Source organism: Solea senegalensis, unplaced genomic scaffold, assembly GCF_019176455.1.
Source record: "Solea senegalensis isolate Sse05_10M unplaced genomic scaffold, IFAPA_SoseM_1 scf7180000013253, whole genome shotgun sequence".
Lineage (NCBI taxonomy): Eukaryota > Metazoa > Chordata > Actinopteri > Pleuronectiformes > Soleidae > Solea > Solea senegalensis.
In genome coordinates, this window is record NW_025320788.1 from 1 (window position 1) to 134,274 (window position 134,274).

Sequence of the window (134,274 nt, forward strand, 5' to 3'; positions counted from 1 at the left end):
TTTTGGCGACATACTATACTATGACTTTTTTGACTGTTTTTGGACGACATACTATACTATGATGTTTTTGACTGTTTTTTAGCGACATACTATACTATGACATTTTTTACCGATTTTGGACGACATACTATACTATGACGCTTTTGACCGATTTTGGACGACACAGAAGTCACAGTTTAGTACGTCGTCCAAAATGAGACAATCAAGTCACAGTTTAGTACGTCGTCCAAAATGAGAAAAAAAAAGTTTCTAGGGAGTTCTCACTAGAATGCCTTGCAGCAGCAGGCACTGAAAATATTCACATCTCTGGTTCATTTAGAGTCTCCAATTAACCAAAGCTCAATCTGCAGGTGTTTGGACCGTGTGAGAGTCAGAGTACCTGAAGAAAACCCACACACGCGGGAAAGAGAATATGCAAACTCCACACAGAAAAGAGGCTTATGTTCACTCTACTATTTGATTATTCTTATTTAATTCGTCTCACCTTCATGCCGGCAGCTGAGACTGCTCTTCTGAGGGTCACATATGAGGAGATGCTTGAGGACTGATTTAGTCTGAGGGAGGAGCCAGCTACTCCTGAGGCAAAGCCAATATTAGGACACTGTTCTCAACACGGCAATATCAACTTGGTAATAACACGTATGACAAAAATATCTGCATATGGTGGAGTGCAATTGAGGGCTGCACGATATCAGGAAATCATGCGATGGCGATATCACTTGCGATAAATTAGGAGTTACAAATAATAATCAAATTAAAGATATAAGAAAAGCAGACAAAAATAAAATAGATTTTTTTGGAGCTCTTTTTATCACCAAGGTTTATAGAGGAAGTTGTTGAAGCCAAAGCCAGTGGCTCTTATTGTGAAGGCCTGGGTAAAAGGAAGTGATGATGACATGACATGTCTCTTTTTATTTTCTGTTTAGCGAAAATTATTTTTCTGTTTTATTTTCTTTTTATTTTCTGTTTATTTCTCATTACTTTGATGTCATGTTTAACCCTTTAACACCAAGCGTATCGCAGACGACACGTTTGCGCCGTACATATTTCCATTTTTTGTTTTTGGACCTTGAGACAAAGACTTAAACCAGTGTTTTTTTTTCCCAACAAATTGTTAATACACTATTTTAACATGCAGTAAATTGTAAATAATTGCCAGATATTGAAATTTATTCTGGGAAAATGGGCAAAAACACTTAAACGTTAACTTTCACTTCACTCTGTGCGTGAGATACAGAACTGGGAAAGAAAAGATATGGCGTCAGAAAAAATCTGCACGCAAGCAGATATTAACATCGCACAAGCAATAACGGTCCCCCGCTTATTGAACTCATTACAATAACAATATACAATGTTACTTAATAAAACTAACATCAAATGTGTGCTTCAATATGAGTTCTCAGAGCCATTTTATAAACATTACAAAGTCTCTCATTTCCTCTCCCCTCCGGACGTCTTGTAGTGATAGCTGTCAATCAAATACGGGAAGTTGTTTGTGGGTGTGATCACACTGAAAGTGACCAATCATAAGAGGGCCTGGTGCCCTCCTTGGTCTCCACCCCGCAGGTTTTTACTTTGTGAGCAGATTTCACTTGCTCACATGCAGCACAGCTTAGTTGTTTCTCACTCCTGTGCGTGCAGTGATAATATTTGCTCGTGAGCATGTTTTACCGCTCTCACGACTTTTGACATAAATCTGACGCCATAAAAAGAAGAAAAAAATGACAGAGAAACACTAAAAACACACACTGACCTCAGATAAAACTTGGGGAGCGCATCACGGTCGACTAAATGTGGGGGAAACATTTATCGCGGACGTTGATATCGCGACGACTGATTTACGACATATTGCGCAGCCCTTGTGGAACTTGTGTAAAAATGCTTGTGGGAAACCCGATCGAGCACATACCTCTGCTCGGTAGCGTCTGGTAACCTCCGTCGTGTCCAGATGCTATGACCGTGATGCGGCTGGCTCCGTCTCCAGCCCCCATGAGCTCGGGGTCGCTCAGGAACGGCCTGAGTTCCACCTGAGGAACACAGACACAGATTAGAAGCTGATAAAAATGTAGACTTTTCAAACAGCACACAGAGATAAACTCTACGTACCTTAATGTCTCCGTTAGTGTACTGGCCGATCTCTCTGTCTCTCTTGCGCTCGTCCGACTGTCGCTTGAGGCCGCGCACTGAAGTGTGTCTGATGACCGTCGTCTCCCGGGGCAATGGGGGCACAGCAGGGGGATGTTCATCGGGACTGTAGAGCTGAGGTAGAGGAGGTCGGGGAGGCACATCTTCCTCACACTGCACACAGAGAACAACTGCTGAGGAACGCTTACGTACAAGGATTATCACCACAGTGTCATCAGACATGAACATGATCAGAGGCAAATGTAAATTTGAGGATATTGACAATTTCCGTGTGATGTTTTTGACCACTGGGAGTGCTATAGAGCTGTTTTTCCCCCTGAATGGAAAACAGATGTACGGTTTATTTTTCATGTTCCATTCTGATACCAAAAGCATAAAATAAAAGGATACCAGCATCAGTCTGGTACATCAATCTCACATCTATTAAACTCATGGGCAGAGACATTCAAAGTGAATTAAATGTATGGACTTAAATGATTACAGGCAGCCAGCTGGAGGACTTTTTCTTTTTTTTTCTCCACCTTTGTAGATAGTTTGTGCTACTTTAAAAATGCCTCTTCACCTTTCGTTACTTTTGCCAGGATCTCCAAACTTTTATCTTTTGTTCACGTTGTGGCTGAAATGATGAGTTTACTAAATAAATACAAATTATTAATTGGGTAATTTTGTGGCGTCCTTTAATGTTCGGTCTCCTACTCGAGCCATGCTTATGTTCTCTAAGTAACAGTTGTATTTAAAAATGTACTTTTTTATTCATTCATTTCAACTATACATGCAGTAAAATGTTTTAGTTTAAAGTGGCGGAAAAAAATGTAATAGAAGCATTAAGATGCAAGAAAAAATGCTCACTGTCTGGGTCTAAAGGAAACAGAAAAATGTTTATAATGAAAAATATTTCCTAGCTTTGATTAGTGAAAAAGTATAAATGGAAATCCAAAAAAATATAACTTTTTTAACCTATAAATCACGACTCGTTCAGTCAACAAACCAACATAAGCCGCTTATTACTCTAAAGCCTTTAGTTCGCAGGAACCAGCTAAAGTAGCTTCCGTGGACGGGCGTCACTCACCCATTTAAACCCACTGGTGATGGTGGCAGAGTGGTGTAACAGCTGCTGACTGGGGCTGGAGCACAGGGTGGGGGTGTGGCTACTCGGGCTGAGGTGGGGGCTGTGCTGCTGCTGGGACAGTCTCATCTCCATGGCAGACGAGCTCCCAGACACAGAAGGCACTGATGATGCCGACACTGAAGGCACAAATTTCCTCTCTGGGGAATTGAACGTACAGCAACATGTGCTTACTTTCCCCATGGGAAATATTCACTACATTTGTATAGGATTAAGAGCTTAATGATAAGAGAGAGTGGCATGATCGCACAGTACATACAAACAGGTTTAACACCGCTCTCGTCTTACCTGGGTTGGTAACAGAGGAGATAGTGACTTTGTAGTTGGCTTTGCTGGAGCTGAGACCCGCGATAACATCCTCGATCCTCCACAGCTCCTTCCTGAGCTGCACTTTCTCTTGCTGCTCGCAGAGAAACGCAGGAACATGCACGTAGACAAGAGTTAAAAACGCCGGTGTTGTGCTTGTTTTGTGATCAGTGATCTGCACTGTCGATTTCAAGTGTTCAAATCAGGACTTTGGGCGCAGGAGTTACATTAACTCGCTCTCACTGAGGTTTTCTTGTGCGTTGGAGGACACCGGTATACAGTAAACCACAGTCGTGCGCGGCGCGTTCAGGGCCGACTCTGCCGTGCAGTGGGGGACACGACACTTCCAACGCCACTTTTGACCTTGTTCTTATGTGTGTTTTGTGTCGAAGAAAACTTGGTGTCTGATTAAAGCAGCCAGAGCGTTCACACTGAGTTGCATCTGGAGAAATCGAATTTGAATTGCAATGTGGTTCAACCCTTAGAACACAGAGCATTTAGGCTGCTTTGTTTCCATTACTATGTTTAATCATATACAGTATATACAGAAGGTATAAGAATGTGCAATTTAAAGGGTTTTATATCCTTTTTATATAGCACAACCGAGACAATCTGAAAAGAATATATATATGTGTGTGTGTATATATATATACACACACACATATATATATTCTTATCAGATTCTCTTGGTATGTATATATATATATATATATATATATATAATATTTCATTTTTTTGCTGTCCAGATTTAAAATTGAAAATCAAGATAAAATCAAGATAAAATCAATCAAAAAAATCTGATTTTTTTTTTATCTTTGATGACAACATGCATAACCTTATGCAATGCCACATTTATTTCAATCCACAGTTGCATTAACCCTTATATGGACATCCTGGGGGTGTGGTTTATAGGTCACATAATAATTATGTCTTATGTGTTGTTGAGTGAGTAAGTTATGATTCATTTTATATCACATTTTTAGCAGCGACATAAAGTTGCAATAACTGTGCAGAAGCCACAAAATGAGACCGTTTTTCTTTTCTTTTTTTTCAAAAAAACGAACAAATTCAATCCTATTTGAAACATTTTGAGTACTTTTTGCTCAGGTGTGTTTATGTAGTTGGTGAAAATGACTTTTATTTTCATCAGATTGCCTCGGTTGTGCTGAAAAAAAGGATATAAGACACTCTATACTGCACATTCTTATAGTCTCTGTATGTACTGTACGTTTTAACATAGTAATGCTGAAAAAGCAGCTGAATTGCTATGTATTCTGAAGGTTAATAGAGCGACAAGATCTTGCATTTGATGACGAGGTTGAACCTAAAGATTCTCATCTTTACTCTGTGGTGAGTGTGAAACTTACGACATCAGCTCCCTGAACTGCTCTTTGTTGAACCTGCTCCTTTCTATTATTATTATTTATTATTATATTTAGGTCGTTATATGATGTCATTTGTATATGTATGTAGGATTATGTGCACACAGAGAGAGGTTTTTAATTCAAAGTGAAATTCTCCTCGTGTGAACAGGTATCAAACAAACAGAATTCTTTGCTTTCACACACACACACACACACACACACACACACACACACACACACACTGTGTTTGTCAGCCGAGATCACTGAGCCACAGACCTGAGACAGATCACTGCGGTTCATGTGTCCCTGCAGGGCCGACTTCAGCCAGTCCACGTCTCTCTCCAGCCGGCTGTACTCGTTCCACGCGTTCTCCATCTCCTGCAGAACAAAGCGGGACACGCGCCGCGCGCTCGTGAGATGAGAAACGAGCTTCCAGAGAAGTGCACCCATAACCGCCGCTAATTTAAATGTTTCACAGCTCCGCCCCTCCGCAAAAGATTTACAGTCGCACTTGACACATGAGGTGAAGCTCTGCATTATTTCAAATACAGCCAGAATGAATGAATGAAAATGACGATGAGCCAAAACTAGGTGTTTGCTATATTTAAATCGGACGGTTTCTTGGCTGTGGTCTCAAACGCATCTCTCAGGTTCCTCCCCGAACAATCATTTTGAGACTGTCACAGTCAAGATGAAACTCTGAACCAGTTGCAGTGACCAGCAAAACAGGAACGACTAAAAATAGAAGCGAGGAGGTGGCACAGATGGCATTTTGAGTCATCTGAATCAACTTTTCTAACCTTCTGAAACGGAAATGAACTGAGATCATGAAACGGAATATTTAAACTCCAACAATGAAGTCAAATAATCTGCATTTTTCTGTCTCATCTCACCGTGGACACTTGGGAGATCTCAGCCCTGATGTGCACCACATCTTCTTGTAGTAATTTCTGCTGATAGGCGATCTTCTCAGCATGAGCTGGGTGGTCTCTGTACTGCTCCATCTGCTGGTGGGAAACATCCAGCACAGACTCTAACTTGTCCTGGGAAGGGACATAAAATACACAATGTGGACTCCACACTCACACAACAACACAGAGTTAATACTAAAATCCATAAAACAAAAACCTTGTCTTCCTTCAAAGTGCGTATCTTGGCCTCTAACTCCTGGAGAATCTTGTCTTGTTCACACAGTCGACTTAATTTCACCTGAAGAGCAAAAACACACATTAAAATAACAGGAAAAGACGCAATAAAAACAACAGAAAGCTCTTTTTCTAATGACTTATTGTATGCTACTTATAATATCAAAGAGAGGCGATAGAAAGTAAACAGATAAATCAACATCTGTTTCATTCAGTCTCATTTTGACAACACAGATGAATTGATTGTCTAGCGTCTGTAAATGTGTCAATAAGGCGAATAAATCTGTCTCTAAATCCCAGACGGATTCTTTCCATCGCTGCAGCGAGAGAATATCAAATAGACTCCATACTGTCTGGATCTGGCGGTACACATTTTGAGTAATCAGAATCATAAAATCCATATTTTCAAATTCACTTTTGGCGAAAAAACATCTTAATTGAGAGTGACAGATTTGTTTTCCCAGAAATGGGTTATGTGTTTATGAAAACAGCAACAAGATTGCCGACTTCACAGTCTCTCGCACACAGTGTAGTTCTTTCCCTTTTTCTTTCTCAGATCTATTTATCATTCTGTCCAATTAATAATTAAGCTGTTTTTTATTTTGCTGCCGTATATTGTTGTTTTTAATTGCATGAAATATTCATGGCGCAGACAAAATTACGGGCGATTTCTTATAAATTGTTAAAACGGAACAATGCTAATGATGAAACGCCAGGACGTCGGTCTTATTTACCTCTATTTAGCGGGAGACAAAGAGCAGGATCGCGCAAATCAAACTGAAAAATTTAGCAGCTCAACATCTTAAACTCCCATTACATGTATTTTTCCCTTTAAATTGCAGGGAGGAAAATAAAAGCTGTGGTCGATACTTTCAGGCCCTCACTGTGCAGCGAGGATGGATGTCCCCACAGTGTTGCAAATGTACATAAGTACCCTTCCCTTCGCCGCCTCTGTTTACCACAACTTAAAAAAACACGCGCACACACACACACACACACACACACACACAGCGAAGCCGAGCTGAAGTCAGCTGCTTCTCTGTAGTGGATTACAAGAAGTCCAAAAAAGGAGATCTTAAAGGGGAAAAAAAAAAAAAGACACGGATAAACAGTTCCTATGTGACTGCTTCTTCAAATCCTGACACCATAATGATTAACTTACATCAGCATCACTTTCTGCTATTTTCACAGGCCTGGAAGCTCTTTCTTTTTTTAAACTCTCTCGTCCAGTAACCTGAAAGTCCCAACAGCCCACACATCAAAAATGTTTATCGTCAGTAATCAAACGACATGGTTTAAATGTTCACAACCTCGTGCTTGGATTTTCAGCATGACAGATCAGACGGATGGAAAACAGACAATAAAAAAAAAAAGAAAAAAAAAGCATGATTTGCTGTTCTGTACCTTTGTTTGTACTGAGGGAACCATCAAATCTAAAAAGCGGCTCTTTTTTGGAAGCTAAATTTTATAATTTTAACATTATTTTTATATTATACTTTAATGTCGTTAATAAAACGACAGCATGTTACGTCGTTAACTGTTAAACTGTAGTTACATTGAGTTTTAATGACAGCGTGGTAAGAGAGTGTATGCTGAAAACAGCTGTGTGCGCAAAAGGCCAGGATTAGAAATTATAAGCTGACGGTACCTCAGATGATTTGGCATATTACAACTTTGACCTGATGATGATAATAATGGACGTGTAGTAGGTTTAGAGCCAGAGGATCATCAATCAGCTTGACTGAAATTAACAATATGCACAATATTTCTATATTTACATCACATAAGTTTCTTTAAAACTCCATGGTGTAAAAATAGAGTTGTTACTGTTTTATTTTCAAGCAAAAACAAAAGCAAAGTGAAGATATATGAACGTAACGCATTCAGAAATGCTTGACAGCATGCAAGGAAACACTTTCGCCATCACAACTTCCTTTTCCATCATCGCACAATCCCGCACAGGGATGCAGCACATTCCATTTGACGAGCAGAGGAAGGGTCTGATTCACTTTGTGTGTCCGAACACTGCAGCGGCGGCACCCAAAACACTCAAGAAACACAATGAAATGATCATCTGATCCATACTTTGAGGATTTGGAAACAGGAAACTGTGGAAATGTGACCTTCGTCCATTCCACAACAAAACCTTTGTTAAAACCTACAAATCAACTACAATACACTACTTTGCACACGAGTACATGGAGTAATCACTGATAACAACTTGCCAAATGAGCTGTATTGTTTGAATACAGCAGCTTTTTCATTTGTAGCCTTTCTAACACACGGAATATGTTAGAAATTCAGCCACGTGTTCCTCAAAACGTCGCGATAAACTGATCATAAGAATGTGAATTTATCTCAGTCACGCGTCTTTTTGTTGGATTAATTGAACATGAAAGTGTCTTGTTGTGTGATCAAAGTGACAACGCTAAAACAAGATGTTCATTCCATTGTAAGGGGACAGGAGACGGCAGAGCAGAACAGAACAGAGGGAAGGCGGGTAAAGGAGACACAGGGTGGCAGGTGTTGGAGGCGGCAGCAGGAAGGAGAAAAAAAAAGACAGCACTACAGTCCAAAGAAAGGGAGATGAAGCAGAAGATGAAAAGGACAAAAGTGGCATTTACTCTGTTGGGGCCCACCTTCAGATCTAGATACTCCAGGTCCTTCTTCAGTTGTACGTAAGTATCATCAGCCTTTAAATGAGCAGTGGAGAGATAAATCATTTGAAATGAAGCTGCAAAGGATAATGGGTAACCAGATGACTCTTAAGGCCTTTATTAGCCGTTCAGCTGTTTATGGCTGAACTTTAATTAACTTGGATCTCAATTACAGTTTGCTCCCACCTCTGTATTTTTATCTACAGCGAGTGAAAAGCCAAACTGTAATTACATAATAGTGGATTGTGAGCTGGTTTAATGTCTCATGTTTGACCTCATACAACATGCAACACAGGTTTTGTGCATGACATGTGGTGAGACCGAGTGTTTACGCTCCTCCACGAGTGCAGAGAATGGCCAGCGAATGGTTGCATGTTAGGAACCGGGTGGAGCAGCTTCAGGCACTTAAGAGAAACCGTGGCCTGATGGCTGCTACAGATTGATAACACCACAAGCAGAACTATTCATCAGATTACACAGAGATGTAGAGGTTTTCGAATGCAGGCATGGTTGCCAAGCAACATGCTTCAAATGCAGCACATTACTTCGAATAAACAGAGTGGCACAAGGCTTTGACAGCGTTGGATTAAGACACTAATGTAGAGCTAAATAATCCGGACAGATGATGCAGCCCATGCCAAGATGACGGAACAAGACCAGCAGGCACAGAGTCTTTAATTCATGACAGGGAAGTAAATGTATGGGAGTGGGAAGCTTGATGAGCACCATAATGCACTGGCAGGGGGTAGCAGTGTGCTGAAGACGGGGAGGTTATGGAAGTACGAGGGGCCCCTGACCTGCATGCTGGGACCCAGAAGGCCGTTGTGCTGGTGGTGCTGGAGGTGAGCGAACGCATAGCTGGGGCTATGCACACCAGCCATCTTGGCCTGATGCCTCCGGAGCTGAATGAGGAGCAGAGTCAGCTCCTCTGGCTGGAGCCAAGCCCCCCGGTGTTTAAAGGCCAGTGAAAGCACAGAGAAAGATGTTTGAGAACCATCTGGGCAGTAACAGAGGCTCAGCTACAGCAGCACACGAGATCTGACCTCGGTTAATGTTAAAAACTAGAGCTGATGTAAGGGTCAGTCAGAAGACAAATATGTAATATGTATAATACCCCCCTATTCTAGTAATATAAAGCTACATGCAAATCACTTTTAACATCTGTCCTTAGCATTAAGAATGGACATCGTCCTGCAGGTTCTACTTGAAACCAACAAGGAAATTGGTTATTTTACAATGTCAGTAAAATTAATGTTCTCAATCACTAGTTTCAGGTCTTCTTCAATAGGACATGGTGTGAATTTTGTAAATCATGTCTCAGATAATCTATGAGTGGACACCAGTGTGATTGACAGCTGGTATTGTCCTATAGGGTGATTTTAGTGACCTCAGATTCTACCGGTGACGACTGCTTGGTCCTCAGTGATCCGCTCAGCACTTGAAAATGAAATTTGCTGCGACCGACGCCGAACAAGACTGGAGTGTTGCTTTACTTCTCGACCTCGTCAGTGCACATATGGTCTATGAGTAAAATACTGCACTGTCGGAGCCCAGGAACCTCACAGCTGTCGTGAGCCAAGAGAGCAGCAACTTCAACTAAATCAACGTACTGGTCTGATTAGTGTAAATCACATAACTGCAGGAGTTTTTTTGTGATGGGGTCTAAGGATACAGTCAGGAAGGATTGGAAGCTTTCACGACCTGGATGTGACTGCGAGTGATTCAGTGCGCGTCGCAGAGCGGATCATACCGTTTTTCCATGTAAGCTCGGAGCGCTGACAGTGTGCGTGATGTAGCCCATGGCTGGCATGGATCTTCTCTCCAACTGTGACGTCTGTGGACAAAGAAAATCAATCGACTTGTTATTACGGATCTCACACAGAACTGTCTCACTGTCTCACTGTCTCACTGGCATTCGACCACTCCATCACACCAAACCAAAGTTAAACCATCGCCTCCGAGTCTAAACAAGACTTGACTACGCGGCAGATTCGTTTCTTCCATCTATCCTTTACGCCCTTTCATCACTCCTCATCTTTTTTTTTTTTTGCGAAACAAGGTGCGCCCCGAGGTTCTGACGCTACAGGGCTACGGGGAGAATCTGACGTTTTTGCTTAACACACAGAATAAGCGAAAACCCGGGCCCGCCACAGAACCTTAAAAGGACACAAACAACAAGAGATTTAATTAACTCCACATAAATTATACTAAACCTGCTTTCTTAAAATAACATTTGTTTGCTACCAGCAAGAGCAGCACTGTAAGCCATTCCCTTTGAGATTCCCATGCCACTACTTTTTTTTGCTGTATAATAGGTTTTTTATTTAAATGTGAGATCAGAAGAAAGAGACCGCTGCTGATGTTTGAGATACAGTGGAGATGTTTATAGGGTGCTGAGGAGCCCTGGGCAAATGAGATTAGCCGCTAATAAAACATACTCCTTAATGATATTCCACAGAGGTACAGATTGCTATTACTTAAGCGCACTACAGCCAGAGAGAGAACCATCGGCCTCAAAGATGCTGGCTGCACCAAAACTAAAGTTCATTACCGACTAAATTTAGTTTCCATAAACACTGCTCGCTCGGATCATCTTGCGTAGTCTCTGTGGCTGCCTTTGTTGAAAATGTTTCTTCTTCTTCTTCTAAGGGGTTTTCCATAATTGTGCGTCACTCTATTTTGTGGCTGTAATTAGTGTCCCAACACCAGGGTGAGTGATGGAGGAAACAGAGCATCTGCGACACTTTGTTTACTTGTGTACGGCTAATGGGTTCGGTCATGAGGCTTGTGTGTGCTGGCCAATGTGGTGATGGTTTGGAGGGAGATCGTTTCACATGTGGAGGGTGTGGTGGGGAGACAGCGCAGGGTGTGGATGACAGGACGTCCCCTCGCTCCGTCTCCTGTGGTAGCGGCCGTAGCAGTCTGAGGGCTGCGACGGGTTTGGTGGAGCAGCGACGCTCGCGCGCCACCTGTGGAGCGGGGCCTGGGCGTGGACTGTGTGAATCTCGCAAATGATTCACATGAGCATCAAAGTGTGCGGCGCTGAGCAGCCGGGGAACTTCTCATGCTCCTCGTTCTGATCTTCCCATGGTGTCATTGTGAACTCACAACATGCAATTGATATCTCACGTCGCTACTGTGAGAATGGAGGCTTTGTTATTTGCTGTTTCGTGTGAAATGGCACATTCTTTCCTTAAATCCCCGTCAAATGACAGACTACTGACATTTACTGTACAGAGTTACAGCAGCAGAACTGAGAATAAATACACCATTTTTACGAAGGGTGGGACAAAAACGTGTGATCCAACATGCGATGGTAATTCTGCAGTTCCCAGCTTCCATAGGCCTTGACAATCACTTCATTAATTTGTCTATAGAAAGTCAGAAATGAATTAAATAGACCCGTCATTATTTCCCAAGGCTAAGCGACACGTTTGCGTGTTGTTTTGTCGAGAAACAGACACACAAAAACGTTTTCATGTCTGGTTAAGTTCATTTCAATGCATTTTTTGTGTTTGTTGACTTTGTCTGAGCACAAACCTCCACACTTAGGCTGCTCAGTTAACCACAGAGGCACTACACGAGTGTTGTGAAATAATGTCGTGAATCTCCGGACCTGGATCACCACCAACATCTTTAGTTTTTGAGCTCAAAGACAGACAAAGAAATAGTGCGGCCATTATTTTAGACATAGGGCTAATAACGACAGCCCACCTTAAAAATACCCACCTTAGAGACCTTTAAGAGCACAAAACAACAAATAAACATCAGCTGTGTGGTAAAATTACAATAACAAGGCATGGACTTAGAGCTTATTAATAAATATTAATAAAACATAAAGTAGAATTTTCTCTTCAGGCTAAATAAAACACCAATGTTTAACCCTTAGAACACCATCACTATGCTTAAACATAAGTACATACAGAGGGTATAAGAATGTGCAATATAAAGGCAATCTGATTTAATTTTCACCAACTATATAAACACACCTGAGCACTTCAAATGTTTCAAATCGGATCAAATTTGTGTTCAATTGGCTCATTTTTATCAACAAAAAGAAAAGAAAAACGCTCTTTTTTGTGACGCCTGCTGCTTTATATCACAACTAAAAATGGGATGTAAAATAAATCATAACAACACATAAGAAAATGTAAAAAAAAACAAATTTTTAAAGCCTGAATATGTGACCTACACACACAGCCCCAGGACGCTCATCGTCTTACCTGAGAGAGCTGGGCACAGATATGACCGGGGGAGCTGGATCTCGTGTTGTCCCCCGACGCCACTTCATCCAGAGGCCTGACCGTGCGTCTGTCTGAGGGCGTGTGTGGCCTGCGAGGGGACAGGGGCTTGAACGACGAGGGGACAGACGGTGGGACTTCGCACGGGGACGGGGGCACGGATATGGAGCGGGGCATCTCCACGGTCACCCGAAAGGACGACGAGTCTGTGAAGTTGGGCCCCGTGTAGACGGGAGCGGTGGGGCTGCCGTGCCGGAACTGCTGCCGCTGCTGCCACTCGTACAGCTGCCACACCATTCCCTCCTTGGCGGCCATTCGCTCGTCGGTGGACATGCGGAAGTGGCTGAGCCGGTCGTGAGCGTACTTGTAGTCGCTGGGCAGGTTGCACGTCGCTGGGGGAGAGTTGCCGCCCGACGGGAGACGAGGAGACTTTGGCAATGACTGATAGGTAGAATCCACTGTGCTGCCTTTGGGCTTTAAGGGGGGCGTTCGTCGGGGGAGGTTGTATTCAGCTGAGGGACAACTGAGACAGAAAAACACAATTTTATTTACTTATGTATATATATATATATATATATATATATATACACAATTATAGTTCTTTCTCTTCATGACCCAGCTCCTGTGTGCATTTCCAAATGAATCAGTGCTACTATTACTCCAACCAAAGACCACTGAAACTCAATTTATCAAAATCTACTTTTAATTCCTTTGCCGTTGCTACTTTTGCTCCCGGGCTCTGGAATTCTCTCCCCTGCTTCCGCTGCCTCAGCAGAATCCGTCGAATGTTTCAGAAAACACTTCTGCAGGACGGCTTTTCAACAACGGCTTTTTCATTTTGTGAGTCTATTGTATGTTTTTTATTTGTAATTTCTGCACCTGTTTTAAAGGATTCATGTGCTATACATACATCAGTCTAATGTCACATACTGACTGACCATGATTATAGAGGTTGAGGACTTAAAAATGGGGATGTCGGAGTGGGTGGAAAGGGGGATGGTTGGGGTTTTCTTTACAGATGAAGTATTTTTATACCACTGCACATTCAAATACCTCAGATTAGCCACTAGAGGGAAGCATTTACTCAATGTCAATTTAGTCATTATTCATTCTGCTGTGTCAAACTGACAGTGTGGCGTCACACTGACCTCTTTGGAGGATCCCCTTTTTGGACTTTGACCCACTGCTCCACGTGAGTGAGTGCACTCTTCCTGTGTTTCTCGGGGCCCGTCTGTGAAACAAAGCCCCGCTGATAGACTAGATTTCCGTTTTGTTCCGGTGGCAGCGTCAATTGGAGAACAGTTTGCTGTCCGTGTGCGGCGCCGTTGACCGAGTCCGGAGAGAGTCCCTCCACTCGCTCCTCTGTCGCCGCCTGACTGGGCCTCCCTTGAATCTCTAATCCATACCTCGCTTCATCTCCATGAATCAGCCTGATGCCGTTCTCACAGGACTCCTTCCTGTCTGCCCTGTGCAGGCGTTCTGACTGAGATGAGTTCTGGTTGATGTGGACGTGGTTGGTTTGAGGGACTGCCTGCTGTCCAGCCTTCTCTGGTCTCTCCACCTCTCTGAGAAGAAGGGAGAGAGAGAAGATAAGACATGTTAATGACACTTAAAATGGCATCTATCAAGTTTATTTATGGGAACAGAAGGGTTCCAGTAAATATTTAATAAATCAAGTTTGGGGGAGCAAGGCAATACTGAAAACTAAAATTAAAAAGACGTTTTCTTTAAATTGAAATAAAAACTAGAGCTTTTAAAATAAAAAAAACTTTCTGGGTTCATATGAATTGTTTTCAATTTGTTTTTATTTGTTAAGTTGGTTTGTCTAAGTGAATCAAACCTCTCGTCTTTTATTGGGTTTATTGTTGATATTGAGCTCCTGAGACTTCTGGCTCACAAACAATGTGATCTGTCTTACGAGGGTTATTTATTAATATTTATTACTATTATTATTTATTAATATATTACTTCAGGCTAATTTCTTGTAGACTGTTATATTTGATTCAGGGATGGTTGTTCATCATCTGTCCTAATAAACTTTAAAATGGCATCTTTTGTTGGGGTTTTTATGACACACACGACTCATTATGACCTTTTTGCATCTCGCATACTAAAAACTAACACTAAAACTAAGCATTTAGTTTAAAACGATTTAAAACGGACTCATTTTAAAAACAAAAAGTCTAAATAAAAACTAAAATCTAACAAAAAATCCTAAACTATTACAACCTTGAGGGCAAGCAACAGTAAAATGCACTCGCTGACTGACTCATCAATTCAACCAGAAATGACTTTAGTGTTTATAATATTAATCCCTCCATTATATTATTTTATGTAATTAATAATTCATTTAGAGGAACCAAACTAACCGTGTGATCTGGGACAAGAATGCTTCTCAAATAAAAAAAAATAAATAAAAAAATAAAAATTTTGTTGCACTGACTTACAGTGGCCTCTAAGTGGCGTTATTGCACCACGGAGCATCCAGTCATTCTGTCAAACTCAGCATAGATAGAGATATCACAGAGGATCGGACTGTACTGCAGACTGTAACTGCTATTGATTGTCGATATTTTTAAAAAAGGATTTGTAGGATTATACTGCAGTGGAACGTTACTTACGAGAGGTCTGTGCTGCAGCTGCAAATGGCTGCACCGAGCCTCCTACTGTATACATATCATTCCACACCGCAGTGTAACAATGCATCAACAAAAAAGAAGATTCCATTGTATGTAAGATTTAAAGGGAGTATAATATTAGGTTTCACAGCACGGTGGCCCAGGTCCCTTTAACGATATCATCTCAACTCATATCCACATGTGAGGAAGATGGAAGTCGACAAACCAATAAAGCCGATCGTGCTCTGTGGAGCAAAGACCCACCTCTTTATAGTGTGACTCTGCTGCATCAGCGCAGCCTGGTTCATGGCCCGGATCCAGCCATTCATGTCCTCCTGTGTGTCCGCACTGAAGAAATATGTCCGCATCCCGCAGTGCTCCGCCTGTGAGCCAATCACAGAGTTCTTATTGTAAATGTAGGAGCGCATTCCTGTATGGGTCGCCTATCGACGAGAGAGAGGGAGAGAAGAAGAGGACGGAGATGAGAACTTTTAATACCAAAGATGGGAAGAAAAACCTGCCAGTGAGGATGATGAGTGCAAAAAACTTTGCAGAAACTGACAGCTCTCTGTCCTCTCAGTCAACACAAAGTTTACAGCAACATTTTGACTGAAAACGAGAGTAAAGAGAGAGAGCACAAATGCTGCAGCAGAAACAGTGTCAGGGATTTTGTGCTGTTTCTTGGCAAAAGAGGGGAAAAAAAGTTCAAACAAAAAAGCAGTCTCGTAAGCAAACAGTTAAAGGTAATTATACAGACACGCCACACACACACTCTTTAACACATTTTTAAATATCACTCATTATAGGTGCAGACAACCAGCTGTACAACAGTAATCAGCAAATCATGCTGCACTCAGTGACCCAGTATACAGGTGGAAATGTGAAATCATGCTGTACATCTCCATAATCTATATTTCTCTGAGTGATATTTCACTTTTTTGCCACTAAAGAGTGTGATATTCACTATACACAGATCTAATCCTGATTTCTCATAAATTTTCTGTCTGTTCATGAGCTATGAATCATGTCACATTGTCATATGACACACAAGAGCTCTAGTTGTGAACTGAAAGAGTCAAAATACTATGTATTTAACAACTAGGTATCCATGACTGTGACTGTAAATATGTTCATTCCACACAAAGAAAGTCATTTTCAATGTTCAGGCAACAAAGACTGAAATCCAGTAACGCACCTGCTACAAAACAGATGTAGAGGAAAAAGTTAATGGTTTATACCGGATTTTATGTTGTAACACAACGTACACACACACACACACACACACATTTGAAGACAGAAGAGGGAAACTACTGCTGTAAAAAAATGTCCAAAAAGAAATGCAATTATTATGAATTTAGAGAAGAGGAAAAAGCTGTCGCCGCACCTTTCACATGATAATGATTTGTGATGAGTGATGATGATGATGATGACGATGACAGGTCGCCAAGACAAACACCAGAGCCACGCTACATACAGTGAACCATGATGTTCAAGCTTAAATGGTGGATTGACCACATTTTTAAAATTGGCAGTAGATTAACAAATTTAACCCTTAAGAGTTCCTAGAGACATTTCCTGCCATTCTGTATTTACTTTACTTTACACAGCAATTTTGGCTGTGTTGAATGAATAAAGCTGAAATTTTCCAGAGGATATTCATTATTGGTAAACTTTAGAAATGTCATCCCAGTTTCATAAATCAGCCTAAAATGGCTACGCTACGGAGGAACTAACTAATTTGTTCCCAGCACCAGAAAACGCCACCTTCCCAGAAACAGCTGTAAAAACATTATATATTAATATTTGTTTTCCACTTTAAATGAGTCAGTCTTTTAAAGCTACTTCAGTCTGAAATATACATGTCAAATATTAATAATATTTAAGGAATTTGAACCCTTTAAAGGCCAGTTTGTTTTCACAACTCCACTGTTTTTCTACCTAAAATTTCCATAAAATACATTTGTTGTGAAAAAACTAGCCTTTAAAGGGTTACATTTGCAAAAATATATAATATTTGATATGTATATTTTAGGCTAAGTAGCTTTAAAAGACTGACTCATTTAAAATGTAAAAAAAATATTAGCATATGATATTTTTACAGCAGATTTTGGAAGGTGGCATTTTCGGCCGCAAGGAGCAAACAAGTAAGTTTTTCAAAAAATCTGACACTGCAAAAAAATACTAATGCATCAAAATCAATGTTTCTGCCAATCATTGGCCCATCACAATCATTGGCCCGTCATTGGCCCATCATAATTATTATCAAATTCTCCTTGAAATGTATTTTATGGATATTATTGTAGTTTTTTGTGTTTGTTTCTGATAGAAAACAGCAGAGTTGTGTAAACATAAGGGTTAAAATAAAAAAACAACATTATTAATATTTGATGTGTTTGTTATATGTATGTAATGTCGAAGTAGCTTTAAAATATTGACTAATTTAAAGTGGTAAAACAGTAAAGTAAAATAAAAAAAATATTAATATATAATGTTTTTATAGCAGTTTTTGGAAAGGTGGCATTTTCTGCCACTAGGAACAAATTAGGAAGTTTTTTAAAGGAACTCTTAAGGGTTACATGTGTTTTATTTTCCTTTTCTCTCACTGTGATCCAACACATTAGACTTAAACAACAACAAAGTTATTTTGTTCAACTATATGAGGAAATGTTCACAGTGAGGACCCTTAGAACACGGAGCATTTAGGCTGCTTTTATCCATGACTGTTAAAACGTACAGAGGTTATAAGAATGTGCAATATAGTTTATATACACAATATATATATATATACACGACCTAGGCAATCTGATGAAAATGTTCTTTAATTTTCACTAACTACATTGACACACCAAATTTCAAAAATCAAAAGATGTGTCACAGTTCAAAGTTCACTTGGCTCATTTTCATGAACAAATAAACATGGACAGGCTCAGGTTTTGTCCAGTGGCGACTGTGGCTGCAGTCTTGTCTGTGCGTGATGCAACGCTGATGCACATTTTGCTAATAATGTGCATTCAGTAGCTGGGAGCATGGCATGAAACATGATGAGCTGAGAGTGGCAGTCCAGGATGAGGCCAAAGTGAAATCAAATACCTATTCATGCAAGACAGGAAGTCTGTGTGATTCAGGATGGCCGCCCCGCAGATAACAGTACTCACTCCGCCCGCCCGCCCGCGCGCACACACACCAGGTCACAATGGAAGGCAATTTGACCGTCGGGGGAATGAGAGAAACACAGCGAGATGAGCAAAAAAATAAGAGAACAGAAAACAACAGGAAGTTACTGCAGATCAGTGCTGACTCAACAAGGAAGAACAGAGGTGACGCTGTGTGTGGTCTGGCTGTCATCACAAGGGCAGGGATGAGTAACAGTGAAGCATCATAGGGGATTAAATATGCAGAATTAGCAGATTATTATTATTATTGTTGTTATTGGCCAATGATTAGGGAAAGGAAAAGATATTTATTGTCATTCACAACCAAAATTGAACAATTCAAGGTTAGATGGAGGGTTGATCAGAGCTGCTGCGACAGAGACGTCTGACACAGGAATCAAGACGAACAGTGCTTTTTACTCTTTGGCTTTTGCCCCAGTATAAGACATTGGTCTTTATCATTTTTATAGTTTTATTGTGTGACTTGTTCATTTGTGTTGTTTTTATACTTTCTACAGTATCTTATTGTTTTATTGTTTGTTATGATGTCATTTTTATATTTCATTTGTCTTATCTCTGATGTACAACACTTTGTTTCAGCTGTTGTTGTTATTTAAAGTGCTTTATACATAAAGTTGAATTGGATTGGATTTTATGTATTATTTTTATTTAGTGGCGAGAAAATGCAAAATCCCGATTGGAGAGACACACCACAAGTATTTAAGTTATAACATTTTGTGCATTAATTAACTGTTTTATACGAGTGGTGGGGAAATGCCCCCCAAAACAAATTGGCATCATTCATCAGCTGCAGGTTGAGCATCGGTATCACCATGACAACGAAGCACAGCCTATAACGCTTTCAGAGAGATGAAAAAAAAAACAAGTCTTAAATATTAATAATTCAGAGGGGCGCCGCGCTGACTTCGACACCCTGTTGTGACCTCTGTCACTGTCGTCGCCGCTAAACTGCTGCTTAACAAATATGGTCACAAGTCAAAGTCGTTATTCAAGAGTCACCAACTGTCCACTGTTTAGCAACAGCACATATCCAGCGAGCAGCTGCCGTGCTTGCTTAGCAGTGAGTGAAATTTTCCAAAGCACCTCAGATGCACATAATGAAATCCCCTGCTCTTTACTGCATGACGGCTCAGGGAGGGGGAGAGAGGGAGGGAGGGAGGAGCTTTTAAATGTGGGTTGGAGAAGCATAGCCGAGGCTCATTTCACCTCACCTGAACATACTCCCCAGCAAGTGGTGGGAGGAGACGGCGGAAAAAGCTGAATGTATAATTAACACTCCCAGCAGGGCAATTATCATAAAAATTCCATTGTATGTAAAATGATCTTTACGGCACAGGCGTTCTCTATATTCCCCACGAGCACACACACACATTCATATTCACACACACGAGACTCAAAAGAACAAAAAGCACCAGTACAAAGAAGCTGAAAGGATTGCAACAGAAAAGCCCTGAAGCTGCAGTGATGCATCAAACATTCAGGTAGCATTGTTCTCCGCTGCAACTCAGTGTTTCCACAGAGCTGGATAATAACATTAACTCTGAATTCAGACATGAAAGAAGGAAAAAAGGGGCTCTCAATAATGCACACTTTCAAGTTAAAATGACATTATTACTATTGTAAAATGCCTTTGCACCGTTTCGGGTGGAACAAACAGAGTGACTGTTGAGGTTTCTGTGAAAGAACGAAGCTCCTGCGCCGAGCACATGACGACTGCACTGCTGCAGCGTCTCCATGTCACTGTGCAGGAAAATAATGTGCATGCATACAGTAACGGAAGTCACATATGCTAATGTGAAATGGTGCCACTGGGTTTGTGTTCAGAGACCATTTGGACAAAACCTTCAGGAAAATGTATAAACTGAGTTACAGTCATCAAAAATCTCTCACACAAACAACGGTAAACCTAAGTTTACAACACTGTTTTTGTCCAAAAACAACTTTTTTCTTGATTTTAAAGTCCGGTTAATAACAATAACAATGGAGTATTCAGAATACTACGCATAAATATGTTTAAAATAAAATGATTTGGTTTTCGTAACCTCAGAATAAGACTTTTAAATACACTTAACTTAAGTGTATTGCACTTCCATGTTTCTACAGAAGCCCAAATGGACAATCCTTCCAAGGATCTGAAAGCATGAAGCCATGCAAACACAGAAGAGCAACATCCCTTCTGTCCCGTGAAGGCCATCGTAGTTTAATGCTGTCATACTGCAACACACATACACTGGCAAAAGTTTGCATCACTAAAATATCCTTAAATATTGAAAGGATAAATCAGATTTAAACACATGTTTTTGAACAAAACAATGAACAAATCCCAACTTGACTGTTTTCAGTGCCACAGGAGCATTTCAGCTGCTTTTTCCATTACTCTGTTAAAACGTAGTGTATATACAGAGGAAGCGCAATTTAAAGTGTCTTATATCAGTTTTTCAAGCTTTTTAATACTTTTTTGAGCAAAAAGTAAAGAAAAGAAAAATAGTTTATTTAGCTACTTTATATCACTACTAAAAATACGATATGTAAAATGAATCATAACTGTGACTCAGCAACACATCAAAAAACACTTTTTATAGCCTGAATACGTGACCTAACATCAAAATCCAAGTCAATCACAGTGTGCAAGTGTAAAAAAGTGGATAAAAAAAGTGTAAAAATGTCACGAATCTGATTCGGTGTCACGTCAGCGTTACCTTGAAAGCATATTTGCGGTTTATGTGGTCGTCAGCCTCGACCGCTGCGATGACGTAACTGGGCAGAGGGATGCTCCCGAGCACCGTCTCCTCTCGACTGTCTGTGAAGTAAGACCACACACGCACACACATGCACACACACGCACACACACACAGGTGGTGAGAGCAGCGGCGTTTCACAGCTGATTACAGATTTATGAGCACGATGACGATCGATGAGACACAATTCACCGGTGACCGGGCTACGAGGCAACATGTGGCACAAGGTGACACGCGGCTTATCTATTATTCAGCATGACAAATCGAGGTGAGGAGGCAGATGCCATGGCAACACAAGCAAGAAATTACATCCAATAATAAAACACTCCTGGTAATGAGGACAGTGGAAGTGAGAGGAAGACGCAGCGGTTGATGCCGTTCGTCTTATTACAGACTGTCATTACTGTGATTGAGAAATCCATCGAGTGAGGGCTTCTGTGTGTGAGTTCACAAACAAAAATCCATTTGAATGTTTTTGTCTCGCGGTGCACTTTTCACACACTTACCTTTGTAGTAAAATAAGCAGTAGTCGGACAAAACAAACCACTTCCTCTTCCACAGTCGCATTCCAGAGCTGTCCTGAAGGTGAAGGGGGAAACACAGTGTACTTGAAACTGTTCTTGCAGGAACAAACTTTAATTAAAAAGAGTAGGGGAGTTGGAAATAGAACAAGAAGGTTTTATGTCATCTCATTGGAAGAATAGTTGCATTTTTCCCAATACTACTATATGTCTCATACATTCTTTTTCACACAACCGTGCACCCACATAAACCATTTTTGTCCAGATTTCCAAAAATAGTTCCGCACGACTGTTCGGCACATTCATTTTAATGCCGCACATGTCACAACACATCAGAGTCTGAGCGAGGTAACGGATTACTGATAAAAGCTTTATGGCAGGGACTGATGATAAGCACTGTCACATTTATCATGCGATGACAAGGTCACGGCGCGCAGACAGATACAGAAGTGTCTCACTTTCTCCAAGCTAAACTGTGACTTTAACACCTAAGCCTCAAAATGTCCATCTGGATTTTTTTTTTTTGCTTACTTTGCTAAAAGCAAGTGTTTTTGCCAATTTTACCAGAATAACAGCTATTTACAATTAACTGCATGTAAAAAAAAAAAGTTTTATTTAGGAAAAACACTGCAGTTGTACATGAACACCTGATATTTCATGTTAAATTTGAAATTTGATCAGCATAGAACATATTTAAAATAACATTTGTTTGAGTCTTTGTCTCAATGTCCAAATGGAAAACTCTCTCCTCTATGGTGACAAAGACGCTGATTCGCCGGCTTCCTGCAACAGCACAAGTGAAATTACCGTAATAACCATAGACGTGCAACTTCGCGCTCGATGTTAAAGGGTTAAAGCAGTGCTTACCTTAAAATCCTAAGGATTGTTTTACTTGATTTTTAAGATCATTTCACAACAGCTCAAGGTGTCAATTTAATATGTTTCAGAACAATCTTCTCCCTCTTTAAGGGAGAGGATGATCCACATATTTTGATCTGGCAGATATTTGTATGCCCTTCCTGATGCAACCCTACCATTTATGTGGGCTGGGTACCAGGCTCAAGGGTATCCCAGCCTTTGACCTGGTGGGGACTCGAACCGGCAACCCTTCACACACGAGTACAAACCAATAACTAGTCACTGCTAACTGCAGTTGCTTCTATGAATGAAATGCTAAGCTAAACATTGCCACCTTGTGCCATGTTCTTTATTATTATTTGTTGTCTCATGTTCTTGTTGTGTTGACTGTTGACATCTGCTGTCCCGTATGCATGATTTTGCTCAGTGACTATGTCTTGGCCAGATCTCAGGAACTGGTATCGAAATGAAGGTATAGGTATTGGTATTGGTATCGGTATCGAACATTTTTGATTGATACCTAGCCCTAACTGGGTGGTACCGGCAGAATGGAGCCTAAAATGGAACGGTATGGACTAGATTCTTTTGGTGCCCTTCACAACTTTTGACAATCAAAATGCAAATGTGCCGTTTCATAAGCAGCTCACCTGTTTATAGAGCCAGCCTCTCACCACCACTGGGATGTTGAGGTTTCTTTTAATAGAATGATCCCTCTTCCCAAAACTGTGCACTTTTCCTGAACCTCTGGCGCTCTGCAGAAGAGTAACAAACAAGTGTTGATTATATTTACTGGATATATCTAAGGCACATGTTCTTCATGGCAAATGTCAGTTAAACAGAGGAAAACTCTAAACTCTAACTCCTCTTTCCTGGAATTTACTACTTTGACATCCTTAATGAGAACAGGAAATGCCAGCCAACTGTTCCTGGGGATACGTGCATCCATATTTTTAGTCAAGGTCATTGCAGACAATTCTGTGTGTAAAATAATCGTGTTTTTTTTACAAAACAAATAAATGGGTGTCAGTTTTACCATTTTAAATATGTGACACAACCTTTACTGGTTGAAATGGACAAAATTAAACTAAAAACACCTGAGGCAGAACTGTGTATCAGAGTGTTAAAAGCTTATGAAATGACTTGAATTATTGCTCTGCGGCCATTAATCAGCGTGAGATAATGTCTTCAAGTTGATTAAACCAATTAATCAACATGACTAAACCTAGGAAAACATACGTTTTTATACTGCAACATGACTAACCTCTATTTTAAATGTTCACAAGGACAACAAACTGAACAGAAAACAGGAGGAGGAACACTCGTGCTCACCTTCGACTGTGAGGCGGCATCCGCAGCCGCTGAGGTCACTGCCTTGCAGGGCTCTGTGACCATGCTATCTGTGATCGGGGATCTGTGGTTGGCTGCTGACTTGGACATGCGTGCCTCTATTCTACAGTGGAGAGGGCAGCGTAACACAGACAGAATGAGAAGCTGAGCTTTCACACATAAAGGATCTGGCGACTTCCTGACACGCGACCTGTCGTCCAAACACTTCAGAGACACTTTGTCTGAAACTCAGCCCGGGGCAGGTTTCTTATACGCCCCAAAATAACAACAGAAAAAAGAACAGAAGCCTCGTATTACACTCACACACACACACACACAGTCTGGTTTATGTCACCTTAAGAGGACATAATGTCAACGTACGTTCATTTCCTGTAAACGTAACTCAAACCTAAATTATCATCATTGCTTTTTGTCCCCATAATGTGACTGTGTAAAGAGCTTTAGGTCCCCACAACATGAGTAATACCTACAACGCACACACACACAAAAGGCTTTAAGGCTCCAGTGTGTATCTTCTATTGGCAGAAATTGAATAAACTTTGAATAAGTATGTTTATATGACTGTGTAATTGCTTCAAAACAACAAATTGTTTCATTTCTAAGCTTTTTTGTACTAATTTGGGATTACAGCTCTATGTCCTGAGCTCCAGATGAACATGGACAGACGCGCTCATTTCATACATAACAAATACATTAAGGTGTCTCTTTATATCTGTAAATCTCTGCTGATCCTGACATAAATACTTCGTATATTTTGTTTATTGTCCAATGGATTTTTTAGACTCTTCCTTTATTAGGTTTCTACGGAGTCCTGGAGGTTTTTTTTTGTAAAGCGTGCGCACACTTTATAACGCGCACACACGCTTTACTAAGTCGCACGAGATACAAAAGCACGTGTGCAACTTATTATTTCATGCGTATGAGTTATAAAGCATATGCACGCTTTACAACTCGCACACACGCTTTACTCAGTCGCACGAGATACAAAAGCGCGCGTGCGACTTATTATTTTGTGTGTGCGCACGCTTTATAACTCACATGCACTAAATAATAAGTGGCACAAGATACTAAAGCGCGTGTGCGAGTTATAAAAGTGGGCTAAAAGCGAGTTATAAAGCGTGCGCACACTTTATAACTCACACATGCGCTTTACTAAGTCGCCGAGAAACAAAAGCATGTGTGCGACTTATTATTTCGCACGTGTGAGTCATAAAGCGTGCGCATGCTTTAAGAAAAAAAAAGTCTGTCTATGTCACCTCCAGGGCTCCGTAGGTTTCTTTGCAACATAGGCAGTTGTTGTTATCTGGTGCTACTGTAGCAATTAATTGCATCAAAGAGATCTGTATGTATGTGGGGTGGTTGAAATGGAACAGCCTATAGGAACAGCTACTCTCTCTCTACTGGGCTGTGATTGGACAACGTCTACTGTCACAAAAGGCCAGATTTTGCAAAGGAAGGCAGAGGAAGCCAAGAGGAATTTACATAACGCTGACAGGTTGTTATGGCATTATAAAAAAAACAAACCTGCTTTCTGTACATTAACTGATTAAATGACTTGCCCAGCACGAGACAGACCATTGAACTTACAACGGAAATGTGTGACCTGTCTTTCAGACGACACTTACAAACTGCATTTTTATGCAAATGCTTTAAAAGAGACACGCAACAAACAATTGTCCATTCTCCATGTGCGCTTTATATGGAGCACATTTATGCATACTATAATGGACTTTCTGTAACATACTATATATATTTAGAATAGGTTAAGCCGTCAATAGGTTTAGTTTGATAAGTTAACTGTAACTTCATTATATTCATGAAATAAAATGCTGAAAATAAAAATAAAACAATAACCCGCGACCATTCGTGGGTCCTGACCATGTCTGTGTCAGACATAAACTGCACATGTGTGTCTCAGGGACAAGGAGAGACCGCAGTGGAACAAATGTGCAGTATCTGCACTCGCAGCCCGGGCAGCAGATTGCATTATCAAGGGATATTTCTCTCACATGAAGGGATCTCTGCTGTTTTATGTGAAGCTTTAATTCTGTTTACCGCCTCTGTCACTGGAGCAGTTTCCCCGGGAGATTTGTTGTGGCCCACGGTGGAGGGGAGCGATATTTCACACCACACAGTGCGAGAAGGGGAAGAGACAATAAGCCTGATCTAATCCTCCTTCTTCTGCTCTGATGGAAATGAGACACTTTTAAATCCTTTCAGCAAGTCAGTGTATATTTGGCAAATTGATCATGTTTTATAATGATCAAACTCGCTTTAAATCCAGTACAGTTTCCCAGGGAACACACTCAGGTTCTCCTCAACTGGAAATACAGTGAGTGATTAACTTGAATGCGTGTAACTTACTTCCTTTACAGACATCGTCGTATACAGAATTAACGGCAAAGTTTTCCACTTTCTGAGTATGTGAGCGGTAAGGGACCGTTCACCATACGGTGTCTAAAAATGTTTGAAAAATGCTGTTATGACTCAGCAACCTAAACCTGGGAGCTGCTGAGGTGACTGAAGCTGCTGCAGCTTTATTGAATTAATTAACGCTATTAAATGAAGAAAAATAAGAACATGGACTTCCAGTGCTGTTGTTCTCTCACACTAGTTTTGCTGTACTATAAACAAATGGAAAAAAAAAAAAGAATTAAGTTTGTCAACTCTGAAATAAGTTATACTTTTTAAAACTTATATTAAAAAATTAATTTAATTTAATTTAATAACTAAAATAAGTATTATAATAAATATTAAAATAAATGTAATAATTAATAAATAATAAATTGACATGGGGGTTTTGTTGATCAGTTTGGGCTGAATTAGCGAGAACGCAGAGGTCACGTTGGTCACTCAACAAGCGTCTGAATCTCTGCACACCGGGGGAGCTTCAGTACAATCAGACACCTGCCGGGTTTATATTGTGCTCTAAACCTGCCACGCTGCACGTTTGACGGCTTTAAGGGACGAGAGTCACACAGTGACATAAAACAATGACAGTAAATCCAGCTGCCGCGCCACGGCACATCAATGAGAGAAGCAATCTTGCTATTCTAACACTATTTCAATTCTAATTCGCTGACACGCTGGTGTTAAACACGCAATATTTATGTCAAAGTAGTGACTTATTTGATACTTATATAAATCACTGTCGGTCAGAAATAGCGTTCTGCTGTTCCGGCTCCAAAGACATTAAGAGAAACAGCTCAGATGGACCAAAATAAACCTATAATTCAGCCGTGGTTAAGCCAGAATTAACATGACCAGGGCGATCGATGGGATTAATGACTCCAGATGTGTTGACTGTTTTTCCTCTTTTTGTTCCAGCTGCATAGGAAACTATTGTGACATTCTTTCTCAGGGAGGGTCTAATTCTCTCGCTCAACCTCCCACTGACTGACCTTGAACTGACCTCTCATGTGCTATAAAGTACGCTTCATTCCCAGGGAGGAGAGGCCAGACCCACTCACCTGTCTTGTAGCGTGTATTCTGTGTTTTCAGGGGAGATCTGTCCCGTCACAGGATGCCGGAACGACGTACTCCTCAGGTTGTGGCTGCAGGGAAAAGACAAAAATGACAAATGTCAGATCATGCTTCTAGATTTCTATAACTGTCTGCAGATGTAGAATCCATGGTTGCACTACGGTCATGAAAGCAAGCTCAGAGTCTTTGACGCAAACAGTCAGAGTCAGCTCTTTCATGCAGCGCACCACGCTTTATTGATCGCAATCCGACGGAGCCATTTATTGCTTTAAGTAGAACATAAACACATGTTACTGTCACACGACAGAACAAGAAAGAGACATGTGAAGAGGCAGAGATGTTACAACGCGGCTCTGTTTGTGCTTGTTGTCGTCTATTGTGTATTTACAGTGTCAATATTTGGCTTATCATTTCATTTAGGGGTGTCATGATTAATCAATCTGGATTAGTGGGTTAATATTCTGAGATGACATTATATGAGTGCATTATATATTTAATTATTTGTAGATTAGAGTAAATAGAAACTTTATTATGTTCATTATATGTATTATTTATTTATTTATTGTATCAGTGCCTATGCAGTCAAATGACCTGGATATTAAAGGAAGCATGATGACATAATGCTTCCTACATTTATTTGGATTATTAAATAAACCCTCCCAAAGAAATTAAGAAATAAAATGCTCTTTTTTTCTCATACGTATTATTAATGCACCCTTTTCTTCGTTTTTGAAGAATTTTCTTTTCATTCGAAGCGTCAGTGGCAGCAAAACACTGCGAGTGTTGCTGACACTTGCCCAAAGGTATTTTTCAGAGAGTTTCTCAGCAGTTATGTTATTATCTGAAGCTCGAACACAAGCCGCTGGAGGTAAAAACGCAGAGACGCTGCTACAGTATGAGGAAGACGAGGCTTCGCCTGCTGCAGCACTGTAACACACACACGCACACACACACGCTGTCTACAGGATGAGGATTAAGAGGAAACTTTCCTGAGTTCACACGCCACACATGACATTTCTCACGCACAGAGTCACGGCACAAAAATTGGTCATCTATGCATCGATGACGCGAACGCAGCTTGCTCTGCGTACTTCATTCATACAGGTACCTATCAGTCAATCAGAAAATAGTATCTACTGTTGCCGGGTGAATACGCTGCTTGCAGAGTTGTCGCGCTGCGCTCTGATTCGCACGGCTCCGCCAATTTACACCGCTTGCGTTTCACGTCCGCCCAGAATCACAGAGAGTCGTGCGGAGCTGATGATGGTTGGAATGTACGTAATGGACATTTGTTAATATTTAAAGTTACCATTTGTGGCTTCATATCCATCACAGGCCACTGAATCATACTTAAATGCATCATATCATGGTGTAATTTGTGATACAGGCAAATTATTTTTTTAATTGCCCAAATAGTTAATATTATACCATGTTGTGATGAAACAAATTACATCTGTCCATCCCATACTGGTAAATCTAATATCACGTACGTTATTGCCAATCTGTTATGTTGTACACACACACACGCCTGGAGATATATTATACTATAAGTACACGTATAAGTAAATGTCAAACAGTAAGCTGATGAAAGACAGCTGCAAAGTCTCAGTGGTACAGAAATATACAAAGCGAAAGTCGTGCCGTCACGAAACACACGGAGCCGAGCCGAGAGATTTACGAGGTGACATTACAGGAAAGTTGATGCCGAGCCATTCTGCACACACACCAACTACAAAAGACCAAATACAAACAATGCATCAGAAACTCACGTGATATCCACACACACACACACAGGACTGTTCCTGGTGGGGACAGCTCATAATTTGCTGAGGAGCGCTGCACCAGCTCTCCCCGTTAATTAGGAATGTGCATTCTTTTAAGGCTTTTGTTTCAGCCGCATTACTTCTGAACTACTTGTCCAGGAATGTGCAGCATCCCCCCCCAGTTATTGCACAAACACTGCGGCACAGTGGCTCTATTTGTTTGCAGAGAACGAGCTTCCACCGAGGCCTGTGGCAACGTCGTCCCCAGAGGAAACACGAACTCCTGCCGCAGATGAGCTCACACTCGTACAGTACAGTGTGTCGTGGGGGGCACAATCTCATTTCACAAATGACGACAAACCGATGTGTCAGATCTGATTCAGGCTCAACTGAACACATGATTTCCACCTCCTCGACCCCTTTAACCCCTGTGTTCACACGTTTAGTGTCGTTTACAGGTAGCAGCAAAAACATGGGATATAGCAGTCGGACGTAATGTAGCAAAAAAAATAGAGATAAATACAAAATATTCAAGTGGAGAGTTGGGTCTGTTTTGGGTGCATTTGGGGTTTTGACGAACACGATGTGAACAGTCACTCTGCCCAGTGTTCGATTGCCAAAAGTGGCCTCAATTAATCGATTATTAATCAATTACTTAACCATCAACTATTTTGATAGTTGATAAATTGGGTTGAGGGATTTTTCGGCTTCTTGAAATTGAATATACTCCATTTTTTTGGGGTTTTTTTTCCCACCATATAACTATCCCTCCACAGCTTTATCCTCCACATCACATATAACAAAAAAATCCAAATAATGAAAATATAATGGACCAAACAACTAATCAACACTCATAGAGAATGTGTGTTTTCCACAGCAGATTGACAACAGAAGGAAGCCATATTCATATTCAGAGCCACAGCAGTGAGACATACGTTTAGATATCAGTGTGCAGGCGGTAAACACATGCTCTGCAAAAAGGTCAACACATGAAAAGATGGAAGATAAAACTAAAAAAAAAACAAAGCATCCAGTCCAGAAGAACTTCTGTTTGATTTCATCAGAGAGAAGCAGAAACATACAATAATGGAATGATTTAACACATGTGTGTTGCCACAATGTAAACAAGAAAAAAGAGGTGGTTTCAGGCTAAATGTTACAAATGTGCAAAAGGTTACAGCAGCAACTTGAGACTTTTTCTAACTAACTAAGCTGAGCTTGATGTAAGGAGTGCAAACTCAGCAGCGGAGTCAAAGCATCTCACAAGAAAGTGTGGAAACAGCAGCACTGCAGCTCTCTCCTGCTCTCTCTCTCTCTCTCTCTCTCTCCCTCCCTCCCTCGATGCTGCATTACCAGTCCTGACACACTAATTCTTTGAAACAGAACAAGTGCAGCACACAGGCTCAATGGTGGCTGTGAGGACACCAGCAGCAGAAACACAGACAACGAGTCCCAAACCTGATCACTCTCTCTCCCTCTCTCTCTCTCTGCTCTGCTGTATCACACACTCACACTCAGTGGCGACAGCCTCACCTGCTGTGAAGTAATGAATCATTGTCAAACGGCTGCTAGACTCGCTGCTGCTGCTGCTGCTGCTGCCGCCGCCGGTCATGGAAATCCTCTCTATTACGGGGAGAAGGTGGCAGACACAGAGAGAGAGGGTCTCCCGTGGCAGCTGGCGTCCGCAGAGAGCAGAGCGTAAACATGAGGCAGTGGGATGAGAACGGGAGGAGGAGGAGGAGGAGGAGGATGAAGTGCTTTATCTCACTGTCCCGTTCGACCTGAGCTGTGTGAGAGTTTGAGGAGGAGATCTTACCCCCCTCCCATCTGGGGAATACCTCTGTTCCTTATCAGATCCTCCTCCTTTCACGGTTTTTAACCTTCCCTCTCGCTCTCTCTCCACCTCCGACTCCCTTCTTCTCAGAACAGAAACTCATCCGATTCCAGGAAATGTTAAGTTATGCAGCTGCGATTCAAGAGTGCACTCCTGTCATCAGTGTGAGTCTCCAAGTGTTGTGTTATTGCCAGTTTCTGAATAATGAAGCAGGTCTGATGGTCACCTGGTCGCCCGCAGCACAAGTCTAAAAATATCACATGACAAAGGTGATGAAGCACAGCCTTGTTTTTTAAAGCTGCACGATTTGGGTAAAATATCTTAAAATCTAATTAAGCTTGAGTCAAATATTAAAATAGAGACTTAAAACGGCATTTACAACATAACGGCGTCAAAATATGACTCACTGTGGTCCAACACAAGGACGAGAAGTCAAAAGTGTGAATTGTTTCCACCATGCACAAACAATTGTGGATGGAAAAGTGGATTTGTCCAAAAAAAGTTGAAAAGTAAAGTTTCTTACCTTTTTCAGATTGTGAGTTTGATTTGAAAAGGATTTGTCGCTTTAGCTCGAGTGTAAATGTGATTTTGCTGTATTTATTCCACTGGACAAACACCCACAGGCTTATTATTATGATTATTATTTTTCTGAACATTGGATCTCAGAAGGTTTTCTCTCGCCGCCTCAGGTCTGAGCTGCAGGGCTCACAGGAAACACTCGAGCCTCGGGCTGTGGACATGACTCTGTTTTCCAATTAGCTTCCACATGACATTTTTGTTCCTGATGTTTATCTGACAACAAACAAACACAATAAACCTGCATGCTTTCATATGATCACTTCATCAAATTAATGGTCATTAACGATGAATATGATGAAGAGTGAATGTAGACCACCTCCTAATGTTCAATGTTGAATTTAAAGGGTAAACAAAGCTAATCTGTATTATTCTGGGATGTTGGTAGCCTTCCATATTGTTGCTCTCAGTCTCAAAATGCTTGTTGACCTCAGTATTAGACATTTTTACACATTCGGCAGTACATCAGTCATAAACACAGACGAACAAGTATTTATGCTGCGCATGCAATACAACTGTGTTGCTTTTATTTTGAAAAGCCTGACGTATGGACACAGGTATCTGCTTCTGTCTGCACAGTGACAGGTGACGCTTGCCAGTTACCCCTGCCCCCCTAAAAATGTCGGCTCATGTTAAAAAAAACAAAAATAAGACATGGACTGCAAAAGATTTCTTTACATAAGTTAAAAGTAAAGCTCTATTTTCAATAGTTAGTTTGTTATAATTATATATATACATGTATATACATATATATATATACACATATATATATATATATATATATATATATATATATATATATATATATATGAAGAGATCAAATTAATATTGAGCAGAATGAATGCAGCCCATTTGTCCGGCCCTCAAAAAATATTTTATGTTTCTCACGTGGCCCCTTGGGGAAAATAATTGCCCACCTCTGGTTTTAGACATATTTTGGGTGGTGATAATCATCACCGAGGAATTCCAGTGGTCTCCTCTGTGTGGCAGCATTGCAACTACAGTGACAAAGACAAGAGGACATGTCGGCAGTTTGGCTATTTCTCACTATTTGCTCCCTATACACTACTGAGGTTCACATAAAAGTACAAAGTCACACCTGCACATTTCCCACCAGCTTTTCCGAAACATCAGCTGTGGCCGATCATTAGAATTTCACACACGCCACAGTCAGAGTGTTAGGAATTTAAACAAGGGGCCAGAAATACACCGCAACTTAAGAGTGCAATTTAAAAAGAAATCCTCTTCAAGGGCACGTCACAGTCACCGGTGTCTGCTTTTTGATGCACTGTGACCTGCGCTAAGACAGAATAGAAACTAATCCTGAGGAATGCAGAGCAGGGGAGCAGGTGGTACCAGCACACTGTAAATATTGACGCTATAGGAGCAGCAACTTTGGTTTTGTTGTTTCCAGCCAAGCTTTTGTCACATTTTAAATTTAGAAGCAAGTTAAATTCAGTGACAGATTTACTCCGCACATTCAGGAGACACGAAGAATAAACCCCGAAGAAAAGAGGAGCTCTCAAAGCAGTGTTATGAAGACATGAAAGAGGAAACTATTCTCTCTCCATGTAGCTTTCAAAATAAACCACAGCAAATGAACAGGTCCAATAGAGGAGCCCATATTTGGCTCCTGTATCGACAAATAAATGTTGAGCATATTCCACTAATCACCCTTGAAAACAACAGCTGGCATTTCAGATGATACCTCCACATAATAAGACGATAGAAATGTAATCAGGGCCGTGGATGTGCACGCACGACAGGTCAGACTGTGCGCCGGGAACCGAGCGTGAACTCTGCAGACCGAGGCCGTCACTCGTGCATGTTCGACAGAGCTGCTCGGCCCCCGGCAGTGTGAATGTGTGGCAGAGTGTGACGGGACATTATGTAGTGAGAGAGAGAGATATCGTTGACTTCCAGACACGCCCTGCAGCAGGCCAAGCCTAAGTAATAGGAGAGGTGTGTGTATAGTGTCCGGATAGAGGAAGCCATTACGGGGACTTTTTTTTGAGCAGGATTTGCACATGTTGACCTTTATCAGTTTCATAACACTGCAGCAACATTGCTCGGCTTCCTTTTCCAGACTTTTGTTGGGATTTATCTGGTCAGTGTCTACTAAAAGAGGTTTTTCTTTTCACACAGGCCTTTCTCTGTATTAGGGCTGGGCGATACGGCCTAAAAATAAAATCCCCGATTTTCGATTTTAATTATTTTTTTGTTTTTTTTAAACTACGAGTTTTCAGCAAGTGGATAAACCAAGTCTTTTCCACTGTATATATGTGGGTACCATATCTTTAGCAATGTGCAAAGCGACTGCTTGGGTACCATACAGAAGCAAAAAACTCGAATTAAACGATAAAATCGATATATCGCCCAGGCCTACTCGCAACTATCATCATAATCATTTATTTACTGCTACACTGACTCAAAACTGAACAGGAAAACCCGGGAGACTGGAAGAACATGCTCAAACAGGCCCCAACGCAGAGCGGAGAAAAACAGGCGAAAAGATTTGCCAGCGTCTCTGAACCAGCGACAGACAGACGGTTTGGCAGAAACTGAAAGAGCCGTCACATTATTAACATTCAACACACATTTTCTGACGCGTCACATTTTAGTGCGGTCACAATGGGCCTTTCAAATCGTGCCGTTTTCAAAACATAAGCACACCAAGTGCTAATTGCATCGCAGTGAATGCAAAAAAAAAGCCCCGTGTGGGTCCATTAATGAGGAATTAAGATGCAAGAAATCTCTTGCAACTCTAAAAACAAAAGGCGCGGTTTCTGGTGTTGCCTTTTTAGTAACAGCTCTCATTTCATGTCTGCTCAATTTGAAAAGTATTTTTTTAAGATGTTAAATAACACTTATTATTTACTGTATATAGCACTTTCCACAAAAGTAATGTAACTGCTACACAGGATGAAGGGCACAGTTCCAGCCTCACTGCCCCTCACTGACCCTCCCTGCAAACAGATAAAATAACAGAGGAAACAGAAATGAGGAAACGCCATCATAGCACTATTTTTGCCCAAAATGTCTGCTCTTGTTTGCACTGTAATGAACCTATTATGGTCTGGATTTGTTACAACATATACAGTACCTGCAGTAAGAGAGAAAACAGAAAACAAGAGATAGAAACCTACATAACTGTGGGCAGGTCAGAACTTCTTTTGCGCTATTGGCATCAATTTTACCTGAGCGATTACTATTTATAGGGGGCAATTTGAAGTAATTCATCAAATAAATTGTGGGTATATAACGCCTCCAACCATGACTAGAAAAAGACTTCCAAAAGCACTTATGCTGGGGATCGATGGAGACGGGGATTTGCTGCAACAAAGAAAAAAAAGTTAGGAAGTTATTCTGGAGTGAGCATTACTTTGAGGATTCAATCAATGAAAGGACCTTGCAGCTTTAAGTCAATATTTAACTGCAGAGATCCATCCTGTATCTATGTGTGCGATGTTTGAGTGCATGCAGAGGAAGTGGTATGGGGGGTTATCCTAATTCAAGAGCATAATATATTGATTTGAGAGCATCATTTATGGATTTCACATGCAGATTTTGTGCTATTGCCTCTCAAAACTCGGCTTGAGTTGCGTGCGAGAGCAGAGTTCTGAGAGACAATATCGCGAAATCTGAACGTGAAATCATCACAGTCCATCACAGTGACACATATAGAGACAAATAACCATTCACTCTCACACCTACGGTCAATCTAGAGTGTCCAATTGAATCCCCATATTCTGTGTTTTTGGATTGTGGGAGAAAACTGGAGAACCCAGAGAAAACCCATGCACACACGGGGAGAACACGCAAACTCCTTGTTTAACTCATACTGAATGTCAATGTCTACATATTCTGTACATCTGATGGATGAAGTGAAACAGGCTAACGTAAATGTTTTGAGGAAAGGGCGTGAGATTGCCCCATCTATCACAGAACTACATTTAGGATTAAGCAGATGGAACTGAGGTATTTCAAACACGGCAACGCCGCCTGGCGTAGTTCTAAACATCGCAGCAACGTACGTGAAACCTGACGTGGCTTTTGGCCAGATTTCTTCTGGGGGCACTGACAAGCTGCAGGCGAGGGGAATTATCACTCAACGCGAGATAAACCGACAATGCAGTACCTGACAGTGCGAAGGAGATAAGAGACGGAGGACGTGGAACTGTTTAGCCCGGATTTACATTCACCATTATCACTGAAGCTCATCGACTGATAGCTAAATAAAATAATATCACATAATAAATACTTAAATAACAACATGCTATACATATAGTGTGAGATAACCTTCTTCAACGGCAACATAAAATCAATATAGACATGTGGATGTATCTTATCCTCTCGTTTGGAGTATCACAGTATTTCTGTGTCAATCCACCACTGAAGTCTCTACTATCTGATCTTTACAGAGGTTGACCAGATAATCCAGGTCATGTTTAATTCATCAAGACAAGGCCTCTAGGCCTCATGAGGGGGAGGGTCCCTACGCACATATGAACTGACACAGTGTGATGAGGACCTCTCGACGCCATCTCCACCATCTGCGGTGTTCACCAAAGAGGAAGCTGAGAGTGATGGTTCTGAGGGAAGAGAACCGACGACACGCGACGTGGGGAGATGCTGGAGAGAGAGAGGGGGGGAGACCGGAGAAATGCTGACTCCACAAAAGAGTAGATTGAGTTGAGTTCATGCAACACAGCGTTTTGATTGGATAGGAATCAGTCAACTCGCCCGGGTACAAGATGAGTCATCGTCTTCACCAATATGTAAATATGCAGAAGCTACTAGAGCTCCGACATCCATCCAAGCGTCTGATGACCACAAACATCTGCAAAGAATCATTGAGCCAGAACCTAGATTACCATCTGTTGAGCTATGACACACACAGTGTACCAGGTAGTACAATGGGCTGGATGATCACTCTGCACTAAGGATTCCTTTTTTCTTTAATTTCTTAACCAAACAACATTAACGTGGGCACTGCACACACTATATTTGCCAGCCACCTGCCAAGTTTGAAGCCGTTTCTTGAATTTGTAGGCAATTGCAATCAAATACATGAGATTATGTTCAATCCAGGGTTCCCACGCCTTGGTTGACATCAAATTCAAGGACTTTTCAATGAAATGAGTGAAAAGTCCATAATCACATCACTGTGTAGCTCCTGCAGCTCTGGCTGTAAATGTCCTGAAGGGTGGGAAGTTCTGACCCGGTGATGTTCTGGGCTGATTTGACCACCCTCTGCAGCACCTTTGCGTTTGAGGACAGTGGAGCCACCATACCAGGCTGTGACGTTCCCAGCCAGGATACTCTCGATGGTACATCTGTAGAGGTTTGTGAGTATCCTGGAGTCCATGCTGGACCTCCAAGTCTTCACTGATGTTGATGCCCAGGAACCTGAAGTAGCTGATTCTCTTGACTGCTGAAGAGTACAGTGCCCACAGCACCACTAGTAATTACGATAGGCCTAGTCTACGTACATCATGCTGGGCATGAAACAGTAGTTGGTGTCATAACAAACAAGGGAGACATTTACCTTAACTTCTTTTAAGCACTTTCAATGACCTATATCTGTGACCCGTGGGAACCGTGTCAATCTCCAAATCAGAAATAGTTCCTTTCCTTGTCTTTGGCACACTGACAGCTCTTCACTTACTCACATACTGTGATTGAACAATAACGATGACCACACTCATGCCACACTGTTTTCATTGTGAAGACTATTATGAATAATAATATGAATACATGAGTATGTTACACAACACAGATTCAGATGAGCTGTGGCAATCTAATGAGGCAAGACTTACTTATCCAAGACCCAAAACGAGTCATCAAACTGAATGAAGCTTTCACGACTATGTACGGTCTCTCTTTACAATCTGGGATTGCACATTCCTGCCTGTAGGTAGAGAACACTGAGCAGTTGCTTCGTTTGTGTTACTGTACTGTGCGCTCGGCTGCTAAAAAACTCAGAATCCAACCTTCACTGCAAAGCCAAAACACAGCTCACGGCTTAGCTATGCAATGTAGAACAGGAGGGGATGTGAAATGCAGCTTTTCTAAAGCTGAGCAATCACAGGCACTTCTGGCATCATCTGTGAAATATTGCCAGATCATTTCACAACAGAGTTCAAACAGTACTAAGACTACTTCATTGATGTAATGAGAAAACTGATGCATAAGGTAAGAAAACTTAAGGTCTCAGCTGTTACATTTTTCTAGAGAACATCTGCCTCCATCTTGTCCCCTCCCCTGTGTCCTTCAGAACATCCATGAGCCTTCTCTGTGGTCTTCCTCTTTTCATTCATCTTCCATCTTCAACATCCATTGATGCACGTGACCAAACCATCTCAACCTTGCCTTGCTCTTGCTTTAGCTCATGCCTAATCCTGTCCATCCTGGTCACTTCCAACGAGAAGCTCAGTATCTTCAGCTCTGCTTCCTGTCCTTTGGACTGTGCCACTGTCTCCAAGCTATACATCACACCGTCTTGTAGACCTTCCCTTTCACTTGTTGCTGCTATCCTTCTGTAACACATCATGCCTGACACTCGTCTCCACCCACTCTACCCTGCCCGGACTGTCTTCTCCACCTCTCTTGTGCACCGTCAGTGCCACAAAGTCACACTAACGGTGCAACTCGGTTGTGGAATCATTGGTGAAAGAGGAGAGGAGGATGTTGCGAGCAGTGCTACAGCTCAGAAACAGCAAAGGCTAACTTATAACTTGGCAAAAGCTGTCACTCCATAGGAGATTAAGGAGTTTGGGAGGAGATGCTACCAGTGTCAAATGTGGAGTCTCTAACATACCGATGAGTGATATTCAACAACTAAACAGCTAAACAGAGGGAAATATTAACAGCATCTTTGAGCAGCCACCTCAGCTTTTATCATTCACATCCCAAAATACTTCATTTGGATTCGACTTACCCTTAAATTCCCACAGGCAGGATTAAGAAGACAAACAATTATCACACCGTCGGCTGAATAAAAGGATAACTTTGAGTTCTACGCAATAACAAAGACAAGAAATCAGACACAATAAGAAGATGTTGAGTCTGCTATTTCTTCAACTCATTGTCCTTGTTCACACGCTCCAATAGCTGACCATCAGGATGGCGTATAATAGCAGAAATGAGTCATTCTGGACCCAAATTTATTTTCTCCCAGGTCAGGCACATCCTGTACACACCCCCTGTTTCCATATACACCCAAGCAAAACACGCAAGCACTGCACATAGAGAAGCACATCAACACTGACCATTAGTTAACATCAAGCCAACACAAGAGACTTTCTTTGAGCTCTGATGCTCGTCTTCAGGCGACGAAACAAAAGAACACTCGATAACAAAAGGTTGTTAAAGTTCATGAAAGAAGTGAAAAAAGGCAAACTCAGGGTGTCAGTTAGGTGCAAAAGTGGAAAAAAGAAATCTTGCCCTTGTCAAGATTATGTGATGAAAAGAGAATAACTGGAACAGAACACTGCAAAATGGGCTTTACCTCGACTTAACAGCATGTGTCATAGATTTTCATTGAAATAAGTGTCAGCGCCGCCACAGCATTCTTCCTCATATAAAAGTGAGTGTACCTTCATAATGGCCTGACATGTGTGTACCAGTGCAAAGTGCCCACTTATTCTGCAGGCTAAGGCATAGCACAGAATTTATACCATCGCAGCCTGTTCTGAAAAAATAAGCTGAGATTGTAGAGTTGCAAATCAAAAGCCGAGGCAACTCAAGAGTCAGCTCTTCTTTTCTAATGAAAGACGATCATCACGCGCTGTAAGGCCAGAAAAGCAAGATTGTCTTCACTCCTTATAAATCCTTAAATATCCACACACAACTTCCAAAAACACGCCTCGTCGTCTTATAGAACAAGGAAAGTCATACCTGCAGCTTCTCAATGCTCATCCCACAGCAGTTCTCATTAGCTCGACTAACTCCTCGCATTTAAATTTGTCGTTAAACGCAAATGAGCCGCCTGCTGCCGAGGTTTTACAGCCGCAAATGAATGAGCTGCAGCGTGACTCTGTCGGATTCTGCTGAGGTAAGACAATCTGTCATGCCACAAACACACACACACACACACACACACACACAAACACAGTGCATATGTTTGAGGTCAGATTATCCATCTGATCTCTGATCCTCATCATAATCCTGCAACATCGAAACAAATCAAACAAACTGAAACTGTAACAACTGTCATTGCAAAAAAATATTGCAGACTTTGAGAAACTATAAATAACATGAATCCAGCTTGTTTGAGCCAGATACAGCAGACTCCTCTGTTAAATATTGAGATTTTAGACATTTCCTTTGCTAAATGTTGGAGTTTAACGCATGTTTTCAGGATTTTTATGTCTTTTTAATTGATCTACAGTAGATCTTTGGGGAAAATAGAGGAAAACGACGGATTGGCAACTCCTGGGCTTCAGGTTTGAGTGTAAACAAAATGAGTTAAATGAGTAAATTGTTAAATCATCTTGAGACAAATTGATGTGACAGAGTAGCTAATTCTACTGATTGATATGTATAGTTTTTGCAATAATTATTATAATGACATGTAATGATTAAAGATTGTGTCTGATATACCATTTAGAGCTGCAACTAATGATTATTTTCATAATCGAGTAGTCATTAGGTCCATAAAGTGTCAGAAAATGTTAAAAAATGTTGGTCAGTGTTTGTCAAACCTGGAAATGATGATGTTCTCAAATGTCTTGTTTTGTCCACAAACCAAAATTATTCACCTTTAATAATTTCGTTGTTATACGGAGCAAAGACATGAAGAAAATATTCACATTTAAGAAGCTGAAACAATCAAAATGCTTCAAATAGATTAATCGATTATCAGAATAGTTGATTAATAATCGATTAATCGAGTAATCGTTTCAGCTCTAATACCAAATACATAACAATTATCCTATGTCATGACATATACACCATCTTAATGCCGCCGACTACTTCAGCACGTATGCTTTCAAAATGTACACATTGTAAATCCCACCAAGACTTTGTGAATTTGGGCTACACACAAAAAAATATTTGGGATTACATTATTAGAACGAGGGTAATCCCTGTTTCCCCATGTCCCTCCTTTTAAAGCCACTTGCAAGTGCTTTCGTCCAAAAAGTCAAAAGCAGATCAAGACTGACTGGATCCTAAAAATAAACATTTTCATTCAAAACCTCCAATAAAATCATGTCACATGAAATTAGTCGTCCAACAGCTAAAATCACAATTAGGTATAAATACAGAAGCTATAGCATGATACAAATGTGATTAGTTTTTTGTTTTTTTTGCTGCAGAGCATCTCGGTCCTGAGGGTGCAGGAGCTCGTACTGTATAGCGCAGTATGCTTTACTGCAGCAGAGCAGCCCTCGCAGCAGTGTTTGCTCCGGTGTCAGCGGAGGTAAACAGAGACGTTTCTGACTGATCACCAGCGCTGGCTGGCTTCAGATATTCTGCTCCACTCACGAGCTGTTTCGTTGCAGGACATCGGAACAGTGCACGTGTGTGCGCTCAGATACTGTAATGGGAACTGCAGGAGGGAGGTTTCCTGGAGGCACACACACACACACACGTAGGCACGCACACACAGGACACAGAGGAAAAGCAGTGTGTCGTGCACACACTCCCAGTGGGAAGTTACATTACAGTGAAACACAGGGTTAAGACAACACAGCTGCTCCATGGCTGCAATGATCAGTGGCAATTAACAATATGCAGATACCCCAGTGGCCCTTGAAAACACACACACACACACACATAATCTCTAATAGGATGCAAACGTTACTCCTGATAACATTGTCTTACTATTTTGTGCGGTTTGATAACAGTACAGTTGGCTCCGTCTATGTTCTGCATAAACAACACTGAGGTCGACTGTGTGTTTCTATGCAGCCGGTTTACTTAAATATAAAATAATTAAATTACATTTTCTGCCAGTGCAATTATACGGTATATTTAAAATAAAAATAAGCTATATACTAAATATTAAATACATGAAATGGATATTTAATTAAATCTATGCTGCACACTGTTTTCTCACATTGTTTCCTTTAAAGCAAGGGCCTCAAATTCAAAATGACCTGGGGGCCAGTGAAATTGTAGTCTGGTCAGGGGGCGGGTCAACTGAAAAAAATCCAACAATTCGGGGAAAAATTAACGGTTTAGTGACTAGAAATTAAAATGATATCTTGATAATCCATCATGATGTTGCAATTACAAATATTCAGGACGACATCGCACACCATTACAAAGTAAAAGTGTTTGTTTTGATGTATAAGCTCACAACAAAAAACATATTTATGACGCAAAATGAATCAGCAAATAACAAAAATGGACTTAAAACATTAAATCAACATATACATGTAGACAATTGCAATTAAAACACTAGACAAGCTTATATATAATCAAATGTTGAATTTAATCATTTCAAAATAAGTGTAGGGCCGCGGGTTTGAGACCCCTGCTCTAAAGTGCCTATTTATCTTCTGTGAGTGCTTTTTTTTTTGACTCCCTAGTATGTTAACATATTAGACTGACTAAAACTGGACTTTGAACTATTATGTAAACCTGTTTGTCCAATTGAAATTGTACTAAAGTGAATTTATCAAAGTTGGACGAACACACCCGGATCATGCAAATGGGAGCTGAACTCCCAACTACTGTAGTGGGACCTGAGTAGGACTCTAACTGACATGGGTGCTCTGCACATGCACCGTCGTTCCCATCCCAGGCTAACACCCGAAAATGAATTAAGGAGATAAAGGTTGTAAATTTACGAGAATAGAGTTGTAAACTAAGAGAATAAAGTCGCAAATTTTACGACTTTATTCTGCATCCATCGATAACCCTGCAGTGGACCAGTTCCAGCTATTTGCCCCTCCACAAAAGCAGCGAGAAGGGAAGAAGTCTTCTCAAACAACAGGTTAGCATATTAAGACTTTATTTTCGTTATTAAGACTTTATTCTCGTAAACATACGACTTTAATATCGTAATTTTACAACTTTATTACTAGACCTGGGGGCCAGTGAACTTCTAGTCTGGTCAGGAGGGGGCGGGTCAAGTGAAAAAAATCCAACAATTCGGGGAAAAATTAACGGTAGTAAATTAAGACTCTATTCTCGTAAATGTATGACTTTAATCTCATAAATTTGCAACTTTAATCTTGTAAATTTACGACTTTAATCTCGTAAATGTACTACTTTATTCTTGTAATTTAAGACTCTATTCTCATAAATTTATAACTTTATTCTTGTAAATTGAGACTCTATTCTAGTAAATGTACTACTTTATTCTTGTAATTTAAGACACTATTCTCATAAATTTACAACTTTATTCTTGTAAATTTACGACTTTAATCTCGTAAATGTACTACTTTATTCTTGTAATTTAAGACTCTATTCTCATAAATTTACAACTTTATTCTTGTAAATTTACGACTTTTATCTTGTAAATGTACAACTTTATTCTCGTAAATTTACGACTTTAATATCAAAGTCTGTGAATTTTTTTTTTTCTCAATGTGGCCCTAATACTCCGTTGTTGAAGATAACAGTGACAAATACTCATTTTTCCTCTGTCCACTTCAAGTATTGAATATTTTTAAGTTCATGGATGGTGGGAAGGTGAGAGTGGATGGTTGTTTGTCTCTATGTGGCCCTGTGATGGACTGAGGACCTGTTCAGGGTGTACCCAGCCTTTAGTTCCATGTCGGCCTGAGATTGGCACCAGCGACCCTCATGTGGAGGATAAAGCAGTAGAAGATGGATGGTAGGAAGAACAACTAGCATTAAACTAAACCACAAACACCACAAACACCACAGGTGGAAAGGGCATGGTTTGGCCCCTGGCGTAGTGGAAGCGGACACTCTTCATTCAATAAATCTATTCCCCACGAGTGCTGTACACTGGGACAAGGACAGTTGTCACTTGAATGGCACAGCGGAGCTACAGCCATAGCTTGGTTTAACTGCATGTCACATAAACGTCATGATAACGACACTGACTGATGCTGGTTATTTTACCCAACATTATAGAACATTATAGAGGCTGGTTTAATAATTCAGTTAAAGACCCCCCCCCTCCCATCTGTCCTGCTGGATCACTGAAACCCCCGCATACATTACTATTTTATAACATGCAATTAAACAGATGGATGAGACAAATTAGGTGAGGTTCCGCTGGCAGGGGGAAACCGAATTTAGGGGCTATTTTTAGATTCTCTGTATCTGCTCATAGAGACTTAGCAGGCTTATTAAGTCAGCCACCCAGTGGAGGAAGGTAGGCCACATCTGGTGCACAGCAGAAACCAGGTTTCAGCAGAAGCGTCCCCTCCCTGGAATGTCCATCCCACTCGCGGAGGCTGATCTGAATCTCAAAGGTTACTGCCTGAAACACGGAGAGAATGTACTCCCTTTTCAAATACCTCAACGGTCTGTTAGATATCATTATATCTATTCTTAGAAGCGCCGCGTCTCCCTGGAAATGTCTGTAGTTAAGGAGAGGTCACATCCTTTCTCTGACAGCAATTCCCCCCTAAATCCCGGTGTATTATTTCTGTCCCCTGCACCAAATTTAGGTGCATTATGTTTTTCCGACTGAAGCCGTCACACAGTCACACAGAGCTGCACACAACAGAGATATAAGCTCAGAAATGAAGCACAGAGGACACAGTTTATCCTGCAGTTGAACAACGGATGAGATGGATGGAGCGTGACTCAGTCGCACTGAATATTCCTGGAACTTCGTGAACACCAATCCAACCGGATTTTGCCTTCACCCTGAATAGAACCATACCAAGCTAAATCCATGTTATATAATCAATTAACGAAGAAGATTCATGGTAAGTTCGTAGTAAGTTCATTAATAATCAATTAATAGGAATAATAATAATAATCGACAGATTGATCGATTATCAAAATAACCGCTAGTTGCAGGTCTAGACATGAGCAAGTGTTTTATCAAGTCCAATTTCAACTACTTTATCTGCTATTTTGCTTCAATACAAGTCTACTGGAGTTCTTGTGCGGGTCTCACAGTCAAATGATATAAAATATGATATAAAACACAGCAATAATTATGTAAAATCATATAAATAGATACATCTCAACTGTTTCTGAGACGTGGTAAAGTGCATATACAACACGCAGCGACATATCCTGCAAAGACGTCACGCATCAAGCAAGTTGACCCACAATGTCAACTTCTGTTATCTACAGCTCAAAGGTGAAAGCGTGTTATTTGTCCACAGGGAACACACTTTTTTTTCTTTCTTTTTTTTGCTTTCGGCTTCTCCCTCTCTGGGGGTTGCCACAATTTGGCAGAGATGCCCTTCCTGACTTAACCCCCCCATTCATCTGGGCTCGGGACCGGCACTGGGAGTACATTGGATGTGGCCTCCCCTGTGACTGGGGTCGATTTAAAGTGTCCAATTAACAATGAGCAATGGGGACTGGGTACCTTGCTCAGGGTTACCGCAGCCCCTGACCTGACAGGGACTCGATGAATAAGCTAAGTAACCTCACCACTCCATGTGACATCAAGACAATGACGGAATGATAATAAGGTTGATCACTTATGCCGTGAATATCCAGCAATATTTGGATCTAAGGAGTGGTTTCCAGTAGAAATTCACCAAACAACAGTTAAAAAAAGCGGATTAAGACTGTGTCAATCCAGAAGGTAGAATGCAGTCCAATTTATACACACAATCCCACATTAACAGCCTGAAAGATCACATTTCTGCTGACATTAACAGAGCAGTCAGTGCTCAGTGATCATGAAGCACTGCAGAGTGAGCATCTCTCTCTCTCTCCCTCACTCTCTTTTTCCTCTCAATCTTCCAACGATTGCTCCAACAGTAGAGATGGGACAAATCCAATCCAGTATCGGTATCAGGTGCTGACACGGACTTCATTAACATATTGGGAATTGGGCCAATATCATTGATCCGTGTGCCGATTGTATTGGTAATGTCTTGTTTTTTTTTTTTGTCACACAACATAATGAATTCGTGAAAGTACAGTATAAAAATTGTTGTACTACCTTTGTGCTCATATATATGTATATATACACAGTATAGTTCTGCAGAATTACAGCACCGACCAAAGCAAACTGGATCTTATGTTCTTTTATGATTTTATTAGCTTGTAACTGTACTGGAGCTGAAACGATGAATGGATGATTAATCGATTACTAAATTAATCGACGACTATTTTGATCATCGTATAATCGGTTTGAAGCTTTTTCCATGATTAAAACAATATTTCCTATTGTTTAAGCTTCTTAAATGTGAATATGTTCTTCATTTTTCAATCATTAAAAGTCAATGATTTTGGTTTGTGGACAAAACAAGACATTTGAGAACATCATCATTTCCAGGTTAGACAAACACCGATGAACAACGAAAATAATCGTTAGCTGCCGCTCTAAACTGTACATTTAAATATACTAAATAATAAATCACTATTCCTCACACTCCTTAAAGTTTGCAAAGACAAAACAGAAACACTTCAGCACGTCGTATACTTGCAAACACCATGCAGTCCAAACATCTCCTGCCGCAGCTGGAGAGATTTCCCTGATCTACGTCTGCAGAACAATCCCACATACGTGCCGGGGCTGGGATACACACCTGCGAGTCCCGCGGTACACTGGCTGCCTCGAGGCTGACTGTCGTGGTTGGCCCCACATGTTAGCGGCAGGTCTGTGATTCGCTGCTGCGCCGTGCCTCTTCTCACTCAGTGATCCCTGTGTGTGTGTGTGTGAGTGTGTGTACACCGCTCAGCTGGTAGCGCCGCCGCCGCCGCCGCCGCTGCTGACGTCCTCTGCTCAACACTGTGGCGTCAATTCATTCAAAACATCCTCCTTCCCGCCTCTGTGGTGCTCGGCTGCTGTGGCGGAGCTAAAAATAAACGCAGCCCGCTGAACTGTCCCCTCTCCGCTCGTGTGAGGCTTGTGATGGGTTATTATCAAGGCTCCGTTAACCTAACCAGTACATCATGTAAGAGGCCCCTGGAGCAAGAAGTGAAACCACCAGCGACAAAAGCATTAGCCATGTAATCATATTCTCTCCTCACCTCTCGTGTGCTCTCCTCTAATGTAAGCATTCTCTCCAGCAAAGCCCTGGCATCAGTGCACTTCCCTGAACTGGACTGGACTGGAAGCCCTGCCTGCTCCATTCCCTCTGCAGTCATGCAGGCAACAAACAGCAAAAAGAAGAGGGGGGGAAAAGGAGAGTAGGAAGGAAGTAAGGGAGGGAGGGAGGTAGGAAAGAAGAAAGGAAGGAAGATGATTTACAGCAGTGAGTAAGGAAAAATAGATGAGGGACTGATCGGGGGAATGTAGGAAGTGAGAGAAAGTACACCGCGACTTAAACTGCATTATAAATTGACATTGATTGATTATTGTATTAAGTATATACTGTGCCGGATAAATGATAAATGGTCTGTATTTATATAGTGCTTCTCTGCTCTTGACGACCACTCAAAACACTTTACACTCACATACAGCGCATCCATATGCATTAAGGCTGAAAGATGCTGAAGTGGACCAGAAACTGCTGATTGAGACCATTCATTCCTCAAGAAAATGTGAATTGACATTATAAATCACGCGAGAAGTAAAAGCTCATTTTCCCCTAGAGTTATATTCTCAGATGACAGTCGCCCCCTGGTGGCTATTCTACATATTCCTACTTCCTGGTTGGCCTCATTGAGTAAACTGTGGATGACTAAATGGTCTATCTTTGCAGTACATACTCTATTTCCTTTGCAGGTTGGCTCTAAGCGGCTTAAATAGGAGAATGCTGTTAGATCAGAGGAGTGTGTGTTGGGGAGGCGTCAGACAACATGAGAAATGGCAGTGATGCCTGGGCTACGACCCAACAACGGAGGAGACTGATGACTCTGCCACGCTACAAATGCTCCCTATCAGCTAATAAACGGAGTGGGGGTCCAGGTGAAAAATGTTTTCTGTAACAGCCGAGGACTCAGGAAGTCAACTCACAGATTAAACGGAAAGCACCTGTCCTGCACACACACACACACACACACACACACACGTGCAGGTAACACTTCCAGCTGCTGTTGCCCTCTTCCTCCCCTGAGGTTCATCCTCTGCTGCTCTTCCTCATCCATCTCCACTCTCCTTCACATCTCATTAGCATTCCCCAGGAGTCAAAGCACTGAGAGTAAAGACCCTCGTCAACGCTCTGGAGATGATAATCTGAGGGTCTAACCACCATCACGGCCATTTGAATTGTGCAGAAGGACTCTGTGACAATCGATTATACCTGGTACATGAATGTCGTGCAAATGTACAACACTGGCAAACAACTGAACTGCCACAACATCTGAAAAATAAAGACAAGATGCACAAACCAAATATGTATATGAGGGATTTTCAGAAGGGAATATAACGTATTGGACAGGTTTTATATTTTTATATTCAAAAAATATGAAAATTTATCCAAAAAATGCATGAATTATGAGATTTAAATCAGGAATATGAGATTAAATTCTAGGATTACGGTGAGAAAAAAGTCATAATTCTGAGATTAAAGAGAACAAAAAGTAATATTTCTGAGATGATAGTCATAATTCTGAGATTAAAGTGAGAAAAAATTAATAATTCTGAGATTAAATTGAGAAAAAAGTCAGAATTATGAAATTAAAGTCATTATTCTGACTACATCTCAGAATTCATGCTATTTTATTATTTCTTTCTTTCAACTTTTTTTTACATGTGGCCCTAATACTATTAATTGTAAATATATAATAAAATATAATGCAATGTAGATCATGTATAAACTAAACAATAAATGATACTAAATCTTGAAATAATGATCTAATGACAGATCCTGAACAAATATGTGTCATGACATATATATGTGTATATATATATGTTATACTGTCATATAAACAGTAAAAAGCAGGAGAAAGTCACATAATCATACTAAATAATCTGATAATCTGATTATTTCTTTCATCAATCCCAACAAACAATAGCATGACTCACAATAACCCACTGCAAAGAGAACATGAATAGGAATATGTTCAGTAAAAAACACACAATCGTCCTTTACTTAGAAAACAGGCCGCGAGCAGAACCATTATGGGATGTAATTACCTTGTGAAAAGTGAAGGAACTGCCCGGCAAAGTTCATTTGAGGTGAGCAATAAACCTGAATGACTCTAGACGTCGTCTTGCGCGTCCTCAAGACAAATGTGCAATAGATTTGTCCTATTTTTCTCATCTAATTAGCATATTTCCACTGTGTGATGGATACAGAGTCGTCCACATCCTGTATGCTGGTGCACTGCTACTTACCAGGGAGTAATCAGACGTGGAAAAACACGCTCTTTGGTCCAAGTTTGTCTTTATAGCGACGGCGGCCATAAAGCAGTGTTCCTGTTCTATCAACATACATCAGCCGAGCCTGTTTCAACTGTGTGCACGGACCTAAGTGAGTTTGCGGGACAGAGCACACACAGCGCGATCAGATAGATGTACAATTTGCTGTTTCAGCCCTCTCTTTCCCTCCCTCCCTCTCTCTCTCTCTCTCTCTCTCTGTCTACTCTCAATCACACAGTTACAGTACACAGCCTCTGCAGCGAGGGATGAAACAATAACACCACATTTTACTGTCCCGATGGAGAGAATAAGGATGGAAGAAAAGGAGACTTGCAGAGAAACAATGCAGCCATTAGCCGACACTCTTTATAGCGGCCATATGCGAGCTGTGAGATGTGGTCACCCCTCGCCGTGTCGTGTCCACTCTACACAAACTGCTGACTGACTGCAACCAGAGCTTTATGTCGCTCCCAAAGTCCTCTTTATCAGATCCCATCCCATTCAGGCAGAGGAGACGAGGGCCGGAGGACGCGGGGCAGACGGAGGGCCGAGGGCTGCTGCAGTGCCAGCTCAATAATCCACAGACAGACGTATAGATAAGAGCAGACAGCTGAATGAAGACGGTTTAGGTCGATACATGCGACAGACAGCCGGGTCAGCATCCGTATCTCAGTCCATCACTTACGTCTACCGACTGTTTTATGTCACTAAAACCTATTTGGCAAACATAAAAGTTCTATATACCATAAACAATTACTGTATTACTCGTCAGAATGACACAACAGCAGTATCTAGTGGCCACACACAGAACAGCACATGCACACAGTCCACCACCACTTAATTATTCAATGACACGAGAGTGAAAAATCCTCCAGAATCCGAGCTCTGCCTCCCGCGTAAAGGGTTATAGGTGACGACTAATCACGCGTGCCTTCAATTATCAAACATCTGCCAGACTTGGAATATAGAGAAAAGGCGTAAATTGGATCATGAATAAAAAATTAGCCCCCTTGCGTCTCAGCACAAAAGCAAATTAGAGCGGACGAGTGAGAAGTCGCGCAGCTGTGTGGTCAATGTGCTCAATAAATGCTGCAGTGAGTGAAATTGCTTTAACCACGAGAACTGCTCTCTCACCGGCAGAGGCCGGACACACACACTCAATATTCGATTAAAGAAAACAATCATATTTAATCCATGAGTCCAATATACGCGATCTGCTGCTAAACATAATCTGGCGTTTAGACATTCAGCACCTCGAGGAACGTGTTCAGAGCGAACCACAGCGGCACGAACATCGCGAAAGTCAATAACTGTAAGATCGGGAGATTCGAGGCAGTGAGCGCAGAGAACCTGTGCACTCGCAGAATTCTTTACTTCTTTTTTTCACAGGACACGAGACGATTTCCTGCTCCAACAGGATCACAAAGCACGGGGAGAGGGTCAAACTCTCAAGGTCACCGCGAGTTTAAAAGCTGATTATGTTTCCCTCTGATTTCAAAACAGGACACTGACATTTATCACCTCATAAAGTTAGAAAACTTAGAGCGATTAAATCCATTATTCACTTTCTAAACCCCTAACGCTGACCTGGAAAATACCGAAATACACGACTGAGCTGAGAAGACTGCAGACGTGAAGGATTTGACGGATTTTTATTATTACAGTCACTTGATTCTTAATTATGTACATAAAATTATTGGTTATTAAATGAACGTGCTGACTTGGTGCTACCGTGTCATCCCTGCATGTCATTGAGTGTCTGAAGTCGTTCACAGGACATGATCATGGTCTTATCTTACTGTTGTTTTACAGATTCTGCTACATGGAGCACATCGTGCTTTGAATACCGATCGCTTTTCAGGCCATATAATAATAACTTTGACATAACAAACCTTTACTGCGTAACGTATTTTTTTTTTTATCTAAATGCAAATTCTGTGCTTGCACAAACTCTCCTGTATTAGATTTTCCACATTAAGGTCACTGTTTTCTCTTCTTCTCTTTTTTTTATTATCGCTCATCACTTTTTTACGCTGGGTAGAATGAGAGTAAGGGTGGGTTCTTTCATATGCTCGATTTTCACACCACATTCATCTTCAAACTAATCACTGCCAGGAGAACAGTGTGGGACCTGCTCCTCTCTGCAGAGGCTCCAGTCTCACTCTGGCAGAATGCGGCAGAGAGAACTGTCATCTGAATTCAATCAGAGAGAGAGAGAGCGAGACAGAGACAGAGAGAGAAGGAACGTACAAACTCTGTTCTTCAGCTCAGTAGAAATGACTTCCTGAGCGATACATTCGAAAAGTTTTGCTCTCGTATATGAAATATTGAGATTTCTGTAACCTGGTTCATGCCAGCTTCATTCAAGGAACACCGGAATCTAAATATACAAAAAGCAGCGACTTAAATGTTACTGTGCAAACGCCATCGAACCAGAGTTACCTTGCCTCCGTCTGCTTCTCCTCCTCCTCCTCCACACTGAAACGCTCCAGCTCTGTGTCACGATCAGCAGAGTGCGTCTGCTGACCGACGGGCAGACAACTGCAACAGCAGCTCCCCATCCCAGCTCGGGCATCTCCTCTGCTGCCTCCCTGCTCTGACTCCCGCTCCAGCTCTGACTGGACTACCTGCTCCGGCTGCCTGGACGGAGAGTGACTCATTCCAGATAACGCCTATCATCCCAGCGAGCACACCTCAGGCCTGCAGCTCTGTCACTGCAGGTTAAATACTGCAAGGCCTGATGGAACGCTCCCTTTTGTTGTGCCGCAGCACAAGCGTCCACTGTAGCCACACTCTGTCAATCTGCTCTTTGTTTTTCTGCGTTTTTTATTCAGTCCGAGAAGAGTACGTATTGTCTGGGCCCTGACACGAGCCTCCTAATTAGTCACCGTGAGATGTGAACTCGACAACGCGCAGCTGTTTATAAATCTCCAGCTTACACGCGGGCCGCCACGGAGGACAGAAGATGGATGCGCGGACATAACGGCGGTGCACGCCTTAAACATGATACAAGCACCTACTGATAATGACAAATGGTCAACATAAATCAGCCTGGAGCAGCGTGGGGACTCGCTACCTCAGTGAATGCTAATATCACTCCCTATGTGTCCACTGCTTAAAGTGATGTTAGCGTGTGCGGGATTAATGATTCATGCTTCCAAGGCAAGATTGGTGCCGTTAAAGGAAAATGAAGTGTTAATAATGGTCCATGGAGTTTATGTACGTGTGTGTGTGTGTGAGAGAGAGAGAGACTAACCATTGCTCAACGTGTATTTTATATAATTTTAGGTGCAACGACAAGCAAAAGAGCACTTGCTATTAACTTGACCTTGAAGTGCTTTCAGCCTTTTTGCTTCACTTTTTGCTTCACTAACTTCGTTGCGAGCGCAGCAGACATTTCACGGCGATGAAAAGGAGGAGAAGTGCACCAAGGTCGGACTTCAATTCACCTGTGGCGGCACAAGCTGAAGAGCCAGTATTTTGCCAAATAAAAACAAGGACTTAAAACTGCAGGGACGTAACTTTTTCAGGGTATATGCAGACCATCTCAAAATACACAAACTTACAAAACGGTTTTACAAAAGCCTCCCGTTTGTTCTCAGCAACAGTCTTCAGCCATTGCTGAAATTCATCTCCAACCAGGAGTTTATTTTGTGCGCTTTTCGGATATTATTTCGCGCCAGGAGGAGCGTGAGGGCCCTGAGCCGATCTTACAGGGCGAGCATGCCTGTGCATCGTTGTTTTGAACAAACTCGGGGAAGGAAAATAAATGGACAATGGAAATACCTCATGTTAAGGGCCTTCATTTTTCCCAAAATTGATTTATCAACTTTAATACCTGTTTTTAATAGAAACAAATACTAATAGTCATACTGCTCCATTCGATCCAATGACTTTGCACAATGCAGATTAAGCCTATTGTTATCTCGTGTCAACCGGCGACACGGGAAGTCAAGGGTAACACAAACAGAGGCAACAGCAATATTGTAAAGTGAGACGGCTACAAGCAGATTGACGAATAACTGAAAACACAATGGCTCGTCCATGAAAAGTGGTCTCTACAGCTCAAAAAAGCACTTTTAAGGGATATAAACACTTCTCCGCATCCACCCGTGCTGCCGCTGTATCCACACAAACGCTCCCACGGTCAGGTCTGATAGTATTGCTTGACAGAGCCTGTTTTCATATAAACTAACTGCAGTTATTATCTGTGTTCCATCATTCTTATTGCAGCACTTTAAATGCCGCAATAAGAATGATGGAACACAGCACCACACGACTTCATCACTCCTTTCATGATCTGTCAGTTTCATCAGCAGCACAGGACACACACACACACACACACATACGTGAATATTGCAAATAAATAAATAATAACACGAAGCATTTCCTACAGCACGGTATAGGAGTAAGGTAAGTATTTATTTCTGTTTCTTATCTTGTCAGTAATGATGCACCACAAGTCAAATGCCTTTATTTTTCCTGGGAGAAGACAGTAGTAGTAGTAGTCGTAGTAATCTGATGCATCCGGGATTCTGCCTGTCACGAATGACCAAACCATTTCACATCTATTTTCAGCTAAAAAAAAGTCACGCTCTCAAGAGAGGAAGACTGAACTGTGTTTAGGGTCACAGTTGATCGAGTTGATCAGATGACACAAACGAAACATGTAAGCTTTTTTTGTGGTAAATAATGTACAAATGCTAGCCTGGCTAACACCAGACTGCACTTTAATCCCATTTGAGATTGAGTTTCAGTCTGGAAAAGGGTTTAGTCAAATGCCTCTGTATGCAATTGGATCAGATCATTGAACCACATCCATGGCTCCCAACCTGGGGTCCAAGCCCCCACCAGAGATCGAATGACTGCTCTGAGTTTGTGAGGTTAATATAATTATATTTGTGCATCCCAATCAGACACTCTACTGGATAATTAGAAGTCAGTATCACCCAAATAAAAACTAGCATTTTTTTGGTCCACCTTTCAATTTATTAAGCCATTTATCAACAACACCTGATCACGTTCCTGTTGTGTGAGTAAAAGTCAAAGTGCCAAACACTCACCGGGATCAAAAAAAGAAAACAAGGCAACACCTTGTTTTTGATTTAATGGAAGCACGGTAAGAATAGGAACAAAAACCTACAACTGCTGTTTATTTTTGCATAAAAATGAACTTTTTACTTCTTTTTTGTGTGCAAGCCCCCTGGACACAAGCAAGGGGAAAAGGTTGGGAACCACTGATCCAGATGCAGAGCGACAGAAAACCATCAGTTATCTCCTGCAGTAATGGCGTCAAACAACTGACGCCCGGGGGACCTCCGTGGAGCGAGAGTTTAACCGACTTCCTCCACGAATCGAAAGACAGCTGGTCGCCATGTTGGCTGTGCAGAATACAAAAGCTGCTCGACGTCGCTACTCTGTCCTAGCTGCGTTAAGCCCGCCTCTAGACGATTCTCGCAGTCGGCCAAAACGACGTCCTCGCCAAACTTGTTAGCGGAGCGAAATCAAATCGCTGGCAGACTCGGATTGGGCTCAACCAGGCTACACGAACACAAACATGTCCCATCATTTGCAAACAAGTAAAACTGCACAGAGCAGGCTGTTCCTACTGTACTCTGTGGGACACTTTAGAGGCAGTTTATTTGTAGGACAAATGCAACACAGTCTGCACTGCGCCCAAGCCGTTCCTCACACTAACCAGACACAGCAAGTGCGTCTGAGTCTGAGGACGGACGTGCACATCTGTTCTACATAAATATGTAAATAGTACTTGCCCTGTGGAGCACACATAGTGTACAGCAGGAAAGCTCTTGGTGTTCTGCATCTGCAACAGGAAGCTCAAATATCATCTTGTGTGCAACGTCCAAAACAAAGTGATTTAGACGTGATCTCTCTCTCTCTCAGGAAAGAATAGCGATTTAAAGACGTCAATTTCCACACTGGGGTCCACAGAGGTCAGCCCGACCGAAGCAGACTGTCAGCGTTAGCTATTAACTTGACCTTGAAGTGATTTTAGTCTTCTCCTTCAGTAACTTCATTCCCTGCACAGCAGAAATCGTGCAGTGATGAAGAAATAGAAATGTAACAAGACGGGACAGGACTTCTATTCGCATGTCGCAGCACAAGATGAAAAGCCGATATGTTGTCCAAAAAAAATGGTAAAAAATGACAGCACTGCACACAGGAAGTAGAGATGTTCCGATACCATTTTTTCCCTCCCGATACCAATACTCGTGCTGTCGGTATCGGCTGATACCGAGTACCGATACCGATACCAGTGTGTTAAAAAAAATAATCATACTATGCTATGTGATATGATTATCATTATGGTAAGGTCATGCTCATGTTAAACCCTTTGTAAAAAATGAATGAATACAGCAAATGGAAGCCATTTATTTTTATATTTATTTTTAAATAGAACAGTATAAAAAACAGTAGTGCAATAGCAACTTAAATCAATATAGGAATAATTATAAAAAACAAAATAAAGTGCAGCCATTATGTACTAAAATAATCGCAGTATCGTGGTATCGGATCGGTGCCTGGACTCCAGTACTCGCCGATACCGATACCAGCATTTTTGGCAGTATCGGAGGCTTTTCCGATACTGGTATCGGAACAACTCTAACAGGAAGTGCTTTGTTTTACGTCAAGACAGACAGGCAACCGGAACATTGTGCTAGTAAAGTGAGATGGCAGCAAACAGGGTGGAGCATGACTGAAAACACGTCCACAAAAGGACTTAACGCCCCAAAATCTTATCTGAAACATCACTCAAAAAAGAATACAGCTCTAAAGACAGTGACTACACTGGAGTCCACAGAGGTCACCCTGACCAAAACAGACTGTCAGCACGTGCTGCTAACTTGACCTTGAAGTGATTTTAGCTTTCTTTCTTCAGTAACTTCATTCCCTGCACAGAAGACATTGTGCAGTGATGAAAAGAGATGTGTAACAAGGCGGGACACAAGACTAAAAAGCCGGTATTTTGTCAAAAATGAAAAAACTGCAGAATGTAACTTTTAAATTGTAAGAAATATCATACTGTTCATTCACACCATTGTCAAATAAGTGTGGACACTGTAGTGTTATGGATCTCGTGTCACCCGGCGACATGATTGAAAACACAAAGACATGAACTCTACGGCTCAAAACTATGTCTGCAACATCCAAAACTAAGTTTAGACATGATCACGCTCTCCGAAAACCACACAGTGGAGTCCACAGAGGTCAGTGGGAAGTGAAGTAAAGCTCTGTGTAATTAGTTTCGACTTCTGCCAAGGAGGTGATGCTTTTGGCTGTCTGTCTTATTGTGAGCAGCATCAATCCAGTCAGTAAAGGACAGATTTGGATGACATTTTCGGGGGATGTAAAATATGGCCCGAGGACTTGATTTTGGTGATGATTTGGAAACTGAGCAGCCTCAGCAGAGGTTTGTACTCTCGGAGTGATTTCTCTATTGAGTCAATAATGTTTCATTTCCTAACATCACGAGAAGGAATCCAACGATAATTGCATCCATAATACTCAACGATATTTAAAGTAGCATATTTAAATTGTGTTGTTTTGCTTCAGTAAAGTTTGAGGTCATCATCTTCATCATTTCTCAGGGAAACACAAATAACAACTGGTTTCACGATCAATTATGTTGTTGTTTATTTTAACGATGTATTAATCGGTTGTTTGGTCCATTAAAAAAATGTTGAAAAATGTTGATCTGTGTACCCGAAAAACCTTGAAATGATGACATTCTCGAATGTTTCCTTTTGTACGCGAGCCAAAATGATTTAGTTTTAATGACTTCTTTGTTACATGGAGCAAAGAAACCAGATAACGTTCACATTTAAAGTCAGAGTTTGTTTTCATTTCATTTTTTTTTTAGATATTTGCAACTATGGGATTACTTTGAGAGAGAGAGAGAGAGAGGGAGAGAGAGATTTACACCAAATATGAACCAGCACAAAAACAGTGCAATTACCACTGTGACAGGAATATACAATTCAGGGAGATGCAGAGTAATATCTGCACTATGTCAGCAATTAATGGCGAGTAAGGGAAATACAACTTATATGTGAAACAGGAATGGGAAAAAGAATAAGATGTGAATATTTCTGAGGATGATTGGAGAATGGAGAGAGAGAATATACAAGGAGAGAATATAATAAGATTCTATTCTTATTTTGTCTTATTCTAAGATTCGATTATGGTCAATATCCTGGGTTACGAAACACCTAAGTCTTGTATAGTCTTGTATTTAGGTAATACGGCAGGAGATATTGGGTCAAGAGCTGACAGATACCTATTCAAAATAATACAAGCAGCCTGTAACTGAGGTTGGGAAGCAACATTTTTCCAAAATACTACCCCTATTCTACTAATACAAAGCTAAATGCAAATCGGCGAAGTATTCCTTTAAGTAACCGATCAATAATCGATTAACCAATGCATCGATTAACCAATCTGAACGTCACGGGTGAGTTTGTGCTGCTTCTTTGAAAAAAAGGAAAGAAAGAAAGAAAGATTTACCTTCCTGCCTGAGCCCAGAGGAGCCCCAGACACAAACACACTTAAAAAGGTGTTTGTGTCTGTCAAACAAAACTCGTATCCTAAACCGACTGTGGTCACAACACAACGACACAAAGAAACAAGGAAGGATATACTTAGAAATGTAACTTTCCTTCAAAGAAACTTCGAATGACTGAATAATAATTATACACTGATAAACTGAGGGATTTAAGGTCATTTAAGGACCTTGGGGCTATTATTTTTTTCAATGATGTTTTCAAGTCAGCAATAATGTATGGATTTGCTGTGTTTGCAAAAAAAAAACTTCAGTAAGACGCTCCTAACATAATGGCCAATGGGGATATTCAACATATTTTTACCGCGCTTCAACACACCGAAAACATCTCACGGCTAATTACCTCATGCTGTCCAGGACATTACTAATCTCCTAATTACAAAGATCCAAACTCAAGCTAAAAACACAAAAAGCAGAGGAATAAAGAATAAAAATCCAAGATGACAAAGACGGACTCATCGCAGGAGTAAATGAAGCTGAGACGGAAACAGTTTAGCTTTTTTTCTTTTGGTGAGTTTGAGTGCGGGTATCACAAAGTCCTCTCCCGATTGTCCCACAGCTATTGTAAGCTCAATCAACAATGTGAACTGTGTCCTCAACAGGACACCATTGTACCTCAGTGGGGTCATTTTCTTTTCCCACGGGGAGCGATAGAATTACACATTTCCTACATTCAGTGAATGCCACTGATTTGGTGGAGAGGAAACCTAATTCAGCTGTTTTCCTGCTTTTTACAAGGGAATTACTTAACACAACTCAATTATCATGTGCATATTCTTGCAATTAAGTAATACTAAGTTATATATTGAATTTTCCTTGCTAAAAGTTGGAGATTAACGCATGTTTTCAGGATTTTTAAGTCTTTTTCACCGATCTACAGTTCGAATCGGTTTGAATCTTTTTTCAGGATTGAAACAAGATTTCCGATTGTTTAAGCTTCTTAAATGTGAATATTTTCTTAATTTGTTTGCTCTGGATTACAAAGAAATAATCCAAAGTGAATCATTTTGGTTTGTGGACAAAACAAGACATTTGAGAACGTCATCATTTTCTAAGGTTTTCTGATATCTTATAGATTAATTAGTTGCAGCTCTAATGGAAAAGCTCCATTAGCTACACGTCAATCTATCCAACTGTTTGTGTTGTCTTTCTCTCTCTCAAACACACACACACACACACACACACACACACAGACGGACACAGACTGACAGCACATACAGTATCAGGTTCACCTGGCACACAGTGCCGTCTGGGATTAAACTGTAATGATTTTTCAAAGATTGCTTTCAAATTGGGTCTCTTCCTTGGAGATTTGCAGGAAGTGTGACAGCCACACACACTCATGCCTAATCTCATCCCATCACTTCACTCTATTTGTTATTATCAGGCCATCAAAAGCACTGTGAAGAAAATGTCTTAGTAAAAAAAGTTATTGAGAGAGTGGGAACGGCAGAACTGTTGGGACGGTAAAAATAACACCAATGAACTCTGAACAATCCTTCCTTTGTGCTCCAACTCGGCTAAATTCCCCCATCAACACACAAACACACACACACACACACACACACACAGAATCTATCGCCTGTTGACATGGCAGCAGCATGCAGACGTTCTGCCGGAGTTTGTTTCTGTTTTGTTTCCTGGACAGCCATGAGAGAAGAAGAAAAGGGGGCAAACGACAACACCGCTTTATATCTAAGAGCCCACTTACTTTGTGCTAATGACCTGTCTCTGTGCCACTGCAGGTCGTCCCTGCAGTATTTTTTTAAAACGCTGACTCGCAGCTGTAAACTCGAGAGTTGGACCGCTTGTTTGGGATGCTTTTTAACGACTGCGAGCCATCCTCAGTGTCTTCAGTGTTTTGTCGTTGCTGTCTTTTAACCTTTTAAATCCAAAACCAACTCGTGGTTTCAGGCGCAGAGAAGTAATTAAATAACCAGGTATGCGTCTATTCTTACACCTTGCTTACTGGAGCCAAGACGACATGGCACAAATGGCACAAAACTGCAAAGTCGTCATTAAAGCATCATCTATGTGTGCAATAAATCAAAACACTGTAAAGCACCCAGAGGTAATATGACTCCATCACAAGAGAATAATAAATATGGATTACACGTGTCGTGTAGAAACCTTTCCGAAATGGAAGTGCAATGAGACGGTTGTGCTCATCAAAGTCATTATTCATAGAAACACGCGCGGGACTTCGTCGTCGCCGCCGCCGTCGTCGTCGTCGCACTGCATCAAAAATGAAAAGGAGATCTACTTCTACGATTTTATGTAATCGTATTATACGTGCGATGAATGTGATCATTATTAAAACATTGTCTCAGTGTTCATGTGGCACAATTCACCATCAAATATTAAACACAAAGAGGTTCAAGTGTTTAAAATGATGTTCATTTTGACTGAAGCTGTGAGTCACCTTCATTCTTCATTCATTTAGATGAGGGCTGCAACTGGAGATTATGTTAGCTGCCTATTAATCTGTTACTGATCATTCACTTTAACTAAAGATCAAGATAATATCTTTATTCACTTAACTGTCGTAGAGGAGCAAAGAATCCAGATAATTAGGGCTGAAACAATTACTCTTGTGTTTTTTAAGGACTTAAAGCAAGTTTTCAGATATTTTCTGGTTTCTTTGCTCCATAGAAACAAAGAAATCACTCCAACTGAATTATATTAAGACAACAAGACATGACATTTGAGAACATCGTCCTTTCCAGGTTTGTTTCCTGACATTTTCTGGATACTAAATAATCGTTAGTTGCAGCCCTACAGATAATATTCACATTTCTGAAACCACAGAACGTGTTTTTATTTGGTTCATTCTCAAACTAACTACCAAAATAGTTGATGACTTACGAATGACGTATTTCCCTACAATTAACCGACTCATTGTTGCAGCCTTAATTTAGTACGTAAAGAAGGATATGAGCAATCCTCCAGGATACAATCAAATCATCAGTCAACTTGAGTCCAGTCCGGCAGATAGATGAAACAGTGATATACCACGTGCAGAGACGTCCAGCTGTGCTCGGACATCTCAGCCCCGCATCCACAGGAGAAGCCGTGATGTTGCCCTCACAAACAAAAGAATCGAGCCGGGAAACACAGGACCCTTGCACCGACCCGACGCCTGATTTAGCTGCCTTGACATTTAGGCCGCCATATATCACACAGAGCCCCCGTCGCATTGTTCTCACTCCTTACAGGGGAAAAGTGAGCGAACGAGAGGCTCACAAAGGCCACCTTCATTTTACACGCTATATAAGTGTCAGCGACAACAACTTTGTCCGATGAGACCGTTTTATGTCTTCTTCTTTTTTTTACAGCCACACTTTTGGACACCGGAATGTCTTTCCAAGTGGCTGAGGACAAGTGCTTTCTTAATCTCTGTTTATAATTAAATGTGAGTCATCGCCGATGAGAGGGATTCTTAAAGATGACTTTGACGTTCATTTATTAGACCGTTGATTTAAAAAGTGCAGCCAAAAAAACAACAACAACTTCAAACAAGCCACTGTGGGAGGAGCCACCATAATTCACAAATATGCAGCTCTTATGAGGAATTTCCACTCTGTGTTACAGTGGACTTTCCAAAGACTTATCTGATTGCGTTTAGCATGACTTTCTGGACGCTGTCCAGGCCTCTTTTCCTGCAAAGCACGAGTCTAATACACACTGACACACGAGAATCCACACAGAGATGAAACCAGTGCTGCAGATGGAATTGAAAAGCGACCTGTGTCTTACAGCTGTATTTAAGACTCAAGTCACATGGTCAGAGGCTCGCTCGGTCCCGCTGAGTTGGGATTAAATCATTTATTGCTTTGAATGATCTTCAAAAGTCACGTCTCATCGGGATTATTTCCGACGCAGTGTTTGTACGTCTTGATCGGAACTTGAGGACGTCCAAGACGCAGCTTATCTTCCAATCACCAGAGCTGGACATCTAGAGGAATGACGGTTTACAGATACGTCATAAATTACAGTATGACTACTGTCGCATGTAAGAGGGTCGATCTCTGAGGCTTAAACGAATCTGACAAAAAGAATGTAAAGGCATAGTCTTTGTCATTCCAACTGTTCCAACATGTCGTCTTCTTCTTCTTCTTCTTCTTCTCTGCACACTGGCTGAGAGAAGCAAATGTGTAAAGTGACGTCTGCCGCCACTGTTCTCCTGGTGAGAATCGAACAGATTGCACTGCATGCAGTTGCCTCTCCGCAGTGCACTGCACTTGGATTAAAATCTGGCATGACGCCAGTGATTAGATGAAAAAGTCAAGGCATTTTAGCACTGTGCAATGTATTTGTAGTAATGATTAAGTACATAGACGAAAAAACCTGGGTCAGACCTGCAGGAGAGGAAATCTTGGGGCAAAGACACAACAAATCATCCCACTATTCCTATTAAATTCATAACAATGTAATATTAGGGTTTGTCAACGTCTCCATCTAACCCAATCTGAGCAGTGACCTCATCTGACCTCAGTGATAGTTACAGCCATGACTGACTCAGTGGCAGAGAATGCGAAGACACATTGGTTTAAATCTTTAAATTTCTTCTACACTTCAAAAAAGAAAAAAAACCTCGTCCTAGATAAGTGTTGAAATCTCGACGTCAAGCGCGCTGCTCCCAATTTAGCTTCCCTTCACAAGCTTCAATGGATTTTCCAAACACAAACGAATGTTGACGTTGAAGTAACTGCGAGATACGGAGCTCGAAGCAGATGTTGTTTGTCATCCTTTCATTCATTCAGACGAAAGGTGAGCGGTGACGGTGGCTGAGCGTAAGCTTTCAAATCATCACGTGGAGCTTTTGTTCACTTATTCTATACTTTTATTTTATGTGTTGCTTTTATCCACTATTTCACCGTTACTGTTAACACTTTTATGTTTTTGTCTGTCTGTCTGTTTGAAAGCGGCATGATTTTGATTTTACTGAATTAGAATGTTAATTAAAGATTAGATTTTGTAGTGTTTGGGACATTCTCACTGAAACAATTACACACGAGTGTATTGTGTAATTATGGGGTGAACATTAAAATCAAAACAAACTTCACACTTTGCTCTTTGACTTTGGGAATTCTTGTCCTCGCTGCCTCAGTAATCCAATCAAGCAATATATCTCTGTCACCACACGGTCACACCCCTCTCTTGTAACCTTTACAGTCTCTCTCCCTCCCTCTCTCTCTCTCTCAAACACACACACACACACATCAAGGCTGGACACCTAATGGAGAGAGTAGAGGTCCTGCATGGAGGATGTGAGGAGAATTTTAATGGCCTTCCTCCTGTCCTGCCATAGGCAGCGCCACTTCTTCCCGTTCACAACGTGGGCAGGGATAATTGCTCTCCCCTATCAGATGGGACCACCGTGTGTTCATCCATATGTTGACACGCTGCTGTGTCATTAGTCACGCGGCACACATGCCCATTTCTTCACAGACGCCATGTGAACAGTGCGGTGTTTGACAGCAGCTACCACACGAGTCCGAACTGGAGCAATGTGCACACATTACTTAAGCAACTGGGCATGGGACAATATGAAAATGTCCTGTCATGATTCTCCTGACCACGATCCGGCCTAATGTCCATAATCCATCCTCATTTGGTCGATAACAGGTGTTACTTATGAGGGATGGGAATAGCCAAAGACACCACAGTATCACAATACTTGAGTCACAATACGATATTGTCACGATCATATTGCGATATATTCAAACAACAGCTCTAGTGAGAGTGAACACTTGGCACCATCTAGTGATTAGTTTTATGCTAATCCACAAAAATTTTAATTTATTTTGTAACATCAGTTGAAATATTATATGTCACAAAAATCTATACTTGGTGTCTCAAGGGGCGATATAACTCAAAATATTGCGATATTTCACCGTGTCGATCTATTACTAATGTTTTTGAAAACAAACTAATCCTACAAAAGAGTTACCCACATTAGAAAATGTTGTAATTTTACTAAAACAAGCTACTAACATTAAAAAAAACACTTATAACACTTATATTCAAAATAAAGTTAGAAAACATCTTATGTTACCACTCATAAACAGGATTATTATGACTAAATACTAATCCTGTGATGACTAAAAAGATGGTGGCTCCCCCTTGTGGCCCTTTCAAAGTAAATCACTAGAACTGTGTGTGAGCATGTTCAAGTCAAAAGTTATCTGAACTATTGACAATTGCTTTCATTCACAATTATCTTAAAACGTTGTCTTTTGCTGTTCATATCGCGATAATATCGTGTATCCTTACATCCAGCTGTGACGAGACTTAAACGCAACAGTGTAGTGAAGAGCCACTCACTTGATGAAGTAGCTGGCTCCTTCGTCCGTGAAACCCTCTTCCCATCCTCTTGGCAAATCTGCAACACGGACAACAACACGCAGAGTGACTACACACACAAACACACACACACACACACACACTGCAGCAAAACGTCCTCCCCGTGTCCTGCAAAAACCGCGTACCTGACCGTATCATGTGTCCGGAGTTAACCGGTTCCCCAGTGCGCGGATGGAGCCAAGTGGTGCTTTGAGTCTGATCACTGCAACACACACACACACACAGGCAGACGAGAGAGAGAGACAGACAGACAGAGAGAGAGAGAGAGACAGACACCTGTTACTGTGCGATAATAAGAGAGAAAAACACTCACGGAAATCCTTCACACTCGGTAAGTATCGGACTCGGTAAGTATCGCGATCACAGCCACTCACTTAATAAAGAAGACGCGGCCATCTCTGCAAACTCCGTACGACCAGTGGTCAGGTAGAGTGTCCCGTCCGAGAGGTGCCGCCATGATCTGTCCTCTGTAGCTGCCGGGCTTGTTTGTCCCCCCTCTCCCTCTCCCTCTCCCTCTCTCTCTCTTCCTCCTCTCTCTTCCTCTCTCTCCAGTCCGCAGACTTTTCCAGGGAGCACACATAACACCACCACCACCGCTAGGGCTCCACGCTTTTTTTTCATTTTAAAGGGGAAGAAAACCACAGTGAGTGGACAGCAGCAGCAGCAGCAGGAGGAGGAGGAGGTGGAGGAGGAAGGAGGCTGTCTGCACAACACCACTCTCTTCTGTTTGACCTGATGAAAACAAAGCAACCTGTTTCCACACCACACTGTGGATTATTGTGAAGCCCACCCTAACCACTGCAGTGGATCCAGGACAATGATCTATGTCAGGCCTCAAATGAGGTTACTAAGGTTACAGAGCACAACTCTCTCTCTATATATACTCTGTAACCTTGTTTTAAAAAGTGCTACATAAATCATTTGTACATTACAATAAAGTATATTGCCCTTTTTTTACAATCAATCGTCCTGGAAAATGTAAATGTATGTTTCCATGTCCATATTTCCCAAACATTTTAAATAGTATTTTTTCCCAAAAATAAATAATCAATTGTAAATAAATGATATGTATTGCTGCAGCTCTATAAACTGTGAATATACAGTAAATCCTGAAAGACCAGGGCGCCACTGTTTTTGGACAAACTTTATTTCTACATGGCAAGTGTCTTTTTTTTCTCTCTCGTGCATGAGCGATAGAACGATTAAATAAGATTAAACAAGAAACGTTCATTTACAGGCTTACAAGAAGAGAAGAGACGACTATGTCTGTCTCAGGCACTCGATTTAATCCAGTTTTTCGCGCCTTTGTCACAAGGAACGTCTACAACATGCGTCGTCATTAAATAACCAGAGGAGCCGGTGAGAAACGAGACTGAGGTCAGACGACACAAAGCAGTTCCTGGGTCAACACTCAGCAGTAGGTGAGATTTTGGCTACATTTTAACCCAGAGAGTGCATGAGTGTAAACTGCAGGTGCTTGGTCTGTGTGTGTGTGTGTGTGTGAGTCATGAAGACCACAAAGTGGGTCACGTAAAAGTTAAACCAAATCATTTCCTACACTTTTAAAAACACTTCAGACTGTGTTGCTTTGACTCAAGGGTTCTGGTCTGCATTCTCAGATCTGTTTTTGACTATTTTCAGTTGAACTATAGCCATGAAGTTGCATTTGTTTGTCATCAGTCTGCAACTCCCTTAATATTTATTTAACCTTTATTTAACCAGGAAAATCCCATTGAGATTAAGAACCTCTTTGTCAAGGGGAAAAAAACACTCGACAGTTACACATTTACAAGGAAGAGGATTAGGGCCACACAGGAAAAAAATATTTGAGTTCTGACTTTATTCTCAGAATTTCTCACTTTAAACTCAGAATTTCTCACTTTATTCTCAGAATTCCGACTTTAAACTCAGAATTCTGACTTTGAACTCCGAATTCTGATTTTAAACTCAGAATATCTGACTTTATTCTTAGAATTCTGACTTTAAACTCAGAATTTCTGACTTTATTCTCAGAATTCTGAATTTAAACCCAGAATTCTGAATTCAAACCCAGAATTCTGACTTTGAACCCCCGAATTCTGACTGCAAACTCAGAATTTCTGACTTTATTCTCAGAATTCTGACTTTAAACTCAGAATTCTGACTTTGAACTCTGAATTCTGACTTTGAACTCTGAATTTTTGACTTTATTCTCAAAATTCTGACTTTATTCTCAGAATTCCGACTTTAAACTAAGAATTTCTGACTTTATTCTCAGAATTCTGACTTTAAACTCAGAATTTCTGACTTTATTCTCAGAATTCTGAACAGAAAACAAATCAAGGAATCCAGATTCAATTTACAAGCACATCATGAAGTGCACATTGTGGAGTCAGCCTCAAGAATTCTCCGTTTGGATTTGAAAACGCTCGACGAAATGAACGCAGGTCGTTTCCAGTCTTTCTGCAACATATTCCGTGCAAAAGGTGCAGAATGGACAAAAATCCTTTTATACCAGTTCGGTACGAGCATATGGAACAGAAAGCAACAAAAAGTACGGATCAGCACTTCTTTGTGAAATTAAGGTACAGATGTAAGGATTTTTTCCCCTTGGTAAAATGAAGGTCAAATAAATAAAACCAAAAAATTCACTTTTGATATATGTGTAAGAGGAGAAAACAGCCCATAATACACCATACACTGGACTCAATTTAAGAAAAAAACATAATTGACTGGACTGTGACTGGAAGTAATTACAACGGGCACAAACTGCAACAAGCTCTGGATACAGCTGTCAATGTCAGTGTGTGTGTGTGTGTGTCTGTGCATAAATTGTTCTGGAAGCTTTAGATGCCGTTTATCAGCCTCACATCACCTTCACTGCAGTCACACTTTGAGGACAGAGAGCGTCTCTGGCCATGACACGTTACAATAATGACTACACTGCATCAAACAAGACCTGCCCAATTCGCCAGCGCTGCCCATAAATTCCACTCGGCCCGTGTGAGGACGGATGACATTTAAAGTCACACATTATCATTAACATGATGACGGCCCATATAACCTTATCTGTACCCCAGTGTAGACACGAGGCGAGGCCTTACGTTCCCCAGCATGAGCCGTAGCTTACTTCTGTGTGCTGGCAGAGAGCAACAAACATCTGTTATAAATATTTGATCCGTGATTTCCTCTCTGGAAGAAGCTTTGTTGAAACGTTCTCCAGCGGTTTACGGCCCTGTTCTTCAAAGGCAGCGCGAGATAAAACACTTCCTCTCAGAAACGATTACGAGCGCAGCTGTCCAAGGCACAGAAATCTCTCCACATCTCATCTCCTGGACAGAAAAAGTCAAGGGATAAACCTCTGCTTTGCTTTGTTTCTGACCTTGTGACCTCTGTGACTTTGCACTTGTGTGTAGGAGCACAATAAGAATAGAATACTAAAAAGCCTTGATTGTCCTTGACAATGACATTGGTGGATTCTTCTGAAAACTGGTACAATAACAAAGATTTTAATATAAGACTAAAAAAAATAAATGAACAAATAAAGTGCTCAATGCACATGCAAGAGCCCCAGCCGCTGTCACGTCGTGCCATGAGGAATTACTAAGGTGAAATTGACAAGTGACAAATTAAAGGATAAATAAGAGGAGACATGAATAAATAACCAACGTGTGTGCTTTAACAAAGGGCAAAGTGGCATGAAGAGAGTCACAGTTACCGGATCTAATCTCGTTTGAAAGCTTAAAGGTGACATGTCAGCAGTGTCCTACAGCAGCGCCGATCTCTCCGGGGGAGCAAATAATGAATTTAGGCTCATGGGCTTGGCCACAGGACATCGAATTTATACAGTGTATGATTGATTTTCCTCTTATTCCACCCACATCTGGGTTTCACCTTAAAGGAAAACAGATAAGTGTTAGCAGATTCAGAGGAATCGTGTGTGTGTGTGTGTGTGCGCGGGTTTCCTCCCACAGTGCACAAACATGCAGAGGTTAAACGGACACTCTAAATTGACGCAGAGTGAATGGTCGTTCGTCTCTGTGTGTGTTGGCCCTGCGATGGACTGGTGACATGTCCATAGCGGAGCCAGCTGGACCTGCAACTCTCATGTGGAAGATAAAGCGCTCGGCAGTTGATTAAATAAACACTCTGTTTATCGGAGCCTTGGTTTGATCACCACCTTTGTGCATCGCAACCTTGAATTTCCACTCATACTGTAGTCTTCCACACAACTTAGCTGCTCCTAAAACATTTGTGCTCGTCTCTCTCTATGAATTCAAGAATTATCTGTCTGTCCGTGTAGCCGCCATCGCCCGATGTCATGGCAACAGTTAGTGTTGCTTTGATGTGTCACTGTGCCCTCCATGTGATGTGTGATGCCAGTTGAAGCCAATACAATAACAGACAGGCTGACTTTCATCTTCTTCATCTTTTCTGTGGACAACAAAGTTTAATAATTCCTTTGAAGGAAAATGTGACATCACACATGATAAAAGGAGGGAAATGTCTATAATGCAAGGGACGTCCTCTTGAGCTTTGACGAACTTCAAACTGTGACTAAGGACTTCACAGCATTAGTCGTGTCAGTGTAGAAGAAGGAACATCTGTCTGTCTGTCTGTTAATTCGCAAAACTGCAACAGATAAACCGATAAACGACAAACTGCGCATGTCCGAAGACGGCCGTGCTAATAAAGAGAGGATACGCAAGGTAACGTGCCACGATTCTGAGATGTGGATCCTGACATCATCTCTAACATTCACCACTCTCTCGCTCCAATCCTTGTCACGTGACGGACATCTCCCTTTACACCGGGGGAGGGCAAACTTTTTGGTTCACGTCGGTCATGTAACCGAGAGTTAGTGGTGGCTAACCGAGAGTAGCCACCGCTTCCCACTCACGCGTTTATACCCCATCAGAACCAGAACCAGAACGGTCTGTTACAGTAATAACACAGCGTAGCCCGGGCTCAAGTCAATGTGTCACTGTGCCTAATGCGCCACCTGGTGGAATGTCAGGCATTGCAGGTCAAGGTCAAACGCATGCAGTCATAATTATGATCTAATTTGGGCAGTTCTGAGCCGTAGTTCCCTGCTTTACACCATATTTAGGATTTATGGACCACATTGGGTGTTTATTTTTTCTCTCGCCAATATCTGATGTAGTTATTTTGGCCGGTATCAGACTGACACCACTACTGAATACTTAAAAACAAGCTTGTTTTATATACCTGCAAGATGGAGGCTGCCGTCTGTCCAAACGGATTAAAACCAGCCATAAAGTGCGTTTCACATTTTGAGGTGGAAGATGAAGGCCACCCTCGTTTTCTGACGCACTCAGGGAATGGAGGGGCGAGCGAAGGAGCCCTCGTCTGTTTGTTACATTCTGCAGTCTCAACATGAATTCTTAAACAGCGAAACTTTATTGTGCTGCATTGTGGGCGAAGGAGAGCGATCCGGCAGATCCGTTAATTTAACCACGTAATCAAGCCTTTTTAAATGTGTAGTATGACGTGCAGCATACCACACAATTATAAGCCTCGTCCAGTCTGCAAAGTGAAGCTCAGTGTAGTGGAACTCTGTAAATACTGCAGTGTAATCATCAGCTATCCCAACTCAATTACTCTTATTTGACCTTGCTATGATTTATTATCAGCCCACCACCATTCACAACATACCCATCCACTCATTCATACTAATTTGCACACGCGAGTACACACATTATATATATGCGCAGTCCAGTGAAGCTGCAGTATGGGCTCTGCTGCTGCTGCTGCTGCTGCTGCTGCTGCTGCTGCTGCTGCTGCTGCTGCTCATTCCTGCCTCTCAGCTGCCAGAGGTTCACAATGCAGCAAGGTGACTCAATGTTATTGTCTTCTCCTCAGAGAGAGAGAAGGAGAGAGGGAGGGAGGTTCCTCCTGCTGAATCACGACTTACTAAAGAAGAGCAGATTATCTTGTTTTCCTCGGATTCTGTGCTTACAACTTTTCGGCTCCTAATCTCTCTGGAAGACGTCCACATCCGAAAAAGCCATTACATATTTTCTGAAATGTCCCATTAATCCCAGCAGAGCACAGTGAGTGTGTACATGTGTCTGGATTAGAACACCAAACACACACTGTCTGTGAGGATTACACCGTCTCCTCTTCATTGCGCCAAAGTGTTTAATCATCACAATAGTTGTCGAGTAAAATGAAGTGCTGATCTCCCCATCTGCTCCACCTCCCTCTCCCTTTTCCCATGTTGTGATTATGATCTAATATAAAGATGAATTACCTTCCCCAACCACTGAAGTAGAACTACACTGACACCTACAGAGCAGGGATGTTGTCTTTAGTCCAACGCCAATTGATCTATATAAAAATTAGATTAATTGTCTTGTTGCACCTGCTCATAAATAGCTCATAAAAACCATTGTTTTTTTATACAGCACTCATCATTTCAGTACACAGAGCCAATGGTTTTACAACTCCCTGTTTTACAATTTATCCTTTTATACAAGCCGGTCCAAGCAGCCGTTTAGTATGTTATGACGGCAATAGAGTGTCTCGTATGAACAAAATTTACACTTTTATTATTATGTTTTTGTGATTACCTGTCTTTATATTCATAGTTACCTCTCAATTTGTATTACAGTCGGTTTTAATTGTGCACTCATCAACTTCTGTGCCTTGGAACATTTGACTACTGAAGTAAAGTCCTGACCAGACAGTAAAATGCCCTCAACCATATCATAACAGCACTCTCTACTGGAGAAAACAAGACATTGTTGAAATAAATATAATTTACAAGGGCAGAGTTGTAGCCTTTCAGCGTCCATCCACATGTCTGTAGCTGTGAATATAATTAACAATTGCACCTAATTATAGGAATATTAGTAATACAATGTCCCTCCCAACTAATTGCATGGTTTAAATGCTACCACCATGATAATTACATTATATGATTATTATAACGTAGATCTAATTCTGCACATCTTCAAACGACCACAACCAAGAATGTCAACCCACACTGACGTAAACAACAGAATTGATTATCTCAATAATACTGTTATCAATGTCAGAATGCCAAATATTATTTTGCAATATGTGTATTATTCCACAAAATTATTATTTTTTTTGATGTCCATTGTTTTTACCTGAAAGACGCGTGGAACTTTTCTTTTCCGTTGTTTGTTCCCCCTTCGTCCATCTCTGCTGTGATACACTAGGGAAAAAGAAGTGACTTTTTCATTCCTTATGTTTTTTTTTGCTGTAGGGTCCTAATTTTGTTGTGTTTCTTGTTATTCAACACAGCAAGCATGTGATTCCACCAGTTAGAGCAACACATCAAAATATTTCTTACTACCAATAAACATGAACGCACGGATGCAGATCCAGACAGAACTTGAGCAGTTGTGTGATGCTTTTATGTCAATATGGGCAAAAATCTTAAGAGGAATATTTGAATTATTTGTTGCAATGTGTTCCAAATTGTGGTTGGTGTATCATTAAAATGTAAACAACAAAATTACAGACTGTATTTAATTTAGTTTTCCCACTAGAACAAATAACGTAAGGTATATTTAATTAATTTGTTAAGTATGTGATTTTTTTATAGCACTTTCTGTGGCTCACCTGCAATACCTCGAAGGTCCACCAGTGGGCCACCACCACATTCTCACATTCTCCATCAGGGAGGCCTACAGCAGGTAGTCAAATAAATTCATAATACATTTAAATGTAAAATAAATGACATATATTAGTCAAAACACACTGTAAAAACACCGGAAACCGCTTTTCAATCTCTACCGTTTGTTTGTTTGCCCTGTGTGTTTGCGCTTCCTTTAAATGGTTGCTAACGATACGTTCGGGAGGAGAGTCGGGTCTCAAAGGTCCCGCCCTCCAGCTCAGTCGTCGTCTCGCCACGTACTGTGCGATGCAACGCAACTTGCTGGTTCATTTGACAGACAGCTGAGCTGACCATTGCGGTTAGCGCCTCCGCTCTGTCCGTCAGCAAGTTCGGTTATTAGCGAGCCAGCAGCCGACGGGAGTCTAGCGGAACAGATGATGTCCAGGATTCACATTAAAGTCAGTATAATTACAGTGACACACACATAAATATGCTGCTTCAACATAATGGGGACATTTGGCGGCGTTGGTCAGACTGACAGTATCACATTATATGCGTAGTAAGCTGTGTCGGTGCTTGGGGTGATTAGCTAAATCTGTCAGTGGCACAGCTAAAGCTTCCTCGGGTTATTATTAGCTACGTAGCCAGTAATGTGTGACCTATTGCTGTTGTGGTCTGAGCTCAAGACTTTATATAAATGATCGTGTTTACTGTCAATTATTGTTTAATGTAAACGACAGAGTGCGATAACTGTGTTGTACCTTTGGTTGTTTTGTCGTTTGCAGATGTGTTGGAGCCGGGTGTTCCTCAGCAGCTGGCTCCTGCTGCTGCTGCTCCAGCTCCTGTGTTCAGAGGCAGTGCCCATCAGCATGGACAAGACGAAAGTCAAAGAACCAGAGCAACAGTTCAAAGAGCCTCCAGCCAGTGTGGTGAGGAGACAACAAAAGAATTATCAATCACCTTGTGAATCAGCTTGATTTCACTTCCTTATTGTTACAGACCTAAATGATTCAGCAGCTATATAGGTTTTATTTTAGCAGTTTATTCTCTGCCAACACATTAATTTTTTATCTGTTTTTGATAACCAATCAGTTAGTTGTTCTCTAATATTTGCTATGTCAGAATAATTTTGTTTCATATGACTTGTTTTCATAACCCCTGCTTAAACCGCATTTTCAAAAATATAGCCACGAGCTAACTCACATTTATTTGTCTTTCCATCCACTGCTGTTGAACAAATATTGTGAATTAATTCACTGAGATAAGCGGCCAACAAGGTCGCCACAGAAGAATGATAGGAGGGCACAATAGGATAATGCTAATACAAATAACAGCAAGCGAGATTTGCGTGGCGCACTCATTATTAATTATTTATGATAGTTGCTTCTTGCACTAATTCAAGGAACACTGTGGTTTCCTCCTCATTTCACACTTTCTGTGTCTTTGTCAGCGGTTTTCACCATTTTAACACTGCAGTGAAATGTGAAACCACTTTATTTTTTTAGACTGGGGTTCCACGTTCAGTTTGTTTATATGCAAATCAAACGTGTGGATAACAGTCTGGTGAAAATCTGCCTATCGTTGAAACTGGATGTCAGACAAAGAGAGCACGTTTGAGAATTGAAAATTGTGAATGGCAACTCCTTTTTTACTATTTATTTAATAAATGAACCAATGTTCTTAAACTACTTTTTAGTGGTTCTTCTATGTCCACCATAGGAGTTTATGTTTCTGGCCTCATTGATTTGATTGTCTGTCTCGGACTTATTTGGACACAAATGAGTAGATTTTGGTGGTGATCCAGATCTGGATTAGATTTTTAAGCAATTAATAATTTTGCACATAAGGGAATCTATCAACATTGTGGAAACTGAGCGAGTTTGGTGAAGGTTTGCACTCTGAGCGCTTTCTCTAGTAAGGAAGTAAACAAACGGCCAAGTTACTGTTTGTACATAAGTTTAACAGCATATATTTGAATGAGTGATGGCCTGACGACACACCTTAAACCCTATTTCTAACCCTATTTTAAACTATTCCATCATCCGTGCAGCTCCAGATGTTGCAGCTTTGTGCGTGCACAGATTGGAATCTCTGATTTCTTCCTCAGGGAGGCTTTGTGCGTCTCAAATATTGACATAGTGGCTCGGCTGTTTGAACAAATACCAGGTGCATTCAAGTGACAGCGCAAGTGACAATGCAACCGTTTTTATTGTCGAGTGTCGAACTTCTGTGGCGTGATATGGCAGTAATGGAGTTTATTATTTATCCATTTCATTATCTGTCATCACTACAGCCAACATCTGGACAGAAGATCAATAATATTGGTCACATATTGTAATATAATAAGCAATTAAAAAGACTTTATTGATTTTATTTTTACATTTTCTAGGACACTGGACTCCACTATGACCGTTACCTCAGAGAAGTCATCGATTTCCTTGAGAAAGATCAGCATTTCAGAGAAAAGCTCCACAACACAGACATGGAAGACATCAAGGTATAGTCCCCGTTCTTTTCCATTTGCTTTCTAATTTTGGTCCAAAGGTATTTTATTTGAAGCTGTGATGAAGTTCGTGTATGTTGTGCCACAACTTTGGTCGTCAACACGTTTGTGTCATTCCTGTGTCACACAGCAAGGAAAGCTCGCCAAAGAGCTGGACTTTGTCAGCCATCACGTCAGAACGAAACTGGACGAGCTGAAGAGGCAGGAGGTTAACCGACTGCGCACTCTGATTAAGGCCAAGCAAGACATCGAAGGAGGGAACGGTACGTTGTGCATTCGTTTCTATGCAAAACAAGAGGCTACAGCTTCAAAGTTATTAAGTTTGGCTATAAAGGTTGTCATTTACGTCCTGTGCAGACATCGCCGTGGACCACCAGGCTCTGCTGAAACAGTTTGAGTACTTGAACCACATGAACCCACACACGTTTGAGGTGGATGACCTAGATCTGCTCATCAAATCGGTAACTCTCACTGCTTCTTCACGCTACAAGAAATGTCCGTTTGAAGCCATGTTTACATGAAGTGAAGTTAGTCTAGTGAACTTTCATATGAAGGGAAAATATCTAACCGTCGAAATGTTTCCCTTTCGTAAAGGCCACCAACGACCTGGAGAACTTTGACAAAGAGAGACACGAGGAGTTCAAGAGGTATGAAATGATGAAGGAGCACGACAGACAGGAGCACCTGAAAACACTGGACGAGGAAGAAAGAAGGAAGGAGGAGGAGCACTATGAGGAGATGAGGAAGAAGCACGCCGACCACCCCAAAATTAACCACCCGGTATGTCGGATTTAAGGTTACACTCCCCTCTGGATGTGCTCATTGAGAGCTGCGGACAAAGTTGTTTTTATCCTCTTTCTCATACTGTAATTTAACAGTCTTTATAATGAGAGTGTGGCAAACAAGCACAGGGAATGAGTGTGCAAAAGAGGTGTAAAAAAGAATTATTGCTTCGGTTAGGTTGCTTCGACGTCTCAGTCTGCTTGTTTTCTCGCCTTTTCATTAGACGTAATGTCTTTTATATGACTTTGCAAGGTGTTACTGTAACTCGATTATCTTATTTTATGGTATCTGAAGAGACACATTGAGTTTTATCTTTTAAAATGTGTGCACGGGATAAAAGAAGTATGCTTTTATGGGGCCGTGAGTTGGAAGTGTTTGTGTATATTTGGCACTGACATGTCAACACTGCACAGGAAGCTATGTGTGTTGAAATCAGTTTTAACTGTGGTGTAATTTAGCATTTTTTCTGTTGCAGGGCAGCCAGAATCAACTGAAGGAGGTGTGGGAGGACGCTGATGGTTTGGACCCTGAAGATTTTGACCCCAAGACCTTTTTCAAACTGCACGGTAAGACCTTGTACTGCTTGTTATAACAGTAGCCGCGTGTGCAGTCGTTCAGTCCTAACATGACATTAATAACCTCTGTACTGCAGATTCTAACGGCGACGGCTTCTTCGATGAACAGGAGCTGGAAGCTTTGTTCACCAAAGAGGTAAAAGTCGTGCGCTTTGTCAACATTTTGTGCCGTTCCAGTGAGTTATCTTTGCACCGATTGCTGGACTTTGCTGTTTCAGTTGGAGAAAATCTACGATCCCACCAACGAAGAGGACGATATGGTGGAGATGGAGGAAGAGAGGCTGCGTATGAGAGAACATGTGATGAACGAGGTACAGTAAGAGTTACACTAAGCTTAAACCTCCATCTTTTATTGTTTTATTATTGTTTTGACCTTGCCAGTGAGTAATACATGATACATGTTCTTTGTAGGTGGATTCTAACAAAGACAGGCTGGTCTCTATGGATGAGTTCCTGGTTGCTACAAAGAAGAAAGAATTCTTGGAGCCAGATAGCTGGGAGGTGAGACTTTTTTTTCTTTTTTGCGCTGAAATTATTCAAGAGAAATGTTAAAAATATCAAATAAACGGATCCCCGTCTTTGTCGTGGTCCTCAGACGCTGGAGCAGAACCAGATGTACACCGATGAAGAGATGCGGGAGTTTGAGGAGCACCTCACACAGCAAGAGCAGGATCTCCAGCTGAAGGCCGTTGACCTTCAGAAACAGCGAGAGGAGCTGGAGAAACAGCAGGAGCAGCTGAACTCGCAGAAAATAGAGCTGCAGCAGGTAAGCAGTGGTACAACTGTACAGAAAACAGTGAGGACCATGCTTATTACAGTTTCTTTGTAGTTTGAATGTGACTGAAGGTTATTTCTGACATCATGGCAATATCAAGGTCTCCCTTTTTCCAGTGAGACCCAGTGTTAAAGGCGACAGAGGCAAGAGCATGGATTTAGGAGACAGAGAGAGACAAAGATTTTGAAATTGTGGATCATCTAGTTGCTTTCAAACTAGATGATAAGATTTTTTGCAATTAAGATCACATCACGGACTTGTAGCTGCACTATTAACATCAGATTTTGATATTGGTACATCCCTAATTAAGCCCTTGAATGTTTTAATGATGTCTCGTGGCACAGTGTGCACCTTCCAAATATAAGATAACATATGAAACTCTGCTGTTACAGGCCGTTGAGCACATGGAACGACTGAAATCACAAAAAGTAGAGCCTCCTCCAGAGGTTCACGGTGAGTGTTGAGAGCACCAATTTTGTTTTATCGTTTGATGGCTGCTTGATTTTTTTTTTTTTTTACGAGCTGGGCTCCGAGAACATAAACCTGTGTCTTTGCTTCAGTTGAAGGAAACGCTATCCCAGAGATGCATCAAGTTGACGATCAGTTGCATTTTCAACACGACGCTCAACAACAACAACAACAAGGACTTCACCCTGGATACCTTGCTCCTGAAGATACGCCTCAGGAACACCACGGCCAACAAAATCCAGACTTGGCTCAGCACGGACTCCCACAGACGCACCAGGATCTGCCACCAGGCCACCACCAAGTTTCACAAGACCAGCACAACGTGCCCTAAAGACTCTGTCAAAACTTGAAATCACCAGACTCTCGCGGCACCTCCTCTCCAGCGTGCAGAGCAACAGTCCCGCCCGAGTGTCACGACTCTTCAAGCAGCGCGACGCGGGGGTTTTGGAGCACATTCAACACGAAAGGAAAGCTGCACAAACTGAATCTTTTGAACGACGCCAGTGTTTGATAATAACTGTAATCTCTGGATTACACAAAAAGAATTAAGTGTACAATGACCAACCGAGGACATGCATCTGCACATGTGCATACTTTGTTGTGTTTGATGACTTCAGAAATCATCGGGAATGTTTGGTAATACAACTCTACAAAAATCTAAATTTTTTGGGACTTTCTTGACCCGTCGTTTGCTGTTGAAAGTACAAAACCTCTAAATGCCACTGGATCCTCAATCTAATTAAAAAGTAAAAGTCAATTTCATGCCATTTGTGACTTGACGAGACAAAAATATCCCCAAACACTTCATCAGGCACATTAGTGAATGAGTTCAACGTTTTCTATGATTGCATTAAAGCCTGAAAGAGAACAGGCACTTACATTTTTAATCAACATTCATCACTTTTGATAAAAGGAAAACTTTATACCTCAAAACTTAGCGTTTTAACGGCTTGCTTGGGGGCAAACGGGCACAGTGTCATGCTGTTATAATCTGCAAGGCTTCAGTCAGATCGGTGTAGGAAACATTTGACTTGATCTCCAGCTGCTACTATAAAACAAACTATATTTTAACCTGTGAAAACAAATCATTTTAACCTATACCTTTCACTCCTGTGCTATTGGTCACTTGTGGACTGATTTCTAAACCTATTTTGTTTGTATGGACAGTTTTTCCACATTTTTCTCAATTGTAGTAGTTGTGCTAAACCCAAAAACAGGCATTTTTCAGGCTGAGGAGAGAAAGATACCTGTGAAATCAAATTGCCCTTCAAAATATTGGACCCTCAATACTCTGGCAATGATTTACCCCGGCAGAAACTGTTAAAAAAAATTAATTAATACATTTTTGTAGTGTTACTATGAGCATTGTAGTGGACTTTCTAGCTTTAGATCCACTCATACGTGTGTACGTGCCGTGTTTATTTATGATTATTTGCTTAATTTATCAGTTAGGATATGTTCATAGTATCAGTTAATTCTAAAAAGGCTCACACTCGCATCACATGCTGCTTTTTTTCCCCCGATCGTGTGTTTTCTGAGAGTACGATGTAACCGCCATGATATTCAGTCCTTTTGTGGTTCCTTCTTGCTGGTGAATACCACTTTATACTGAAAGCTTTGTTTACATCAAGTTCAAATAACAGCTCTTGCCTTACTGCGGTTTATCTGAACATGGGATACTTTTATCGTCTTGCCTTGTCTTTGGGTTACAGTGTGCCAAGTGCTCCTTGGACACAATATTGCATCATCATCATCAGATGCACCACTGTCTTATTTTGTTGTTACTGTGCAAGATAATAAAACCATTTGGATCTTTCAATTTGATTCATAATCAAATGATATCATTAGAAAACAGTTAACAGCTCTGATGGAACAGCTTTGATTTTTAAGAAACAAAACTGGGCCAAAAAGCATATTATACATCATCACAATGTGACACATACAGAGTTAACAACAGGAACGTAATAGAACACAACTTTATTGAAACAGTTTCAATGAATAACATCAGCGTACAAAGAGGTGACTGGGGTTAAAAACAAAATTAAATGCTTTTCTGAAAAGTATTAGATCCAAAGGAAAATAGTGGCCGGCGACGTAGGGCAGAAGGAAATCAGTCTCGTGACATTAGATGGACAGTGACAGGGTATTTTTTGCATTTATTTTGTACAAAAAATAAATTAATGAACTCTTTCAAGTTTACAGGAATATCTATTTGTTGTTGCACAACACACAGACATGCTGATAATCCTACATGTGGTGAAGTTCAGCATTTTTGTGTTAAAACATTTAGAGGATCTAGACAGACCGAAGCAGACCGACTGACTGACTGACTGACTGACAGTAAAAGACCAGGACTTATAAAAATAAAGAGAACCAATGACAACTAAAAGATTGTTAGAAAAGTGAGCTGGGGCAGAACACATTCAAAAATCCTGAATGTTCAACGTGGCGCGAATTTGACGGTCCTTAAAATCCTTTAGGATCGCATTGCTTGAGCATTACCCCGAGACAAACCCCGAGGTCCCTGGGCAGCGCCCCGTTTGTAGCCTTGATATCCCTCCTTCAAGAAACACATATAACAGATACTCAGTGTATGATACGAGCTATTTTGTACATGCAGTACTGAACGAGGACCGGCAAACTTACCCGCTGGTAGGAGCTGTTGGAATAGTCCCGAGACGAGTTCAGCTGGGTTTGACCGTAAGCGCTGCTGGGAGCGTTTGAGAAAGGAGGCCGATATCCTTCATATCCCCCTGATGAACAAGCATTGTGTCATCACAGTGAATCATGACATCACGTCAACTCTGTAGACGTGATGTCATAATTCACTGTACGTGTGTGTGTGTGTCACTTTAAGGCCTGACAGCTATTAGAACTTAGCAGAGCAGCTAGTGTTGACTATGCAATGTCCTCTTTTGGTGGTGGCACTGTGCCCAGGACAAAAAAAACACACACACACACACAAAACACTAGCTATGTGACGCAACAGACCCACAATGCAGTGTGGCAAGGTTTAAATCGGTTGTCCAGTCGGACTTAGATGCTCGTACCTCGAAATCCGTTGGAGGAGCCCCGGTATCCATTCGTCATGCCCCTTGCGTTCCTGGGTCCGCCTCTGGGTACGGCCCTGCTGCCGTAGAAGGACTGGCCCGACTGTACGAACCCTGCACCTGGAGCGGACTCTTCATGAGCTCCTGCAGGGGCCAGGACCTGGTCTTGGGGCTGGAATCCACTGACAACTACGAACAAGAAAGGAGACTTGTGTTTATAACACAGTGAAACAAGTCACAGCTATGTTTTTGTTTACTTCCGGTGCAGAGTTCAACCCAATATCACACTCTAATACTTTGTCAAACTAGAGCTAAAAACCGTAACCTAATTCTACATTCCTTGTGTGATTTTACATTTTAACATCAGTTATGACAAGTATGATGTATTAGGCTTTTTTTCCAATAGTGATAGTAGCTGGGACAATGGTACTTTTCTGCTCTGACGAGGTTCCAAGCGAGCTAAGTGAGTCGATACTATGCGTGATGCCATGAGACTGCCGGCCACGGATTGGTAACTCACTGCCAAACTGTAGATCAATTAAAATGGCTTTAAAATTCCTGAAAACTCACGTTAATCTCCAACAGAAATGTCTCAAATAAATAAATATATATAAATAAAATAAATAAAAAAATCTCAATATTTCACCGAGGAGTCTGGTGTATTTAGCGTTAGCACTGCCAAACGAGTCGCATCACACCGTCACTGTCGCCTTATTTTAGGTCAGTGACTGTGACAGACGGAGTCTGTGCATTAGTCTTTTTAATTAACTGATTCTAATGATTCAGTACATGGAAAATAACTTTATAAATTACTTTACAAGTCACTAGTTAATAGTTTGTGTGTGTCGCATATATTGCAGTTTCATAAATACAATAAAATACTCATTAGAATGTTAGTATTCTATGCTAAACACAAAATACACACATCTTTTCCCCCTTTGACCAAAATCCTTGGTCAAAACACATGTAACCAGTCAAAGCTCTTGCCTCACCTGACTGTAATGTCTCCTGTGGGATGTCGGCCTGGTCCACAGTACTCTCCGACTGGCTGCTGAACCCTTGTCCGTAGCCACCGGGGAACTGGCTGGACTGCTTCAGAGGGTCTGCTTGGCCTTCGGTGGCTGAGGGTACAGGCGCGCTCAAATGAAATACCTAAAAACAGAAAGACACGTCGACTGTATTTCCGCTGTATCCGAACAAAAATGTCACATCGCAGCAGAGCCACCGAGGAGAACGCTTCGGTGAGAAGGATTCGGTTTTCAATGGTGCAACAACGATCAACTAGCGCTAACTAATGCTAGCTTTCCCAAACATGTATGGAACCTGGACGATTTTGACAGAAGGCACCAGAAAGTGTTTCCTGTTTTTTTTAGTATTGAACTGGACGCAGGGAGAAAGCATTACCGCTTGCACCGAGTGGAAGGGTGCCGCGTTGACATTGATGCCTCCAGTGTGGGTGGATTTGGAGACGGGTGGGAAGGCAGAGGACAGAGAACATGGGGCGGGGGGCGGCTCAGGCGAAAGAGACATCAAGGCCTGGGGGTAGGAGGAAGGTAGGAAGGAAGGAAGGAAGGAAATTGGGACGGCAAGGAAACAAGGATTGTGGAATGGTCAGTGTGAAAGATGGGTTTGGTGATTTTTCAATTCAAAAGCTCCCCTTCTACCTCATTATAGTAATTACACATTAGATAACATCATGTTTACTCAGCACCAGGTCACACTAACTAGTTCCTGCCAAGCTTCCTCTAGACTTACTTGTGTGGGTTCTTGTGGTCCCGACAGTACACTTGTTTGGGAAAGTCTGGACTCTGTGTGGGTTGCAACAAAAACAAAAAAGATTTCAGAAAATACTTCACATGTATGAAGGGAGGACTGTGTCTGGACAGAGAAGCACTTTTCACAACTGATCGTTTTTGCGAGCAATCGTCTAAGCTTCATTTCAAATACTTTGTGGTGTCACAGAGGGAAAAAAACAACTAAAATTGCATTACTGTCCAAATACTGAAAGACCCAACTGTGTCTCATTTAAAAAAACAAAACAAAAAAAACACAAAAACCTGTTCTAATAACCTTATTAATTTAATCAGTGAATCATCTGGCACTGACCTGAAGGACAGCCCATCTGCTGCAGGTCAGCAGTCTGCACAGGCTTCATAGGCTGGGCAGACACGATGGCTGGATCCATGGCATGGCCATCAAACTCCAACATGGAGTCCTAGGACAACCAAACAGAACAGAAATACATTTTTAGAGGTTTTGAACTGAAAGATTTGGGTCCAGTGTCGTATCCTTTCGGCCCCTTTTTTCCCCCTCGATAACTTTCACTTTCAATATCTGGCAGTTATTCAATGACAAGTACATGATGCATAGCTCCAATTCTCTGATTGTATCCATAAATCTTTTACTGCTTTATCCTCCACATGAGGGTCACGGGAGGTGCCAATCTCAGCTGACACGGGGTGAAAGGCGGGGTCACACCCAGGACAGATCGCCAATCCACAGAGTTTGAATTTTCTCGATATAACAAACAGTCTAGGAGATGCGATAATGAGAAGTATGCATGACAAATACAGAGTGGTTGTCTGAGTTAGTGACACATACACACACAGTTCTCAAACCTAGCGCTGGAAACTACCACGAGACATTGAGACAGAAGTTACACATTGGAGCTTTAATTCAAGCTCCTTACGTTCATGAATATATAAATAACACAAAGTGCTGAGCTGGACATTACATTATATACTGGATTAACATGCCTGCATGAAGTTGTACGTTCCTTGCATCTGGGCCATGAGGTCCTGCACCACCTGTTTTCTGACCACTGGGTCAGGGGTGGGAGCGGGAGCGACATGGTTCGCAGTAACAGTCGGTTCTGGAGCCAGTTGGGCAGGGGGTTGGTGCTGGATGGAATTCAATATCTAGTCAAGATAGAGTTATTACACAGAGATTAGATTACAGCGACATGCAGCACAGTGGTGTGATAGAGTCCAGCAGCAGCATACCTGAGCCTCCACTGTCCACTCCTCCACTTGGTCTTTATCTGTACCGCTGTATGGAGTTTCTGGAATGAACTGTCTGTTTACAAACTACGACACAAGACAGCACACGGAACGTAAGGGAAAAACAGCCGGCGTGTGAAGCATCATACAGGATTCATGCAAACAGTATGTTTAAAAAATCTCACCTCTGTGGCTTCCACTGTAACTGGCTGCATGAAAGGTTCACTGACTGTTCCTTCTGGTGAGAAAAAAGGCAAATGTGATGTGATGACAGATTTCTTGCTGCAGTAAAAAATATATTTGGTATTTAGTTACCTGGTTCTGAAGGCTGCTGCTCCTCAGTCTTTGTCTCAGCCACCACCACAACCTGCTCTTCTTGCTCCTCTTCCTGCTCACAGGATCCATTCTGATGCGTTTGGGCTTTGTCAAAGTAACCACTCTGCAGTACTTTGTCCAACATGTCCTTCAGCAGCTTATCTGGAACAAAGGCACGGGGACAAGTGAGGAAAAAGAAAAGCCAGGCTTAATGATTTACACGCAGTCTCAGCAGGGTATATTCAAACAAACTATTTGGACGCCGTCACATTTTCCCCCTTCGCGTTTAAGAACGTACAACCTACGCTCTGGAGGTAGAGCGTGGTGAAGATGGATGACACTCCCGAATTAAAGTTTGTTTGCCAAAGGACTTTCAGAGTATGTGAACAATTATTCTCTGATTTAATAAGACAAAAACCGAGCTCCTGTTCTCATGTTTTCACTTTGTTTTTCACCACAGAAAGGCTGATGGGCAAAATGTGGCAATATTAGTCATTTACAATTCAGTCCACTGAATACTTTCGGGAGCATTTATATGTGAATTCCATTCCTTATTATTTTTAATATTCCAATTATATTCACATTTTTTAAATAAAATTTGAATACATTTTAACTTAATATGTGGTTGTTATATGTTCTGTCCACTGGGCCATAAATGGGACACTGGCAGACTGCAGGTGCCTCATGAACGACGGCGTTAATATAATTAGCCGCGTTGCGGTGATGGAGAACACTGACTCGCGTTCTGCTCTCCCGAGTTTGACACCGATGCCGTTTTGAGAATTATATCTTTCACCTCCCATTCCTCGTCTATGTAATGTGCGGTGACAGTCATAAATGCTTCCGGGGCACCTCTGACGCGTGGCTGAGAGCCGTGTAACCTGGCTCAAGCTGGAGGGAGGCAAAAAATAGGAGTGTCGATCTCCGTGGGTGTTTTATCGCCGTGTGACTGAAAAAGCTTTATTGTTCTGCGTGAGCAAAGTATTCTGTTTTCACACGGAAAGAGGCAGAAGAAAGAGGGCCGTCGCCACGTTTTAACACATGTATTAAAAAAAATTTAATTATAATTACAGCACTCGATTATCATTGATTTTTTTTAATATTCGAATTATATTCGACTACCAAAATTTGTTCCAGCAGCCCTATTGTGAACTAACTCTTTGTATGAGGTGATCAGAAGTCATCATAATACTTACATGTGGTCCCCGCAACGGCCTTGTCTTTGCCCTCAAGCAGCTCCCACAAGTGAACTGATGCCTCATCATACTGGTCAGTCAACCTGCAAGTCACACAAAGTAAACATACAGATTATTTGTATGTTAGTGGCCATCGGTTGCCATATCCTTACTCGTTAAGTAGGCAAATAATGCAGCCATTTACAGTACAAATCATAAATAATATTCATATAACTGTCTACTTCCCCAGATGACATTTCATCACATGATATTTTTACTAGGTTGATGAACATAGGCAGCTAAAAAGAAGCAGTTGCCAATTTTCTCCAAGAAGTATAGTCATTTCACTTTATCAGTATTATCTGCAATCCAAACACATATTTCTAAGTTAATATGGAGGCTCACATTTGTGCTGTGTCCTGGTGCCAATCCCAGCTGACATGGGTGAAAGGTGGGGTGCACCCTGGACCCTGTTTTGAGAGGCTTTATTTTGGCCCAACATTTTATTTTCCTTCAGCAGTATTTCATAGGACACGAGTAGGCAAAGCTGAGAACACTTTATTTTTTAATTGGCTTGACTGCAGGGGCAGCTAAATGTAGAAGTGACTTATATGTCATTGTCTCAAGTAATGTGTATCATTCAATACTAGTTTAAGGAGGAAAGGAAAACACTGATTTATTACAGCTCAATTGTCATACTTGTAGAATTGTAAAATTTAAGTGGTACATAGGTATTGCAATACACTCAAATCACCCTCATAATCATAGTCTTACATCTGCACACTTATTGGTTCTCAGAATCCCAGCCACACGCTTACCTGACATCATAATTCCTATCAGGTCCCACCAGTTTGTAAAATTCATCAAGGGATGTCAGGTCAGCGTCAATGAGCAAAGGAGAACCAGTGGCATCAGGTCGTTTGAGGTCCTGCCTGACGCCGTCTTCTCCCAACTGGTCCAGTAAAAACTGAAGCTCCAAAACCGTCTTAAGTCGCCGTTGTTCCATTTCCTCTCGCTGCAGCTGTTCCCGCCGCGCGTTCTTCTTCACCGTCTTTTGAAGCTGAACACACAAAGTCGCATATCAATCGATCTTTAGTTATCAGGGACAATGCAGTGAGACATAGTGGACATAAATTGCATCTGATGTACTGCACAAAGAGTAACACGTACAGTAAAAACAACAATGATGTGTTTCAGCACATTTTGCTTACTAATCAAATTGCAGCCCTGCTAAGTTTCATTATGGAAGCTGCTGCTTTTGTTGATTACTGAGGACAAAAATCACTATGCAGTAACCTGCTTTTGGTGTGGAGGTGAAAGACCTACATACAATTTCCATATGTGCATATTAAAAAATATTATTCATTCACTTATTTAAAAAAATACAGCAGCTATAAAGAAATAGTTTTTCTTTGGACTCAAAGCAAATTTGCTGCAACTAAATCATAACATTTAATTTAGAGCCGTACAGACAGATATTTAAAATGTTCAAAAGGTTTGAAACTTTATTGTCATTATGGTCTTACCTCGAGACCCAATACCTGGAAACTCTTATGCAAGTCTCGAGCAAACTCAAGATTGTGGTGGATCTCTTGATACTTCGACAAGGCTTCCTTCAGGTACACCGGGGGAGAAAAATTATTAAGATTAAGATTGTCTGTCACAGAAAATGTTGCAGTAGTATTTGTGTAAATAAGATTACATGACAGGCTGCAGTTTTAAACACAAATCGGCTTTATCTTACCAGCTGATCCTGATTCAGCTTTTCTCCTTTATCCTTCTTTGTTTGGTAGTCATCCAGTTTCGACTAAGAATATTGCAAGACAAGAAGATCACACATGATGATGTTAAGGAAATTATGACTATTTAATTTAATTTAGAAAGAAATATAAATACCTTTTTCTTTTCCATGTTGCGGACCTTCTTGTCAATCACAGCAAGAACCTGCTTCATGGTCTCAGACTGACTTACGTTTCCCAGGTCTGGAATGGCAGACTGAACAGCATTGTTGCCAACCATTGCTGAAGGCATCTACGGAAAGAAAAAGTATAACTGCTATTAATCGATCCCTCTGATCTGATTACAAGTGGTCAGCGGTAACTAAGCACAGGTCTGGCATACATCTTCTGATCCGATCCCAAAAACCACTAAGTGGTTTTGATGACGCATGTGGCCACATTCCTTTGCATGCATGAATGCAATACATCTTCACGATGTTTTAGAGACCCTTCAGCTGATGTCTTTAAACCTGTCGCAATTTCACAGAGAACCTGGTGCCCATACATTGGATTATTCAAAGTCAGTAACAACCACTACTGATCACCACATGAATTTTTTTTGTAATGTTTAAAATCATATTTGTGCTTTGATTCATTCAACCCCATGAGTTCTTTTTTGGCTCTTCCTCCCTCTCTTACTGGCACAGACACAGTAACACGATTTAATTCTGACTTCTGTGTACCAATTTACCGGAGTGAGATCAGGTCACAGGTCTAGTGTGCAGCATTTATTTGAATGAGTTATTTTTGACAGTGTGCGCATTTCAGGTATTGCAGCAGAAGCAGATGCACAACATCCTTCCTAGTTAGTGAATGCCACCATGGTTCCCCATACTTGTAAGGAAGGATATGAGGAGTCCATTGTTTGTTCCAATTTGTAGTTTCACTATTCACTACTACTGGATCTTAACACGGTACACTTATGATTAGATCGCTCCAAAAAGAGGTTGGTTCCGGGTCTGAACAGGGCCCTGTGTTGAATTAAAGGGTAAACATCCCCAAGAAAGGTTCATGTTGAGTTGCTACTGATTCAGTGACATTTGGATAATTATGACCTGGATGAATGAGAATCTACACCGTCGTAACATGTAACAATTACTTGGTGGTTTTGTGGTGGTGCTAATGTTGATGGTGGAGATAGGAGAGGGGGGTGAATAGCTAGGTTTTAACACAGTCACAATAGAATACTTAAACCCATTAGGCTGTGTGTTACTATCTCAAAGCAACCGATTGATTCATAATTGACCTTAATGCATTTGTCCTAGACAGCTGAACCTAACAGACAACGGTCTGTGTGTCGTCTTGGGTTAACATGAGGACACGTTTATTAAAAAGTGATCGAATTGAAAGTGAAAACAAGAAAAGCAATAAGACTTATGTTACAGATAAAATGAAAACAGGTGTTAGATACATGTAAGAAGCCTGAACTCAAACAGAAAGGAAGTTGTCACAAGTTAAAATGTAGGCCTTCGCTTTATCGTTTAAAACCTCAGCTCCTTTAAAAACGCCGGCTAATCTTATACGCTCACACTCGCAATATACAGCGAAAATCACATCATATTACGCAACTTTTAGCATTGAAACCCGACTTCTGGTTTCGTTGGCAGCCGTTTTTAACCACCGGTAAACGTTAGCCACCGACATCAAAGTCAGTTTTGAAGCGAAGACTGGTCCAAATTTCCCCGTTCTATTGTTAGCTGCGAAGCTAACAAGCTCGATAACGTTATGTGGCCAATGCCCCGACTCAGGTGAGTGAAAAAATAAACCAATACAAACACATTAGTCAACAGTTATTCGAGGTTGCTATAAAACCAAATATTTTCTCGACGTTTTCCACCGTGAAAAACAAAGAGCATCTCGGGACGCTGCGACAACTCGTGTTGTGCGTGCAAAGATGATTAACATTGATATGTGAAACTGGCGTGTGCTGGCGATGGCGACATTTTCATACCTTTATACTCTTTGTCTTCAAAGAGATCCCCTCTGTCAGATTTAAAGTGAGCTGTGTGAGTGTCTGAATCTTTCTCCCCCAGTTGTAATTTTTCGAGGATGCTCAGGCTCGCACCGACCAAACGCTTACTAGCTGCTGCTGGGCTAACTGGTGCGGCTACAAGGACCCCTCGTGTGTGCTGACCTCAACTTTGCCTGAGCGTAAAATAAATATTTAAAAAAAAATAAATATAAAATCAAAGGAATCGAGCTGACGTCATCCTGCTGCACTAAGAACGTCCTCTTAAACATGTATTTTCAATACGAATACAATACAATAATTAAGGCCAAGACTGAATGCAGATGCAGGAAACCTTTATATTCATAAAACTGATTTAGCCATTAGACTTCATTGTGTAAAAGCATCAAAGCCTCAAAGCATCTAAAGCTCTATTTGCATGCTTTTTATTGTGGAATTATTATTTTGCTGTGCATGTTAATAGTCAGTGTTTATGATTTCTTGGTGTGTTGCAGTTAGGGCTGAAATAATTACTGATCAATTATGAAATGAATCATCATCTACTTTGATAATTGATTCATCGGTTTGAGGTTGTTGTTTTTTCATTATGAAACACGTTTTCTGATTTTTCAGCTTCTTGAATGTGAATATTTTCTAGTTGCTTTGCTCCATATAACAAAGAAATCATCACAAATGAATTAATTTTGGTTTGTGTACATCATCATTTCCAGGTTTGAAAAACAATGTTGGACATTTTTCAACATTTTCTGACATTTTATGGACCAAAGGAAAACAATCAACAGATTAATCGATTGTAAAAATAATCATCAGTTGCTAATAATGTTACTGAGGGAACATCAGTAAATGAAAATAAAATTGATTGGTGGACTTAATTTTAAAATGACTCATTTAGTGTCCTTTACCCATCAAAAAGGAATTATTAATGTTTTATTTTATCCTGTGTAAACTAATGTTAGAAAGAAGTCCCATGAGTTGTCCTTGATCAGAACTACATAGGTCTATGCTTTGGAGTAGTATAGGCTGCATTTACACTGCATGGTACAAGTGACCCAACGTGGATCTTTTCCTCCCATGTGACCCATGACAGTGTGAGCAGGAAAAAAGCACAGGGATTCAGATATCGTCATTTGTATGTGGAAATAAATCAGATACGAATCAGATAATATGTGCATTTGCATCTACAATGAAAGCAGACAGATCAGATATTCAGCTGTCAATGCTTCCTTAAAAATGAGATGGTGGTGAATGACATGTACATGTTTAAACTATCTATGATCACTATCTATTTCTCTTTCAGCTGGTGCAATGGATGAGGGCCTGAGCCAGTGGAGTCACGCTGAGGTTTCAAGCCTTTTAAGCCTTTACTTTCATAAAGTAACACCACTTTCACTTCCATTTCAGTCTACTAAACATTTTCAGGTAACTTGAAACAACCAGTATAACTGTGGATATCAGATATGAATCATGTTTGAAAGACAAAATAAATAGATCAAAAATAATGACCTGCGGTGTAAATGAAGCCCAATCCAGTTATTGCAAAACTTCAACAGAAGATGGTGCTGGTGTCCCATTTTCTTCCTGTATCTTCCTGTGATGCTGTTGTAGCTGTACTGTATATCCACCAAGGCTATTCAGTTTCTTACACTCCCATATCAGATTAACAATTATTTTATAACATAATCCTGAATCTGAATCAGTATCCAGATCAGCAACAAAATCGAATATTTTCCTTTTTTGTCCCACAGTCTACACACACTCAGAAAGTGTGGTCCTTTACTTTGTTATGGTGCTCACGGACAGACACGACCAAAAACATCACCTCCACGAAAGGCGAAAGGTAATAATCATGTGGTGACGTGCACAGCTGCAGGAACAAAATCAAGTAACTCGAAGCAGTAAATAAACACACCACTGTAATAAACTGGTCGTTTTACATAAGCAATAATAAGCCAAAACAAAATCCAGTACCTGTGAATACTGTTTTAATACTATTTTGAGATCAACAGTAATGCAATTGAATATCTGCATGTAAACCTCTCTCTGCAGAGACTGACTGATATGTTTTCGTCACTTCATTATCTTTATAAATAATGATCGGGTCTCTCATACTTTGCATCACAAGTCAAAAATAACAGCCCATGAGGTCAGAATACATAAACGGTCAGATCTTAAAACCGCCTCAAAGTTCTCAGTCCTCCCCATATGATCCCTGTCTGTTTTTCCAATCAATGCAGGTACGCCCGTGTAACCGGTGAGGTGGGGGGTGTACGGCTCTCGGCCTCCTCTCTCTGATGTGGGCCGTTGAGTCATGGGTGCACAACCTTCACAGTTCCTCTCCTGCAGCACATCTGACTGGATTAAATACGTGCAGAGGATTTATTGGCTGAAAAACCACAAGAGCCCTAGAAACACTTTGGTCCCAAACCGCTTGTAGAGCAGCTCAGGCAAGCGCAGGAAATCATCTGCAACCCCTGTGATTTCCTTTGACTCCGTTCCTACTTTCACTCGGTCTTCATGTTCTCCTTCATTCCCACTCGGCCATTATCTCAAAATTGGTTTTATTTTGTAAGAATTCCCCAGAAACGCAGAGGTAAAATGTGAATCTTGGGGTCGTTTTCCAGACTTGTCGGGTAGTGAGGGCCTTCTTTTCCACTCACAGCCTCTCTTCAATTAGTTGGGCAGCATTAATAATTCATGGCCCACATGTGTTACAGACAGATTACAAGCATCTCCACTTAACGACTATCATTATCATTATTACAGCCAGATAATTCTATTCGCCATTGGGTTATTTGTGATTCATGCGATTGAGGTTTGATTTTAAAGCGAGGCTCAGGGACAGACTTGTTTACAGTTCTGTCCCGAGGGACAAGCTGGGACGCTTCGTATCTCCGGTTCGGTCACTTTTGAAAACCAAATGCACAAGGCTGATGTATTCGGCGATACTGGTATCTTCAAACGCGCTTATGGGATGACTTATAGTGGCCTGTGCCGCATTGAGTTGACGTGAAAGCACCACGCATCCATTATTATTGTTATGAATGAACGTATCGGCACAAACGCGCCCCTCCCATCGTCCCTCACATTTTTTACTCTTAACTTTCTTCCTTTAAAACATCTCAGTGAATGTTTTTTGACCAGAAAAATGAGCAGTTATATACAAAACATCCATGGAGGCGCATGTATCAGGTGATATCAATGCTGTTTGTATCAAGACGTGCATGCGATTGTAATTAACACACCGATACTGTGGTGTGGTGTTAACCGATATGTTTATATTTGCTATGTCATCACATGCAGCCACCAAACAAAACAAAACAAATAATATTAATCATATTTCCTCAGAAGGTTCTGACTTTGCCCCGGAGAACGGCGCAGAGGATTTTTTTTATTCTTTTTTTCCCTCCCAGTTGCAAGAGTTTCTGCTTTGTCCTCGTTTCCTTTCATCATAAGTTCTTGATTTGCATCAGAAAGCCACACAGAAGTCGATGAATTAAAGATATCATGACATGATTTATAAAACAGATGGTTAAAAAGTGATAATACAGGACTTCAATTCGGAACATCTGCCACGCATAAAGCACAGTTTGACAACTGTTTGCGTATTTCATGTCTCAGTTAAAAAATCCAAAAGTGGGTTTTATAAGATCCGGATGATGAGCGGCCAACTGATGCTCTTATTTTAGGCAGCGATCAAACTCATAGCAGGATTAAAAAAATACTCATCAAAGTAATAAAGTTCAGGCTGCTGTTTTTAGATGATCTGCTCACACTGTGAGGAATGAAGTCAATTAGCAGAGGGCAGTGATTTAATCTATGACCTTTGACTTCCTGTGCTGTGTTGCATTTGCTCCTGAAGGCCCAAACGTTACTGGGTCATCACTCGTCTGGTCTGCTCAGCGACAGGAGTCCTGATGCTATGTGACAACGTGAAACCAGACCAGACCTCGTTGGACCTGTGTCCTACAGAGTCAAGTCACGTGGATGAAGGCCGATGTTTTTTTTAGCTTACACAATAAAAATGTTCCAACTTTCACCACTAATAAGTAATAATCACATTAATCGAATAAATTGATTTATTTAATTGTTTCTGGTTGAAATATTGAGTTATTAATTGTAATTGTGCCACTAGGTCAATTCAGAAGGATTGGGATTGAAATTAAAGGTCCAGTGCATACGAGTTTGGTGATAAAATTATTAGATTTAATTGTTTTGATAAATGCACAATCACCTGATTGTATGAGCCGTTGTTTTTCTTTTCCCCCAGTGTGAGCATTTTATGTTTTTATCAGGCGCTGGGTCAGCTAGAGGCCGCCATTTTGGACCATTCTGTTTTTACAATTTTGAGTTTGACACGAACTGAAGGCGACACAGGAAGGGACAGGCGAGGTGAGCGATATTCAGCTGCAACATGCGACTTCGCCATTAATTTACATACTGTAATTTAAAAAAGGGCATATGATAAGACGTTTAATCAAGAGGCTGCAGGCAGAATGGATCCTCATCAGATATGACAAGAGCTATTTTGAGCTGAAATAAATGTACGATACGCTGCTTTGAAACATTGTGTGGTTCGAGTTAAAACGCGGTCCATTCCGTTGCAAAGCAGATGGAATGTGTCATATTTTCTCCGCTTTTGGATTCGAATCAGTTTGGATAAAAATCTAAACCTGAACCCGGGGCCAAGTAACCTCCTCTGTCCATTTGTGGATTTTCAAAAATAATGGAAGAGTTTCAGACTTCCAGTGTTACCTCAGGTGAAATCTGTCCCCCTTTGAAAAAAACAAAAAAACAAAAAAAGAAAAAGTCCAGAGGAGATGAGAAGATAACAATGTTTCGTCCAAGCAAGTTAAAGTGGAATCATTTTTGGACCACGAAGACGGCACCAACCGCCAACTGTGAACGGTCACAAAATGTCTGACCTCCTTCAGAATGAGTCAAACTATGACTTTAATGAATAGATCCACAACTTTAATAATAATAATGATGATGATCCCCAATAGCTCTCACTTAAATCTGAACAGACTGAGAGGACCTGTGCAGAAAAGAGCTCACATGACCAAGTGCTGAAATAAGAAATGTTACACACATTTACCACATGTCACGTCAGAGCTTAAACAAACAAGTGTAGACCAGGATAATGACATACTGTTTTAAATGAGTGCGGACAGAGCTCTGATATTATGGCTGATTGTTTCCTCTAAGTTTTCATGCAACATCGGGACACACAGGCGGCTGACGTCTGGTTTAAATCCGCAGCAAAGGTCTATGTCACGGCTTCCCTGTATCCCAGAATTCCCTGTGCTTCCAGTCAGACGTTTGCACAGAAGGAGAGTGTATCTGGACCCTGTCAGTGTTTCCCTAAAGGCCTCAATTATACAGCCTGGCTAAATTAGATCAGCTTTGATTGCTATTTCAAATGATGGGAATCACATGAAGCTGTGTTTTTGTCATCCCCACCCGTACCTCGCTGTCCCGTTGCTGTGTACGTTTCTGTCTGACAGTGACGAAGGGCGGTGATGTGGCAGGTGCTCTGCGGATGATCTGAGGTCAGGCTCTAGATTGAGCCTGAAGAGCTCTCAAGGAAAAGGCAGGCATTTGACATCATGCACCAGGCACATGTCACCGTGTGTGGATTCATTTAGAGCAACCACTACCTTGAGACTCCATTACGGACAAACACGCAGTGCCATGCAACGGGTGACGCCTGCCCTTACGAAAAGTACCACAGGCACAGTGAATATACCGCCACTGGGTTTAAGTCAACAACAGCCTCAAAACAAGTCACACGATATACTTGCACTGTATATTTTAAAATGCGTATTTTTAAAAGAGGCAGAACACTCATTATTTAATCCCTGTACATGTGGATTTTTGAATTATTAGTACTGAATACTATCTTAGAGACAAAGAATGGGAAAACACATCAACAGTCACATCGTTTTGAAAAGTAATACAAAATAAATATTAATAAAATATAATTTTATATAATATAAAAAATAGTTTTTAATGTGTGTGAAACGCATTAATATAATAATATTTCAGGGATTATTGTAATTAATTTATTTGGTGCATATGCGTAATAAGTTAATTGATTTAATGACAATGGTACTTAAAGGCCCAATACGTAAAAAAAATTAGTGACATCTAATGGTAAAACTGCAGATTATCCCAGATTACAGGGAACTCCTCCACTGACTCAAGTGCGTCAAGGAACTACGGTGGCCTCCGCAAACCAGAAAGGATGCCATTCTTCTTCATTTGCTTCAAAACACACGCTCTCCTTGTCTAAAGTACATCATATAAAACTTATTCTAAGGCTCTGAAAACATAACTGTTATCTTAAAGCAATTGTAAACGGATCCTATATTAACTTCCTGCTCATGTTACACCCTTCACCTTTAAAGGAGCTACAGCAGTGTGGAGAGAGAGAGAGAGAGAGAGAGACAGGGAGAGGAGAGGAGCGAGGGAGACAGTGTGTGACTGACATCTGAGGCACAACAGTTCATTATGTAGTTAAAGCTGCAGATCGAGTGGTATCGGCGGTGGTGTGACTGTGCATTCATTGTGAGGCAGACTCATGGTACACCAGGTAAACACAGGCCAGAGAAAATTGAGCTTGGCAACTTTCCCGTCGGCAGCTATTAAATTAAGTTGCTTTATTAAGTTTGGTTAAGAGAAAGAAAAAAAGAGAGAAGAAAATCTTCACATACAGTTTCTAAACTGATAACAGAGCAGAACTTTCCAAAGGGCCGCCCAATCAGTAGCTGTGCCTCTGACGCAAATACGCTCGCAATTATGTACAAGCTGTCTCGTGTTTGGACGGAGTCAGCTCTTAAATCAACTCTCAACATTTATGGTGAGCAAGAATTTCCAAACTTAGGTTTGATGAGCCAACGGTTTCTCAGTCTAATGAGAGATATGCTTCACGTTTGATTTCAGGATTATGACGTCTCTTCACTGAGGAACAGTAAAAATTCAGGCTGTGTAGTAGGGAAAATGACAGGGGACGACATGTATAGTTTTTTAGTTTTGATATCCCATGTCCTTTTTTTCCCCCCTTCTCTTTGTGCGATCTGAAAACAACCCGACACTCTGCTGGTTTACCACCCAATCAGGAATAATTCCTTTGTTTTCAAACGAGGCCTCCACCGTGCCCATTCAGAGCAGACCGGTAAACACTTGTGGAGGTCAGGGGGTACACGTCTAGGCTCCTGGGGTTAGGAAAAGAGCTGTGGTTCTGCTTTTTAAACACACTGTAAGTGCCACAGGAGGAACAGAGGGGGCTTTAGAAAACGCAGACTCCCCTGTCAGTGAAATAAGGCCAAGCCACGCAGATAGCCAGCAGGGCGAGTGAAGAGAAAGAGTGTAAATAGAGCACTGGTTTTTATTCTCAGCGGCGTTCTCCTTCACCTCTGTGCATCTCATCTCACCCTTGAAAAAGCCAAGAAACACTTTTTAGTCGCACACTGACGGAGCTAAACAAACTGCTATTTGTTTTACACACTTGACCCTCCGAATGAAATCTCTAATTACACTTGACATAATTCTGTTGCAGTGCAATTCAGGACAAAAATCACCCAGGACACAGTAATTACAGTGACCTTACAGATGCAATCAAGAGCTCAGTGTCCTGCAGCGGTTCTCGTCTCTTTGTTCCACAGAGGACCGTCCTGTACGAGCTCGTGTTTGCCGCTCGCTCTACAAAACAAACAAAGACGAGCGGAGCTGGAACCGTGATTAGAGAAATCAACAAATCCTCGACAGGACATGAGCGCATGGGCCCGTGGGCCAGATCAGGTTCTTCGGAAAGGGTGAGTCAATGAGGATAGAGGAACAGAGGATGAGTGTAACGGGGCTGCTGTGGGACCAGAGGTGTGAACTCCGAGCTGACAGAGAAGCTCTCTCTCAATTTAGTTTTCCATATCCGTCATGGGAACATCACTTCTATTTTCTTTTCATTACTGGACCAGTCTCTGCACAATCCTTCCAAACAACAGTGGAATAACAGCTTATTTGCTCTGTGTGGCCCTGGGAGACGGTGGGGTGATCGTAGTCCGTGTGGAGGGTCGCTGGATTCTCTTTGGTGTTTGATGACTGTTCTCACTTACAGGAAAAATTAAAGTTTATAAAGGGGATATATGTCCTTTCGAGCAAATGAGCGCAGAAACACGGAGCTGCACGCTCATTCATCAAGAAACCATGATTAGGTGCAACGCAGGACTAAAAATAGACGAGCTTTCACTGCACTGCATCAAGGTTCCCACAGAGAAAACTGCGACAGACGCTTTTTCGCCCAGTTTAAAAAACATCAGCAGATGTTTCCATGTCTCAGTTTCTTTGGCCAGACAGGTGAGTGATGCATAATTGGCACCGCCGCAGTTCATGGCTCAGCTCTGTCTCCACCTAATTGCCCTTCCCACGCGTCGCCTGGTTCGGATCAGATCTGACATGTTCACGGCGAACACAAACACCGCGTACATGCGAACGTTCAGGGTTCTCTTTAGGGCTTGTTTAACTGTACACTTGGCCCTGGCTTTGAGGCTGGGAGGGGGTGAGTGCTAGTATATCAAAAATAAGATAAGTCTGATGATCATCTCTCCCTGAAAGGCTAATGATATACACAGAAGAATGTTCTTGGTCAAAGAGAAAAGCAAAGTGGACGGGACAGCCGGTCATTAATGGATCAATTCATCTCCACATAATCAAAGGCTGCAGTTTTCTGCAGTGATTGTCATCTGAGGAATATAACAAACCAATGCCGTGTTTGAGCAAAACAGAACAAAGCTCATGTGGCCGCGCAGTGACATGTTATACTTCAGGATTGCTGCTCGCTTCAATGTGTATTGTACGTCTCTGCCAGGAGTCCTTGAGATAGTTTTCTGCCATAACAACACGTGTGAAAAAGACGAACGCGAACCGCTCATTTTCCGAATCACATTAACACCAGAGTGGAACTGGAAAATGTCTGTTTGGAGAAATAAACCCAGGACTTATCTCATGAGCAAATCAAAGGGATATCTTGAACATTATATTGGCAATTATTGTCTGTAGACCGTGGTGCTACACAGCTATTCAGTGTGCTTTTTTTCAAACAACCAGACACTCTGTATACCTCCTCCTCTTCTTCGGGGTCTGGGCTCAGCTTTTAATGTAACTGCAATCAACCACAACAAGATTTTTGAGGCCCAGCGTTCATCCCTCAGAAATCCCACCAAAACGTGAGTAGTATTGGAATTCCGGAGCACCATGCCAACCGTGAAGCCTCCCTGCCTCTTGCGAGCGCTGCACGGAGGGGCAATTTTCCTCCGGCTGAACTTCCCAAAGCTGCCTCACCTGGAATCAATCTGTAACACAATCGAAGGGTCCCGACTTGAAAGCCCATTCCTTCCCTTTGATAGTCTCTTCTTGGTAGCCTGCACGGCGCTGGAAACAGGCCTTTTGTAATCTGCAGATACAAAAGAGCCAGGGATTGGGACGAGTATCCACCCATCAAAGTATATTATGCAAACAATCGAGCAACGAAGCTCAGATATTCTCTGTTTTTTAAGTCTTTTTTTTTTTTCAATGGGGAAACCGGGCCAGCATTTGGACATTTTTAAGTCATCTGCTTTTTTTCCTCTCTGTATTGTGCTGTTTTACTTTTTTTTCCCCCTCCCTCCTCCTCCACATTTCACTTAAGAACATCTGAAAGGATCACGGCGGCAGCAGCGCAGCGACAGGTGTGAGTCGAGCCCTGAACTCCTACAGTGTGATCTGACAGCTTTCACTTCCTCAGTGCACCCACCACTGTTCTCACAGCTCGTCCAATAGGAAAGGAGAGCAATTAAAGTTTAATAGCTGTCCATTTAGGGCTCCTGGGAAATTTAGACCTGAGTCAACATGCCAAGGCTAATTTCCTTGGTTCATATCTTCTTCTGTATGCAAAAGCTCCCTCAAGCAAAATGGTACGGGCCCTTTTCTTGGTAGTGCTGTGCGGCACACACATATTAGACATCTCCAACTAACTACAGGCTAAGCATCTGCACTCTTTTCTCAGACTTCCAAAAGGAGAAAAGGTTATTTTCATGCACAATCCATCAAATAGGTTATTAACTTGCTCATACATGTGATTTCAATTGAGTAATTAGCTACAATTGAATCAGCGGCGGCGGAGGAGGAGGAGGAGGAGGAGGAGGAGGAGGAGCACAGTGCGTGGATGTAAAGCATGAAATGAAAAGGACATTTGTCCCTCTCCTCCGTCCTACACAGTCCCCAACTTTGACAGTCAGTAAGTCACAAGCTGGTGTTGACACTCGGCCAACAGAGCGCCCTTTGCTGCTCCACACAAGAGTCAAGTCCAGCCAAATTGTACGTGCCTCCATTCACTCGACCAAATGAGTTTATTATGTCCGCCTTTCATGTTCCTCATTTTCACATGAAACGCTTTCTCTTTTCTTCTTCCTTGAAATTCAATAAATCTGTCATTTTGTTTATTACCTAAAAGTCTGAGACTCACAAGATGTCTTTGACACCAGGTTGAACTTTTGTTATTATAAAAACACGATGATTTGACACGTTTAACACGTCAAGCCAGAGTGCTTTAACATATTAGTGCCACTTTGTACACATCATATACGACATAAGTAGACTGTGATATAAAAACATAACATTAACCCTCCTCAAATCAACTTATATGATAATTAAATTATTAAATAAAAATACATATTGTGTAACAATGGTCTACAGGCAAAAGTAAAAGTGAAAATGATAGAAAAATAGCTGATATTTGTGAGTAGAAGAGATGAAAACATGTTGACCTGCATGGTGTCATTTGTGCATATTTACGTTTTGTGTGCCAACGGCATTATTTGGTGAATTCAGAGCTGACCACATGTCTGCAGAGAGGGCAAACAAAATCGGCCGCGAGTAAACTGAGAAACAAGCCTGTGACAGACTGTGTTAACAAACACCGAAATGTTGCACAACTGGGCAAACCACTGTATCACCGCACTGATCATACTGTAAATTGGGAATTAGTCCGGAATTAGTCTGAAAGCAATTGAAAAAATACAATTAGGTGTATTTAGAAAATGGATGTTTCAACATAATTATAGAGAAAACACAAAAATACAAAGCACAACCGACTCCACCATGTGGCATTTGATCTTTGTGGGTTTCGGTATAGTTCTATTTTATCAATCGCTGAGCCACTGAGCTGTTTCCAATTCCAACAGCAGGGGTTTCAATATCACCTCACATGGTTTCTGCTTACTCGTCTTCTTCCCATTGTTTTAAAAGCGAAAACATCTTAACCGTGGCCCGTTGTTGCCGCGACAAAAGTGACACAACTTCACCAGGAAAGATAAACTTGGACGACGGCGCATGAGGATAGAATGTTTGCATTAGAAAAGTCTGTCCGAGCATCTGTTCGCCCCTTTATTCAGCGCTGCGTACTTTTTTGTCCTCGGGCGCTTCAGATTCTTTCATTTATCTTTTCCTTCCTCTGCCCTCTCAGCCCACTCTCTTTCAGCCAGCGGATGCAATAATATACGAAAACAAATTGATTAGTCTTGCTTTTTGCCCGTTAGCCTCCAGTATGATCTGACCAATTAGCCTGTTCAGCTGGTCAGTCTTATTTTCTTTATTTCTGTATTTCACCCCATTTCATGCTTTGGGTGCTGTTGCTAGACGCTGTGCTTGGCACTGTGTATATCTCGCATTGTTCAAGAATAAAAATGTTAAAGTTCTTACAGGCAAACAGGCCACTTTAATCACATGGTCATAAATGTAAGACAGCAGATCCCAGTGTTTGTCTGAACAGATTGGGGACAGAGTGAATCGAGGGTCTGCTCTCTGCCTGTGTGATCGCACTCCTTCATGTTTGACTCCCACAACCCCAGCCCCAGTAAACAACACATGCAGCTTTAATTGGAATCACTTGGTCACCCTGAAGCAGGATGAACAGGGCTTTGTTGCCGGCATGGCAGCTCCCAGAACCTGACACAGATATACCTCCGAGGAGGTGACTGCACCACAGAAACTATAAGAGTCTCACGCTTCCAGCAGCCGTGTAAAGTTGGGGGTAGTTAAAGCACTTAGAGACAAAATGTCATCCACTACCGCTATATTTTTAAAGGTCCAGTGTGAAAGATTCAAAATGGTTCATTAGCAGAAATTGAATATACTCAACTACTCATGAGGCTCAGTACAATTTTTTTATTTTAATTGGAACCAAGTTATCAGAAGTAGTCATGTTACCATGTTTTTTGAACATGCTGTCATCCAAAAAACAACAACATTTGCTCAAAGCTGAAACTTCGCAAGTGTGGTCGCTCTTTCGTAAACATCCGTCCATCCATTGTCTACGGCTTCATCCTCACTGTTGTAAAACCTCACCACTGATGCCCCTCCCCCCCCCCCTTCCCCTCCATGTGCATTTGCTTTCGACGGAGTCGGGCGAACTCTTGTGCGGAGCCGTGTCCACGCTGGTCGGCATCCGTTTTGCATGTGGCCCCGGTTACACTCGTTTCCTCTTCCTCGCTTCCCCCTTTTCTTCCCCCTCGCTTCTTCTTTTTCATGATGAAGAAAATAACGGTAGGCTAGGGTGTGTCCATGAAGCAGTTTGTGAGCAAGACCTCCTGAGTCTGAGGACTCCGGGTCGGTGGCCCTAATCTCGCGAGGCTGATTTTGCCGCTAACAGTAGGAGGATTGAAGACTACAAAACCCGATCTCGCCGCAATCTCTTAACTTGAAAAAACCCTGAAAAACCTGTGATTTGGATTTTCACTTATGCTGTCGCTTTGAGCCCAACGCGTCAATCGTGCTGTGGGATCATATTGTTGCCATATTTCAAACAGGAGTAACCGGCATTTCATTCTGTTGTAGAAACCTCTGAGTTGTGTCCAGCTCCGTATTGGTGTTGCGAAACCACACAAGACAACGGTTTCTTATCCACAAGAGATAATGTGTCGTACAGCTCTGAGTGTCCACGCACAAAAATAATACGCTTCCCCAAGCGGAGTCTTGCGCTATGCCCTTACACCTCAACACCACTCTTTGACCAAGAACGGAGGGGTAAAGCTAAGTGGTGAAATGGGATTGAGCCTTTTTTCAGTTTGTATAACTGTATAATCACTTTAAAATAAAAAATCTTTTGGCTTTCGTAGCATTTTATAAGTACTTTAGGCAAGGGCCTTGCTTTACTGAGGCTGTTATCCCGTGCTGCCACGTTTAAGCAACAGTCTGAACAATAAAAAACAGCCAAAGTGTGGATTTCATGTTTTCAAGTGGAAGCTTATATGTATAAGAAAGTGTGTGTGAAGGCCACCGTAGTTCCCTAATGCACTTTGGAAAGGGAGGAATAATCTGTATCAGATCTATTGTTAGATGTCACTAGTTCCCAGGGGCCAAGTAGCATATCCAATAGTTCTTCTTCTTTCTATTTTTTAGGCTTGGTCATGTCTTATTTTCAAAGTTAAAGTCTCTGAACTGTAGTTCTACTGAAGTTCTGGGCAGAAGACGGGGTTCCTGACAGTATTGTGTCCTGATATGTTGGAGAGCAGGTGACGTGAAATAAGGGGAAAGCTTGTAAAGCAGTGTGGAACAGATCTGAGGCACAAACTGGCAAACGGACAAAAATCCAAAGTAAACAGGAAGTAAACTCACAATTATAGGTGTCAGGGATGAAATAGGCAATAGAGAGAGAACAGACAACATTTTAAAATATTGTATTTAGAGGTCTTTTTTTTTCAGTATTCTGTCGCAACAATGCTTGCACACATTACATGTCGGACACACAGTGAACTAATCAGTGTTCATAATAAACTGGTTAGTGAGCGTTGGTGTTCGTATTCCAGAACAATGGGAAACAGAGGACTACTGTCCTCTGTAGATGTCGTATGTTTCTTATGTGTGTCTAATAACAGGATACACAAATACGGGCCTGTCAGAGACTGGACAAGCAATCATTCATTTCATTACATTTAATTTAATATTGGATAATTAATTAATAAGAGAAAAGGCCTTAGGACTGAATTATAAAAAATTGCCACTAGTGCCACTGTATGGTAAATTCAATAAGACCCTTTCTTTTAAACGTTCGACCGTTCACTGACAAATACATTATTATCCATATCATCCAAGATTGTTCTTTGGTATTAATACATTTCTTTCTCGTCACATCTTAAATAGCAACAATTCATTCCCTCAACTTCCTCAAGTGAATAAATGACCATCTGAAGATCGGGTCGTCCGCAAATGTCTCCTCAAATTAAATAAAGAACATGACTCTGATTAAAATCCCCCTTGAAAGGCCTTTCTTTTTCCTCGCTGCTTCCAGGACATTCCAGGATATTAGAGCAGTGAGTGGGCTCTCTGTTTTCTCTCGGTACTGACCTTTGTTCAAGAAAAAGAAAAAAAAGGTCACTGGGGTTTTTCTACTGGCCATCAGTGTTGTTTCACGACCGAGGCTTCTCAGTGCGTGAGCACCAGTTCTCGTCAGAGGCTGATGTCAAAACACGTAAACAAGAGCAGTATTTATTAGCTTCTTAGGTTGAGTAATTTGATCTTTGCAGTGAATTTCAAAGAAATCCGGCTAAAAATACACAGTTGATTAGACTTATTAATATTATTGTTCACTATTAGGATAGGTTTATTGTCCACGATGGAAACTTTGAGTCCAAATACAGTCACAATAACAGTTTAATAGCCTCTTTTATTTGTGTTAGGCCACAAAGGCGTGTTATGTAAAACATTCTGACAGGCTACATGAATTTTAAATTGTCATGTGTTATTTGAACACTTATCAAGTTCATATTGTCAATTCTAATTAGAGAAATCCTAAGAATCCTTAAGGTCACAGCAGATTTTGGTCGCTCCTTTTCACCAAAGGCATGAAAGATAATGATTTTGTGATATGCAGAGTTTCTAAAACAACATTTTGTAGACAGCAAATAGTATAACTATCATTATAGTTGGATATGAGACTCAAACTGCTTACAGATATGAGACTCAAACTGCTTACTACTACGATTTCAAGGTCATTTATTGACTATTTGCCACCTCCTCATTTTTTAATTTTCCTGTAGCTGGCTGTAACTGTTCTTAAAAAGGAAATTCAGTGAGGCCATTCCTTGACATCTGTGCACATGTTCAGCAGCAGCCCTGCCCTTTGACCTCCTCCCACATGCTGCTGTGGCCCTCCTCTCAGGAGTCTCGGTGATGTCCGGTGGCCCGGGTTCGTAGGTCACGGCGATGACAGCGAGCACCTTGCTGCGAGACTCCGATCTGCCCACCAAAATAAACACGAGGGGGCTCAGCTCCAGGCCTCCCACAGCAAACTGTGCCCCGCTCTGCTCTCAGTCTTTGAGATTAAACACTGAAGATGCACAGGATCCTCCCTCCACCAATGAAAATAATGTCAGGGTGAAAGGTCGAGCTGGGAGATCACAGTCCACTTTTATCCCAGTGACACTGTTCCAGAGAATGTGGCTTTGTTCTTTCGTCGGACTCCTGTTTGAGGAGCTTTTCATCGTCACCTGTTTGTGTTTCTCTTTGTCTGCTCACGCGTCACGCAGCGGCGGAGCCGGATGTGTCCGCTCGTGTGAATTTTAGGAAAAGTCCACATTGTCATATCGCAGTGATTTCTCTTGCAGACGGACGGTGACGCCAATTCCGCACGCAGGACTGAGTGTAAAGCTGCTGGCAGGACTCGTGTTGATGCACAGTCTCCAGAGGTCAGTGCATGTCTGAAAGCAGCTACTCTGTTAGAAAACAACTGCTCGGAGTCCTTTGAACATGTTTTACGCAGCAAAATCAAGCATTATCAGATGTTGCAATGATTCATTATTGGTTAATTAACTACTCTAACTGGTTAATTGGCGACAATTGGGAGAAAACATGATTACCAGTTAAATTTAATTACTAGGCACGTTCCATACATCTAGGATGTGTGACATAGAACCAAAAGTTGTATTCACACCTAATAGACTCCGTACGATTGGGGACTCGATTCAAATGGGCGTCTCCTTTCACACTTTTGCACTTTAGTGAAACTGTTTGAATAAAGTATTCCCCTCCTCGCCTGAGGGGGCGCTGCTTCAAGACTGACTGAAGGAGAAGACAAGACAACAGTGAACAAGAACACTCACTCATCTGTTGGTTAATGCAGGACAACTTCGCTTCTCCTCCATGGAGCTGCATCGTTTTATGCGAACATATGACACATATGCGTTCTGGTTGTGTTTACCCACAATGCCCTGCGTTGCAGTCCGCTACCTGCATTTGGTTGGAACCGAGAGGTATGTTTTAAGTGAACCAGAGTTCACTTCTTTGGTGTGGATCAGAGTCCAGTTGCACAATCTAAGTGTACAATCGCTGAATAATAAGACATCTTTACAACTGCGTAGCCTCAAATAATCCTTGAAGACAAAGGCCTTGCTTTACTAAGCTTGACATCTTGTGTCTTAATGTTATTACAGTAGTCCAAATGGACATGTGTTTTGACTTCTAAAGCAGAAGTTTACTAACAAACAAAAAAGCAATATCCTTTCTGGTTGGTGAAGGCCACCATAGTTCCCTGACAGGGGGATGAGTGGAGGAATGGCAGAGAACAGCGTTCGTATCGCAGCTTGGGGGAGGAAGCAGCTGAGCGGACTTGGTAAGTGATGGCCGGTTATAAGCTGGCACGGGAATCACAGCCACAGGAGAGCACTTATCAGAATCAGGCGATGTAATCACGAGAAGAACAGGAAATAAGTCAAATAAGTGAGTGGTCAAACGTAGATCTCGCTCTCTCTCGCTGTGGACTGAAGCAGAGCCAGGGCTCTCGAGCTGTGAGCTGACGAGATGATGAGCAGCAGGTGTGGACCAGAGCCAGGTGAGTGAAGCTGTGCCCATTACACACACACACACACACACACACACATACATACTTTACCCTAAACCTAATTCTAACCCTGAAAAAGCCCTTTTTAGGGGTGTCAGAATGTGAGGACCAGCCAAAATGTCCTCACTTCCAAGTTTTTTGGTCCTCACAAAGATACCCATACAAGAACACACACACCTAAACCTAATTCTAACCCCAACCTTAAAACCAGGTCTTTGTAGGGGTGTTAGAATGTGAGGACCAGCCAAAATGTCCTCACTTCCAAGTTTTTTGGTCCTCACAAAGATACCCATACAAGAACACACACACTTACACACATGGATATGCCATGGACTGATATGAAGAGTTTTAAATATTGAGGGATGTCTGTGTAAATATATTATATGAAGACAGAAAATCAGTGGTTAACCTGTCCTTCACTTCTCCAGCTACAAACCTATAAGGGTTTCTAATATATTGGGCTATTTGCTATTAAAACAAATGATTTGGAAAACCTCATAAAACCCGGCCAAGCCCATAAAACATTACAGTATGGTTTTATATCAACTTTGATTTTGGAGATTTATAACGGGGCACTGTAATTTTAGTAACTAACTCTGAGGTTAGTTTGAAGCAGGAACTCTATAGTTTGCATCCTTGAAAGTATCAGGCTTTGTCTAAATTGAAGACAGTTAACCTCAAGTCAATGTCATATTTAAAGAAAAAATGTGATAAAAAAAAAAGACCATATTTTTGGCAGAAACCACCATTCAGTGGTTTTTCCAGACCTCAACTAAAAAGTGCTCTGTTCTGCGATGAACAAAGCTCAGTTTTAAAACATCCAACTTTCTTGTCTTAAAAATCCCAAACAATCACTTCTGATTGAGAAATTTAAAAAAAAAAGAAGAAGAAACATTTAGACAAATGTGCATTTGTGCACCATAAAAAAAAAGAAAACCGACAGCACCAGCCAACACTTGAGCATCTGGATGTGCACAAAGACAGGGTGGTAGAGAGGAAGATAACAAATTGCTGGAAATTTGTGTAATTTATTCAGAATAAACTGCCCTCTAGATTGCGGCCTGCAACCTATTTGCACAGCATTATCTCTCAGAAGTGGTTAGAGTCGGTGAGGTGCCAGTGCGGCATTTCTGAAGTCTCTTCATACTGTTTCACATTAGTATCACATGTCTCCACTGGTTGTTGTTTTTTTTTATTCAACCTACCATAGTGTATAATGTAAAAATGTGTGTGTATAAACAGAACTTACTGATTGGGCATCTTTATTGTATCAATGCCAATGCCCTTAGTCAAATTGGGATTGGAACCGGTGACCGTCTGCTAACCACTACGCCACCATGTGACCCAGTATGGTTGCTCCTGGGATTTAAGTTACAGCTAGAGACAAGAGATGTTTCCAAATATTAGCCATTTAAATACCAGTGGCTTAAATGATAAGAATTAAACACATGAACACTGTGTCCACCAAAAGGCACCATTCAGTTCAGTTTGGTGCATGAAACAATTGGTTTTTTTTTCAATTGTCAAAAGTTGTGCCAAAACAACCAACCTGTGAATGGTCACTTCCAAACAACAACGTAAAATGGAATGGGAAAAACACACAAACTGCCCTTGAATATATACACTGTACAGAGAGAGGTGATTCAAGGTCTACTTTTGGGCCATTTGGGCAGTAGACGACGACAAGACAAATGAAAATGACAACGCAAGCGAATGATTCTGACTATGTTGTTCCTCCACGAGCAAAACACCATGGGCTGACAACACATGGGCCAAGACTGCTACCAATACTGAATATATAGCTATGGCTATACCTCACATTGCTTTAAAAGCATCTGCTGAATGTAATATTGCAGTTTTATCACTACACCACAGTAGGGTCATAGTTTAAGTTGAACAATGAGCAGCAAATTACTTCAAACCACTGCAGGTGTCCATGTTTTCCACTGAGGGTTCGTAGGCTAATCACGTTTCTCCTTCTACCAACTCCTCACACCCAAACCACAACACCACGTACCAGTAAAGACGGTGGTGGACAGTGAAAGATGCGGTAGAGTGAAGCACACTCTCGCAGTGGGAGCATCGTGACTGTTAAATGAGACGACATCAGTTTGATCTGTAATATCTTCCAGAGGTTATCTGATTGCAAAAATCTGCAGCCTGCAAATGTAACCTTTCTATTCATGTATGTCTCTCTCTCTCACACACACACACACACACACACACACAATCCTCACCATGTTGCGTGCTATGTGTGCCAGCATGGGTGTGCTCTGAATTTGATGAAGCAGGATAATTCTCTCGACCGATCATATCGGTAAAAGAGGAATCCCAAGATCAACACCAGATTCAGAGTCACATGTGGGACACATTTTTCCAGATCCTAATAAACTTTCATCCATGGATTTCTGTGCATGCTGAGGGTCTGGATGGGCTGAGCAACCGTCCCCAGGCATGGCCTGAAAATGAAAAGAGCAGAAAAAGAGAGACAAAAGGCAGATGGAAAACAATAACCCTGAAAAGACAAAAAGAACAGTGTCGACATGAGGACAACTGTGGCTCAGGAAGTGAGTCAAGGAGTGTTTTGTCCACTAATGAGAAGGACAGTGGACACAATATAGGATTGCAACCTTTTAAATAATAATTATGATAATAATGGCTCCGATGGTTCATCGACATCTCTGTCAAAGCCTGCACCTGCATTGGCACTATGTAACGTCTGGTTTCGGGTCCATACCACAACAAGAACAACAACATTCTACTTTACGCACGTCACAAATCCTACATTGAAACGGCGTTGTTGAATCGCTGTGATTGGCTGTTCGACTCCAGCCAAGAAAAGACACAGAAATGATAAAACCAGCTAAACCGTGGGGTGCTCTTTTCCCCGAAATTGAAGCTGTATCCCTTTTCTGAGAATTCTCTCAAAATCCTCTATTGTAGTGAAAACTTCGGGACTTCTAGCTTGGGGAACAGTTGCCGGCGCCCCTTTTTCATTGCCAGCCATGTTGACAAGTCTTATCACGTGACCGTCGTTCCCAGGGTGTACTTACACCAATCCCTGGGTACGACGTTGCGTCACTTCCGGCACCACAGCCCTCCGAAAAATCCATGACCAGAAAGCGGGAAGGAGTTGCTCTTTGGCTGGAGTTGACGTTGCGTGAGCTACTGCAACCTTTTCTGGTCAGGGATCCTTGCCGTTGCCGGACTGACCTTAGATATAACATACTACAGTGATTTAAATTAATCAGAATTAAAAAATACGATTCCACGTAGCAAGTATCTATTGAAACACGAAGCACATTTTGAAGTCAGATCCTGTTCTTATAAACCAGAAACACTGGTGTCCATAGCTTTGAACCTGACGTGCCAGATGTTTAATGCTTCTCAACAGGAGGTCCGGCAGATTTCACTGGCACCGGCTCATCCTCTGGCTGTGAATACCAACATTATACATGAAGCCAATGCTTCCTTTAAGTGAAGCATGATTTGGTTTTTATGTCTTTACTTCCTTATGTCTTTTTTAAATAAAAGAATTCAAGTTAAGTGCAAGCATTTTTGCGTTTTTTGTGTGTGTAATCTGCCCAGGAAAACTGTTGACGCTGTGCAGTTCCCCGCTCATGTGAAAGCAATTTCGGCAGCACACAAGAATCTGCTGCAGAGTGTCAAATTTGCAGCGGTTCAGCTCATCCTCACCCAAAAGATGACGCTGATGTGGACGTGTGAATCTGCAGGTGTGTTACCACCGTTCACCGCGCGGGATGAAGAGCACACGGCTGACGCTTTCACACAAGTTGACAAATGCATAAGTGACAGAATCTTCTGTGGCGCAGAGTCAAGACCACAGAAAAGACAACACGACGACTGAAATATCTGTGAAAGGGAGACAAAGCAGATCACCGAGCAGATCCACACGCAATCATCTCGAACCTCAAAGTCAAAACACAACTGCGACGAAACTTTATTGTTGCTTGAAGCAGGAAAACAAAGACACAATCCCAGCCCATGATTTCACTTCAATGGGCCTTACAAACACAATAAGTGGTGAAAATGTTAGTGCAGTTGAACGCGTTATTAACGGCGTTAACACGAACCCATTTTAACGGCGTCAATTTGTTTTTATCGTGAGATTAACGTTCTTTTTGGCCTAGCAAACTTTGTAGTGTTTTTTCCACATGCTGTTGCAACAACTGGTAACGCTAGAAAAACTACACCACGCCGGACCTAGCTAGACCGGAAACAAAACAACAGGCACGCTGCGCACACTTGTTTGGGCTTGCGAGCCGGCCAACGAGTAGTAGGCTAACGTTTGCGTTTTGAGCAGATGGCGAGCGCTGTGAGCTTCCCCGTCTCCAAGCGGGCTCACTGTACCCAACGCAGGCTGGATCATTCCTCGACGCACTCCCCACATCCAAGTCATGATGTATGCAGTGTTACCAACCAAGCTAGCAGACCCCCAAACCCTAGTAAGGAGACCTCCGAAGACCGCTAGCTCCTTTAGCTCGGATTAGCTCGTTGCGGCAACAACACATTAAACCCCGGGACTCGTGGCTGTGTGGCTCTCACAAAAAAAAAAAACATTAGCACAAAGCAAGCTGATCCACTTTTCTATGTTGATAAGAGCATTAAAATGAAAAAAATATTTAGCAAAACATTTAGAATAGTAATATTACAGCTGATGTGTGTAGACAGACCACTTTACGAGTACGATATTGAGCTTTTACGCACGTCAAGCGCTGTGATATTTCTTTTGTGTTTGAACTGAGCGTATAAAGTAGGTCTGTGAAGCACACTGAGGTCCTTGTCTTGTTTGTTAGCGTTCCAATAAATCTGAGATTCCGACGTCTTAACTCATAATCCACAAATCAGTTCCGCTGGCTCCGCTGACCCCTTCACTACTTCGTTCTCCTCTAATTACAGCGTCCTGTGCCCTGTGTGTCGTTTTTAACAACATGGGGAAAATATTAAAGAAGTGAAATGATGTATATTCATCATTTTACCCGGTAACCACCTGCTTCACTGCATGAAAGATGGACTCAAATTCCAGAAAAACAAGTAACGTTCCACTTTTTAAAGTCAAGGAATCATCAAAGAGTCGGACACACCTCCTGGTAGAGCAAGATTCTTCCCACGCTGACACCGGATTAATCTCTGCTTCAGTCAGGTACACGTCAGATATGATATTTACATATCACAGAGATGAAACGCTTCAGCAGGAGTCTGATCATTTTTCTTACATTATCCAACTAATCGCAGATGTTTTGCCCGTGGACACAGAGCAAGGTAGCGGTTTCAAACATTCCTGGAGGATGATGATGTTGCTCGGTGCCACTGAAACATTATTCCAATCATTGTTTGAAAGTCGGCTGCCATATTTGATGTGTTCAAAATGTGTCCAAAATGTGTCAGTAAATGCTCTAAAGTGTCTGCACACACACACACAGTCTGGTCTCTGTGTCTTCAGAGGACATTACATTGACTTATATTCATTTCCTGGAGACTTACTCTAACTATTACTGGCCTAACCTTAACCTCATTCTAACCATTCAACGTGTCTCCACTTTAAAATGGAACAATTTACATTATGACTTGCTCTTCGTCCCCATGTAAACACATGTAGGTCCCCACAACGTGAGTAATACCTGAAACACACGCAAACACACAGAACACACACAGTACACTGCAATAATCAAACAGGCCAGTGGAGTTGGAATGTCCCTTTTATGTGAAATTAAATAAGATCGGCTTGTGGGCCTCTCTCCTTCCTGTTCCGCTTTTCCGTTTTATGTTCATTTCCATTCCCAAACAAAGCTGTCTTTCCACGGTGTATTAATTCCCATCAAAGACCTCAATCAAGTCACGTTGCCACAGGCTAAAGTCAAACTGCAGGGGCTAAAGTTTAATGTTGCCAGTGCATTAAGGATGTGGGCTCTTGTCTCCTCCATGCCCTTATGTTTTCTTTTAACCCCCAACGTTCACAAATATCTCGCGAGTCTCGCTAGAGTGGATCGAGGCGTCTGAAAGCCGCGCACGCTCCGGAGCCATTTGTGGGTCACGGACTGTGACAACAGTCCTACCCGTTGTTCCACCGGGACAATGGCTGCATATGTGTCTCTGTGACGGGGCAGAACATTCAGAAAATCAAACATAATTACACAGGCCTTCCTAAAAAAATTAGTCACTATTCTACGTCAATAGACTCTTAGTTTAGACGTATCCGGCAACGTGAAATATTCGAGAAGAAGATGGTGACTGTCTCTCTTCCTGAGAGGAATATTATTGTGTTTTGAATCAGTCATAATTAAACTTAAACTTTATTACCCCCCCCCCCATCTATTATGGGCTTCACTGGGGTTTCAAGTAGCAGCAGTGTATTTCAAAAAAGATCTTAAAGGCCACATCGACATGGATTATTCACTGTGGTTAGAACCATCCAGTGTTCACAATTCTATGGTCAATTCAGCCAAACTGAAAAACAACTGTAGCCATTAACCCTTAGAAATAATAAAGATGCATATGCTCATAAAATATTAAAGCATCTTTAATTCAAGTCCCAAAATATCCACTTAATTGTGTTATTTCTGGTAGAATTTGTTCAATATATTTGGTGTTAATAATCTACAAATCTACAGTATTTTAATACTTAATTCAACTATTCCAGTTCCTCTCTAAATTAAAGATTAAAGAGTATTTCATCCAGCAGTGCACACACTCTCTTCCTCGACACCAAAACCTATGTACTCAATTTACTCGCATTTACATACAAGTAAAGCTTGGAAGAAACTACAGTAATCATTGAAAGACATATCACGGGGAGTCAGTGAAGTAAGAAGATCAAAAAAAATTAATAAAAGTCAAAGTACAAATGTCTGTTGGAAACTCTTTACAGGGAATAAACACTGGGACCAGGAGCAGCAACAACAACTTTCTTCAACATCATACTTGTCCGGGTTCATCTTGAGTTTCCCGTTTTGAGAAAAATCGACTAAACGTCAACAACAAAAGGCATAAAAGATCTTTGCCAGTGATGTGACCTTTGCTTTCATCTCTTTTTTTTCCATGACTAAGAAACTCCTGCCCAAGCAAATCCATATGCAATCTCTGATTAAAAAAAAGAAACTTTCTTTCTAACCACCAGAGCTCAGCAGTACGACTGCTCCTTTGTTCTTTATAACTGCACGAGTTTCAGTGATGACGCCCACATTTGCATTCACTGTTTATGCTGACATGGCTCTCTTGTCTTTCCCTCATTAAGCACACGCTGTGGAAAACACGCAGGCCACAACCAAGACATCATTTCACTCTCCTACGTGCGCTTTCTTCACTACCTGTTTGAATCTCCTCTCAAAATACGCCGTCAATTCCCAGCATCACCTGGTGTGATCGGCTGTTTTTATCATTGCCCCTTTCTACCTTAATTCTCTATCTGTTGATGACACACACCCTCTCAATCCACCTTTGCCAAATCAGTGTTCACCTTGTGCATAAGTTGTAGTTTGAACAAGAGCACGGAAGCTGCAAATGATGCTTTTAAAGTCACCCTGGAAAAATTCTATCAACATTTGATGGAGTTCTGGCCGCAGAAATACAGCATTAAGAGAAGTTAAACACTGTTAATCTGATATTCTGTCCTACTACCGCCAGTATATTGTGATTTAACAAATCTGGGCTAACATGTAGAGTTTGTAAAGGTGTGTAAAGATACAGAAACATCTACAGCACAACAACTGAGACTGCAGATTGCCTTCAGCTTCAAAAACAAACCCAAAAGTGCCTGCGTTGATGTGTTTGTCGGCACAAAATGGCGGCGCATGTGCAGCAAGGCCCTCGCCTGAAGCACATCCGTCCCTTTAAATTCATCAGGCTCTTTCACATCTGTCTCTGTAGTTTATGTGGGCGGAGCTATTTTTCGTTTGCCCTGCTGTGAAAACATGGTGGCACAAGATGGCGGCCTCTGTAAAGCAAGGCCCCCCTCGCCTGAAGTGCATATAAAATGATATCACGGGTAAACACCGACGACGGAGGAGAATTTATTCACACAAAAACAGTTTGTCTTTGCTGTTCGCAAATATATTTGTTGAAATAATCGGATTCAATAAAACTCCTAAGTGATTTCATAAACTGAACGTTTTATTGTCGCGGGGGCCTGTCATTGTGCTATGTGTAGTTTATTATTTAGACCAGTTATTTCACAGGCTAATAAAAACCTACTGCCAAATAAGATGTATTCTTTTATTTGTCTCTTAATCACTTCAGTCAGTGAATTTAAATTTGAACTTCTGTTGCCAGTGGTGACTTCTCCTCAAAGAATCTGGCTCAATGTTAGACTTTAACAAGACAAAGAAACCAAGGCCTTGATATTTCTTTGTGTGCATGCATGTGTGCGCGGATGGACTATTAGTGAGGGTATTCTGTGTGTTTTAATGCTCCGTTATTCACTGCAGGTGTTAAAGGGAAGCGTCCGGTCACTGTGCCAGAAAACTGACAAGTAAATAACATTTCAATAGCCAGGAACACGGCCCCTCATCACGTTCTCCCTCTGACCATCCTGTGCTCTATGAGCGGGCTCCGCGCATGGTTCTCATAATAAAGCAATTACTGTTAGTCAAACTGGGGACACTTTCCCTTGTGAAATAAAAGGAGATCGAGACATACTTGTGGCCAAAACATGAACCGCCACCTCCTAAACATGCCAGTGGAAATATAAAACACACTATATCCCGTCTTTATTTACAGTCGCTGCAGATTTTCTTGACCAGAGTGATGCGAAACAGATTAGACGACATTCAGACACGTATAGTGCAGAGACACGTAATATTCCACTTGCAAAAACCAACTCTGGAACCAAGTCAGCTTTTGAAAGTGCGTTCTGAGGCATCTTCTGGGACCAGGACAATACCAGCTGTCCATCACGCTCATGTGTCTCCTGCTCCGTTGCGTTTTCCTCTTAACGGGAACATCATTTACAGAACTGACAACATTTAATGCCTCAGGAAAATGTTTAGTGTTGTTATTAATCAAGTGAGAAGTAGGAGCACATGAAGCCTTTTTCAATGACTTGTGCCACAAAAACCATGTCATTAAACTGCTAAATCTGTAGAAAAGCTTTATTATAAACATTATTATATTACGAGACCATTAAGCCTAATGCAAGTTGGAATCTATAAGATTATGAGACTTGGTTCACTGCAGAGAGAGGAGTCATTAGAAATTTGTTTGCCTGGATCACGTGAAACATAAACGGTTGTGGAGTCGTTTTATCGTTTCCCTCCTCCTCCTCCTCTTCCTCCTCCTCCTCCTCCTGCTCTCGAGACAGTTTACAGCGGAGTGTCAGCCAGGTTTGCAGAGCATGAACATGACATCAGATGTGCGGTGAAAGTTTAGACACCTTTCAGCCGGACGGACTTAACTCGAAATCCAATCATGTAAAATGGAGCAGATTCCTGCTCCTTCTTCCCCCTCTCTCAGCTGCTTTCTTTTGTCTCGCACACATGTACATGCTCGTCCGTGTGTGTGCACGTGTGCACCATGTGTGCATGACTGTACTGAATATGTTTGTGTGTTTGTTGTCTGTCCCTCCGTATGAGCTCTGTACATGTGCCCAGTTGGTGCTAACGTCACTTTTTCCAGTGCTTAAGAGAGCTAGTGTATAGAGACACAAAGAAGGGCACGGTCGTGACCTCGTGCACCAAAAGTATTTTTTTTTTAACATGTTTTGTGCACAGCTTGTGAGTTTTCCCTCTCAAATTAACAGATTGTTGTAAAAACAGACCGCCTTTTATAAATTATTAGATCAATTAGAGCAAATTGATTGATTGATTTGGGTGAAATGTGTTGGTTTCATGACACCCAGCTCAACAAGGAAGCTGTCATTTGAAGATAAAGCAGTTAAAATCTAAATTTTACGAAAAGAATGAAGCAGAATAAATGCTGAATAAAGGCCCGAGTTGAACTGAAATGTATTGTTTTGAATTGAAGTGAAAATCAACTGTATTTTAAAGCCTGTATCATTTTAGGGGCCAAAGTAAAATGGAGATTCACAGAAATAATTCTAAACGTAACATTTGCGTGCAAATCTGAATTCAAATCCAGTCAATAAATACAGTGAAAGTAAATAACTATTAAAATGTTGTGTTATTTATTTAAATTAAACTTTACAGCAACAACACGTGCCTTTTATTTATTGTTAACCATCCTGTCTGCAAGAGGTTTTTTGGGCTGATAAATTAAATCCAACATTTCAATAAAAACCATAGGCCTATAATATATTTACAGCTGTCCAAACAGTCTGTTTTTGTGAAGATAATTCTAGTTTTGGGGAAACAAAAATAAGGATGTAAATTTGAGGGGTTTTTGCGTGAAACTCCACAAAGAAGAGTGGTATTTAATAGAAGTATCAGTGCTATAACCTGTCCTATAACCTTATAATTATTTAATAGAAGTCAGAGATTCTTTGTGTTTAAATGCAGTTTAATCCACAAACCACAGCGCTGACTGACTGACTGACTGACTGCAGGGACTCAAACCTCTGACTCTGAGCTGATGAACCATTACGAATGAAGCGTAAAATTGTGCCCTCTCCGCCCCAGTGCCATCACTCATCAGACGATATTCATATCCAAATTAGACTCATGTCATGTGTTAAGACCCCCGCCCCTGTTTTACGATCATTTCTGCAGTTAATAAGCGACGTAAAGTCCACACACAATCACTGAGAGAGAGGGAGAGAGGCTGACGTGCGTGTGTCCCCTGATCCTGATCCTGATCCATGAGGGAAGCGCGGTTTGGTTTGTGTGACTCTCCTCAAACCTGCGGGGAGTTTGGACTGTTTGGTCAACGATAGTGGTTCCTAGAAAAGATCTGAATCGGTTTTTTATAACCAAAACCAGCTGCAGTGCATGTGTGTGTGTGTGTGAGATCATTATGTGGAGGTAGAGGAAGGGGCGTCTGCGCAAAAGAGAGAGAGAGACAGACAGGGAGAGAGAGAGACAGAGAAGTTTGGTATTTTCCTTCCCTTGACTTTTTTTAGGCATGAACGCCGAGACCTGTGTTTCATACAGCGACATGACATCCATGGATTCATATTATAGCCCCACTGCAGCGCAAGGTAGGGACCACCACCACCACCACCACCACCACATCACGGACCACTTTAGGACATCGTTCCCAACCGCTGACACCAAATACAGCCCCATCACCGCCTTCCTGCCCAACAAAGGTCAGGCTTACGGAGGAGAGAAGAGCCGCAGCAGTCCCTTCCAGCAGGAGGGTCTGCAGTCATTGGACGCGGCAGCGGCGACGGGGCAAAGCACTTTCAGTAAATACCACCTGTTTATGCAGAGGTCCTCTTCCTGCAAGACACCCGAGGAGGAGGACGACGTGCACCAGGAGAGGGGACACAACGGCGCGCTCGTCTCGTGCTATGGTGAGTTTGAATAATAATAATAATAATAATGATAATCTTAATGATAAGATGATGGTGATGTGTGTCTACTGTCTGTGGAGAGGTTCTCTGTAGATGTCCATTCAGCACCATGCAACAGGACTTTAAAGATAGTTGATGTCTGACCTCGTGGTGTCTTGTGTCCCTGTGGTTGAGAAACGTCCCTGTTCTACGTGTTGAATTATTCGGGCCTTCTCAACAGATGCAGTGACCCTGAGTGTTCAGGCAAAAAAAATCACTCACTCAGTCAATCAATCAGTCACTTTCTCCGCCTAATTCAATCTACAAATCCACTTTCTACACTGATTCAACTCCAGATGAAATACAGTCTTATATTATGTTGAACTGTGACCTTTGGAGATGATTTTATGTCTTTAATTAAATGTGGAGCCTGTCACTCATCCACGGAGGCGGTTAAAAAGTTTCACTGGCACAAATAAATGGCACATGATACAAGAAGTGTGGCTGAGTAACGTATCAGTCCTGGAAGAATACAGCACGTTTTTTTACAGGATAAACTGCAGATGGATAAACCGCCTCCGCGCGTAAAAACGCACCAACAACCACTTCATCCACGGCGCAGCAGTAACACGTCTGAGAATAAGAGCAAAGGTTTAATCTTCCCTACTATCAAATTGTCCCTTTACTTGGCCATCGAAATTAAATTAGCGCGCATTAAATGCGATAATCTGCGCTGCAATCCGCACATATTGGAGCTGAGTCGGGACAATTGGATTAGCAGGTTTTCAGATGTCAGATGGAATACAATCAGTGAACTCCAAACAAGTCATATTTTCATTTGCATGATTGGCTCCAATTAGCTTTAATGGAGGCGGTGATGGCTGAGTGATGGGGGTGTAAATAAAGGTTTACGCCTCATTAGACACGCGGACACTTTGGAGCAGGAATAATCCGGGAATATTTTTATTTCTAATATTTTTTTTCACCCCTTAAAATAAACGAAATAAAATTAAAAACTGGAGTAACTCTACACACACACACACACACACACACACACGCCTTAAAATTATTTTCAGTGACAATAATTCTAGGATAAATCGACAGAAATTATGAGACAGACACAAAATAAATAAAAATAACAAATAAACACTTTTCGTGTTCACTTTCACGCGTCCGTTGCAATAAATGGTGAACAATTAAACAACATAAATAAAATGCGACTGCAGGATATATGTATAGAAATGTTATATTAAACAAAACATATGGATTTCTCTGATGTAAACATGGTAATAACGTATTTATTTTTCCGTGAATGAAGCTGCACATGCGCGTGTCCCTCAGTGCTCCAGTGACTCACTGTATATTTAGTGGAAGTGTATGGTTTCATGGGATGTTTTGACAGTTTGGGAGCGTTATAGCTCTCAAAAAAAAACAAAAAAAAAACACGCAAAGTTTTCAAAACGCTCTGACAGGTTTTTATTATGGCTGTTAACTTTTTATCACCCAGCTCAGTCCTGGCGCACAGAGCCGGTCAATCCAGATCTAATGTTGGTTATAATGCTGCAAACAAGCGGCTGTAAATAAAAGAATCATTTAAAGAATATACAACAATATCTTATTTAATTTTATTTTAAATTTAATGCATAATATGTTACAGTTAATTCAATACATTTTCGATTTATTTTGAATTTTTCGGATATAATCGATAGAAAAAGATCAAATCTAGACATTGGAGAATAATTAATTGTCTTTTCTTCAGGGTATTTCCGGCTTTTAAAGTGAAATATGCGCAGTCTGTCGGTTTTTACTCAACAAATGGGTTTGAATTCATAATATCTGGATTGAGGATGAAGAGTGAAAGGGGAAAACACAACGTGGAGGAGCTGCTGTGGCACAGTAATGCGACTCAGATGTCAGTTTATTCCTCTCTACTACACACAAACACACACACACACACACACACGCACTTCACACTTATTTTAACGCATTTTGTCCAAAATCATTAAATTAGAATTTGCTCTCATGTGTGAAAACATATTTTTATAATATTTTTATAGTATAAATGAACGTGAAACAGGAACAGGGAGGCGATGATTCATGATTCCTGATGGTTTTATTGGAAAACGCTGGCGTGTTTCACTTCCTCCGACATTTCTTTGGTCAAACCTGTGTTTTACGCACGCACTGGGCCGCGGATTCGACGCAGTTGTCAGAGGTTTGTTTGTCTGTTGTAATTTGTGGCCTGATTGGTTTACTCAGAGTCGAACGTGTGACTCAGAGAGAGATTGTTTTCATGCTGCGAGCCACGAATGAGTCGATGTTTTTGGCTGAAGGGAAACGGCACAAACTGCCTGACAAACATTTAGACAAACGCTCATTAGAGTCACTACAACACACTCTTTTACTGTTTTTGACCCAACGCAGTCGTGTTGTTAGTGAAATCAACAACAATACACATCCATATGTGTGTGTATTAGCAATGATGAAATAAAAAATAAATAATAATAATAATAATAATAAAAGAGCTGAACTGGGGAATCACTCATGTCAGCAAAATGTAATGAAGCAAAAATACATTAAATAAACGACTTATTTATTTATTTGAGTATTGAGGGTGATTGCACATTAGCAAATGTCAACATGTTAATCTGCCAGATTATACATCCACAGGCCAGTTTACATGGGCAGCTTGATGCATGGGAGAGAAAACAGCCGTAGAAGTTCGTATACAAGGAGAAAACAAATGATAAATAAATATAATGACAAGTACACGAGGGAAAAAACAGCAGAGGCTGTGCTCCACTTCACCCTTGACAATAGAAAACACTGTTTGTGATGCAACAACGGCAAAAACCAGGAATTAAGGACCAAGTGCTGTCGTTGAAGTGCATGTTTTCCAGTGTCCAGGTGAATGGAAAGGATGTTTCAGTCTTCACTCGCTGAGCAGCTGCGCGTGTCTCTGTAAAGCCCAGGAGACGACACCCTTCTCCTTTTTGATTCGCCCCCCGCGTGCTCGCTCAGTGTCTGAGGGGCCGCTGACCTCCAGGTCGGCTTTTCCTGCCATACAACCCCCCCCCAGCCCTCCCTCGTGTACGACACAGCAGAGAATCCATTCAACCCCCCACCCCCGTTTGAGAGTCTCTGGTGTCAAAGCAGAGCCCCTCTGCAACATTTGGAGTCTAGTTTTACTCAACAACCGCAGTAAGACAAAGGGATGTTGGTTTATTGTCGTGTGGGTGTTGACTTGTAGGCCTAATTATACACTTAGTGGCATCGTGCATGTCTTGTGTCACTGTTCGCTCTCTCACAGCGACAGAGATGTGCGGCGTAATGACACTGGTGATTGTAGCCTGGCGACATGAAAGGCCGCAGATGAAACCATGAGTTGTTTCTCGGGCAGAGGAGGAATTCACTGCAGTTTTGCTTTCCCCCTGCAGAAGCAGTGGCTGACAGTTCACCGGCACTCAGCTGTGCATTGCCTCTTTTGTTTTTCGCCATCTTTAAACCCCGCGACGCGGCCATTTCATGCGTCCCGTAATGGCCGCGTGCACTGATTGGTGAGAGCAGGGAGTAATGGGAACCAGCCAAACTGGGGGGCACACTTCAGCGAGTCAGTGACGTGAGTGGAGGCGACACGGACTCGGGTCCATTTCAGCGTTTAGCCCGACGTTTGGCAGCATAATTTACATTAGGCTCAGTTTGCACGGTCGAGCGAGAGCGGCGGGGGCGCGACTTCCTTTGGTCTCGATGTCGCCGCGACATGAAAAGTCAACGCTGAGATACGGAACCGACGGTGGAGGCCTGCACCACATTTCCCTCACGGTGTCCGATGCATTTTCTGTATGTGTCAGTCGCGGTTGAGACGTTGTTTTGGTTTTTTTTAAACTTGTTTTTAAGGTGTTGCTTTAAAAGTGGAGCGAGACATTTTTAGTTTTCAGTTTTATGGTTTGAAAAGTTGGAGAACTGCAAGACAAGTAAAAACAGCTATCAACGTTGGATCAGAAGCCATCATTTGAAAAGTGGTGCATGGTTTTAGTGAATATCTTACTAAAGCTAACAAGGACTTTTCATTTTCTCGTTTTTTATCAAAGAATCAAAGTACCGTCGTTAGTTTGGGTCAGTTTTAGTTGACGATTTTATATCCGCTCACATTATTACGCTGAAACTGTTGTTGTTCAAATGTTCCGATTTCTCTGTGTACAAATACTTTGGTAGGAGGAAGTGATCGGGCATTTCGTTAAGTCGGTTTGACAGCAAAGTATTTTTTTCATTTGATGTGCCCGCACACAAAAATGTACTTAGGAAAAAGAGTGGGGTTTTTTTTCACATGGAATGCTCTTTTTTCAGTCTTACAAACAAAATCACACAAGATGAAGGGAATTCTGTTTTGCTCCAAGGTCTGAGAAAAACATTTGGAAGAGAGCAGGCGGGAGGGAGGGAGGGAGGGAGGGAGACACAGAGGGGAAGAGTGAGAGTAAAAGAGTGTGTGAGAAGTGATTTATCAGTCTTCCTCTTTATGGACGTGTGTGTGTGTGTGTGTGTGTGTGTATGCTTGTATATGAATTTTGCACATGTAGCTGAACACACTGATGGATCTGCACAGTCAGCAGTGTTGGATTTCAAAGTGAACGGCTCCCGATCACATGGACACACATGTCAAAAGAGACCCCTATGTGTGTGTGTGTGTGTGTGCGGCTGAATCGTTTTCAAATTAAAATCTCAGTTTAAATTAATCATAAAGGCTGAATTATAGGATAAATGTTGGATATACGTGGTTTACACACACACGACCTTTGACCTTTTTACAGAAATGATAAACATTAGTGCTTAAGTGCTTTATTTACCATATAATTGCAGCTTTTGATAATTATAATTGTTCTATATTTGATTGATCTCATCTAAGCAATCCTTACAGCATCTTTAAGTTCTCATCCTTACATTAGAATATGGACTAGTCAATATAATAAAGTAATGATGTCAACTCAAATCACAAATACATTTATCTATCAGGAAAAATCACAATTTGATATTTCAGTCCGGTGTGTGTGTGTGTGTGTGTGTAGTCGTGTTTTTTTTATACTTTATTTGAGATGTGAGCAGAGGATTTGAATGCATTTGCAGCAGTGTTACAATCTGCTGCTCCAACCATATAAACCATAATAACTACACACAGTACTCGGCGTTGACGTCTTCGACAGGCAGCAGCTGTGTCGTCCTCTAAACTCACACATTTGCTGCGATCGCTTTTGTTTCTGAATTTCTGAAAGAGGAGGAGGGGGGATCAAGAAAAGTTCATCTTATTTTAACTTATCTTATCTTTTCTCCCACTTCAATACTGAGAGATATTACAAATATGTACTGTATGTCTGACAGGGCAGTCCCCCTACGTAACACTTGCAGTAATGAACGTAAACCGTCAAATCTGATCTGTAGTGAACGGGGATTTTAATCCGATTTGAAGAGCGTAGCTGCTAATCTGAACGTAGCCTTAGTGACTGCCGTAAACACTGTGCAACATTCAGCAGCTACAGTAAGAAGCCAGATATTTCTTCGTCAACAAAAGAGACACGACTTCGTACCTGCTGGACATGCGAGGAACTGTTTGCTGACAACTTCACTACTCAGGCCAAACTCAGACTTTTACCTCTCCCATCATCTACTTTTCCTCGTCTCCTCGTGTCCTTTCCTCTGCGACGTTTGGATAATGCTTTTCTCAGTCTGAGCCAAGGGTTGTTAATCACTCTCTCCTGCCATGTGCGGTGTAATTTATGGCACTTCCTCTTTAACACAGTGAGCTGACCCCAGTCATCCCAGTCAATAAAGAGTCACGGACGGTGACCCGTCGCTTAACAGCCGTTTAAATCACGCTTTGATGTCGCCCCGTCATTTTCACCGGCGAGCGATGGCGATTAGCTGTTGTCTGACCCTCTGGAACATTGTTATGACGCCGTTATCATCACACTATAAACGCGAGGCACAGCGGAAATATAAGGTGCAGTCCATGTGAATGCCACCCCTTTCAGATTCTTTCCTTTTTGAGGTTTCTTTGCAGCATGAGCAGCGACTTCTCTCCGAACTGTGCTGTGTCTTTTTCTGGGCAGTTGAGCTCGACTTGCGTTAAATCGCAGCGTTTGTCAGAAAAATCACAACGAGATGCCTTACTTCCTAGCGCACCTTCACGTGTGGATACATACGCGTCAGATAAAGTGAGAAACGGCTTATTCTGCAGCACTTCTTGTGTGTGTATTTCAGTTTGGCGAGAGTTTTGCTGTGCACAGTAACAGATGCTGGATCCGAATGTTCGAATCCAAACATTTTGCATGGCAATATTCTCTGGATCGGAGACCTGGACACGACACAAAAATGTAAACGTTGGCTTAAATCGTCTTTTGTATAACGGAAGAAGAACCAGGTTGTTCTCATAAACACGAGGATGGGTTTTTTGACGCGGCATTTCCTTCCTGCCTCGCTCCCCTCCTTCCACATAGATTACATCCCGGGAGGCGGTGTTTACAGTGAGAGCGTCTTATGTTCATCATACATATGGCGTTCTCTGCGGGAGGCTCACCTTGGGCAGCGTCGGAGAGCCTTGCAGCTACAGAGGATCGCTTGGATAACAAGCGAGAGATTGTCACAATATTCCCCTCCTGCCAAAAAAACATCAGTGACATGCGATATAAACAATGGCCTTTGATCAACGAGAGGCCTCATGATTTCAAACAGTCTGACAGCTCTGGCCTTGTGGGGCCTGAGGGTGCCGGCCAGGGAAATATGAAGAAATATAGCGAATTTTTTGGTGGGGTAAAACCCATTCGCTCCCCTCAGACCTAACAGGATGTGTTGGTCATGAACACAGAGACTGTGTTGTGAGCGCAGAGACCCACAGAGAGTGGTCTGCCACCAAAACATGGCTCCGCAGCCCAAATCCTGCTCCAGCACCATTAGGCAGAACTTCTCAGAAACCCGAGGCATTTGCACGTTGGATCTGGGAGCGATGAATTGCATCTGGTCTCATACAATACAATACTGTCAGACAATACAGGGTCTGCATTGTGTGCAGTGTGGGCTTTCCAACCAGTGGGGGAGGTTATGCTCTCCATGGAAGGATGAATGAAATAAAACAGCAGCTCCAGCTTATCTCAGCAAGCGCCATCCTAGCGCTGGCATTCAAACCGTAATACTTTTCTTGGAAACAAAAACATCCATGGCAACAAAACAGCAAAATATAATAAATAGACAGATTTTGAAATTAAAATCAATCTGATGTTTGTTGGTTTGTTTTCTGAGTCATATCAGCTGTTTTTCATTTTTGAGCATATTTCGCCGCACATCATTTTTTCCCCTTAAAAGGTCTAGTGTGTAAGAATTATTGGCATCTAGTGGTCAGTCTGCAGACTCCAACAAACAAAGGAGTCCTCTCCAAAGCGGCTCAGATAACTTCAGCGGCCTTTGCACACCAGCAAGGATGTTTGTTGTTCTTCTTTGTTTGCGTCACAAGCTTCCGCTTCAAAATGTGAAACATGGTGGCTCAATCCAAAGCCTATGAAAACCAAATAATAGGAATCTCAAAGGTATCGTACACGTATGGGTTCATGCCAATAAAGCCACTAAAGCCACTAAAAGTAACTTCAAGGGCTTTTTCAAAGTACTGTATTTCGGTATTAGTTATTTTGCATTACTCGTGCACTTTAAGTTGCATAAAACAAAGCCATGGGGACTGCATCTAGTGTACTGCATCCTAAAGCCAAGCCCAAGTCTGGATAAATGGGTAGTCAAGTGTGCAGACCATCCACTGTGGCGCCCCCTAGAGAGGGAGAAGCCCAAAGCAAAAAAATAAAAGTAAAATGTGCACAAAACAACTTGCATAACAAAAAAAATAAAGTGGGACTTCACAAAGATCTTCATGTTTCTACAAACACACTTTTACAAGCCAGTTAGTGTACATAAGTAAACAGCTCGAGGTCAAAGGTCAGCTATAGGTAACACTAACTCTGAAGCACATGAGACAACACAGCGTAGCTTCTCTTACAAACCTTCACACACACTTTGTGTTACTATTTTTCGACTGATAAAAAAGAATAAAAGTGATTCTCTTGTTGCCATGCGCCGGTGAGAGAGAGACACAACGCGCACAGCGAGCTATCCGTTCACCACACCTTGCAGGACGTGCCCAAACATGGCAGTGAGATGAAGGTCAGCGTTGAGAACAGCACACGGACGGTTCACACGAACCCACACACACACGCACACACACTCTCACACGCTCTAACCCGACAAATCACTGGAGGTCTCTGCAGATGAGCCAAGACGTCCGGAAATAACTTCACCAGTTGCTACTGAGACACAGGAAGGTGCAGTCCAGTCACACGCACGCTCATCATCATCATCATCATCAGCAGCAGCAGCATTGTACGTATCACATCGTGCTGATTACTGAAAATCCACACAACTTTAACAGGCTTTTTGAGGATTAAGACCTGGTTTTAGGATAGAGGTTAGGCATTTGTTTGTGATGGTTAAGGTGAGAGAACGCACAACCGGCGCATGTGTGTGTGTGTGCGTGACCGAGAGCTTTCTAGAAATGGTTCCACAGCAAACGACCTCCATGTGACTCCACATACTGATGTGCGTAACCTCGACCACATGCAACACTGATAAACAAAGCAGAGGAGTGATGTGTGTGCGTGTGTGTGTGTGTGAGAGAGAGTTTGATGATGATTGTTACAAAAAAACAACTTTCCGCGGTTGTAAATCAAGGCCAGGGTGTTTGTTCGTCTGTGGCGTTTTAAAGGAAACGTGGAACTCGACAATCGATAATTAAAAGTGGGGAGAAAAAATCAAACAAAATGACTGATTTTACAACTGGAGTCAAAGAAATGCACAAAACTATTTGTAAAATGTGGGGGAGATTATGCATTTGTGTAGATACACAATGCCGATTGGAAAGACAACACCAAAAATAACTAGTACCGCGCGCGGTTCTGAACGGGTTCGAGCCGACCCGCGCGAGTCGCCGTGTGCCACGGCTCCCCGCGCGCCTCGCGCTCTCACCCGTTCATTCACCGCGCGCGGTACTAGTTATTTTCAGTACTAGTTATTTTCAGCGGCGTCCCCGCACATGTCGATCCAAATTTCGGGGGGGATCGGCAACGTATGGCAAAGTTATAGGGCACTTCCTGTTTAAAATGGCCGACTTCCTGTTCGGTCAAATGCGCGTCCGTAAACGTGTTCAGGGAAGTTCCCTTGTCTTACATATCAAGTTTTGTGCAGATCGGACAATTTTAGAGTTGACTTCCTGTTTCGGGCATTCCACTTCCTGTTGGGAGGTCATCTTTTGCAGACATGCTCAGGACAGGTCCCTGGTGTGACATATAAGGTTTCATGCAAATTGGACAACGTACGGCAAAGTTAGCGGGCACTTCCTGTTTAAAATGGCCAACTTCCTGTTCGTCTCTGGAAACATGTTCAGGGAAGGTCCCGTAACTCACATATCTAGTTTTGTGTCAATCGGACAATGCAAGACTTTACTTCCTGTTTCGGGCGTTCCACTTCCTGTAGGGAGGTGACCTTTTACAGACATGCTCAGGACAGGTTGCTGGTGTCACATATAAGGTTTTGTGCAGATCGGACAATGTACTGCAAAGTTAGAGGGCACTTCCTGTTTAAAATGGCCGACTTCCTGTTCGGTCAACGGCGTCTCCGTAAACATGTTCAGGGAAGGTCCCGTAACTCACATATCTAGTTTCGTGTCAATCGGACAATGTAAGACTTTACTTCCTGTTTCGGGCGTTCCACTTCCTGTAGGGCGGTGACCTTTTACGGACATGTTGAGGAAGGGTCTGGGGTCCCACATACTAAGTTTCAAATGGATACAACAATCCCTGTTGGAGCAGCATCAAAAAATATAAATGTAATTCTGTCTGCTGTCACCAGGGGTCGCTGTATTTGAAAATGAATATTTTCATATAGACGTGTTCAGGGCCGGACTGTCATCAATCCTTGCAAGTTTGGTTCAGATCGGACCAGGATTGGCAAAGTTGTAACAGTTTGTTTTTTTAGAATTTTCTACCACCACCAGGAGGCGCTGTTTTCAAAATGTACCGTTTCAGCAACACAGTCGTCTTCAGGAACTAACCATCATCAACTATAGCAAGTTTGGTTGGGATCAGACCTTCCGTCGCAAAGTTATAAGAGTTTCATTGTCTGTTGTGAAAAATTATTATTATCTCCAACTTTGGCGCCCCCTATCTCGTACGCCATACAATATTTTAAAAAGCTTTTGATAACTTTTGATGCTCAACTCGTCCACATTGATCTCACCAAGTTTGAAGGTGATCGCACAAAAGCTCTAGGAGGAGATAATTGAAATACAAGCTGTCATACTGTCTGCTGTCACCAGGGGGCGCTGTTTTCGAAATTGAATATTTTCATATAGACGTCTTTAGGGCCGGACTGTCATCAATCCTAGCAAGTTTGGTTCAGATCGGACCAGGATTCGCGAAGTTGTAGCAGTTTGATTTTTTGTCCCAAAAATCCGACTTTGCGTCGTTGCCATGGCAACACCGTTAAACGATTCGTCGTCATATTGATCACACATCATCTACCATGTGTTTTGACTGTTGTCACCAATTTTGAGTGCGGTACGATTATCTGTGTAAAAGTTATTCCCGAAATCGTAAAAAAACTTTTTTTTGGTGTATTTTCTTTCACCACAAGGAGGCGCTGTTTTCAAACTTCACCGTTTTTTCATAGACGTCTTCAGCCATGGCCCATCATCAATCATAGCAAGTTTGGTTTGGATCGGACCTTCCATCGCAAAGTTATAAGAGTTTTGTTTTTCTGATGCGAAACATCAGAATCATCACGGACTTTGCCGCCCCCTATCTCGCGCGCCGTGCGACATTTGAAAAAACTTTTGATACCGTGAGCTCCTCAACTGGTCCACAGGGACCTCACCAAGTTTGAAGGTGATCGCACGAAAACTCTAGGAGGAGTTAGTTCAAATACCATTGCTGCGAATTCGCCAAAATCGCCAAAAAATCGCCAATCAACCCAAGATGGCGGAATTCCTGTTGGGTTTGGATCATGGTCATAATGTAATTTTTTCTTCATCCTGACCCACTACACATGTGTACCGAATTTCGTGCATGTGCGATATTTGTGTTGGTCATGGTGAATTTGGACAGGTGGCGCCGCACTTATTGGCCCCTCCCACATTCAATTTTCGACGCACATTCCCCGAACCTTTTTCAGACGTAAATTTACACCAGGATTGATGCGGTCACAAAAATTGGTGAGTTTTGGGGTATGGGAAAGGCCTCAAAAAGGCGATTCATTTGGGGGAATAATAAGAATAATAATAATAACTAGTACCGCAAGCGGTAATCAACGGGTTCGAGCTTGACGGCTCGCGAGTCCCCGTGCGTCCACGTCGCAGCGCGAGTCCTCTTCCTCATCTTCCGTTCATTCACCGCTTGTGGTACTGGTTATTTTCAGCTGCATCCCCGCGCAATGTCAGGCGTGTCCGTTTAAAATGGCCGTCTTCCTGTTGGGTGAAAGGCGTGTCCGTAAACATGTTTAGGGAAGGTACCTTGACTTACATAATAAGTTTCGTGTGGATCGGAGAATGTCAGACATTACTTCCTGTTTCGGGAGTTGTACTTCCTGTAAGGAGGTCATCCTTTACAGACATGTTCAGGGCCGGTCTGAGGTCTGAGGTCCAACAGTGTGATTTTGTCTATAAGTTGTTATTTTTGTGAAAAACAACTGATGGTATCAGAATTGAAGCTGAATTTTAGAAATAACTAGTTATTTTTGTGATAGAACATCTGATGGTATAAGAATTTAGGGTGCATTTTCTCTTTTTTCCCTCTGTTACTTTTTCGCTCTTCCCATTTTCCCTGTTTTTTTTTCCTTGGCCCCTCTTGCAGTACCTTTTGCCCCATCTTTCCCTTTCAGAGCAGCATGAGAAACTGTAAATGTTAGATTTGATAGATTTGTAGGCAAATGCCTCCATCATGTGGCGAACAAAGGTTACTGCACTGACGAACCACTCAGTAGAGTAGATCCTGTGCAGTGTTCTTATGTCAACACCGTTGAACGATTTGTTATCATATTCAGCAAGCATCATCTATCATGTGTTTTACATGTTTTCATTCATTTTGAGTATGATACAATGAAATTTGTTAAAGTTATAAGGGAAATTGTGAACTTGTATTTTATGTTACCACCAGAAGGCGCTGTTTTCAAAATGTACAGTTTTTGCATAAGCATCTTCAGCAAGATCCCATCATCGATCGTCACGAGTTTGGTTAAGATCTGACCTTCCATCGCAAAGTTATAAGAGTTTGTTGTTGTAGCGAAATACCAGACGTCATATTGTCTGCCGTCAACAGGGGGCACTGTTTTTGAAAGTGAATATTTTCATACAGGCATCTTCAGGGATTGACTATCATCAATCCTAGCAAGTTTGGTTCAGATTGGAATAGCATTCGCAAAGTGGTAGCAGTTTGTTTTTTGTCGCAAATATCTGACTTTGCAGTGTTGTCATTGCAACACTGTTGAACAATTTGTTATCATATTAGGCACGCATCATCTACCATGTGTTTTGAATGTTTTCCCAAATTTTGAGTTTGATACAAGGAAATTTGTTAAAGTTATAAGGGAAATTGTGAACTTGTACTTTCTGTTACCACCAGGTGGCGCTGTTTCCAAAATTTACAGTTTTTGCTTAGGCATCTTTAGCAAAAGCCCATCATCTATCATCACAAGTTTGGTTAAGATCTGACCTTCAATCGCAAAGTTATAAGAGTTTGTTGTGTGTTGCGAAATACCAGACTTCATAGCGTTTGCCACCACCAGGAGGCGATGTTTTCAAAATTTACAGTTTTTGCATAGACATCTTTAGCAAGGGCCCATCATCGATTGTCACTTGTTTGGTTAATATCTGACCTTCCATGGCAAAGTTATAAGAGATTGTTGTGTGTTGCGAGGAATCGTGATTTTCGCCAACTTTGCCGCCCTTCTTCTTGTTCGCCGTGATACTTGATGAAAAGATTTTGATACCTTTGGATCCTCAACTTGTTCACAGTGACCTCAGCAAGTTTGAAGGTGATCCCATGAAAGCTCTATGACAAGTGCGTTCACATACCATTGGTGTGAAATGGCCAAAATCTGCAAAAAATGTACTTTCAATCCAAGATGGCGGCTTTCCCGTTCGTTTTAGAGCATAGGCTGCTTTGAATTTTTTGACCGTCCTGACCTAAGGAACGCGTGAGTACCAAGTTTAGTGCATGTACATTCAACGTGCTCCTCAGGAGGACAAGTTTTACGGGTTGTAAGAGTTTCACCTTTTGTTGTGAAAAATATGAATGAACACCAACTTTGGCGCCCCCTATCTCGTACACCGAGCGATATTTTAAAAAGCTTTCAGGAACTTATGCTCGGCAACTTGTTCACAGTGACCTCACCAACTTTCAAGGTGATAGCATAAAAACTCTAGGATTAGTTCATTCAAATATCAGGTGTCATAGTGTCTGCTGTCACCAGGGGGAGCTGTTTTTGAAAGAGAATATTTTCATATAGGCGTCTTCAGGGCCAGATTATCATCAATCAGAGCAAGTTTGGTTCAGATCGGACTCGGATTCGTAAAGTTGTAGCAGTTTGTTTTTTGTCACAAATATCTGACTTTGCAGTGTTGCTGTGGCAACACCGTTGAACGATTTGTTATCATATAAAGCACGCATAATCGACCATGTGTTTTGAATGTTTTCCCAATTTTTGAGTTTGATACGATTAACTCTGTAAAAGTTATTACCGAAATGTTTATTTTTTGGATTTTCTGTTACCACAAGGAGGCGCTGTGCTAAAAATGTACAGTTTTTCCACAGACTTCTTCAGCAATGGTCCATCATCAACCCTAGGTAATTTGGTTGGGATGTGACCTTCTATCGCAAAGTTATAAGAGTTTTGTTGCCTGTGGCGAAACATTAAAATTTTCACCAACTTTGCCGGCCCCTTACTCTTACGCCATAATACCCATTGAAAAGATTTTGATACCTTTGGATCCTCAACTTGTCCAAAGTGACCTCACCAAGTTTGAAGGTGATCCCATGAAAGTTCTAGGACAAATCTGTTCAAATATCATTGGTGCAAAATGGCCAAAATCAGCAAAGCATTTACTTTCAATCCAAGATGGCGGCTTTCCTGTTCGTTTTAGAGCATAGGCTACGCTGACTTTTTTGACCGGCGTGACCTAAGGAACGCGTGTACCAAGTTTTGTGCATGTACATTAAACGTGCTCCTCAGGACCACAGGTTTTAGGGGGTGGAGCAGTTTTTTGGCCCGTCCACTTTCACCAGGGGGCGCTGATTTTGACTTGAAATATTTTCACATAGGTTTGTTCAGGGCCAGACTATCAACAATCCTAGCAAGTTTGGTTCAGATTGGACCAGGATTGGCAAAGTTGTAACAGTTTTTTTTTTGTAGTATTTTCTACCACCACCAGGAGGCGCTGTTTTCAAAATGTATTGTTTTCGGCAATATAGTCGCCTTCAGCAACTACCCATTATCAATCATAGGAAGTTTGGTTGGGATTGGATCTTCCATCGCAAAGTTATAAGAGTTTTGCTTTTTGTTGTGAAAAATAGGAATTTACACCCACTTTGGCGCCCCCTATCTCGTACACCATGAGACATTTTAAAAAACTTTTGATAACTTAAGCTCCTCAACTGGTTCACAGTGACCTCACCGAGTTTAAAGGTGATCGCACAAGAACTCTAGGATTAATTCCTTCAAATACCAGAGGTCATATTGTCTCCGTCACCAGGGGGTGCTGTTTTTGAAAGTGAATATTTTCATATAGACGTCTTCAGGGCTGGACTATCATCAATCCTAGCAAGTTTGGTTCAGATTGGACTAGGATTCGCAAAGTTGTAGCAGTTTGTTTTTTTGTCGCAAAAATCCGACTTTGCATCATTACCATGGCAACATCATGTAACTCTACGCCATCATATTGAGCATGCATCATCTACCTTGTGTTTTGGGTGATTTTTACCAATTTTGAGTTTGATACGATAATCTCTGTAAAAGTTATTCCCGAAATTGTAAAAGTAACTTTTTTTTTTTTTTTTCTGCCACCACCAGGAGGCGATGTTTACAAACTTGACAGTTTTTGCATAGGCCTCTTCAGCAAGGGCCCATCATCAATCGCCACAAGTTTGGTTAAGATCGGACCTTCTATCGCAAAGTTATAAGAGTTTTGTTGCGTGTGGCGAAAATCGTGAATTTTCACCAACTTTGACGCCCCCTTTCTCGTACGCCATGATACTTATTAAAAAGTTTTCAGGAACTTTAGATCCTCAACTTGTCCACAGTGACCTCACCAAGTTTGAACGTGATTCCATGTAAGCTCTGGGACAAGTTCGCTCAAATACCGATGGTGCGAAATGGCCAAAATCGCCTCTGTTTTGGCGTGCAATCCAAGATGGCGTCCTTCCTGTAGGATTCACAGGGAAGTTGTCATCGACTTTTTTGACCGTCCCCACCTCATGAACATGTGTGCCAAGTTTCGTTCATGTACGTTAAACCAGAGAGCAGATGACCTAATAGAAGTTTTTTGCGTCAGTTTTTAGCCCCGCCCTCTTCCATTTTTTGACGCACATTCCTTGAAACATTGATATACGTAATTTTACACCAGGTCTGATGGGGTTGCAAAATTTGGTGAGTTTTGGGGCATGGGAAAGGCCTCAAAAACGCGATTCATTTGGAGGAATAATAATAATAAGAATAAGAACTAGTACCGCAAGCGGTAATCAACGGGTTCGAGCTTGACGGCTCGCGGGTCTCCCTGCGCCCACCTCGCCGTGCGAGTCCTCTAGCTCATCTTCCGTTCATTCATTGCTTGCGGTAGTAGTTATTTTCAGCTTGGACTATTTTCAGCGTCCATGTGTTAAGTTAGAGGGCACTTCCTGTTTAAAATGGCAGACTTCCTCTTTTTCCTATTTAATTTAATTTAATTTAATTTAATTTAATTTAATTTAATTTATTTTAATTTAATTTAATTTAATTTAATTTTATGATTAAGTGCAATATAGGCTATGGTATTGGTATTGGTATTGGTTCAATATGTGCAGTAATTGCAAGTTTTAATAAAAATTTAACCCTCCACTTGTTTTTTTTATTTTGGCCCCCCGTGTATTTGACTTTGGCATTACTGCTTTACAGACATGTTCCGGGCGGGTTTGAGGTCTCACATATCAAGTTTCAAGTGAATACAGCAATCCCAATTAGAGCAGCATGAGAAACTGTAAATGTTAGATTTGATAGATTTGTAGGCAAATGCCTCCATCATGTGGCGAACAAAGGTTACTGCACTGACGAACCACTCAGTAGAGTAGATCCTGTGCAGTGTTCTTATGTCAACGCCGTTGAACGATTTGTTATCATATTCAGCAAGCATCATCTACCATGTGTTTTACATGTTTTCATTCATTTTGAGTATGATACAATGAAATTTGTTAAAGTTATAAGGGAAATTGTGAACTTGTATTTTATGTTACCACCAGAAGGCGCTGTTTTCAAAATGTACAGTTTTTGCACAAGCATCTTCAGCAAGATCCCATCATCGATCGTCACGAGTTTGGTTAAGATCTGACCTTCCATCGCAAAGTTATAAGAGTTTGTTGTTGTAGCGAAATACTAGACGTCATATTGTCTGCCGTCAACAGAAGGCACTGTTTTTGAAAGTGAATATTTTCATACAGGCATCTTCAGGGATTGACTATCATCAATCCTAGCAAGTTTGGTTCAGATTGGAATAGCATTCGCAAAGTGGTAGCAGTTTGTTTTTTGTCGCAAATATCTGACTTTGCAGTGTTGTCATTGCAACACTGTTGAACAATTTGTTATCATATTAGGCACGCATCATCTACCATGTGTTTTGAATGTTTTCCCAAATTTTGAGTTTGATACAAGGAAATTTGTTAAAGTTATAAGGGAAATTGTGAACTTGTACTTTCTGTTACCACCAGGTGGCGCTGTTTCCAAAATTTACAGTTTTTGCATAGGCATCTTTAGCAAAAGCCCATCATCTATCATCACAAGTTTGGTTAAGATCTGACCTTCAATCGCAAAGTTATAAGAGTTTGTTGTGTGTTGCTAAATACCAGACTTCATAGCGTTTGCCACCACCAGGAGGCGATGTTTTCAAAATTTACAGTTTTTGCATAGACATCTTTAGCAAGGGCCCATCATCGATTGTCACTTGTTTGGTTAATATCTGACCTTCCATGGCAAAGTTATGAGAGATTGTTGGGTGTTGCGAGGAATCGTGATTTTCGCCAACTTTGCCGCCCTTCTTCTTGTTCGCCGTGATACTTGATGAAAAGATTTTGATACCTTTGGATCCTCAACTTGTTCACAGTGACCTCAGCAAGTTTGAAGGTGATCCCATGAAAGCTCTATGACAAGTGCGTTCACATACCATTGGTGTGAAATGGCCAAAATCTGCAAAAACTGTACTTTCAATCCAAGATGGCGGCTTTCCTGTTCGTTTTAGAGCTTCGGCTACGCTGACTTTTTTGACCGTCTGGACCTAAGGAACGCGTGAGTACCAAGTTTCGTGCATGTACATTCAACGTGCTCCTCAGGAGGACAAGTTTTACGGGTTGTAAGAGTTTTGCCTTTTGTTGTGAAAAATATGACTGAACACCAACTTTGGCGCCCCCTATCTCGTACACCGAGCGACATTTTAAAAAGCTTTCAGTAACTTATGCTCGGCAACTTGTTCACAGTGACCTCACTAATTTTC

General features: G+C 41.6%; 3 protein-coding genes across 4 annotated transcripts; 1 reads left to right on the forward strand and 2 right to left on the reverse strand.

Moving 5' to 3' along the window:
• Positions 1-466: 466 nt before the first annotated feature.
• On the reverse strand, positions 467-72,633 carry LOC122760238 (pleckstrin homology domain-containing family A member 7-like). The gene is made up of 26 exons (XM_044015320.1): positions 72,566-72,633; positions 71,810-71,874; positions 71,332-71,399; positions 64,591-64,825; positions 64,342-64,418; positions 64,178-64,235; positions 27,710-27,793; positions 24,222-24,342; positions 23,540-23,644; positions 22,020-22,092; positions 21,475-21,575; positions 15,867-16,045; positions 14,133-14,549; positions 12,967-13,507; positions 10,494-10,577; positions 9,541-9,675; positions 8,711-8,779; positions 7,249-7,320; positions 6,070-6,150; positions 5,835-5,984; positions 5,218-5,319; positions 3,560-3,671; positions 3,215-3,411; positions 2,107-2,298; positions 1,910-2,027; positions 467-576 (listed from the first exon to the last, which is right to left on the reverse strand). Exons 2-26 carry the CDS (start codon positions 71,863-71,865, stop codon positions 467-469), a joined length of 3,537 nt encoding a protein of 1,178 aa, XP_043871255.1. The 5' UTR covers positions 71,866-71,874; positions 72,566-72,633.
• On the forward strand, positions 72,176-78,727 carry LOC122760237 (nucleobindin-2-like). The gene is made up of 13 exons (XM_044015318.1): positions 72,176-72,262; positions 72,590-72,733; positions 74,194-74,301; positions 74,438-74,570; positions 74,665-74,768; positions 74,902-75,087; positions 75,566-75,656; positions 75,743-75,801; positions 75,884-75,976; positions 76,077-76,166; positions 76,261-76,431; positions 76,833-76,893; positions 77,001-78,727. Exons 1-13 carry the CDS (start codon positions 72,239-72,241, stop codon positions 77,237-77,239), a joined length of 1,503 nt encoding a protein of 500 aa, XP_043871253.1. The 5' UTR covers positions 72,176-72,238; the 3' UTR covers positions 77,240-78,727.
• Positions 78,728-78,870: 143 nt separating this feature from the next.
• LOC122760236 (caprin-1-like) lies at positions 78,871-88,339 on the reverse strand. Of its 2 annotated transcripts, XM_044015316.1 has the most exons (17): positions 88,177-88,339; positions 86,344-86,478; positions 86,192-86,254; positions 85,974-86,060; positions 85,266-85,507; positions 84,469-84,551; positions 83,273-83,434; positions 83,143-83,195; positions 82,961-83,044; positions 82,715-82,876; positions 82,065-82,173; positions 81,714-81,766; positions 81,363-81,494; positions 80,951-81,110; positions 79,959-80,147; positions 79,555-79,661; positions 78,871-79,468 (listed from the first exon to the last, which is right to left on the reverse strand). In XM_044015316.1, the coding sequence occupies exons 2-17, from the start codon at positions 86,476-86,478 to the stop codon at positions 79,385-79,387; spliced, it is 1,905 nt and encodes a 634-aa protein (XP_043871251.1). In that variant the 5' UTR covers positions 88,177-88,339; the 3' UTR covers positions 78,871-79,384. The 2 variants fall into 2 exon arrangements, with proteins under 2 accessions (XP_043871251.1, XP_043871252.1); XM_044015317.1 differs by lacking the exon at positions 81,363-81,494.
• Between the last annotated feature and the right edge of the window lie 45,935 nt (positions 88,340-134,274).

What these genes read in the sequence shown, in the direction of transcription:
- LOC122760238 (XM_044015320.1), bottom strand. Translation starts at nt 71,865, where the DNA reads ATGGAGAATGTGAGAATGTGGTGGTGGCCCACTGGTGGACCTTCGAGG. An exon ending in CAGAGTCACACTATAAAGAG is followed by an intron (nt 14,550 to 15,866) that starts GTGGGTCTTTGC and finishes CCTTCTTCTCAG; the next exon opens with AGAGGTGGAGAGACCAGAGA. An exon ending in CTCCTCTGTTACCAACCCAG is followed by an intron (nt 3,412 to 3,559) that starts GTAAGACGAGAG and finishes TCAATTCCCCAG; the next exon opens with AGAGGAAATTTGTGCCTTCA.
- LOC122760237 (XM_044015318.1), top strand. Translation starts at nt 72,239, where the DNA reads ATGATGTCCAGGATTCACATTAAA. An exon ending in GACCTTTTTCAAACTGCACG is followed by an intron (nt 75,657 to 75,742) that starts GTAAGACCTTGT and finishes TCTGTACTGCAG; the next exon opens with ATTCTAACGGCGACGGCTTC. An exon ending in AAGCTTTGTTCACCAAAGAG is followed by an intron (nt 75,802 to 75,883) that starts GTAAAAGTCGTG and finishes TTGCTGTTTCAG; the next exon opens with TTGGAGAAAATCTACGATCC.
- LOC122760236 (XM_044015316.1), bottom strand. Translation starts at nt 86,478, where the DNA reads ATGCCTTCAGCAATGGTTGGCAACAATGCTGTTCAGTCTGCCATTCCA. An exon ending in TCCAGGTATTGGGTCTCGAG is followed by an intron (nt 85,508 to 85,973) that starts GTAAGACCATAA and finishes TTGTGTGTTCAG; the next exon opens with CTTCAAAAGACGGTGAAGAA. An exon ending in AGTGGACAGTGGAGGCTCAG is followed by an intron (nt 82,877 to 82,960) that starts GTATGCTGCTGC and finishes TATCTTGACTAG; the next exon opens with ATATTGAATTCCATCCAGCA.